At 39.8% G+C, this 115,868-nt stretch overlaps 2 protein-coding genes across 5 annotated transcripts; both read right to left on the reverse strand.

Annotated features, from left to right (window-relative positions):
- Positions 1-15,992: 15,992 nt before the first annotated feature.
- FIGNL1 (fidgetin like 1) lies at positions 15,993-22,052 on the reverse strand. Of its 2 annotated transcripts, none has more exons than XM_061994951.1 (2): positions 22,029-22,052; positions 15,993-19,276 (listed from the first exon to the last, which is right to left on the reverse strand). In XM_061994951.1, exon 2 carries the CDS (start codon positions 19,266-19,268, stop codon positions 17,193-17,195), a length of 2,076 nt encoding a protein of 691 aa, XP_061850935.1. In that variant the 5' UTR covers positions 19,269-19,276; positions 22,029-22,052; the 3' UTR covers positions 15,993-17,192. The 2 variants fall into 2 exon arrangements, with proteins under 2 accessions (XP_061850935.1, XP_061850936.1); XM_061994952.1 differs by lacking the exon at positions 22,029-22,052 and adding an exon at positions 21,530-21,584.
- A 1,942-nt stretch (positions 22,053-23,994) lies between these two features.
- DDC (dopa decarboxylase) lies at positions 23,995-94,683 on the reverse strand. 3 transcript variants are annotated; one of them, XM_061994953.1, is made up of 14 exons: positions 94,631-94,683; positions 88,408-88,644; positions 76,606-76,719; positions 75,786-75,905; positions 67,201-67,335; positions 63,739-63,882; positions 52,523-52,589; positions 50,390-50,484; positions 48,494-48,561; positions 44,928-45,004; positions 41,311-41,330; positions 40,476-40,574; positions 31,924-32,025; positions 23,995-27,860 (listed from the first exon to the last, which is right to left on the reverse strand). In XM_061994953.1, the coding sequence occupies exons 2-14, from the start codon at positions 88,606-88,608 to the stop codon at positions 27,651-27,653; spliced, it is 1,452 nt and encodes a 483-aa protein (XP_061850937.1). In that variant the 5' UTR covers positions 88,609-88,644; positions 94,631-94,683; the 3' UTR covers positions 23,995-27,650. The 3 variants fall into 3 exon arrangements, with proteins under 3 accessions (XP_061850937.1, XP_061850938.1, XP_061850939.1); XM_061994954.1 differs by lacking the exon at positions 75,786-75,905; XM_061994955.1 differs by lacking the exons at positions 88,408-88,644; positions 94,631-94,683 and adding an exon at positions 76,935-77,015.
- Positions 94,684-115,868: the final 21,185 nt, after the last annotated feature.

Here is a 115,868-nt window from a genome sequence, read left to right on the forward strand (position 1 = left end):
GCAACCCATCTTCTGTGGCCAAAAAAGCCACTCTGCACCCTCACCAGTTACATGAAGCAGCCTTGCTATGGCAGCTCCAGCTGAAGATCAAGTCTTTAACTGGCTACCTCCTATCCAGTGTCCCTGGCCACAAAACTCACATAGCCCCTGCGAGCAGCTGACTTTGACAAGGTCATTTCCTTTGCAACCCTCTCCTCTATCCCTTCCCTCCCACCAGCCGGCTGAAGTCATTACAGAACACAATTACTTCTGCATGTAGAGTCATGGTAATTCGAAATAAAATACTGAGAAATTATTTCTACTATTTGCCATAACAAAGGTGATTTCTCTGCAGGTGTCCCCGTTTCTTTCAGATTCCAGCACAGTAAATTTCACATTGCATATTTAATACAAACAAGAATCATTGTTTTGCTTAGAAAAAGCACCATTTATAAAGTTTTAGAACCATTTCCATTTGTAAAACTATTATTATGAATAAAATGAGATTAAAGAAAAAACATTCAAACTCTAATGGTATTGCAATAAATTCATTTCCAGGTTCCCAAAATCTAAATTTTCTTTAAGTTACTGTATATGGTTTCAACATAATATATTGCTACTTTTCTGTAAAAAGGAACCTTAAAATGTACTAAAAATTCTTGCATTCACCATCACAGGTAAATGAAATTATGAGCTACAAATTTCTGTTTCAGCTGGTAACTTCTGCAAAGTAAATATGATCTGTTTAATAATAATCATCATCATCACAAAAGTAGAACAAATGTAATATTCTCAATCAATGTTATTAAATCTTTTAACTAAAGCAGAGGCATCCAGAGATTTAAATGCAAGTCTGGGTATCTATCTATTAAATGTCAAAGATATTCTTAAAATAATCACATTTATATTTTTCCTACTCCAATAGCTTGATTAAACTACATCAGAAACCATCAAAGGTGCCAAGATACTAATTGTTATACAGACACAAAAGTGTGACTGCTAGGGGTGAGTATTTTCAGCCTCAAGTCCTCAAAGAGGCTTCCTGATCAATATATAAGCATCTAAACACCAAAACAGTAGTAAGATGTGCTCAGCAACTAGCATTTTCTAGTCAGTCTTTGAAATCAAGAAATACACTCAATACACAAGATCCTTGTAGTAGATACCAAAATGAGAACTCGGTGGCAGGCCTGAAACACACAGATCTGAGAATTCAACAATTTCCTTTGGGGGTGGGGGGAGGGAATCACTCAACATCTTATTTGGGGAAAAGGGGTTAGAAATGCTCCTGACTTTTCCAATGCACTGGTTCTGTTGGCTTGTGAGATGGTCAAGAATAAAGGAGAAGCTTTCACTGAAAGCTTTGGGTTTCAGCAGCAGCAGCAACAATTTGAAAGCTGAAAATGTTGCAACTGGAAAAGCAAAATGTTTGATTTCTGAAAAAACTGTTCCTGCCTGTCCTGGGGTTCAGAGCTCCAGGGCATCCAGGGCAGGAAGCTATGGGTCAGACAGGTTGTGTCCACCATCATGAAACACAGCCAACTTCTTGTGTGGAAGGAAAATTATGTATGAGAGCAAATTCTAGTATGAATGCATAATGAAAAATGAAAATCCCTCAGACCTGGCCTGTGAAAGGCAACAGAAGTCTTAACAGGAGGCCCATTATCCCAGTTTCTCAATTTTAATTTTGGATGCACCTCTTTTTTGGCCATGGGGCCTTTGAATTATCAGGGCTGCTGAACATGCAATTCTCATTAAAGTCAAAGGTAGCTGCAGACGATGAGTATTCAGAAGACAGGTGGGCCAAAAATTTGCATAGTTGCACTGAAAATGGGATGGATAGGAGTGAGAAATCCAAAGTCAGGCTTCAGAGAACAGGAATTTGTCACTTCTAAACAAAAAATGGATGCAACGAGAGTGGCTAAAAATCCACTGTGGCTACATGAACAGATCCCTGCTAACTTCACTGAGACTTGCTGCATTTAGCATTACACCTTTTTTTTACATTTGTTTTTTTTTGGTTTTGTTTTTTTTTTTTTCCCCATATAAGGTGAGGTCTCACTGCTTTAAAGCCCATCCCAGGACACAGAAGAATTCCTGGTTTTATCTGTCCCGGCCACGCATTTGAAACATGTGAGTGACAGAGGGCAGCTGCTGCTGTTGCTGCCGCTGGTGGCGGCTGCAAATCACACAAACCAACGCCTTCCTGTCCCTTGGGAGAGAAGTGAGGGTTCTGGTTTATGAGCAGTTAGAGAAGAAGAAGAAAAAAAAAAAAAAAGAAAAAAAATCTACACCTTGCAGCAGACAGTGAGCCTGGGGCTGGCAGGGTGAGGAAGTTAATCAGCACCAAGCAGGCTGTTCGGGATGAGGCCAAACAGATGGCTCGTCTCTGAAACGGCAAAACGGGAAGCAGATGTGGCCACCGCTTCTCCCCATGCATAACTGGGAACCAGCCAGTTGGTGAGGAAATTTGCATAACAAGGATAATTTGGTATCAAAACTGTCCCTAGAAGTGATCTGAATGGATATGGGCACAGTTGACAGTTTTCACTTCTTGTTTCCCACTCAGTGTTCAACTAGATTAAACTTTAATTTTGCAGCTACTCAGCCTGAGGTTGCTCTCAGATATCTTCTAGGGAAACCCATGATGCAGGCGGGGGGACTTGTCAGGTCTCTACTGATGCTTTTGGGGCCAAAACCCCTGCTCTCTGTTCAGTCAGTTGAAATTTTAGTGACTCATTTTAGCAGGCTCTGATTTTCAATTTGAAGTCTGTAAGCTTCATGTCATGCTATGAACTACCAGCAAAACCGTCCCTGAGCGGACTTCCTGTGTTTGCACACACCAAAATTTATACAGCCTGGATATGGGTACACTACAGGCCTGGGCTAATATCCTTTGTAAGCTCCTTGCTACCAAGAGCAGAGCCAGGAGCCCCAGCACCTGGCCTAGGGAGGCCTCTAACTGCAAAGCCTCATTAGCCTGCCAGACCCTTTGCACCTGCCAGTGCTGTGCACAAAACTCTACCCAAAATCCTGGGAAAATAACATGAATGTCAAGGGAGCAGTTTAACACTTAGATATGATAGACTACACGTAAAGGTGGGGGTTCTTTTTCCTATTCCTCTCAATTTTCTTTCAAAGGGCACAGTAATGTCTATTTGACTGTGGCTTTTACCTTAAAGGCTTCCTGTTAATTGACAAGGACTAAATATACTGTAGTCTTAATATATCATATAAATTAAAACTGAGATCCAAAGGGCTCTTAACATTGAGAGAGGTTTAAGTCTGGATTTGAACATTGGTTTTCTTTCACTGATAGTTGTAGCATATACAAAAGTATCTTCACCGTCTTAGGGAGATTCCTGCATGTAGCCATAAGACAGAATTTAAGCTCATTCCCCATTGTGTTGGAGAGTAAGAAGAGGGAGTAAATACTTCCCGAAAATGTGTATTTGAATCACTGCTACATGAATTTTCCTTTTTTAAAATTATTTTTAGCACATTACATATGCCATTTACTTACCCATCTCAGAAATCCTACTCCTAAACATTCACAAACTCTTTTATTTTTGCATTGCATACAGTCACTTAGTCCTAGACTGATAATATAGGTAGCATTTCATTTGCATAGTCTAGCAAATGCACATGGGAATGCACTTAGCACACACATATGTAGGGGTTTTTTTGGACTCATTAAATATTGGTACAAATCAGAATTATTACTTCTGCTTCTAAAACATTTGTTTTACTATCCTTCGTAAAGGTAAGTTGCTGGGACACAAACCAGTTTTCTAAGGTCTAATGCTGATATTATGATAGTACATGACAGAATTTCTACTGCAGTAGAAATTACTTACCAGAGTAAACTTGAGTAAGTGAAAATAGTCAAGGTGCTGAAGAACACACAGTATACCGAACCCTGCAAATCATGCACACACATTATGATCTTTCATTCAAAGTCACACCTGTGTTGTGTTTAACTGGCCTTTTAACAAAGATTTGATCCTGATCAGCAGATAGAGTAGAAATACACAAGAAGAAAAGGTAGAGTAGTTTTAGGAAGACAATGAAATGCAGGTATTAAGAGACTCAGAATTTTTAAATTAAGCCTTTAAAATGCAGATATTACTAGACTAAGAAGTCAAAAGTTAAGAATTTTCAACAACATTCCAAAGCCCAAACCAGGAGAAGGAGACTGTAGGCATCTGCTTGAGTTTTGTTAAATTATTCTACATAGCTGAATCATAATTTGGTCATTGAAGGTAGAGGCAAATGTACCAGAAGTGATAGGAAGACCAGAAGGGAAATGAAGGGTGGTAGAAGATTGGGTGGAAAAATTAACACATCAAGTTCAGCAGTGAAGAAATTACTCCCTACCATAAGGGTTATTACTATAGAATTAAGAAAAGACAAAATGAAGTGCATTTGGGGGGGGGGGGGGAGGGGAAAGTAGAAAAATCTTCTTTTCTTCATAGTCACACACCATTTATACTTTGGAAGAGTTGGACTCTTCATTATCCTTAAATATAAAATCAATTTGTGAACTAAAACTATTTTTTGTTTGGATTTTAGTAACTTCCTTCCCCTGTCAAATCCAGACAGCAGTGCAGGTGTTCTCATTATACATTCATACTTCCTTTTTTCTTCAATACCTGACAAAGTAGATAGTCATATAGTGTAAATCCTTTTTAACAATTCATTTCATGCCATCATTAATGTTTTAAAAATGTATCTTTTCTTAATGTCCCAGTTTCTGGAGTTACACAGCTCTGAAGAATGTCCTTTTTTTTTTTTTTCAAATACTGGTGTGTAACTCTGTTGATTTGAAGGAAGCAGGAGGGAGTGGGAAAATAACAACAAGTGCGAGTTACTCTGAACCAAAAAATAATATCAGGTTTCATCCCATTATCTTTAATTTTTTTTCTAAAATTCCCCAAATCCAAGATACAATTTCTGAAAAGCTAGCGATCAGCAGGAGTACTATGAAACTATTACATCCTTCCTCATTCTCTGAAAGGGAAATTGTAGCACACACACAAGAAAGCCTAAATTCCTTATGCAAGATCATGCAATGAGTTTTTGACAAAATCAGAACTAGTAGTCAGGTCTTCTAACCCTTGCTTATTCTCCAGGCACAGACTAGGCCTCCTCTTCAGTGGGTCATAAGCTCAGGAATCTGTATTTGCAGATCCTCGCACTAACTTCTAAGAGCTGTAAAAAGGCCACATATCTACAAATTCAGGCTTTACATTACATCAAAGTGTGTGTGTGTGTACTTTATGTGTATACAATATACATGTGTCTAATTCAAAGTATTCAATAGTTTATATATTTTTAACCAACAGTTGCCAGTTTTCGTTCCACTTCTTTGTTCCCCAAAACGTCATATGTTAGATAAATTTACAGAATACTTTGATCAAACATACAAAGATACAGAATCCTTTCCATGAGAAGTCGTTGAAGTTAGTTATCTTTTGCTTTACAAATGTCTTTAAATGATGTACAGATAAAAAGCAAAATAACATTGGCAGTCAGGCCGTCTCTCAATTTTCCTGTGGCCACATGATGAACTACTGAAGTAACAGTTTTATTGTAACCAATTGAGTTAACAAATTGGGATGCTTTCCTAAACCTTAAAAATACAATGCAAAAATCAGTCTATCTTCTCAGCTATCTCAGGGAAAAAAAACCAAACAACCAAACAAAAACCAACAGGGCAATAGCCATGTGAAAATATTATGCTTCAAAGAAAAGAGACTTACAATGGCTTCAGTTAGCAGGCTAATTTACAACAGAAGGCTCACTGGAACCTTAGCACAAATATCAATGTGCAAAATAGAAACTTCAGATAAGCTGTGGAAAGAGGGTGGGATTTCCAGAAAATAGGGAAGGACTTGTTACACCCTCCTTGTCAAATTTTGCAGGATCACCACAGCTTCTCTGGAGAAATATTATGTGCAGAGGGGTAAAACTAAGAGCTTTCCTTTTGGTTCTGCTTCTCCTATATAAACTGCTTGCCTAATTTCCTTTGCAATTAGAGAAATATTTGACCCATCTTTTCCACATCTTACTATGCTGCATACATTTGCTACTAAGCCTCTGGTCACTTCCAATATTTTGTATTGTGAACATCATAACTGTATCAACACATTACTTTTTCTCAAAACCTAGGTTGCACTAAGATTGAGCAAGGTAAAGTCACCAGGGCAGTGAGAAGCAAGATGGTGCCATTCAGCAGCTCTCAGCTCTCCAAAAGCCATGCAGGGATAGAGGGCCAAGTCCCTTTGCTGCTTCATGCCATGCTAAGATGGGAAGTCACACTGCCCATCTTTCTCAGTGTTTTCTGAGGTCATCCTTGGACCTCTTTCTCCAGAAAAGGAGAAGTGCTCTGTCATAGGCAAGTTAGCAGGGTCTTGCTTTCTAAGCTCTCCCACCACAACTGCCTCCCGAGAGCCCTTCCCCAGTGCATGCATGCCCGGCATCAGCAGCCAGGGATGTGCTCAGCTTAAGCCTGGCAGCTCCCAGGGCTTGGGCATGGCCCTGGGTGGGAGGTGGGCAGCCAGAGCCCCAGCCCTCACCTTTAGCCCTCAGACAGCTACCTTAGGGGCATTCATCTGCCAACAGTATTTACTAGGCACCTCAAGGCATCTCATTTCCTCACGAGGGACATATCCAGCCTCATGGCATGCCTTGCTAGTGTCTTGCTAGTCAGCTTTTGAAAGTTTTACTGCAGTGGCAAGAAATAAAAAAGAGTAGTACACATGCCACATAGAATCAGCATACAAAAACATGGGCCTGGAAACACCTCCTGCAAAGGTGTGTATTTCAGACAAGGGATTTCTTTTTAGTTTTTTAAGGCTGCCTTATATTAGTTTCAATTTTAGCTACATATCTGGAAAAATAAAATAGAGATTTTGGATTGATTTGTGGAAGTCTTGAAAAACTAGGACTCCTGGACCCCACAGAGTGTTTTAGCCTGCTTGAGACACAAAACTCAGGTGCAGGATCCAAGACTGCACCTCTCTCCATTCAACAGGTGGGACAGCTATATTATGTGGCATCATTGCAGAGGCCAACAGGAGACTCCTCCAGCTGTCACTTCCAGCAAGATTTTGGTAGCAAAATGTTTAGACCCACAGGACAGAACAAGAGAGAGATGTTATCGCCATTTCCTCTCTACTCTCTCAGACGATTGGTCTTTAAAGTGAATTCTCCCTTCAAAAAAGGGAATTGCAGCAGCATATGGCTTTCCCCCAACCTTCCCTGCTACCGCCCTGTGCCATTGCCTTTCCAGGGATTTGCCAAGCAGCACTACCACGCTGAAGACCGAATCTGTGGTCCAGTAAGTTGCTGTTTTGACAAAAGGCATGGCTGAAACAAGCCGCCTGACTCAAAGAGCGTACGCTTCCTGTTGTTGGCAGAAAGTGAGACTTTGTGCTGTTCCCCCTTGCTTCCTTTAAAAACAGTGCCAGGAATTGATGTAAATTGGCTGCAAAGCATCTGACCCACAAAGCAGGGAAGTGAGAAACTGTAGGACTTGGGAAGACAGTTCAGTATTAGCCATCTATATCTAAATATATGTGTGTTTTTAAATATACTTGATCAATCATCATGGATGGCATCAGCGATTTTCACTTGAAATGTGCTCAAGCGGCTGAAGTCTTCAGCAGCTCTAGAGAATTCTTGCTCCAGAGAAATCAGTCCAGTGGTTTCTTCAGTCACGAAAAACTCTCTACAACAGCGACCACAGGTGGACGTGCCTTACGCTGCAGGCAACTCAGTCTCACATTATCAGAGGGATCACCCAGAAAGTTAACAACACCTAGCACGTAAGAATCCTGACTTCTGGACTTCTGTCAGGCGGGCCAGGAGAAGGTCCCTGAGTGGTGCCATATGTTTGATCCTGTTATGATAGCACCTAAGATTTTTACTCGTGAGACAATATGAAGTGAGTAACTAATGCCATTTGCTATCAACCAAAATACAAATGAATTGAGACTGTTGAATAGATTGGACTCAGCTCCTGCTACCTACCTGTTATAAATACACATTTCAATGCGTTTTTAGGATCTTTAGCCCAGGAAACTGTTCATAACTGCTCATTTGCTCTGCTATTAAAATTCCTAAGATCGAGGATCAATTTCAGCACAAATGCACAGTATCAGGATATTTACCTCTTTTCCTAACCCCTGTGTAATACTTCAGCCAAAGATACAAGGCAAAATTCATCTTTAAAAATCCTATCTTTGTTAACTAAGGAATTCTAGAGATGTTGGGCTGGTTTTCACAACTCCCTCAAAAAAAATCTTTAAAAACCAAACGAACGATCTTTAAAAACCAACGAATCAACAATAATCCTTGATAAAATACCAGTAACAAGTCATTAATACAGGATGATTTTAAGTGAGAAAACAAGGAAACACAACTTTGCCTACCCGCGGGCTTTCCTGAAGAAATTGGGAGGACTTTTTTGGGAAAAGCTCTCCCTCTGGTGGCAGGCTATAAAAAAAGATCAAGTCGACACTACAGAAGAGTCACTTTCCCTCGAACAGACTGCTGTTACTAGAAACAGAGTGGATTTGTCACAGATAAATTTCTCTCCATAAATTTCTAAGCCCTATATAGAGGATAGACTGAGAAAGGCATCTTTTCATCTTGCTAAGTTTGTCCTAAATGCATGTCTAGCAGAAGCATTTGAGCTCATCTGGCTCACGTATCCCATCGCACACTTTTTCCTGTTGACAGCACTGTATGAAAGACATACTGAACCTGTGGATGATGAGGAACAGCAGTAACATTGCCACCTGCATCTGCAGGCAGATGTGTCCAGGATATTAGGCCTCACCTACAACTGGGGGCTATATCACTCTAAAGCAATATAAATTAAGCAGTATTCCTTTCCCACTGTCGTAAGGGCAATAAAACTCTTAAAAAATACATTTTTAAATGGGGATTACCTGAGACAGATAAAAGGCAAACTTCCTCTGGTATAAATTACCCCTACTTTGTGGGTTGTACTATTGTAACTCTTTCGGGAGTTGTACTACTGTAACTACTCTTAAAAACACATGAGAAATTGTTTTCATGAATGAAACCAATATAGAGCAGTCCCCAGCTTGCTTGACTTTGTCCTTTCCCAGACATTCACAGACAGAGCGTTAGTATAGCAGATGAGAGTTCTAAAAATTTGATCTGCATTTCTTTGGTGCAAAATTTCTGGGTTTGGAACAACCTCTGATATCACAATGTTTTAATTACCACATTTAATTTTTTTCCAGCTGACGATAAGACTCACTGCCATATGACAGTAAGGCATCACATTAAGCAGGGTGGAACCTTTTAAGTTTATCATTAAAATAATTAAAAAAAAAAAATCAAAGCAATGTTCAGAAAATAACAGACTAAGCACGGAACGTGGGAACAAATGACCTATTACCTCCTCCTTGGTCACTTATAAGTATTTTTTCTACCTCCTTCTGCTTTCCAGCTGTAGCTATACCAGCCCAGAGTTTCTGTGACTTTCTTGAAAGTGGAGAATTTTTTTAATTTTATGGCATTACTGCTAAATGTATGCTTTTATATAACATCAAGCCATCAACAGATATTGAAAAAATTATCATCACATTGCCAAAAAAAATTCAAAATACTGATGTTTATTTGCATCTTCACATTTGCATCTTCGATTTCCCCACAACTTTCCAGTTTTCTCTGTCAATTCTTTTTGACTTTTCTCCCTTTTTTATAGGTGTAGCTGACACCAGAACAACACGCCAAAATCGGTTTCCAGAGTTCGTGCTCTCTCTGGAAAAATATTGTCCATCTTTTAAGAAAAATCAGGAGTCTCTATAATTCTACATACATGGCTATATTCTTCATGGTAACAGATCTACATCCACTCTGTAGTGCAAATAGCTGGTATGCAAGAAATACAATATATAAAGAGCATTCAACCTCCTTCTGTCAATATCACACACCTCTTCTTATTTCTTTTCACATTTGGGGAAAAAAAATCCATAAGTGAAAGAATAATGAAGGGCAAAGTTGTCCTTTTCAAGAATGATGAAATAAGTGTATGAGCAAAAGCTATTTCATGACAATTCCTGTAAGAAATCACTTCTCCAGGGATAAGCAGCCCCTAGTTGTAACTTGCAGTAAATTATTTATTTGGAAAAGGAGAAAACAAGACTTGTAGGTCTTCACCACCACTGAGTTATATTCCTAATTGGTGACTCCTTATTAATCAAAATTATTCTGTGTAGCAGGTTTAGGTGCAAGGACCATCCCAACTGACAGAGACATCCTTTACTCTGGCTGTAGGTAAAAAGCAGAAGCCTTGGCAATTTCATCTCTCATGACATTTTAATCCACAGAACTCAAAACCCATAAGAAATGGATAGGAACTTTTACAAGCCACTGCCTGGAATTTTGTGATCTAGACACCAGACAGGGTAGTTTTTTCTTGACTGTGAATACAAAACATTATAGATGGCCTTTCAAAGCAATACATTAGCTGATCCGTCATGTAGTTTCATATGCTCAGCACTTTACAAAGCTCAGTGAGAATTTTAGGTTGCAGTATTCCAGTTTCAAAAGCAGGCAAACTGAAACTAATCTGAGACTGGAATTTTCTAACAGCACAATTTCAGGAAAGCCTCAGCTCCTGGGAGTTTTTCTCAGTGGCTTTGGTGAAAAGCCTCAGAACAGCCCAGCTGTATTTCTAGCTTGGATGTCTAATGATGCTGCACGTACCAGTAGCCAAGGGAAAGTGTGATATGTTCAGAAGTAGAACAAGAATACAAAATGCCACTCTACCAATGAAGCCTGGAAGCTAACTGAGCTCAAATATCAGAGCACTCTTAGGATTACATGTTGTTAGGGAATCTGAGAGACCATCTAAGCCACACACATCCAGGGCAGAATGAACTACATGGTTGTCATGCTACAACCAAATCCACGCGTGCACAGCTGACCCTTATCTGGTCCCCTCTTCCCTGCCCAGCTAATGACTCCAGTCATGCCCAGGTAGAGAAATGGCAATTGTTTCCCTTTTCCCCAACAACATACAGTGAAGAAGCACTGCATCATCTCTCTGCCAGCCAAAAAGCAGATTCATTATCTTTTTAGCATTCCTGCAGCTGTCATTCGCTTTCCTTGACCCTCATCTTCTAAAAGAGAACAATACTGTATTTTGTTGCTACTGTATCTTTCTCCCCTCACAAAAAAAGAATCTACTGTTCAATATATTCATTAATGACCTTGATGAGGGAAGAGAGGGCACTGTCAGCAAGTTTGCTGATGATACCAAACTGGGGAGGAGTGGCTGACACACCAGAAGGCTGTGCTGCCATCCAACTAGACCTGGACAGGCTGGAGGGTTGGGCAGAGAGAAATATAATGAAATTCAACAAGGGCAAGTGTAGAGTGTTACATGTGGGAAAGAATAACCCCACATACCAATACAGGTTGGAGCATGAACTCTGATAGTAGTATAGGGGAAAGGGACCTGGGGGTGCTGGTGTGCAGCAGGATACGCATGACTCAGCATGAGCCCTTGGGGCCAAGCAGGCCAATGGCATCCTGGGGTGTATTAGAAGGGGTGTGGGCAGTAGGTCTAGAGTTTCTGCTCCCCCTCTACTCTGCCTTAGTGAGACCACAGCTGGAATATTGTGTCCAGTTCTGGGCCCCTCAGTTCAAGGACAGGGAGCTGCTGGAGAGAGTTCAGCATGGGGCCACAAAGATTATGGAGTAGAATATCTCCCTTAAAATGAAAGGCTGAGGGAGCTGGGGCTCTTTATCTTGGAGGAGACTGAGGGGTGACCTCATTAATGTTTACAAATACATAAGTGATCTGGCTCTGGCAGGGGGGGTGGGTTAGATGATCTTTCAAGGTCCCTTCCAACCCTTAAGATTCCTTGATTCCATGTGATACTATTCCTCTGGTTCATATTGGATCACAATATGAATACAAGACATATCTTACCTTCTGTGAGTCTTTTACAACTCCTGCATGATTTTTTTCTGAAGACAGAAATTATTAAATTATTGTAACATCTGTGCATAGTTAACAGCAAAACCATATTCAAAGTTCAGTTATAGGCTGTATCAAAGATTTCACATGGGTCTCCCCTGCAGCATTGTCAATATTTCCATTGGTGACTTTTGAAGTGAAAGAGGGAGATTCCAACATATCATTTTCTCATTGAAACCAAGATGGGAAAGATGAGAAAACACAGCAACTTCAGAACAACTTCCCTGAAAATGATCTACAAACTGAAAATAAAAAACAAGTGCCATCGCTCAGTGAAAAGCTCACCTATCTTCCACCCTGATACGCACAAGCAATCCTTCTACCATGCTCCAATTTCATCCTTTATCACTGATGAGCACTCTCTGTTGAGGGAAGCCACACAGGAGAGATGTGAACCCACAGAAATCATCTAACTAATATACTAAATGTCAACAGGACATCAAAGAGTGGAACAGTGGCGTTTATTTAGCCCAGGTGGTATTGTAACACCACATGACAACAGATCTCAACTTTTTTAAGAATCTGCAACCAAGAGGATGATTAAACATTTCCCCATGTCTCTGAGTAAATAGGACATGGTAAAGCACAAAACATTTGCATTATAGCAACAGAGATGAGGCTTTGGGGAAGAATTACGCTGCTCTTCAATGTTGCTAAAGAATAATCCAGGCAAAAAAGCCATTTACTGGTATACAGGAAGTCCTGAGTGTGACCAGATCATCACTAGTATGGGTATGAACATTCAATAGCAAAAATAGTTTAAGTCCAAAAATACCAAGGTTTTTATAAGTAGCAAATGTTTTAAAGAACAAACTAGGCAAAACACAACTGAGGCATCACAAAAATTAATTCACCCCACATGAAGTGTGGATTTGATAATTTCCTTAGAGTCTTTTGTGATAATGCAATTTTGGCTGCACATGTATGACCCAATATTATATGAAGTTTCTCACTCAATGGGACAAATTCAAATACTAGAGATCTCTTTGTTCTGCAAGTGCTTACAAGCACAGCACTGTATGTGACTGCTTTTCTGCAAGCAGGATAAATAGTAATAAAATATTAGAAAACAAGGCTAAGAAATCCAGTCTTTGGTAATTTTATGTCAGTATCTTCACTAAGCACTGCAGTTATGTGAACTCCTCTGAAAAAGGCATCTATGTTGTGTGTAGAGGCATCCTCTCTGAGAAGAGGCCAGGGCTGCCCCATGTCAGACACAGCTGGTTGCAGCAGACCCACAGTGGAACAAATACCCACACTGAAGCCTATGAGACAGCCTATGCCAGAGCAGATGGATATTCCTGATGAAACTGTGGTCTACAAAATGCCCACACCCAGACAGAGGAAAAACACGGTGGGGAAAGAGCAGCAGTGAGAAACTGCTATGTACTGATTGCAGCTGCCCAAATCCCAAGCCCCACGGTTAGCTGGGTAGGAGACCTAGGAAAGAAGCGGAGTCTGGGAGAGCAGGGACGATAGGTGGTGTTTCAATGATTGTCTCTTTTTTGTTTCTCACTTACTCAAATCTATTTAATTGGCAATAGTTAATTTTCCACAAGCCAAGCCAGTTTTGCCCCCAAGGGTGGTCTCTCTGTCTTTATCATGGCCCACAAGCTGTCTCATCCTATTTTCACCCCGTCCCAGTGAGGAGGGGTGCAAGTGAGGGGCTGGGTGGGCACCTGCCTGTTAGCCACCTCGGAGTCTCTCTTCAGGTAAGAAAATGACCCATGAACCTTCTTTCAAAACTCCCCCAAGCCTGATCTCATTTACATTTACAAGGAATGTGCACTCCTGAGTTTGAAGAGAATGGTTTGTGTATCTACGCTTCAAAGCATCCTCTTAGCAAAAGCAAGTGCTCACCAATCCTGCACTGCTGTCAAAATTATGATTTTAATAGGAAAATCAGGGGTTTGTTTCTTTGGTGAGGTTTTTTTCCAATGACATGTTGGCTCGGTAGTAGTTCCGTAATTTCTATTAGAAAAACAGAAACTGCCTTGTTTCAACAGAACAATCTTAATGATGCTTTTAGAGTCCAGTCTGGTGTTCATCCACTTGCCATTTGCAGATGATGAACACTGCTGCTTCAGCGGCTTTTTACTTACCTGTGTTGGCAGTTTTCCACAAATCTGGAGACTTTATACTGCTCTGAAACAATTTAGCTAATTCAAATACAAGATGCACTGCGAAAATGAAGAGTTGGAATTGCCTTGATTATTAAGACCTCACTTTTCCAGGACTACAATTATTTGTCTTTATTTAAGAGATGAAAGACTGTGCACCAAATGTTACTGAATCATAAAACCAGAGGTGGGTCCCACATTTCTTCTTGCAAAGTTCAGCCAGGCAAAAATAAGAAATAATGAAGTACCTAGGTTTCTGCATAGACTATACAGATCCATTAAAGTGGATTTATCTGCACCATTTCCCTTACACTACAATCCTGCCCTACTTCTGCGCCACAGTCTGTATTTTGTGAAATTACATTACTGGCAATATAACCTCTCATCTGGTGGCACTGTCATAAGCAGGTTATCAAACACAGATTGAGCTAACACTGGCAGCCCTGCTGACTTGTGGGGGCCTGCAGCAAAGCCTGACTGTTGCTAGATGGCTGAAGACACAGTTGTATTACCTGTGTTGGTACTTAAAAAAAAAGAATAAACTTTGCCTGATGTTCCCTTTCACTATTTCTACGTGTTTTCTAATCCAAAAGCATGTTTGTGTAATTCCAGAGAGAATAAAGTTAGAAGCAGGAGGAAAACCACTCCTGATACTGTGGTTCTCCCTTTTCTCTCTGTCCCAAGTACCACCGTGCTGGAGACAAATACAGCAGCACAGCATTTCTCTCCTAGTCCTTGTCCTCTCAGGAGGTGTTTTATTCTCTGTCACCATGTGCATTGCCACTGGGCCTTTCAGCAGAGCCATTTTCCAATAAAATATGAATATTCAGATACAAAGATAAGCACCATATGTTCACGTAGTATATCAGAGTGATTCCCAGCATAAATAAGACAATTACTTAATCAGACATGAGGGTTTTATTACCCTTGAGCAGCCCTTAGGTTGCAAGTCAGTTTCTCTGGGGCTCTCCTTTACTTGCCTGAGAAAAGATTTTAAGGTTGAAGATGTTTGGAGAGAGCAGAAATTTTACCTTGTACATATTTACAGCTCTCCAATACTAAACTTGTAAGAGCAGATTAAATCTCCTAGTCTTTACCCAAGTGGCAGAGAAGTCAATCAGTTTGGACCATATCACACTTTTTTTGTACCAAAACAACCTAATTATTCTACTTTCTCTATTTCCAAAATCAAGATAAATTTGCATACCTGAATACTGACATCCCTGCAAAACCATTTCTAATATATGTCTTTACTAAAAACATAAGAATAAAACTGACTTTTTTGTGTTAAAATCAGCATGAACTCTAAGAAATGCCAAGTCTTCCAAATTATTCAAGGTTCGCTATAGTCTCAAAGCTCCTGTAGTTTCCAAATAGCTTTAAAAAAATCCTAGCTAAACAGCACTTACCCATTTTTAGAAAAAAGTTAGGTAAGATGAGCTTTTAAGCTCTGCATTTTCCTCAATAGGAGAAAAAGTGCTTTAGAGAAACTGAAAATAAAGCACGGGCACCATAGCAGCCAGTTCTACCATACCAGCACAAGAATCCCAAGGAAAGCTTTTCAGTTATTTCCCATCATGGGCGGCTCTGTCCAGCCAGTAAGCAAGGACAGGTTATGTGAACAAAGGGCTGTGAATTTCTTTCATATCTTCAGTAAGAACACCAAATACAAGCTAGGTAGGAGTTTTACCATTGTGGCATGAAGACTTTTAAAGGAGCAGTGGAACCCAGTTGATGCTGGGACATGGGATTTCTCCTTCCACAGCTCCCAGAGCCCCGTCACGTGCACTCTCACACTCAGGCTTCTCCCATTGCGGTGTGATGGATGCAGCTACTGCTGGTTTAGCTTGTGAGTCCAGCCAGGAGTGAGGCTGAGCCCCTAATGCAAAACAGCAAGTGCACACACATGCAGAGACAAGATCACAGAGCAAGCAGTGCCTTTACCAGCACACACACAGCAAATGCACTCACATAGATCCAACAACACAGCCCTATCTTATCCCTCCTCTACAGCCCAACAGGACTGAAGCTCACTAGCAAGACAGGCAGGCCCCTGCACTTTCCAGCTTCACAGGGACACCATGCTTAAGGAGCCTTCAGAAATATTGCCATGGGATGTAAGTTCATCTATACCTCTGCCCAGACGCAGAGCCCCTTTATCCTGCCAATGGCTCCAGTCTGGGCTCTTTCCAGATGCTGGATCCCTCCTGGTTGCCAGCTAGGCCACCCTGAAGTTTTCTACTGAGTTTTATTAGTACAGGTTGCACGCATGCCCACATCCCTACAGTGTCTGGCTGCAAACACGTTGGCTAGCTCATGGCTGGCCCTCAGATCCTTAGGCTCCTTTGACCCATGGCCTATTCCCCAGTAAAAGGTGCCCAGAGCTCCTGATAACACACATCCATGAATGTAGATGTGGCACAGAAAACAAGGTCTAGCACAAAATCGTAAGAAAAAGTATTTAATAAGAAGCTGAGATATACTGCAGTGATGTGGCACAGGGCTCTGTCAGACAAGAGCACTGCTTGCATGAGATTGTCCCCTTTTATCTCCCTTTCTATTTTTCCACATATGCACCCATTTGCACCTTGACCCTTTCCTTCCTCTGCTCCCATCTCCTCCCAAACATGCCCCTATTTTTTATCTACGAATCCCATTTTTTTCTACATTTTTTTCCCTACCTAAAATTGGTATTTCTGACACCATTACCTGCGTCCCCTCAGCCTTGCCTGGTATTGCTGAGACAGCACAGTAGGCCTTGCAGGGTTCCCCCCCCAATACTCCCTGGAATTGTCAGTGAAGTTTGACCATCTTCCCCTTAAATATCAGTGAAATCTGTCCCTGTTTCACAGCAGCTATCTGATTTTTCATGTCAGGAATGGCAGTTTCTCATAGTCTTTTCAATTGGTGAAGTCTCAGGCCAGGGTCTAGACATCTGCCTGCATGACGTCAGAAGATTCATTTCAAAGACAGAAGCAAAAGGTAGGGCCAGACACTCTAAATTATCACGGGTTTAGTACGTGACAGTGCTAAAGAGCTGCTTCTGGAAAACAGTCAGGATGCAATTATCTCCCACACCCAAATGTCTGGTTCCAGGTTTCATAAAGCTCCAGGTCCCTTGAGGAGATGCTGGGCCGCACGGTTCGGAAGGCACTCTCGAAGTCCAGGAAGGCAATCGGACGCACCTGGTCTGGCATGATGGTGGCAATGTCCGTGGACTGAAGGCTGCGGATAGGGCCCAGGGAAGCTTCTCGACAGAGCTGTGTCATATCTGCCCCAGAAAACCCATTAGATTTCTTAACTATGAGTTCAATTTCCTCCTCCTTTAGAGAGCAGTGCTCCTGAGACATTAGGCGGGTAACAATCTGCTTCCGAGCTGAGGCTTCTGGAAGAGGAATGTACAGTCTCTTCACTAGCCTCCTGCGGGCAGCTTCATCAATTTCTTGGGGTCGATTTGTTGCTCCAACCACTAGAATACGATCTTCAGAGGAGGTCGTTGCCCCATCTAACTGGACCAGAAATTCAGTTTTTATTCTTCTCGATGATTCATGCTCCCCATCTCCACGCTGAGACAACAGAGAATCAATTTCATCAATGAAAATCACTGCTGGTTGTTGACATCGCGCCACAGCAAACAGGGCACGGACCATCTTTTCCCCTTCGCCCACCCATTTTGAAGTCAAAGAAGAGGCACTGATGCTAAAAAATGTTGCTCCAGACTGGCATGCAATGCACTTGCCTATAAGAGTCTTGCCAGTCCCAGGGGGGCCAAAGAGAAGAATTCCTTTAGGAGGACCACGTAAACCGGTGAAGATGTCCGGCCTCAGCATGGGCCAGACTACAATTTCTTTTATAGTAGCTTTAGCGAATTCAACTCCGGCGATGTCATCCCAGTTGACAGGAGGCCCATGGTCCATTATCTCATGCATGATGAGTTCAACCATTTTTGGTTCTATGTTTTTCAGTCGTTCATCTACAGGCAGCAATGGATCCGTTGGTCCTCTCGCATGAGGTTTACACTGTGCTCCTCCATTTTCATTTCCGTCTTGTTTTGGAACAGGAGGGACAAACTTGCCAAACGGACCCCGAGATCTGCCTGCACCCAGTGATTTTTTTACACCTCCATATGACGAGATAGGTGCATGTTGGGGTAAGTTTTGAGATTTCTTTTGCTGATCCACCCACAGCTGCTCTTTTGCAGTTTTAAAACCAGGAACATTGTTTTCTTCATTTCTGTTTCTGTACCCTGAAAAGCTACAGGCCTCTGTACTGGTGGAAGCCCGGCGTGGGGCAAGGCTAGGAATCGCCAAGCCACCTTCATCGGCCAGACCATAAAATGCTTTTCTTTTTCCGGAACTTGCGGCCCACACAGGACCAGCTGACTGATTGGAAAGGAGCAAATTTTGTCTGTCTCGACAGTTATCTGACATTTTCAGAGAATTCCTACTTGTCACTTCTTTTCTTCCAAATAGTGGAGTTGCCTGGAAACTCATACAAACCTGTTCCTTTAAGGAGGCTGACAAGGCAGGAAGCATATCCAAAGATTTGGTGACAGGAGGCACATCGCTTTGAAGAGACGTTGAAGATGAGGAATGCTCAAGGAGATCTGGTCCCTGACTTGCAAGTTTTGCTGAGCCAGCACAGAGCTCGGTCTCTCTGGAACTGCTGAAGACACCAAGTTTAGGAAGACCTGGAGCGGCAGACGCATTGACCCCTTTATCAGGTAGCACACAGGCATCTGCTGGTGCCACCTGAGAGCTCTGGAAATTTTTGCCAGCCTGCATCCTCTCTTGCACACACTTTAATTCAAATACATTATCTGTTGTCAAGGCAGATTGCCACTTGTCATTGTCATTTTGCTGACACTTTGCCAAAGTCAAAATGTTTTCAGCATAGTTATTCAAGCCAGTCTCTGTGTTGTCAGAGTCAATAATTGCAGAGTATTTTTCTGCGTACTTTTTAAACAGGTTGGCAGCACAGACCTGAGAGATCTCAGAGTTTGCCCATGCATACTGAATATGCAGGATTTTGGCACGATATTCATCTGCCTTCTGTCCAGGCGTGCAAGTGCCAGAGGTAATGGCAAAGTAACTTTTCTGCCAGTCGCTCAGGTGCACGCTGCTGAGGGTGGGGGTTTCCATCACTGACACTGAAACATACAGAAAATATCTGTTGTTACAGAATGCATTTCACAGCTATTTGCTTTGGCTGCCTTCCCTCTTTCCTAAATACATGTACATGAAAACGTGCATTATTTTAATTGAGAGAAATCACACAGTAGATTTTGTAAGCTACTTAGCCAGTCTGCACACTTCACCATTTTCAATGAGCAACCAGCTTTGTCGTGTGAAGCCATTTAAACTGAGGTTCATTCTCTTTTTTTCCTTGTTCAAAGGAAGAAAAAAAAGGGGGGGAAAAAAAGTTTGTTTCTAACCAGAGGTCTCCTGGGGAAGTAAGCAGACTGCAAAGTATAGTAACAGATGGCCAAACAAAACCTGGCCTTGTTAAATGAAACCACCAGTGCTTTCACTCTTGACAGAATACTGCACAGTACAGAGGAGGACAGATTACACATCCCTGTCAGAATGATGAAATTTATTACAGTGATGGTAACACAAATGAAACAACAAAGCTAATAAAAAAACTGCATACAAAGTTTCTGAGGGGAGGTAAAAGTGGAATGAATAAGCCTGAATATAGTAAACTTCCAGATTAAGAAAACAGAGATTCATAGCAAATGTTCAAAACTTTTAATTGCATTTAGAACATACTAAAATGTCTTCACTTGACATTCCAGAGAAAGAATGTTCTTCTGTGTTTAAAGCAATGCTTGTTTCTCAGTTTTAGAAAGTGTAATTCAAATTCAGCATTTTTTTTTAATCACAGGATGACATTTGGATAGGAATGAGCATTTTGCCAGACTTGGAAAGATATGCTCATGTTTACTATGTACTTTCAAAGATGTCTTTCCTCTGCAATGTATCATGTGCAGAGATAATAATTCATCATGTCAATAATTCCTTATTTCAGAGGAAAAAAAGTTGACACTACTACTGCCTCAACAAGGTTTGCAGAATGCCGTTCAAATGCCCTCATTCCAAGCTTCTCACCTGTCCACAGAGGACATTCATCTAATATATATATGATCAAAATATATAAAATTCTAATGTTGGGGTTTTTTTTAACTTCAATATGTACTGGGGTGTTCCAGCCAGAAGATACTTAAACCAAAAAATGTTAAAGTGGAGGTCAATATACTCTGCACCCTTTCTAGTAGGGTACAAGTCAACTTTAAATCTTCTTCTGAATCAGCTATATACTATGTATGAGCACAGATTAAGCTACAAGTATAAAATACGTACAAGACTGGGCAGAGAGCACTGAAGGAACCCAAGAAGGGGGAGGTCCTCTCTATTTACATACAAAAACTTTTGCATCAGTGTTAAGACAACAAAGAGCACAGTATGACTATGGCAGGAGAGGTTATCCACATAATAAAACACAAAGGAGATAGTTTGGTTTTGATTTCCTTGCACCTCAGAACAACTTTGCAGAGCTGTTTAAAAAAGTAAAAATATCTTCTGCCTGCAAATTCAGTGCATTTACATGTGAAGCTAATTTTAAAAACAAAACAAAACAGAAATATAAAGAGTTCCTCTGAAAAATTACTGTCAACTCCCACCCCATGGGAAACCAAACTTGCGTCTGCCGAGTGAGGTGCAAACCCCACCATAACCCATCTGCAGCTGAGCAACAGATGAAATGGAGGTGGAAGGCCGCAGCTTTTTATTTCATTTCTCTAAGCAACTACTAAACAATGTGCTAAGCAACTATCACTGGGCACATAACTTTTGTTACTGTTAAATCAAAACCACCTCACTAAACATAAAAGCTAAGTTTGGAAAAAGTTTAACAGAAAGCACTTGCTTCCATGAAATACTTTCATCATTCAGAATACAAAATCTCAAGTTCAGCACCACTTCCTAAAGATACAGTAATCATCTTCACAGCACTGAGGGAAGGTCATAATAAGTGAACACTGGTAGCTTGCTTAAAATCTCAGGTTTCAATTTTTCTTCTTGATTTCTTCTTCTAAACTCATATTTTCTCCCTAGTCTTTTCCTCATGAGACAGCCAAATGCATATGCAGACAGTCAGTCACAGTCAGTTCCTAGATGCCGTGGACGTCATACTTTCACAGAAATGCCTGAAGGTCGGGGTTTACCAAAGCATTGACAACAGTAAATTTCTGGCAAGGAAGTTTCGACCTCAGCCGAGGGGTAAGTAACTACCTGACAAAGCCACGTACCATGATCACACTCATACAGGAACATCTACACCCATCCAAAGCATGGGGAAAACCTGCTTGCCTGAGGACAAGAAAACGAGATGGGAATCGTACCGGCTGCCCAGGGCAGGCTCCGCCTCCTCTGCCGCGGCGGGCCACACACAGGCCGACACTGTCCAGCCGGCAAGGAGCTAGGGCCCCTCTGTGCCGAGGCTATCGCCGGCACGGCTTCAAGCCGTCCAACCCCCTTCACCACATCGGGTTCGGGGAAACCGGAACTACAGCCCCCAGGGCTCCTCGGCGGCAGCCGTCCCTCCACACCGGGGCGGAAGGACACTCCACACACGGGTTTCGAACGAGGCCGGGCTAGGGGTGAGTCGCCGGGGCAGGCTCCGCCGCGGGAGCGCAGTGAGTGCCCTCGCTTGGGGGGAGTGGAAAAGGTGCGACGGTAGCGAACCGTCGGCCGTGGTCTGGAGGGGGATGGAGCGGGGGAAGGAGAGTGAGGCACCTGCGCGGGACTTGGGTAGGGGAGGGTTCCGCAGCGTAGCAGAGGCAACTGTGCCAACCCGCGCCCACTCCACCCCGCGCCGCACCCCGCGTAGCGCGCACCCACCAGCCGCCGCCGTCAGACGCCTCTCTGGATCCCGCGCCCACTCAACCCCCAATCCCCGCCCCACGCCCGACCACCAATCGGATAACAGAGTTCTGGGACGCGTAGCCAATCAGAGATGGCGAGGGAGGGCCGGGTGAAGGAGGGGAAGATTCACTGCGCTAACGTCATGCCCTCGGCCTTACAGGGGCCTTGGAGAGAGTTAGGGCGTGCGGGTGAGGTCTGCACGCGGCCCTTCCCGCCTCCTGATTGGCTGCGCCTGAGGCGAGCCAATAGGCGCGGGATCCGTGCCTCGGGAGCTGGGGCGGGGCGGCGCGGCGCGGCGCGGCGCGGGCGCAGGGTCCGTACAGGCTGTGCTCGGCCTCCGGCTGCCGGCGCTCGCCCAGGCCTATCCGTCTCGGGAGAGCTTCTGTGACAAAGGCCTCGTTCTGCTGAAAGCTGCAGCAAGGGGAGGACGAGGCAAGGGAATTTGAAAGGTGTTATTGCGTTTATCGCCGGCCCTGCCCGGTCTCAGTGACAGCCAAAAATGGAAAGACGGAGGCTGAGACGTTGCTGTGCGGCCGAGGAGGCGCGTGGCCCCGCGTTCATCACGCGTTCCGTGCCTGCGGGAGCGGCTCCTGTGTCAAACGCAACGGCCACCATACGGCAGGCCCTCTGTATGCCCTTTATGGAGGAGGCCGGGTCAGCAGAGCTCTTGGCGCTCTCTTCAACAACAACCCCCTGTGCAGGGGGAGCTCCCCAGGGGACACATTCCACAGGAGATGCGTCCAAGTGAAAGCCCTGGCTCTGGACATCTGCATGTCCACTGCCTATTTCATAGAATCATAGAATGGCACGGGTTGGAAGGGACCTTTGGAGATCATCTAGTCCAATCCACCATTTATATCCTTGTAAATATTAATGAGATCCCCCCTCAGTCTTTTCTAGACTAAATAGCCCCAGTTCATGGCCTCTTGTCTTCTCACTGTGACACAGACTATAAGGCTACCACGGCCACCGCAGCAGCACTGGAAGCTGATGCTGTCTAATGTCCTCAGGAATAGCAGCTTCTAAGCAGGTCTTTTTGGGAGAACAGCTCTGCTAAAGGTCTCAGCAGCAGTAGCTGTAGTCTGTGTCAAAGGGAAGAGAGGAACACCACGATGCCTTACATGGCAGAAGATGGTGGCCCAGGTGGGTGTGCTTATGAACGGAATCTGGTGGTGGAGTCCTTACCTGGGTCACGCCAACCCACATTCAAATTAGCACACCAGCCTAGATGCAAATTAGCACACTATGCTGCAGTTACACCTCATATTTGTCACTTCTGTGTGGGTGAACATTTAATTTCCTGTGAGAAACATTTCTTACTGTCAGGCTTTTGTTATACATCAAGCTTCTTATACCATTAGCACAGACAGCATATTAAACTGTCTGCACTGCTATGCAAGCTGCCATCTAAGAAAAAACTGGGGTAACATTTATAGTTTAACACTGCTGCCATCAAATTTCCCCCAAGATGTGCTTGCTTGATTTCCCTTGGGTTGTACAGTGGCAGGGAGTGGAGAAGCCAGCAGTTGCAAGCTCCCCTCGGGAGCCGAGGCTGCAGCCAGGCAGGACTGATGAAGGTGGCCAACTGCCCTGCCCTGCCCTACCTGGTGGTCCCTGAGCTGCCAACAAAAGCTGAAGCTGGGCAAGCCAGCCCCAGCTGCAGAATCGTGCAGAACTTTATAAAAAGGACAGAATTGTTGGGCTAGATGATCTCTAAAGGTCCCTTCCTTGGTTACGGCCAGGCATTTTTCATACTTGTCTTACTGAGGAGGAAACTTCGCACAGGAAGTCTCATGTTTTAAAACTAGGGCACTGACAAGACCTGAGTAGGGAAGTTGGACCCTTTACAGTGCATCTGGCGTGAATAAAATGGGAAAAGCTTGATTAAGAGCAAAGACAGACAAGAGTCACAATTTTGTTTCCATTTATTAAAGCTGCCAATTAAAACCTACATGTCTGTTTAGTAGGCTTTGGATACAGATTTTAAAAGAACTTGATAGCTCACACATTATAACAAAAAAGCACTAAATGTCTGATTATTTTTCCATTTAGGTCATACAGACAAAGATATTATCCGTTGACAGTTATTTAATCTGTCCTTAACACCCTGGCCTTCAGAGTTCTCAGAGGTTTTATTTCTCATTTGCTCCTATCTTCAAGCAATTCCAGTTTACACATCTCAAGGTTTAGACTGCTGTTGTAAGGCAACTGCAACATGAGTAGTACTCATCAATTATGGTATCCTTACAGAAGACAAAAAAAACCCCACCACTGTGAGCAGAATCTTGTATGTAAAGGCATGAGAAAATTAGAAATTTAATAATTATAATGCAGTTCAGAGTACATTAATGATACTTTCATAATTACATTTTTCAAAATGTAACCATCTGTAATAAAATATATTTGTAACCTCTCATTATTACTAAGAATGTAAAGTATCGTACTAGCACTGTGCTAGTGTTTTGGGTTTTTTAAATAAGTATAGTTAATGAAAAGTTACTTTTTTACCTCTTTCTCCAGTAGCTGTACTATCTCCCTTGAGATGTGGATATTCTACTTAAGTACAATGCTAACATTTTGAAATTATTTTTAACATCAAACAGCATTAGTCGGCACAGATTGTATTAGCTTTTTTCACACAAGGCACGATAAATTCAGGTTCGCATATTAACTATTCATAAATACAATATTCCTCACAGATATGTTGCAAAGCTACAGAATAGAAACAGCAGTCACATTGTTCTCTTAAAATGTTCTTTTCAACACTTTTGTTCTTGAGTTGATTACACAGCCCAGATTTAATTTTCAGATGATCTAACATTAGACTAACATTAATAGTCTATAGAGGAATTATCATGTGGGGAAAAGAGGATATGAGAGACAGGCCTTCACCAGTTACATAGTCAAATCATCCCATAATTTCAGGAAGTCATAACTGTGAGCTTCACATTTCTGCATTGGGCTGGCCACGGGGAAACGTAATTCCAAAGAATGTTGAACTGAGTGTCAGTTTTGGCTAGAGGGACACATGTCTAACTCCAGGCTGTTGGGAGTATTTCACCTCTCTTGGGTTTGGATGTGCATCCTGCCTGCGTCCCTGTTCTACAGCAGTTTGAGGCTCACACAGGCATGCATCATCTACTCTGCTCTGGTTTCCATGGAGAGATTTTCCACCAAAATTCTCTTACATTCAGTCTAGTGGTTTCTCACTTTATGCATTTCTTTTTCCAAACTTAATTACTTAATACTTAATTACTTAATACTTAATTAATTAGATGTTAATTTCAATTATGTGACGTAAGCTGAAAGCAACTCCATTTCATTTCAGTGGAATTATCCTGGATTTACTTCATGATAGCTTTGATCAGAATTTCATCCTTTTTATTTCTTTTTTCTCCTGGACAGACCTGGTTATATATCTCACATCCAAAAATACTGGCCTGTCTCATAGAGAAGGTGTAATTCTTCTCTAGCTCCTAGATTCTAGTGTTTTCATAATGTAAAGGCTGTAAAATTGTATCTCTGTGAACCATATGTGCTATGGATGATCATTGTTTGCCAAGTCATAGGAACTGAATAATGTTGTTTAAAAAAAACCCTAATAACAGAGAAAGGAAAAAACTGCCAGCACTTTCTGCTCTCTTCAGTCTACCAACCTGTTGCATTGTGCTAGTAAAGATGCATTTCATATTGGTTCTACTGTAGAGAATGATGCTATCAAAATTTCTAATATTGTAGGTGAAAGTAATGTCTTGTGGAATGGCTCAGATAATGCTCAAATAATACTTGGTTTTGCCAGCTTAATTTGTCATTAAAGAAACTGAAATCAGCTTTTCCATGTGGGTGAGTAACACAGCCTCTGGCTAGCCTTACAGAAGGGCAGTATGCCACCACTTCCCCTACTGTCATGGCTTCACCTGCTGGAATTTCAGATCTTGGTTATTTTTTCCTAAGTGCATTATGTACCACTTGCACACACATTAATACTAATCCTTCCCCCGTTTGCTCCACAGAAGTGATGAGGAATCAGCAGAAGAATCCACCTGGTCCACAGTCTACTTCTTTAATCCCTTCCAGAAAGACAGTGGGTAGGAGCAGACTGTGTTAACTGTTCTGGTGTATATTGCATGATCCACTTGCAACTTCCCAAATGTAGAAAGTATACTTGCAAGGGATGGAGGAAGAAAACTGAGTAAATGTGCAACTGAGTAAATGAGCAAATGTTCAAGATGCTTTAGAAATTAATATGAACAGTAAAAGAGTAAAAGTAATGTGAATATAGAAATGGGTCATTCAGATTGTTTTTCTTGGAGCAGCTATTTGTTTTGTTCTTATTTACATAGAAATACCTGTCTAGAATTTATGTTTTCAAAACAGCAAAAGTACTTATTAAAGTGAGATATTGAGTTCCATTTCACCTTTTTACCTGCCTTGGACAGGATGGTTTGTCAAATTTTTGTCAAGTACATGTTATTTGACTTCCTCTGAAGGTTAATTGTTTTCCAGTATTTGCATATTTCATGGGTCCCTGTCAATGGAAGACAACCACAGATGGGGGCAACAAAGCATGTTTTAGGGGTTGTCTTCATTTCTATATTACATTTTATTATCTTGTTTGTTAGCTAATTGGAGAAACAGAGTAGTATTTTTGCTCTCACATTTCTCAGCACATTTTGTCAAGGATTTGTTAGCTAATGAAGTAAGCTTTGGAGGCCGTAAAAAGAAATCACAACTCTATTTCACAAAACAGAGCTTATAGATTATTTTCAAGTAATCACTGCTTATAATAACTTGGTTAAAAACATAGAATACCAGGTAGCAATGGCTTTTGTCAAAACTCTTAAGAAGGAGCTCTTTAAGAGGCCTCAGTATGAATGATCAGCATAATCAGCTGAGATTTGACAAAATGGCTGTTTTAAAAACAAATCCTTTAGGACAAAATAGAGAACCTGCCATAAGGACAGTTAGTATTTAGTTAGTGCTCACTCCCCCCAATCTGGTTATGTAATGAAAGAAGTCTTGAAGTCCTAACTATATTTACAAAATTACTGCAGCAAGTGTTTCATGATGTAACAGTGCCCCAAATCATGACAGCATTTGCGTGTGTGTCTGTTTAGATGGGACCTGAACAATGTTAAAATCAAGTTGCTGAACTTCCTCCCACTTGGATTCTTTCTGTAGTCATAGTAATGATAAATCTGCATAATATTAAATCACAGTTTCATCTGTGAAGAAAGGAGTGGGTGTACTAGAGGTTAAAAGGACAACAGAGGGAGCACTAACCCTTCCGTTTCCAGTGCTTGCTTTGATAAATGCTTTTGATTACAAAACGGTAAGAAATGACAGCTTGAGCCTCCATAGTTATGTGCATCCTGGAAACAGGCAAGATGAAACTACATTACAGAAAAGGAATGGCTAAGGTTACAACACAATTTGCTGGCAAGGATTTTGCTACTGCAGCTGGGCTATATAACAACAGATTTTTTTATTTTTTTCCTTCATAATTTGACTGCCCCTCTGCCCCTAAAATAAAACTTGGCAACACAGAGAAAGCCACTTAATTACCTTCTCTCCACTTCTACTTTACTACTGTTACTGCTAGTGGTGGTTTTGCTCCCATGTTCTCAGAAGATCAGTTGCCAGCTGTGAGATATGCTGCCAGGCAAACTTGATGTGGGTGGATTCCACTGTGCGGGAACAAATAGCAAAACGCAGCACAAACTTCTCTCGCAGGTGGCATGGGACCAGATGAATCTTCTTGGCGTCATTTATGCTTTTAAGAAGTGCCTTATTTAGTTCATTTGAGCCCTGAAATCATTGTAATGCAACAGAGGGTGTGATGAATTCCAGAAGCAAGTTTGGAAAATATAAATCCCACCAAGCAGCCAAGCCCAAGTACCACCAGTAACACATGGCCACTTTCTCATCTCTCGGTGCTTTGCCATCAAAGGATTACAAAAACGTGAGGGCACACGAGATAATTTTTCAGCCACAAAGAGATTTATTGATTAACTGGGGTTTAAGAGCAGTATTCACACTGGGGCATTTGTGATAGCTGACTGCTTCTTTGTGACCTAAGGTCATCAGCTATGTAGCTTCATGTAAATGCATTCATCGTTGCGTCCATTTCATTACAGTTTTCTCAGATTACTCAGACAAACATGGGAGGAAGTTTTGCAATGAACTCTACTAGCATTTGTAAAACAAACCTGTTCTCCACTTAAGCATGGCTGCTGTGAGAGAGTCTTTCCCTTAATAAAAAAATAGTTAAGGTAATCTACTCCTGGCATAAGTAATTTTCATACAGTCAGTAGAAACCCTAAAAAAATATTTGGCTCAAGTTCTATAGGAAGTCTTTGATACAGAAGGGTACAGATTGAGTTTGGGGATGGGCGAGATTTTAGAAATGCCTTTCCACTGAAAGTAAACAGTGTTCTGCATTCCAGGAAATAAAGATATACATGTTAAATATTTTGCAGAAGGGCAGAGGGACTCCACATGCATGCAGTATTGAATTTTATCTCCTTCTCATAGACTTAGCTCTCCTTGTACTCAAATAGTGAAGGTGAGGATTTCCCTAGCAGGAATATAGCAGGAATGCTATAATGGAATGCTATATGCTCTTAATATCAAATCTCAAAAGAAATAGAACTGCACGGAGGAGTACTGGTTCTTTTACAGGTTCAGCTAATGTTGAATCAATCTTTTTTCTAGTTCACGCCTGTCAGCATTTGAGAATAAAATAAACGATATCAGATTTTCAAAACCAAATGAAAACAATGAAAGAAAGAACCCCAAAAATCTTAGGATTTTTGTCTGATTTAGGACCACAGGATGAAGTATTAGCTGCATGTCTTTGACAGTCTTTGTTACTCAAATTAAAGGAACCCATCTAGCTAACTCTTATATCAGCAGACCGAAAGATGGCCTCAGTTTTCCTGGTCAGTTTGCCATAATAGCTTAGGATATACCATGTTGATATTGAGTGCTGTAATTTTATTCTTTGGCGAAGCATCTTAGTTGTTGTACAGTCTTCACTCTTTCTGTTACACTGCTGGTAACACAGAATTGCAAGAGATGCTAGGAGCCCTTTTACCGTGGTGAGGTTTAACTGACCACTGAGATAGAGAGTTGCAAATGGACAAATCTATCTGTTCAGGACTAGTTTTGTTACTGTAGCAGCATAGGTCTTCTTGAAAACATCCATATCAGAAAACATGTTCTCTCAAATCTATGCAGCTGTGACTTGCCTACTTAACCTTTTCTATATAAAAACAAAGCATAAGCTAGACACATTTTCCTATTGGCACAGAGGATAAATGTACTATTCTCATGTTTTTGGATCATATTAGAGTTAGAGCTGAACCAGAGTCAAAACTTAGCACAAGTTGTTAGGGAATTTGGATGACAGTCTGAAATTCATGGCTTAGCCTTAGTCGTCTTGGAGATATTTATGCAGTTTGAATGCTCTTAAGAAAGGAACCAACTCTGATGTTTTGCAAGTGCCCATCCATTATGGGTCAGTCACTGGTGACAATGATATACTGCTTTTTTAGCAAAGGTAATCCGTCATTACAATGATGGTCCTTGCCTTTATTATGAAATGCATAGCACTAACTTTTTAGGCAATAGAAGCAGCTATATGATGTTAATTCCCTTGGCAGGGGTGAAGGGAGGAAGGAGAAGGATTTGTATATTGTTCTTCAGTTTTACTTTCACAGCTGTACCTAGAGGTTTCTGTGACACTCAAGTGTCACGCCAAATTGAAGTTAGCAGTGACTAATCCTCTCCCAGAGCTTTGAGAAGCCAGCTCTGATTGAGTCTGTCAGCTTTAGCAAGACAATGTTCTCATACCCTTAGACAAATGACTAGTTTGACTTGCACCCATCTGTAGACGAGACAAAGGGGCCAAAAATTAACCCTTTGTCATGATGCATTTGATGAAATCGTTATCAAAATAATAGATCATTAGTCTTTCTGCTCAACAGTGTGAAAGACAAAAAAATAAAAGTTAAAGCTAAGAAAAAAATAGAAAAGGATTTCTTCAGAACAAAGGGAGGGAAAATAGTTTATACTTTTACAGTTGTGCAGCATTGCAGCTCAAGTCCTCTGTCTCTTAGTCCTACTGTAACCACACAAAAGCTACAAGCATCCTACTTCTAAGATGCATTTTTATACAAGTTACATAAGTCACAGGAAGATTTTTGCATATGATTTAAAAAGCAAGTAAAGCTGCAAAAATAACTATAAATCATTCTTCACTTAAAACCTTGTTAGTTTTGTTTTCATTTTTTGAACCAGGAAGGCAAATGAAGAAAACACTGATGTTTCAACATTGGCTTTCAACAGAATCACATCTTTATTCTAAAGCTTATAAAAAAATTTCTTAGCTAGGTGTCTAATATTTACCTTCTACCGTAAATTTGTCTTTCTCTGTAGATCTGACTTCTTCCTCTGGTTCATCATGCAGATGAACACCTGGTCTGATTAAAAGTGATGATTCCTGTGTTGCTATGCTCTATTTCACTAGGACTGTTTCTTTAAAGTAAATGTAGAGCCCTGACTAACAGCTGTTTCTGTATCTGCAGAACTAGTGTTTGCTTTTTCCATGGGAGAGAGCAGACTACAACCAACATCTAGTTATTGTGCAATAAAAGCTGTAGGAACTATTCCTCAAAATGTTTTAAAAGTTCTGTTAAGAAAGAAATTATATTCATATTTCCATTTTTTCTAAAATACCACATTCTGTAAACTGCTGAATCCTCTAGCACCATATTTTATTTTTTCTTTAAGTTAAACAACATAAATTAAAACAACATTATTTTCCTATTCCAGATGAACTCACCATTACCTTTTTGTTAAAGATTTGTTAGCTCTCTCAGCCAACTGCATCAAACCCGGGTAACTGGTGTAACTGAATGACTGAGAAAAGAATTTGTGAAAAGTAGTAATACCACACTACTCAGAAGGAGCCAAGATGTGTTTGTGAGCCTTCAGAAAAGCTAAAAACTCATTCAAGTATCGTGTTTTGCATGATTGTGCAAAACACCAGTGTTGTTATTATTGCTTGGTGTTCAGATCCAGTGTCACAATCCAGCCCTTTACAGAGGCTGTAGTTGCAAGCTCCTCTATTAAATGAGTTCTTTACCTAAAATAAGACCCTGATCCCCTTTTTAATGTCTGATTAAACAAGTGAACCCTCCCAACTACCGAAGCTCTTATGCTCTTAGTGCAGAATGAGTTTTCTAGTTCCCGTCAGGCAAAGGCTCTGTGTCAATGAACTTGACATTTACAGAGGTTTTTGGGGAATGCAAGGCCAATAGGGGCAAAAAGGATTTTTCAGTTCAGCCAAAAAAAAAAAAGCAGACCACAGCCAAGGGTCTTTGAACAACAATAAAGTGGCTACTACTCTAATCTTCATCCATGACAGTGTGTGTCTATATATATATATACATACATGATATTAAACAGACACACATATAAAACTAACTTGATATGTAATACATATACATATACTCACACATCATACAAAAATATCGAGGGAAATATATTAAAACAGTCATCTTCATCAAAGTTCGTCAAGCATAGAAGACAGCAGTCATTTTGTATGACTGGGTAGACCATTTTTTTTTTGCCCTGACTATATATTTCCGTGCCCTAATATCCTTAAATTTCTCTTAAACATTTTACTAATTTTTCAACAAAATTGTCCTAAGCTTCTTTTTCTTTAGTCTGCTTTGACTTAAATGATCTCCCTTTATTTTCCTTTAAAAATTAGTGAGTGTATTAACTACAAAGAGTATACTCAATTGCAGGTTATTGTGTTGCTGTAAAACATGACAGAAGAAATGGGAGGTCTTAGCTGCCTTACCTTCAGCCGAAAACAGATTAGTCCCAAGACGACCTCAGCACAGATCTCAAATCTTTCATCCTGAAGGACTAAATGTTCAAACTGATGTGACAGACTGATGTGCTGAGAAGAGAAAGACAGTATCTACATTGTATATATTTGATTCATCAATAGAAAAGATGTGCTAAATTGTTTCTGTTCCTAATCTCTTTTCTGTGTTCCCTCTTCTGATATGTGATAATATTCACATATCACCATCTGTTTATGTTAACTTACATCTCATTTATGACTTCCAGAGACCATATTGAGCAGTTACTATATTAGTAGTTCAGTCTATCTTAGGCACTACTAGTCTGTCTCTTAATGAAACATTTTGGCACAGTTTTAATAGTATATTAATAGTAAAGAATTATAATAATTCTTCTTTGGGTTTTCTACCACTGTCAGTTTTGGCTGGGAATGGCTAAAGAGCCCAAACATTATTATGGGGAAAGCAGAGATGCACAGATACATGGAGAGAAAAGGATCATGATTCCAGTACAAAATAAGTTGAAAAGATATGATTTTTAGAATAGTTCCCTTAACAAAAGAGTAACTATGATAAAGGGGAGAACGTGCTCAGTCTTCTGACCTGGGTGCTCAGGTTCATTTGAAAAGAAGGGTGATAGCAGCATACTCAAGAAAACACATAGCAGATCTGAGCCAACCTGTTTACAAGTTACTGGGGCAAAACCAGTGACATTGGTCAACAAAGCACAGCAATTATTTATACACAAAAAACCAGTGCTCTTCTAAAATGAAACAAATCGGAAAAAATACCAACATCCATACTAATAACCATCTGAGATGTCTTAACATCAGTCAGTGATGCTTGCATTCTCATATCACATTGCACCTTCTTCCAAACAGAAAATTAATTCAAAAGCACTTGGAAAAGAAAACCCCATATCCTCATCAGGTACCTGCAGTACCTTATGCAGTCTCCCTCTCACTGGCTTACTGCCCTATAAACCCCAAGCTTAATATAACAACAGTAAGCAGCTGTTAGTTTGTCTTCATATAACAGCCAGTCTACAAGAAAAATTATCAGCAACATCTATCATGTTTAAAGTTTCATATCTTTATATATTTATGATTGCAAATAATTTTACAAAAAAGAACCAACTAAGCCTATGTCTTTTCCTGCTTTTGCACTTTGCCTTTTTGCAAGTTCAAGGACAGTCATCAAACAAAACCAAAACATTTCACTTTGGGCCGGGGTTAGATATGGAATGTTTAATCGCACAGGAACTTTTTCCAAAAGAGCACGAACAAGGCAAAGCAGAAATTGCAGAAAAGAAAAAAAAAAAAAAACAACAAAACAACCCAATGCATTTTGCAATCTTAATTATAGCTTTCTGTTTGTTTATTTCTTAACATAGAAAATCATTGTTTATATTGAATCAAAACATTGCTTTGAAACCTTCATGTTGGGTGTACTATGCAACCAGCCAATATCACTGTCATCACCACTTCCTCTCTGTTGTTTGTGACATCCATCTATCATCTCTCTCTAAAATTAGACTGAAAGCTCCCTGAAACAGGAATGAGAACAATAAAATGCCCAATCTTTTCCAAGGCATTTGAATTTTCTGCTAATATAAATAGCCTGAGTTTACAGCTATGAAAATTGACCAAAAGTTTATCTATACATACAGATACTTGCATACATAAATACATGGAAAATGTATGGGAAATATGCATACATGTAGTAATGATCTTTTATTGTTTCCTCCTATACTCATGTTCTGTAGCCTTAACCAAACTGATATCTTTTATACAGCTCTGCAAAATTTCACACTGTGTATGCTATGTCTTGGAAACCATGTTCACAACTGTTCAGCTGCATGTAATCACCAACTGAATTTTATCAACATTTACCTGGGTAAGAACTGAATAAAGTAAAAATTTGGCTTACTGCAAATAGTTTGTACAAGGAAACTCTGGACCCATGCTGTACATTTTATAGCTGGTATTTACGGCCACTTTTTGCATGAAAGGATGTTTCATGAATTTGAAAGAAATAAAACCAAGGAAAAATAGAGAATATTCAGTGAAACACAAATTGGTGTTCTGGAATTCTTCTGTATTTATGTCTGGATGCAAGTACTTTTATCCATAGGAAGAGTCTTAACTTCCTATGCTATTGTTAAGACTCCCTATTGAGTCTTAACAAGTAGCAATAATTTCTAAAGCCACTGGGAGGCACCAAATGTTTTAGATTATCCAGAAGCAGAGAGAAAGGGGAGATTTTACTGAAGTTTCACCTGATGTAGCTTTGCATAACACATTTGCCCAAGGCCATGCACCTTTGAACTGCATGCTCTTATCCAGAATTGCACAAAGATTTTTGAAACCAAACGTAATTAAAGCCAATAAAATTAAACATTTTAATGCCTGGAAGTTCTGTGAAACCAAAGGGCTTTTAGGAACCACACCTCTGTCTGTAAGTCTGAGAGCTGTACCCACACTGCACAGCAGTAACTCATGGGAGGATAGGTGTGGCTTTAGTGCTTCAACTTTTGAAGACACGCAGGTAAACTTTGAAAATAAAGGCCTGTTCAGAGAACTGTCGGCACTGAAACCAAGGGCAGGGAAGAAGAAAAGGTAAAAACTGACAGGCTGTTCTCATTTTTTTGCTGAATGTGTACCTACCAAGCCTGACCTATGGATATTTTTACCCTTCAAATGCTTTTGATTTTGATATCTTTGTCATTCTATGTCCTTAGCAGGATTAAATTGAAGTTGACAGTGAAATATTATTTAACCTTTTAAAATTATTTTATTTAACACTGTTATGTAATTTAACAAAAAACCTGGCCGTACACAAACCGACTCATATACTGTTTCTAGGAATATCCTTTGGACAATCTCTTTACCATGTGAGTTCCCAAAGTGGAATCCAACAGACCATTGTTCTTTTGCAGAGAGAAGGGAATTGAGAAACCAAGAAAAGGCTAATTCATTTGGTTATTCAGGAGTAAGGGAACTGTCTTACATAATCATTAATGAGAGAAGTAAACTTGTGAGGCATTAAGATGTGGTCTCTTTAAAAATCTGTGGGTTTATAAGCATATGTGTGAATATAAATATAAATGCTTCTGCATTGAGGTATTTAAACTGAATTTCAATTTTTGGGCAAAGCCTTCAAAAACTAAACCAGTTTTTGATTGAACAGAGCTTCTCTGAAGCATTAGAGTACATTACTGTGCATATGCAAATAAGCATACCTGCCGAGCCTTGATCACTTCATAGTTTTCTTCCTATAGGTTTCACGTGTCTGCCTGCCTTAGCCTGCATCTCAATTCACTGACAGAAAATACTGTCAAGAGTCAACAGACATTTAGACTGTTGAAATGTTCTCTCTGGCATTGCTCTTGTACAGTCCCAGTTTCTGGGTCTCTGCCATTAATTTTTAATAGAGTTCATTATGCTTGGCAAAGTCCTACAGAGGACTCATCTGAATTGGAATGTTCTTGGGGATCACATACAAAACATGAACTGCTAATTTCTCCAATGAGTTCTGAACTCTTTGAGTGGACTTAAGCCAGCAAACGGGTAAACAGATTGTAACTGAGTCATTTACAAATGGACCATTTGTGTCACATTTATACTGAGGAGCCCAGAACTGGACACAGGACTCCAGATGAGGCCTCACCAGGGTAGAGAGGGAGAAGAACCTCCCTTGACATGCTGGCCACACTCTACTTGATGGATCCCAGAATGCCATTGGCCTTCTTGGCCACGAGGGCATACTGCTGGCTCATATTTAGCTTATCAATCAGGACTCCCAGGTCTTACTCTGCAGAGCTGCTCTTCATCAGTTCAACCCCCAGCCTGTACTGGTGCATGGGGTTGTTCCTTCCCAGATGCAGGACTCTGCACTTGTCCTTGTTGAACCTCATGAGGTTTCTCTCTGCCCAACTCTCAAGCCAGTTGAGATCACGCTGAATGGCAGCACAGCCTTCTGGGGAATCAGCCAGTCCTCCCAGTTTGGTATCATCAGCAAACTTGCTGAGGGTACCCTCAGTCCCCTCATCCAGGTTGTTGATGAAAACGTTGAACAAGACTGTCCCCAGAACCCATCCCTGTGGAACTTCACTGGCCACAGGCCTCCAAATCAACTCTGCACCATTGATCACCACCCTCTGGGCTCTGTCATTCAGCCAGCTCTCGATCCACTCATCCAAGCCACAGTGCTTGAGCTTTCTGATGAGGATGTATGGGAGACAGTGTCAAAAGTCTTGCTGAAGTCAAGGTAAATGAGATCTGCTGCTCTCCCGTCATCTAGCCAGATGGTTATGCCCTCATAGAAGGCTATCAGTTTGGTCAAACAGGATTTCCCCTTGGTGAAGCCATGTCGACTCCCCCTGATAACTATCTTATCCTTCATATGTTCAGTGATAACATTCAGGATGAGTTGTTCCATCACTTTTCCAGGGATGGAGGTGAGGCTGACCGGCCTGTAGTTTCCTGGGTCATTCTTCTTGCCCTGTTTGAAGACTGGCGTGACATTGGCCTTTCTCCAGTCCTCAGGCACCTTGCCTGTCCTCCATGATTGTTCAAAAATGATGGAGAGAGGCTTAGCAATCACATCAGCCAGCTCCCTCAGCACTCTAGGATGTATCCCACCAGGACCCATTGACTTATGAGCCTTAAGCTTGGCCAACAAGTCTTTAACCTTTTCCTCTACCACTCAGGGCAAGTCCTCTGCTGTCCTGGCCATCATGTTATCCTTGCTGGACTGGGCTTCCCGAGGGTCAGCCTTCGCCGTAAAGACTGAAGCAAAGAAGGCATTCAGTACTTCAGCCTTCTCTGCATCCTCAGACACCAGGGCACCCTCAGCGTTTAGCAGTGGGCCCATATCCCTCCTCACCATCCTTCTGCTGCTGATGTACTTGAAAAATGCCTTATTACTGTCCTTAACATCCCTGGCTAAATTTAATTCTAGAAGGGCTCTAGCCTTCCTAGTTGCACCCCTGCATGCCCTGGCAATGTTCCTATAGTCTTCCCAAGAAGCCAGCCCCTGTTTCCACCTCTCATAGATGGCTGCTTTCTGCCTGAGTTGTCCCAGCAGAACCTTGCTCATCCATGGAGGCCTCCTACCTCCTTTTCCTCCTTTCTTGTGCATTGGGACACACTGATCCTGGGCTTGGAGGAAGTGGTGCTTGAAGACTGACCACCTCTCATTGGCACTTGTGTCTTCTAGAATCATATCCCATGACATCCGTACAAGTAGATCTTTGAAGAGGCCAAAGTCGGCTCACCTGAAATCCAGGGTCACGGTCCTGCTTTGTGTTCTGCCTCTTCCACACAGGATCTTGTATTCTACCATCTCATGGTCACTGCAGCCAAGGTTGCCTCCAACCCAGGCCCTCCTTATTTGTCAGTACCAGGTCCAGCAGCACACCCCTCCTTGTTGGTTCCTTGACCATCTGCGACAGGAAGTTGTCGTCAGCAATCTTTAGGAACCTCCTGGACTGCATGTGCTTGGCTGTGTGGCTATCCCAGCAAATATCAGGGTAGTTGAAGTCCCCCATGAGGACCAGGGACTGTGATCGTGAGGCAGCTCTCAGCTGTTCGTAGAAGGCCTTGTCCACATCCCCCTCCTGATCAGGTGGCCTGTAGCAGACTCCTACAACAATATCACCTGCCTTGCCCTGCCCATTAATTTTTACCTATAAGCACTCTACCTGCTCCTCATCCCCACCCAGACACAGTTCGGTACACATTAATTGCTCTCTCACATAGAGAGCAACTCCACCTCCACGCCTTGTCAGTCTGTCTTTCCTGAACAACACATAACCCTCCATGTCTGTGCTCCAGTCATGGCAGCTGGCCCACCATGTCTCTGTGACCGCAATGAGGTCGTAGCCTCGCATCGCACCCAAATCTCCAATTCCTCCTGCTTATTCCCCAGGCTGTGTGCATTGGTGTAGAGGCAGCGCAGGGGCTTACTCAAATACACAGGTTTCCCTGGACGGGTGCAGGAGGTTCCTCCCCAGTTTGGCTCTTCCTCAGAGTGGTCAGCCTTCCATATCTCAGCCCAGTGTGCAGATGAAGGGCACTTATCATTGCATTCCCTGTCCTACCCTGTTTCCCAGCTAGAGGGAACAGCTTGTCCTGTGTTGCTCTCTCCCCACCCCTCAGGTCCCTTAGTTTAAAGACCTCTTTATTAAATTTGCTAGTCTACTCCCAAATAATCCAGTGCCTTTACAGGGGAGATGAATCCCATCCCGTCCTGTCAAGCTGTAGTCCCCAAGGAATTGTTGTTGGTTTTGCTATCTTTGTACATGTCCTCTGCAGCTTTGGGACTTAACCTCCAAAATTTGTAATTTTTTTCTCCCCACATCCTTCAGATATTACTTTCCTCCCCTTTACCACTGCTTTAAAACCTATACTTTGCAATAGGTTAATATTACATGGTGTGTGGGAAAAGAATGCGTTAACTGGAAGGTTTGAAAAACTACAAAGTTATTGTATCTGAATCCAAGTCACACATTCTCATCTCCCAGGAATATTTATATTCCTAAATGCCTTCCTTAGTACAAGCCAGGTTGCAGTGATTATCTAGTAATTTTGATGCAGACTTAAGACTGGAAATGTAACAAACATGTTTTTCTTAAAACACATCAATTAAAGAGGAAAAAAAAAACCCAATATTTTTTTGGATGGAAGTTTACATCCAGAAAAAAAGAACTATTTAGTCCTTATGAAAAATTAAACATACACACTCAATTCAACAAACCCTTGTAAATCGAACTCTCTGAATTACCTTTACCAATAAAGGAACATATTAGTGCCTTATTTTGGAGCCAGTATCTTTAAGAAAATAATTATTTGCTTAGACTTCCTAAACTGTATTGTCACTGAAAATAAAACCTAAACTGTAATTATAGCACTATAAGACAAGCACTTTTTGTCTGGACAGTCAGGGAAATGTCTGAGACAAAGGGAAACTTGTCAAATGTAAATACTTGGCCTGTGGAAACCAGCCTGATAAAAGGCTGTGTAATCAATATGAGGTTTCCAGCCCTCTATTTTCCCAGTGAGACATCTAGCCCTACTTAAAACCTTGTTGATGATGTCATCATATTGAAATAATTGCAGTCTTCAGAAATCTAACCTGAGAAAGAATCCCCCTAAAAACTGTAATGGTAGCCTTGTAAAGCAATAACAAACCTTACATCAGTTTTTCAGTGGAAGAATATGTACCAGATTGCCACAAGGATGACAGAACATCAGAATTGCCACTGTGGTCAAAATTTATTTCTGAAAGCCTCATTAAGGAGAAAAATCTAATTGTGATATTTGTAGAGTCAGTATAAAATTACAGTGTGACAAAAGTGAGAAGTAAAGGGTACCATCCATCCCAGAACCTTTCCAAATCAAGACTTCTTCATCCAGTGATTTTACAGCAATGACAAAAGCCTTTCTTAGGAATTAATCTGTTAGGAATTGGATGGCAGGAGTTTGGGACATCCCTTTTTTCTATTGTACCTAGTAACAGGACAAGGGGTAATGGGATGAAGCTGGAACATTAAAATTTCCATTTAAACGTAAGAAAAAACTAGTACACTGTGAGGGTGAGGGAGCCCTGGCACTGGCTGCCCAGGAAGGGTGTGGAGTCTCCTTCCTTGGAGGTCTTCAAGACCCATCTGGGCATGTTCCTATGCAACCTGATCTAGGTGGACCTGCAGGGGGGTTGGACTAGATGATCTCTGAAAGTCCCTTCCAACCCTTACCATTTTATGATTCTATGATTCTACGAATTAATTTACTATCACAACAGAAAGGCAGGTATGTCTGCAGGGATTATGGTGTACTAGATCAGACTCTTAGCTAATGGCTATTTTCGTAAATATTTAGAGTCAAGTCATGGACCTCCTCTCAGCAGAAGTTTCCCTAAACTTCATAAAGATGAAAGGTAAGCTTGAATTTAACTTTACTACTACAGAGGAAGTATATATACAATTTAGACTGGTGCCAAATGTGGTTTTTGGTGACTAAAAAAATTCCTTATTTTTAAATTAAGAATAAACTTAGCATTTACTCATAACACTGTTAACAAACTATAAATTGTACACATTTTTTTTAAAGATATGTTTTAAACAGGAAACGAAGCAGCAGATGTAGAGATGACCAATGAGTTACTGTATCCCTTACTGATTATCTAAACATGCTATCAATGCATGCACATTAATAAAAAAAAGAAGGAATAAATAAACTTTTTTTTTTTTCAATAAAACCATGAATGTGCTCTGGCACAAGTTGAGGGGGAATTATGGTCTCACATTGTAGAAATTCCAAATTCCTTGACTTGTCTTCCCTAAAGATTAACACAAAATGGATGACAGCTTTGATCCTGCCTCAGTATGAAACTGTGACACTACATGAGGCAAACGAGCAGCACCTGTATTGAACCTTGCCTGCGCTTTCTCAAGTATGTAGAAGTCATGGGAAGTAGATAGGTATCCAGCTCATGTTCCTTTGCCATCCCACCCAGGTTACCCAAGAAAGCAAATCCCAGTCACCTTGCGGATGTGTTCCTGCAGTCCTGTGACCCCATACATCCTCAGCACGAACCAGAGCTTCAGGGAGCGGAACCTCCTGCCCAGGGGAATTTGCCAGTGCTGCAAGCCAGGGAGAAGGGATGGCACCCACGTTAGAAGTCACCATTGCAGTGATACTTCAGAAACTGTACATTCTAAAATTAGTTTTAAATGTACCACATTGCCACATCCTACAGGCAGTTGCTACAGGTAGGTCAAATAACAGTAGAAATGGCTGTTCCTGGTTAAGGCCCTGATGTGACTGTTTAATACTTAAAATTCTCAAAATAAAGTTTTAGAAGGATGTTGATGTCAGAATGGAAGTCTCAAAAGGCAAATAAATTTTTCTTTGTGAATCCTGAATTCTTCTCCAAGGCTTTAGAAAAATAAGTATGAGAGAAGCTTAGGTACATTGTCTTTTTTACAGTTGTGGGACTAGCATCTACAATGACGGCCATTTTGCATTTCAAAACAACAGTGTTTCTATAGGTTAAATATTAAAACACATATGTAATTTTTATTATTTTAAATGTATTATTCACTATGTTAAGTAAAAAAAAATCTCTAAGATGTTTCTTTCTACTGCCTAAACCTTGAAATATTGCACATGCAGACAATTTCTGCCTTTAAATGATTTTTTTTTTTTTTTAAAATAGAGTTTAAAGTTTCAGCTTGAGGAATATTAAAAGTTCAGCAAGCTGCATCCTCCCTGGAAAGAAACAGAAAGCCTTGAGGTTTATGATAATAATGGAAAAGTCCTAAAAATATCAGTATGCACCAGTAATAACATTAGTTATTACATTGAGGCTATACTTACCCGATAATCTGTTACAAGGCCTGGAATTTAAAGAAAAAAAAATGTTCACATTGCTTCATCACAGCAGTCAAAGCCTGAAATCATCCTAATGTTATTCAGTGAGCTTTATTTTAGCTATCTTGGATGTTTGCTACAAACTTCAATATCATCAATGTTAACAGGATCACTAATTATCTAGTAAATTACTTGGTAAATGAAGGTGCTTGTAATAAGATTTGTTCCTTAGCTAGTCAGAATATATAACAAGTAGTTTACAAGAGAAGAAACACAATTTTCCTTTCTGGTATATTGCAAATGTTGTGGAGACAATGGACTAAATACTATGTTTATTTTCTTCTTATAAGGAAAAGAAGATAAACCAGCTATTAATAATTTTGTTTTAAACAGTTTGCAGAATCCCCAGATCCACTTCATCACTTATTCTCTGCTGTGAAATGTCATTACTTTTACCTTATTGAACTGGCAAAACTTTTAAAAATAATGCACTTCAAATGCTTTTTATACTCATTTTTATTTTATACTCATATTTGTTGCTAATTCTTCAACATATCTAATAAGTTACTGGAAATTTTGACTCTGAATTGACCTCTTCCTTCTTGGAGAATAGGATTCTGCATTTTTAATGGCTTTTCATTCAATGTAGTAAAAGCCTCTTACAAACACAGATTGACCAAGCCACAAAGCAGTCCAGGCAAGGAGAGGGCATTATATAAGCATGTAGAGTCAGGATGCATCTTCGGATTGGGTAGTTCAACTAATTTAACAGTAAAGAGTAACATAAAACTGCAGTAAGGCAGTGACAGAAATTAAACTGACATTAAATTTAAAGCACTTCTTTAAGAAAATGTGGAAGCATCTGTTTAGCTTTCTTACTCTGCAATGGAGGATAAGCTTCATAGTAAAGTATGAGCTTCAATTTCATGGGAAAGTGGTGTCTAAGTGCTCTTGGATTTGTCAACTGCAAAGTACTTTATAGAAATGTATCTTCTGCATTTGATGTGTCTACTTCATTTACATAATTCTCAGCCTTAATATTTTCTGAAAACAACTGTGTTTCCTGTGTTACAAGCTCTCTTGCCAATCTACATAGGAGAAGACATAGTACTTCCTCCCTGTAAGATATAGCCATTTGTTTCTTTAGCTTGTTACTAGGTTATTTTCCAGATGAAAAAAAAATCCCTACAACCACCAACAATCATTAACCTATTTCCAGACTTCAGGAAATGAATGTGGTTGTCTCGGTTCAGCAACAAGGTAATTTAATAACATTCATACTCTTCTGCATTTTAGCAGCCATTTTTATTTGATAGCTGCGAGACTGGTAGCAAAGAGAGTAAAGCAACTGGTGACAGATAAACTCACGCTTCTGTAAGGGGCTATGTCTAATGACCCACAACAATGCCTTTCACAAGCTGTGAAGCAGAATGCAATCAATAGTTAGTCCTTGATTACAAGCCTTAGTCTTACATCTGTATTTAACCAGGAGAAACTGCATTGTGGGAGCATATGTGGTGTTCATAATAGAGCATAAAGCTGCATTCTTTTAACACTGCCATTAGGATTTGACCTATATCCTGGTTTGCCAGGCAAGCTAGCATAATCTTCCTGGTGTCATGATGCAAATCACATAAATTTATAATTAACGACAAAATAAAGACTTTCCCCTTGGGGACACACATAATTGCCATATGGTTATTAAGAGTAATTGTTCACAGATAGAGATATTTTTCTGCTCATTTAAATTCTTGCATGAAGAGATGAGTAAATTAAAAAATGATACTTCATTTGCCTTGTAAAACATGATGGGAATTCTCAGACCTGAGACATACTCAGAAAATAAGACCCTCCATTAGACAAGTTACATTTCCAGAAGTGCTGACATCCCATACATCACATAGGGGTCAATGGAGACTGTAAACAGTCTAGTATCTTTGAAAATTTGACTATGTTTATTGAAGACATAAGTATGGATTGGATTAACAGTTTAACTAGAGGCATTTGCATTTGAAAACTATTGTCCAGCTCTTTAGAAAATTGGTATCAAATGGGAACAGAGGATAGAAAAATTTAGTGTTACTAGACTCCTCGTAATCAGTTGATTTCTTTGAAATAATCACATCCAGATTGCATAACATGCTATCACACCTTCTGCAGGAAAGATGAAAGCTGAACAACTTATTATCCAACCAGGGAGAGAAAATTTTCAGGTCAACTAGGTAGCCTCACTAAAGTAGCTAGTTTTAAGACAAGTTTGATTTTCTTTTGCTGTTATTTAACCTCGGGAAGACCTAAGTTTTTTGTATCATGCCAACAGTGCTTGCCAGTTTCACAAGAACATATTTTCACTTTAGTTAATGTTGAATTTTTCCCCTGAAATATTTTTCACGTATGTTAACTAAAAACTAGTGACTGAAGTATATTTGTATTTTTCATTTTAAAGGTAGAAATTTTTTTTTTTTTTCCTTAACAATTCTAGCCTTTGAGGGTGAATCTCAGCTCCAGAAAGCTGTTCTATGTTTGCATTATTTGAAAATCTAGAAAAGGAATAAAATGCATAATTTTGGCCAGTTTGGGATCAAGGTACAGGAATCCATTTTTCCTAGGGCTTTTTAGTGAATGGTGGAATTCTGGATGGTATTAATTTAAATGCCATAACAAAGAGAAGATAAAAGTAGTCAGGATACAGTTCCAAATACAGATCAGTACCAGCAATTCCAGGAAAGATGAGAGAGAGTAGAGGGTAAGAACATCCACATATGATTCACCCTCTTGAGAAAGCTATGAGGGAACTTGCACCACATGTTGATGCTGCACTGCTGTGACCTTACAATTAATCAGCAAATAACAAAATGTGTAAAACCAGGCTTCAGGATAGCAAATGCAGTTGCTATGTGCAAGGAGCAGCACTAATACATTAAGGAGGTTTGTCCAAGGTGTAAGATATGTAAGACCTTTGTGAGCATTTTGTGAAGAGCTTTCATGAGCATTTTGTATGAGATGAACAGCAAGCACTTACTGCCTTCTCTACAACCAATGTAAGAACATGAGAGCAACAGGATAATATCCTGGGTAATTATCACTCAAAATAGAGGACAGATATCAAACATAGCTCACTCCTCCTTTGCAGTTTCAGGGAATATTTGCTCCTGACATGGGTTTTTGAAAATTTGATTTAGAGCTTGCACAAATAGCTAAGAAAATAGTAGAAACTCTAAAACCAAATCATATTTGAAGTAATTCTAGAGAGAGATATGTTGTGGAAGGCAGGTTAAGGGACTCAATACACAGTACCAAACAGTACATTTATCTGACTGATAAAAGAGCATCAAGAATTTTCCCACTGTCCTACAAAGAGTCAGTGGTAATGCCCATCTAGTATTAATATAATGCTTTATAAAATAGCTTTCCCTCATTTGCTTTTTGAACTAAAATATCACTAAACATGTGTGGGCACATCAGTAACCTTACCTCCCAAAAGGCACTCTGAAAGTGGAAACAGGCTCCTAAACAACTTATCTAGTTTTAAGAATTTCAGGTTGCATCTGAAGTCCTTTCTTTCCCATTAAATATCAGTGTGAAAACAAAATAATAATAATCTCATTTAATTATAAATTTACCAGACTCCTGATGGTGATGCTGCAGGTAAAGAGGTTCTAATTTAAAAGCACCTGTTAAATCTGATCGTTTTTTCACCCTGGATAAAAAAAAGAAAAAAATCAAATTGAGAACTTTAAGAATTAAAATTTAAAGGATTTAATTTCCACAAGAAGTGAAGGCAAATTCAACGTGTTTAAGCTGGCATATTTCCTGAGCACAGCCTGTGCTATTTTCAGTGCTTTTTCACAGCCATATCAGTACTGTAGTTGCAAGTATTTAAGTGTAAGGCTCAGCAGGAACGGGCAGCATGACTGCAAGACTGCATTTTTAAACACAGACAAGAAACAGACACAGAGGATTTTTTTATGGTGATAGACACCAGATAGATACCAGAATGTGAGACTAGCTGAAACTATGTTAATGTTTGTAGTCAACAGAAGTTGCCTTAAAATTACTGCAGTACAAAGCTGTGTGGGAAGAGCTATGGCTTCCAAGAGACGGTGCAGAGCTGTGGTGCTGTGGGGCCTTGTGAATGCCGGCTGCCCTCTCCATGCTGTGGCAGTGGCAGCTGCAGCCACTGGTAGGGATGAGCTACCCAGCCCAGACTCAGGCTTCCCTCTTGTACCATCCTGTCCTTAGCTGAATCCAACATACAATTACTGAAAAACATACAGCAGCACAATGTATAACTGAGAAGAGTACCTTACTACTGCCAGCTAGTAGGTGGTGTGACTGGACTGAGGTTCAAAAACCAGTATGTTCTTTTCAGAGAAAAATAAGATATGTTTTGCTGATGGGTAATAAAAAGATTTATCTGGTTTATGCTTCACTCTATTTGTAAGACTGACTCATCTCCAAAATTTTGTGTTTAAAGAAGCAGAAGAAGAAGAAATCAGAAATCAAAAAGGGAAAAAGGGAAAGACTGCTACATCATTCTGTTAGGCCAATAAATATATGGCAGAGTAAGTAATAATTATGTCAACACAGGAACACTCTATAAATGACAAAAGTCCAAATCTTTTATGATTTCCTGTGTATACACTTTTTTCCTAGTTTTTAAAATTTTAATGAAAACTGTAAATTTCCAAGTAAAAATCTAATTTCCAATGTTATTAGTGTTTATGCACAGACCAGCACCTAACTCTCACCCTCATCCACATCTAGACTGTGCTCATAAAACACCTTACTGAAACAAAAATATACTACTCTCACCAATGGTCAGGAAAGTAACAAAGTTAACAGTTAAGTACTTGCCTTCAGGTATGGAAAGTACATTGCTGAAGTAAGTAATGTTATGTTAATGAAAAATAGTAAAAAATACTCAGAATGCTCTCAATAAAACCAATTAATAACCTATTTGTGTGTTGAAAGTGTCCTGTGGATAGAAGGAAGAAGCTATTAATTGAAAGCAGGTTTAATTAAAGTAAATATTATTAACAAGCCCTAAGCTTTCTACTGCAGTTCATTTGATATGTTTGATTACTTTGACATATTCATATTTCAGAACCTCATTCTGTATGCAATTAACCGAAATTACAAGCAGTATCACTAGTTGTGTTGTGAGAGCTCAGTTTCTTCTCTTATATGCTGTGATAAACAATGGAACATGTAACTATTCTACAGGAATATCTAGAAGATAAGAAAATGCTTTCATCTTGTACTTCATTGGTGATTTTATTGCTTTCTTAAAAGATGGTGTCTGGGTACTTCACAAGTCTTTGTCTGGCAAACACAGAAAACTATCTAAATGGGTTACTGAAATAAATCCAAAGCGTGTACATCAATGTGTGTGAACCAGTTGAGCTGCACCCGTATACACCATGTAGATTTCATCCTATGTATTTAAATGTTTTTGCACTAATTGCCTGTAAGATCTAGCGATGGACAGAAATGATCTTATCTTTCTTTGCAGATACTTCTGGTTGACTGAAAGATCATGAATATATATTTCAAAAAAGTCACTAATAGACTAGATTTTTTTTTTTTTTTACAGCTTGATGTTATGTTAATAGACCTCCTAAGGTCTAGCTTGAGTGGCACAGATTCACTTACTAAGTACACGTAATACAAACTGTACAATGAAAGTTCCAATGAATAAAGTAGTGGAAATCTGTGAAAAGTTACTATTTGGATTGCACATCTGCACTTTTTAACAGCCTCACTCTATTCTGTCCATTTTAAATGACAGATACAATAACCAAAAAGTTGAGTTCATATCATAAACAAACAGGAAAATTTCACTTCCATCTACAGATACTATAGTATCCAAATACTATAACAATCTTCTCAACCAAACATTAACACTTAAACTCTGAAAAGAGTAATAGAAAAACAAAAATATTAAGACTTTACAAGATTATTATTTTCACTGTCTCTGAAAAAAGACACTTCTTCCCATTTTATAATATTCTTGAGTATCAATTTAAAGAAGTCAGGGAAAACTGACTAGTAGTTTCAAGGAAAATTTTCTAAAGGACCCTAACATTCTAATATGGAAAATGTACCCCTCTTAGAGTGGTGGTGTTAAATCCCTTTTTGGGGGAAATCAACTGCTCTTTTCTGTACACTGAGAAGTCTGAGAATGTTTTTTAAAAGATTTTATACAGAAATTGTCTCCAATTCCCAAAAGACATCAGTGTTATGTATAACACTGAGTAGCTAAATAATTACATTACAGACTTAATAGCTAGATAATCAACTTGCAAGGAAAAGAAAGGAGAGTGTTTACTGGGGAAAGTGCTGAAAAGACTGGGTGATTTAGAAGCCTGTCTATCAATGGAACTCAGCTTAATTAGATTCTGAAAGAGCGTTCACTGTTTATTGAAGTCTTTCCATATTATGACAATATCATGAGTAATGCTTCCCATGTATCCTTTACAGTTACTTTTTCTCACCATGTTCCTTCATCTTTTATTACTACCTTTCACCTTTTCAGGCAGTGTTACAGTTGATAAGAAAGGTGAATTTTGGACATGGACATTAGAAGCAGTTGAACAATGGATTTGACTTCAAGTCAAAGAGTTTGAATGTATACTTCATTGTTCATTAAGTGAATAACATCTGTACGTAAATGTCATGCTGAAATTAAGCCTATGTGGATAAAGTTGTGAAGTTGCGAAAGTCAGTACAAAATTGCATAAAGAGTCCTTTTTGAAATCAGGTGCTTTTCAATAGCAAATTTTAAGCACGTTTAGAAAGAGTTTGAATTAATCAAGGCTCAAACAAAAATAAATTTTATAGAAAATAAGAAAAAGCTCTGTTTAGCATGCTGTTCATTGCATTTAAAGTCTTTTAAATAAAGTTTATTCATTCATGCTTTAAACAGTACCAAAACAGAGCACGTATGAATCTGCAGACTTTTCAGGATTTCTCTCTCTCTGGAACATATCAGGCTTATTTCAAAGGTTTACTTTTTTGATACTTGGATTAAATGAAAGAGTCAATTTTGTAAATCATTTACAAGAGTTAAACCTCTCTGAACTTCTCATTTCAACAGAGAATGTAAATAAATCTGTACTGTAGAAAGGTAGACTAATTCAACATGATTTTTCTTTCTTGTAATATTTCCTTTTATTGTTATACTTACCACATAGCAGAACAGTCAAAGTTCACTAGAAGCCATTTGTGAGGATTAAAGTTAAAGGAATCAGCAAACTGAGAATGGATAAATAAAAGCCAGAATTATGAAAGGGAAAAGGATCCATGTACTAATAAATAATGTACTAATGATATAGCTTTGTCAAACTGAGTATACCTTAACTATGAATCAATTCCTCATTGATTCTTTAGAACAATGTTTATGCTGATGTCATCTTACTTGCTAACTGTTGTAGATAAATATTTATTTTGGGGACAGAATTCATGTTAAATGTGGGGCCAGGCTATCGGTATTATAAGCCTTTTAAGCATTTGCTCACAATTATACTTTTTAGATATATATATGTTATGGAAAAGTGTATATCTCAGTGTAAACTAAAAAAACATCTGCACACTTGGGAACATCCACTGTGGTTCATATCTCAATTTCCAATAACAATTCACTAACCTTTTATTTCCAAGAATATTAAATACACACACACTAAATTAATCTATAGAGAAAGAGTATATATTTAGTTCAGAATCTGCATATCACATTCATTTCTAAAATTAGAACTGACAAGGAAATGACTTTTTTTTTTTTACTACAAGGGTATTTTGTTTTTGTAGGAATCATTTTTTTCATCGAGGCCAAAAAAAAACCAACATAGAATAAGAATTCAAAATACATGTTTATACAGATCATATAACAGGCTCATTTTCTTTAAGATATATTTAGGCATGGCATCAGAAGAAACCCAAGTAGGTGCACAAGACCACAAGATGGACATTGTGTGGGAAAGCTTTTGTCCATGTTTTGTGTTCTAACAGACTTAATAGAAAAGGTGGGGGGGTGGGGAGGAGAGGGAGTAGCAAGCCAGTGCTGGAAGCACAAAGGCCTCACTACTCCATATACCATCTTTCTGTTTTCATTTGGTTCTCGTAACCTTCCTTGTCACTTGTAAACAATTAATTACTGGTCTCATAAGAGAAAATATCTATTTGTCTATCTATACATCTGTCTAGCTATCTCTCTGTACTATATAAGACAGGAATCCTATTCATGGTTGTAAAATATTTACTCTGATGACAAATGCTGGCCCTGACAAGCGGTGCTGTTTCATTTCCTTCAGGAACCAGTAACAATAATTCAAAAAATATTTCCCCGCAGGAAATTACAACAAGCTTTGTTTTCTGATAAAAAAGACAGAATGAAATGCTTTATTTGTGAGGGGGGTTTCCCTCCTCTTCTTCATTAGTTACTACCTATCAGTGCTGTGTTTAAACTTCTAGCTTTACCAAACAGTAATATTTTCTCCATTGACGTTGAAGACAAGGACTTATCTGACTGTCTGAGGGGAGCAGCAGGAAATTGAAGTATTCTTATCTAAGCAACTGAATGCCAAGTAGCTCCATGCAAGAGGGGAGGGAAAGAACAGGAGTGCTGTTGGGAGAATGTTTCATTTAGTTCTCTCAATTATTAAACCCTGTCTGTTTGAGATACAGCTACTAGCTGTATCCTATATGACTTTCAAGGTGTAAGCAAAAAGTCAGACAAACTCATTCGTCAAACTTCTTTTCTTTTGTGATATAGAATTAGGGTGTTATAAATGTGCCTTTTAGTAGATATGGGAAAAAGTTCCACTTTTCTATTTTGTAAGAAACTTTGGGATTCACTAGTGCTTGCCATTGTGAATCACAAACTTTCACCTACTGTGGTAACCTGCATTCTCCCAGAAGAAACCAGTAAAAAAATAAATGAACATAAGTAATGTAATAAAATAAACAGGGATTTGTAGTGCACACTGAAGTGCAGCATACTCAGTTTCTAGAAGAGTCATTAATGTTGGATTCTATAGACGAGAAATGTTTTAGCAAGCTGCTAGAGAAGAAACACTCCATTCACCTCTACTCCATTTAAAAGATGCCTGAACTCAGGGCAGATGAATGCACTCCCAGCATAGGCTGCATCAATATGCATCCAGACATTTTCCTTATTACCTAAAAAAAAAAAAAAAAAGTAATTGAAGGGGAAATAAATTAAGCAGCAGATTAAAAAGCCCTATTAATTTGCATGAAACCAAGTGCCTGAGAGATTTTTCTTTGATGTTATTATTTTCCCAATTTAAAATTAAACTAAGAGATTAAATGTTTTTACCATCTGGATTTCCATTAATACATAAAGATGTATAAATATATATTCTTCCTCCCTACTGCTACTGGAACAAAGTCCTTAGAGGTCTAGGTTTACCTTATTAATGTTAAACAACATAAAATCTTAAATTATTTTAATTTAGCAACCATTCTAAAATACACTTTTAAAACATATATATCTAGATATGCAGTTATATCTACTTTAGAACAAAGAGCTGGAGTTTTAGCTGTGCTCCCCACTTCTAAACCATGAATCATAAACAGACATTTTCAAACAGTATTTCTGTTAAACTGATAAACTGATATATGTGTATGCACATGCTTTTGAACCATGTGCAACAAACTGTTTCAAGGACTGAGACATTTATGCAAGACAAAGCACTGAAAGGTTAAGAAGGTGCTAGTTTTTATTAGTCAGAATGGGTTCTGCAGAAATATTTTAGCATATGAGCTTCTCATACATTCTCTGTAATTTCATATTCCCATGCTGCAATAGATCACCTGTATTAATGCACATGCTAACAGTTCTGGTCTGTGAAGCCCTCATAAGGTTTTTACATTTTTACATTTACATTTTTACATTGGTATATCCATTTATATCTGCAGTTGGGCACCAAGTTCATGCTGGAATTTGCATTCTTGTGAAATACATTTGCTTTTGGGTGAATGTCTGGGAAAAGCTAATAAATATTATCCATAACAACCACAACTCCTGGTTATTTGAAAACATGTTGAAAGGTCAAATTCTTCTATTTTTAAATATATTTGGTTTGAGACACTGCCTTTATGTCACAGAACTACTGCTCATACATATTAAGCAGAAAATTCACCTGCATGCAGACAAGCTAGCATGAGACTTATGATTTGGGTAAGGCACAATCCTTCTGCTGGTCTCTTCTACACAAGCAGGAAATCATTGAGAGCAACTGATGAAATACACATGATTAGTTGCTCTATCTAAAACTATCGATGGTGTTATTTATTAGGTCAGGTATATAACCTGAACAGCAAAATAATCTCTAGCTGCTAGGAAGACTACTAGAAAACTTTTTAGAAAGCAGGATCGTGAGAGACTGAGTCCCTAGGGCTTGTGTTGAAGGGTACGGAACTTCAGGGAGCAAATTACCACCAGACAAACCCCAAATGTTTTAAGCCCTGCCTGAATAAATTAACAGAACATGAAATCTAGCTGTGCTTCTATAAGGCTGCTTGCAATTGCTTATAGCTGTAAATTTCCTGTTCTAAAGGTACACTTGAAGAGATACAGTGAGTTTCTGATGCATTTTAATCGGCCAGCAAGTGTGTGCTTTTGAAAAAGCCCTGCTGCAGATCAAAGTTTCACACAACAGACCATAACACAGAAACGTTTATGAAGAGTTCATGACTCAATCACTGTATTAAACACACTGGAACTTGTTTTCTTGCAAGAGGAAGGAAATTGGGGAAGAGACACAAAGATTTAGGGGGAATAGGTGTGGATTTTTTTATGCATATTTCCCTGCTTTGTTAGTTGTTAGAACCAGACAGAAACAACATTGTGCAGAGGAGAATTAAGAGTTCAGCTTTTCCCTGATCTTCACCATGTGGTTGCAGGTAGAAGGGCTTGAAGAAATATGTTACAAACTGAAAAACTGAATTTCAGCTGACAATGTCTCAAAATTTGTTCACCAAAAAACCCACAAATCCTTGAGACATTGTCCTCTGTACTCTTTAATGGCTTGAGGCCTGCAGCTTGACCTAATATTAGAAAGAAAACTTTAACTGAAGGTCTCATCTATAAGTAGCCTTCCTGAATTTGGACACTGGTTCTGCACGATGCCCTGGAAATGACTCAGCATGGTTTAACTGGTATCTGCAATTTTAGAAAGTAGCAGTGAAGACTTACAAATAGGACCCAATTCTAACAGTTTGTCAAAAGAGCAGCAAGGTGTGGTTCCAAGTGTTGCACAGAACTGCAGAGGCAAAAGAAAAAGACAAAGGCAGAAAAAATTGTTACAACAAATAAAATTATCAAATTTAAAAAACTGTCTGCAAAGGCATCAACAAAGAGGATAGATGACATAAGACAAAATAAATGTATTTTAGCCAATGCCTATCCTTCAGTGGAACTTTTGAGAATCTATTTGGTTTTTTTGAAAGCTTCCATAAGCATTCATTCAGACAGACGCATAAAATGTTAATATAAAATTGACTGATAAGTAATATAATATAGTCACAGTATTACATATTTTTTGTGTGTTCCACAGGCTTATCATGTGATCCAATACAAACATCACATATGCAATTATCATCACAATTATTTGCACTTTTTAGCAGATAAGCAAGCTCTGAACTTGAGGGACTTAAAGATACTGCAATTCCTGTTGATAGAATGGATCATAAAATGTTACTGTCTGCATTAAAGAGCCACAGTTCTATAACAGAGACTTATGAGTGATTTGTGCTCAATGGATGTGCAATCTGGGGACTGTTCACTAGCAGCATACATTCACTATTAGGTTTGCAAGATTATTTGCCAGAGGAACTTTTTCTTCCAAATTCATTCTAAAATACTGGAACCATTCTTCCTTTGTTCTGATGTCTTTGTTCTAATTTAATGTATCCTGCTGCATGACCAGCAGGCCAAAAGCAGAAAGACTGCTGAAGTTTCACAGCAGAAAGAGAATATAACTAGATGAAAACAATTTACTGGGAATATGTGGGCAGAATTATAGCACAAAAGAACGACTTCTACATAAACTGACATTATTTCATTTTTTTGTCACTACACTTGTTTCGTTTTTGCAAGCACTGATAAAGGCTGTGTCTTTTTTTTGCTTTGTACTGTATTTTTATATAATAAAAGACACTTTAAATAGGCAAATAAAGTAGGTTGTTTTTTAGAGTACTGAAATACAAAGGAATTAGATCATTTATCCACAGTTGCACACAAAATATAGTACAGCAAGGAGATTACTATAAATATGTAAAATCCACAATTGTGGGGTTTGATTCTTGTACTTTTGTTTACTTTTTCTGCCAATACACTATCAATGCTCTATCATTTTCTTTCACTGTTTTACTGTTTATATCTGCAACTAGACACAATTTTCTGACTGTGTATGTGTGCGCACACATCCCTCAGTGAATTCATGACGAGGCCTATAAGAAGACAAAGGAACACCTAAGTAATACTTGTCTGTTCAGTAGACCATTCAAGAAACAAATATACTGACTGTCATAGCAAAACATAGATATAATTATACATTAAAACTCCATACAATGTATCTTTGTCCCACAGCTCCATAATGAGTGGGTACACAGAGCCTTTGGGTTCACTGCCTCTCCCTTGTAGCAGGAGTGATATAATCAGGAAATGTTTCCAGTAGTTCCATCTCTGCATTGGACTCCTCTGGCTCATTCAACATGCCAAGTAGTATCTTCTCTTTCTTAAGCCTCTACTTTAGTTTGTCCAGTAGGGTAGGTCTTTGTGCTGTATAGAGAATGCCCTCATTGAAGAGTAGCATGCGTTGTTATTGCTGCCCTAGTGGTGCCCTTGGCCACAGAATAGGGACATGTGGCTGGTGCCCAGCTGAGAGTTGTAGACAGTGGTTGGACGGTGTGGGGCAGAGTGGATTTTGCTTGTTCTGTTATAGTCATTGTGGTTTGAGTAAGTACTTCTGTAGCAAAGGATTTTGCTCATATTTATTACTTGTTGTGGTCTTATCTGCTTTCAGCTTTTAGTCTCTCTTTCTAGCACAACAGGCTTTCTGCTTCTGAGAAAAATCATTTCATTGTCTTCTGCCAGTAGCAAATTGTTTGCCAAAATTCTATCAACTATTTCAGCCCAACATCACATTCCATTTGCTAAGTGTGTGCTCTATTCTTGTAGCTTTGATATTCACATGCTATCTTTCCTGCATTTCACTGACGTCTCATTAATTCTAGGGGTCCCCATTACTATAATTTAAATGATGCCAACTTATTTGGGAGGGTCATTTTCCTTCCTTTTAGAAGGTGATACACATTTGCACACAGTGTTTCTGCTCCATTTAAACCGACTGTGTGATATCCATCAATATTTTACCCTTTTATTTGTTCTCCTGAACACTCATCCTCATTCATAAGTTGTCACTTCCTTTCAATCTAGAGATTTTATTGTCTTTTTTATTTCTAATAGCCGTTGGATATTGGAGACTTATGAATCATCTACAGTCACAATTTGAAGCAATTTGGTTCTGTACATATCTCAGGAAGAAGTTGGGTTTCCTTCTGAAGATTCCCTAACTAGTCCCAACAACTTCTCAGCAAGTTTTGATATGTTTATTTATTTTTGCTTTTCAAGTTTCCCATCAAGATGATTTTTGTCTTTATTTCATTCTATGAAATAAAGTAGCGACAGTGTACTATAAAGGCCTGACATCTTGGAAAAAATAACCTGATTAGGAGACAGAGAGTTGGACAAATGTGATGGGATTTTCATTTGCAAGTTCCAGGTTGACAGATAATTCACACAAAGTGAGAGATGGTTGTTTTGCTACTTAGTAAATAATATTGAACTAATTAAAATAATATTAATATTGAACTAATGCAAGGCAAACCCTCTGAGTACACTTTTGAACATTTCTGCACCTATAATATACTATATAACTCAAAGATATTTAAAATTGTTGTAGTGAGTTGAATTTTTCTGTTTAATGGAAAGTACTCAAGTAGTGCTCAATTTATATAAATTTATGTACACCCTTAGAGGAAATCATATTCTGCCTTTGTATAGGGCAGACCTGATTAAACATAGGCATATAAAACTCTGAAAACATTTTATCCCTGACAGCATACATGTTCCCCCAACTTTACAATTACAGCAACATTAACAACTATAATCATATTTCATTGCACCAATAAAAAACATTGGCTATGGGAAAAGTTATTATTAAAATAAGAAAGGGACTACTCAAGTATTTTTTCCATATCAAGCTACTATGAACACAAGTTTGAAACAAATACAGTTGAGAAAATGAGAAATACATCAAATATATAATTAATAAAGTTTTGCTGCTAACACGTATTTTCCTCAAAATAAACTGTTCTTCATCTATGCCAAGCCTTCCCATATTCCTGAGACGCGAGATGAACAGAATACTAACAGTGCCTTGAGGTACATTATGACTTCTTTGGGAGTTTAATTGTCCTTTGAAGGAGGTTGCTTTTAAAAAGCTTGCAGAACATTTTTTTAAAAAGAGTAAGTTTCTTCCCTTTGTTGACTAAGATGGCACGCATGTGTGGAATGAAAATATGTTTATCATGTTAGGCCTCTCTGAGATGTTCCCACAATCTGGAGAAACCTGCATTGTTTTTTCTTTGGCTGAACTACAGATCTACAAATTGGGACACACGAAATGGAGAATATAATGATGAAAATTCTCATTTTTCTGTATACATAAAGAACAGGAGTTAACCTACAGGATTGCAACAGACTCAAATAAAGAATGCACTATAGACTTTGTTCTACTTTTATATCTATATTTTATGACAGTATGAAGTGGACTTTCTGACATGAATAGAGCAAAATTATCATGGCTAGTCCAGCAATTAAAATAATCATGGGGACTTCACAACAAAAAATTATACATTATCATTATTAGCATCATACTGCAGTTAAAGTACTTCTAATCAGGATAAGGAGTAAGTTACTTCAATGTGAGATTGTATAAGTTCAAACATATGCTTAGGTTGTTTCAATAATGGCTTATTCTGTGAAGTATACCTCAGTTTCTAAAATAATTTTATTGTCCTCCCTGCAGACGTCTAAGCCTCCAAGCCACTTGTTTTAATTTTCAGAAAGCACTGAAATTGACAGCATCTGCTCTTGTCAGGAGTCTCGTTACCCTGCCTCAGTACTACACAATGAATGTAACTCAATTTGTAACCTGTAAAACACCAGGAAAATCACATTTGTGAAAAGGGCAGGGGACAGTCTGCGTCACAGAAATGGGACTGATGGCTCAGTATAGCCTGCAGCCTTATCCTTTTCAGGTTGTGCACTTGAAATTTGACTCAGCCCTGGTTGCTTATATGAAGCAGCTAAAATGTTTGCATCGGTCATCTTGTGTATTACTTTCCCGAAATCAACAGCTATGTTAAGAAATATGCCTGAATCTTTAGGATGCCTGAAAGCAATTACTCTCAATCTCTTCAACTAGAAGATGTCCTACAGCTTCTGAAAAAGATGTGGATGCATTTTGCACAGTTTCATCACAAAGTTTTTCATTTGCAATTAACTAAAATGAGGCAGATCTTTCAATGTTCTTTTACTGTTTTTATTTTCTCCTACTCATTTTTTTGCCAACTTACACTCATGAGAATGTCTGTGGCTTGAAGAAAACTGCAACAGATTACTAAACAAGCATTAATATTTTACAAAACAGCAATAATTCAATAACTATGGGTTAAGAAATATTGCCATAGACATCTCTACATGTCTCAAAAATGCCTCTTCCAAATGGAAATCTGTGTCCAGGATCAAAGTGATATTTTCTACTGAAAAGATGGCTCCTCTATCAGTCTAATTCTGATTTATTGTTTCCCAAGTGATTCCATGTGCCTGCTCTTCCTGATTCTTAATATCCTGCAGATCATCATTCAGAAAAGCCATTTCAGCTAGGATCAGAGATATTCCATGTTGAGCCCTTGTTCAGTACCAAGGCAGTCATATCAGAGCAGCTTCATACTTGATAGCGCTGTTGAAGTATATTGTATTATATATGTGCCAGCTGCCCTATTTCAGTGTTAATTTAGGAAAGACAGCATAAAGCTCATTGGCCACTTACATTCAGGAGAACCAGGTTGTGTGCCGTGGACCCTACGTCTGAATTTAGCAGTGCTTAACTTAGTGGTTTCTGTATCTGAGCATCCTGGTATCATTCACCCAACATAGAGGCCTGTTTTAAGCTGGGGGCATAAAGCCCAACTGAGAAAGGCACTTACACATGTGTTTAACCACTGGCATATGTTTATAACTGATGAAATGGACACGAATTCTGTACATGCTATAAAGGTCTCCCTTAGCTGGCTGCCAGATGAAGGCCTGAACTTTAGTACCTCAACCCTGGCACAGTTAAGTGCATCGTTTGCATAGTCTGCTTGCTTTACTATACCTCTATTTCAATTTCTGCAAACTATTTTGGAAGAGACAAATTAACACAAATCTGAACTTAGAAATAAAAGAGGAAACAAAAGTAGAGATCTGGGTACATTAATTGGCAATAGCTTTCACTGTAGAAATGATTTACACATTACTAGTGCTAAAAGATATTGATGGTGGATAGGAATTCAAAGACTCATTTTAAAGCCAAAAAAGGCTGAGTGCCAAATCCTGTGCATGTGAAAAACAAACCTGTAATTGCCAGATTGCTGTAATGACAGAATCTGTTTCACATCAAGCAAACGCAGCCCTGATTCTCCAATCAACTCTGCAAGCCAAGCACTTCTATCAAGTTCAATACGTTTCCTCGTCTAATAATTAAACATGAGGAGAATCATGTCTATAAGACATTGCCATTTGCTTCTATTTTCTCATTAATCCCCTACAAAACTTTTTGTTTTTTCTCATAAGGGAGACTGTAACAGCTTGGGTGTAACCAAAATGTCTTCATCAGGAATTATCTCTCTGCTGACGCAAGTCTCTTCAGGCAGAATCTCTTCTGTTAAACTTTTTGCTTTGATGTTGAATCACTCCCTTTAGTGAAGGGTCAATAAATAGAGAAAGACAAGGAATAAAATGGCATAAGGTGTTTCCTTGGCAATGTGCATATCTCTCTCACCAGAACAAAGTAAAACAGCACCAAATTACTCAAGAACAAAAGAATGGAAAGGCTTTTGAAACCTGCAAGCCAGAAAAGGGAGCACTAATACAGTGCATGGACAGCTGCTCAGCATGACAGAAAATTAACACACCTTTTGAGTTAAGAGGCCAACCATAACAATAATGAGATCTAGTTTAATCTAAGCTGACATGCTTTATGTATACAAATAAATGGAAAACCTGGTACAGGACATATTAACTCCTACTGAGCTTCTACTGTCTTTGAAAGCCTGTTTTGCACAGCTAAGCAAACAGAGGAAGAAAAACAACAGCTAAATCATCCTTTTTAAAGGAGTCACTGAATACATAAACCAGATTTTTTTTACTTCCTCTTGCTATAAATAGAAAAAAATAATAAGGAATGAATATTTATTTTTTGTTAATGTATAAAAGATTAGGATAAACACATTAACTTTGTCGTTAGTGCACACAGATGTGATATAGTGCTGTACTTGTGACTGCTTAAAATTATCAGTAAGATAAACGAGTAGGATCCTATATAAGATATTATGAGCTGGTACCATATAACTGTGAAGTAAGACATGCCTTATGGCACGTCTCCACCTCAGTGGGTGCAGTCCATAGAAGAAGAAGCTCTAGAGGTGTTTTGTTTTTCAGTCATAGTCTTATTAAATTGGAAAGCAATTGTTCAGATGTGCTTGGTCATCCCAAGGACTCACTAGTTCTAGGCAGGCTAGAAATCAGCAGCATTCTTCACGTATGAAAGAATCTTTTCACCCTAATTATTCTCATACTACACAAATACAGACAGAATCATCATAGAATCATAGAATGGTAGGGTTGGAAGGGACTTTTAGAGATCATCTAGTCCAACTCCCCTGCAGAAGCAGGTCCACCTAGATCAAGTCGCACAGGAATGTGTCCAGATGGGTCTTGAAGACCTCCAAGTAAGGAGACTCCACAACCCCTCTGGGCAGTCTCTGCCAGTGCTCTGTCACCCTCACAGTGAAATAGTTTTTTCTTATGTTTAAATGAAACCTTTTTTTGTTCCAGCTTCATCCCATTACCCCTTGTCCTGTTGCTAGATACCATAGAAAAAAGGGATGCCCCAACCTTCTGACACCCACCATTTAGGTATTTGTAAATGTTAATAAGATCTCCCCTCAGTCTCCTCTTCTCTAGACTGAACAGCCCCAGTTCCCACAATATTTCCTTGTTTGAAAGATGTTCCAGTCCCCTGATCATCTTGGTGGCCCTGCGCTGGGCCCTCTCCAGAAGTTCTCTGTCCCTCTGGAGCTGAGGAGCCCAGAACTGGACACAGGACTCCAGATGAGGCCTCACCAGGGCAGAGGGGAAGAAAAACCTCCCTCGAGCTGCTGGCCACACTCTTCTTGATGCATCGCAGGATGCCCTTGGCTGCCTTGGCCAGGAGGGCACATTGCTGGCTCATAGTTTATTATCAATCAGGACTCCCATGTCTCTCTCTGCAGAGCTGCTCTTCAGCAATTCAACCGCCAGCCTGTACTGGTGCATGAGGTTGTTCCTTCCCAGATGCAGGACTCTGCACTTGTCCTTGTTGAACCTCATGAGGTTCCTCTCTGCCCAACTCTCAAGCTGGTCGAGATCCTGCTGAATGGCAGCACAGCCTTCTGGGGAATCAGCCAGTCCTCCCAGTTTGGTGTCATCAGCAAACATGCTGAGGGTACCCTCAATCCCCTCATCCAGGTCGTTGATGAAAATGTTGAACAAGACTGTCCCCAGAACCCATCCCTGTGGAACTTCACTGGCCACAGGCCTCCAACTTGATTCTGTGCTGTTGATCACCACCCTCTGGGCTCTGTCATTCAGTCAGCTCTTGATCCACGTCACTGTCCACTCATCCAAGCCACACTGCCGGAGCTTTCTGATGAGGATGTATGGGAGACAGTGTCAAAAGCCTTGCTGAAGTCAAGGTAAATGACATGTGCTGCTCTCCCCTCATCAAGCCAGATGGTTATGCACTCATAGAAGGCTATCAAGATGGTCAGGATTTCCCCTTGGTGAAGCCATGTTGACTCCCCCTGATAACCATCTTATCCTTCATATGTTCAGTCATAAAATCCAGGATAAGTTGTTCCATCACTTTTCCAGGGATGGAGGTGAGGCTGACTGGCCTGTAGTTTCCTGGGTCATTCTTCTTGCCCTTTTTGAAAACTGGCGTGACACTGGCCTTTCTCCAGTCCTCAGGCACTTCGCCTGTCCTCCAGGCAAGGAGAGATGCCTTCTTGGCATCCACAGACACTAGGGCACCTTCAACATTTAGCAGCGGGCCCACATTCCCCCTCGTCATCCTTCTGCTGTTGATGTACTTGAAAAATGCCTTATTACTGTCCTTAACATCCCTGGCTAAATTTAATTCTAGAAGGGCTCTAGCCCAAGAAGCCAGCTCCTGTTTCCACCTCTCATAGATGGCTGCTTTCTGCCTGAGTTGTCCCAGCAGATCCTTGCTCATCCATGGAGGCCTCCTACCTCCTTTTCCTCCTTTCTTGTACATTGGGACACACTGATCCTGGGCTTGGAGGAAGTGGTGCTTGAAGACTGACCACCTCTCATTGGCACTTGTGTCTTCTAGAATCATATCCCATGACATCCATCCAAGTAGATCTTTGAAGAGGCCAAAGTCGGCTCACCTGAAATCCAGGGTCATGGTCTTGCTTTGTGTTCTGCCTCTCCCACACAGGATCTTGTATTCTACCATCTCATGGTCACTGAAGCCGAGGTTGCCTCCAACCTTCACATCCCCAACCAGGCCCTCTCTATTTGTCAGTACCAGGTGCAGCAGCACACCCCTCCTTGTTGGTTCCTCGATCATCTGTGACAGGAAGTTGTCGTCAACAATCTGTAGGAACCTCCTGGACTGTGTGCTTGGCTGTGTGGCTATCCCAGCAAATATCAGGGTAGTTGAAGTCCCCCATGAGGACCAGGGACTGTGATCGTGAGGCAGCTCTCAGCTGTTCGTAGAAGGCCTTGTCCACATCCTCCTCCTGATCAGGTGGCCTGTAGCACACTCCTACAGCAATATCACCTGCCTTGCCCAGCCCATTAATTTTTACCCATAAGCACTCTACCCGCTCCTCATCCCCACTCAGGCACAGCTCAGTATACATTAATTGCTCTCTCACATAGAGAGCATCTCCACCTCCACACCTTGTCAGTCTGTCTTTCCTGAACAGCCCTCCATGTCTGTGCTCCAGTCATGGCAGCTGTCCCATCACGTGTCTGTGACTGTGTCGTGGTTTTGCCCAGCCGGGAACAAAGAGCCACGAGGGTGCTCGCTCACTCCTCCCCTCCCGGTGGAATGGGAAGGGGAACCAGAGAAAAAGGGGAAAAACCCGCGTAGGTTGAAATAAGAGCGGTTTAATAGAACAACAATAAGAATGAACAGGTTCAGGGGGAAAAAGGAACAGTTTTAACAGTACACGAGGGGAATATACAAAAGGAATGGCGCGTGCCGCGGCTGCTCACCACCCGGGACCCGACGCGACTCCCCCTCCGACCGGCAGCCCCGCCTGTGCTCCCCAAGCCCCGCCCCCGACTGGCTCCCTGCTTCTAGGTACTGGGCATGATGTCAGTGTGGTATCGAATACCTGTTGGCCAGCCCAGGTCAGCTGCCCATGCTGTGCCCCTTCCTACTTCCTCATCAAAGTTAACTCTATCCTAGCCCAAACCAGGACAGACTGCAATGAGGCCGTAGCCCTGCATTCGCACCCACATCTCCAGTTCCTCCTGCTTATTCTTTTGGCTGTGTGCATTGGTGTAGAGGTAGCACAGAGGATTACTCACACAGGTTTCCCTGGATGAGTGCAGGAGGTTCCTCCCCAGTTTGGCTCTTCCTCAGGGTGGTCAGCCTTCCATATCTCAGCCCAGTGTGCTGAGATGAAGGGCAAGATTAGCCTTCAAAGCAACATTGGCCAGATACTGAAGGTTAGTAAGAAGAAGAGTAGAAGGATTATGTTTTCAAAACAGCTTGGAGAAATTTAAGCTTTTTTGTCCCACTTGGCACTTATCTGTGACTAGAAGCAAGCTTAATTTGTTAATTCTTCTGAAAACAGTTTATAGAAATTTAAGTCATGGTAGCCCTTTTGAAAATGTTACCACTTGAAAGAAAAGAAACAACCGTCAAGTCAGATATGACTTTTATGAAAAAATTGTGACACATTTTTACTTTCATTAAAGCCCCATTTCTAAAGTTCTACATTTCTAAAACAGTTGGGGTGGGGTTTTTTTAAATTTTTCTTTTGTGGAGTCCAACAAAAATATATTATCGGTAGCATATTATATCCCTGAATAGATCTATACAGCCCATGGCCTATATCAAGCTTTGTAGAAACATAATACTTAGAAATGAACAAAATATTTTGTTGATGATGTATAAAAACATGACAGAGGTTACTTACTGCATAAAAACCCCTTCAAATAGTAAAATTGTGATTTAACCTGAAATACTAATATGATGTTCCAAACTAACAGGATGAGTAGATATGATGAATAATCATATACTCTTTTTGATCAGGTGCTTATCATAGTAGAATCAAACTTGAGAATTTTACCACATGTAACTGTTCTGTGTCAAAAATTCGGGGATTGTGAGCTTTAGCTACTGAGATATAAACACATTTGCTTTTGCTAGACTGCTGTGGAAGCCAAAATCTCTGAAGAAGTGGATAGATAACAGAAATGATGACCTCTAAAGCTTCTACAACCAGATCCCTATAGCTCACCTGTTAAAGTTGCCACACACTCACAAATACTTGCCCGACAACATCTGATCTTGATGATATTTGTGATATATTATGGAAGTTCCTTTCTTTGTCAAAGTAGTAAGGAGAGAAAGCTACTGTTTCTTGACAATACTTGAGATATTATCATTTAATTTATTGCTTTTAAACTTGTTTTATGTGTAAGTAAATTTGAACTTGAAAAATAAAGGTATATTTTTGTAAGAGGCAGTTCAAAATTCAAGTATTAGGATATTATAACACTGTAGGATTACATGATGCTACAAAATTCACCTCCATTTATTCAGATGTCTAATTTAAGTCCTTTTAATACATCATTTTTGCCGAGGCATTCAACCAGCTGCTCCAATTTGTTGTTCCTCCTGCACAGAAAGGTGTGTGAAGAACACTCATGGACCTTGTCCCAGTATTCTAGCTAGGCTGCCTATCAATCCTTCTGTTAGGGATGAGATCATCTCATTTCAAAAGCAGCTTATCAGAAGCAATAAATCCACTGGTTAATTAAAAGCCAATACTCACAAAGAATGGGATAAGACCAGAAGATTTGTCTTCATCCAAAACTTTCTTTAGGGATGAACCACAAACACTAAATGTATCATCTGAAGGAACACTTTTAATCTTCACACCACCAATTAATGCAGCCCTTTCCACTGATGAGTGAGCCTATGAAGAAATGAACAAGTTGTAAGGCATGTACTTTTTATTGCAATATAAGAAATTTGGTTGAATTTGAAAAGAAAAAAACACATTATTTCAAGTAAAGCAATACTGAGATCCTGGGACTGTTGCTGGTATGTAATAGATACTTATCTCTCCCTCTTTCATATAAATAGATAGTCAAATGGACATGTATACATATATAAAATACAAACACATGTACACATACACATACAGACATACTACACTAATAGAAACCCTGAAGTATTCTTGAGAACATTGCCATGGAGTCATTCAGACAAGAGTTCAATTAATCTTAGTGAGAGTTTTAATTAAATGTTCACAGTTATGTAGGATTGATTAAGAGCTTCAGGATTTGGCTCTAAATCAACCAAAACACATGCAGATAGTCCGTATGCCTGATAATGATTCAGTTCTTCACCAGCATATCTTTATGGCTTACAGCTTTGCTGAACTCTAAAAAAATATACGTCATGGTGTGGTACAGACTGAGATATTTTCTTACATGATAATTTTTTTTTTAGATTACCAATTGACCAAACTGTGGTTCAATCATTTACTCATTTTGTTAGTCAATTAAGGATCATTTCCAATATGTTTCTTTATTTATAACCCACTTTATTTGATTACCCCTTAAATAATACCTTATAGAACATAAAGCACATCTCAGTAAATATAGATTACACTAAGAAATTCTTACAAATGTGTGAAGTATAATACGTTAATAATTGTATTAAACAGCAAAAGGTATGTTTAGCCACAAAATACTCTCCTTTAGAGCATGACTAAAACAAACAAAAACCCGCTATTTTACCTTCCACCTTCTACAGTTTCATAAATTTACATTAATCTGAAAGAGAAAAATTTCTCAGCTTTTCATATCATGACTATTCTCATTCAAGTTTCATCCTACCCTTGTTGCTTCTTGCTACTGCCTACAAGAGCATTTACTACTTTAACTTAGCATATTATCACAGAACAGATTCAGTCAAAACATAGGTTGAATAGGACCCAATGAGGATAAAGTTCTTGCTTTTACACTTCATGTATCCCTGGAGTATGTTTTAAAGGCAGATTTACGATTCATTTGTACCTCAGCAGTGTTAATGTACTTTGGTAAACTAATTAGACACCAACTTGAGAAAAATTGGAGGTTAGACTGGACCAGACTGACTTTTGAATGTGGTACACACAGTGCATGTACCATAACCATACCATATTTAATTCAATTGGACAATGGAAAAAGGGTATTTTATAACTGATTTATAGAAGAATTGCAAATAAACAAACTCTGGTAATACACTGAGGTTGTTAGTCAGAACCTCTGAATTGCTTCCTCAAATCTCAAAAATTGTAGTAAGGCTCTCTGATGACCACAGCCATGCACAATTTTAAGGCTAAAACTGTCAAGATAATTTTTCCTTATGAAAAATCTTTAGTAATCTGCTGCTCTCAGTTCCCACTAAAGTACTCAGGAGTTTCCCACCGCTTTCAAGGAGAGTGAGGAACCAAACAGAAATTAGTGAAATGAGTGGCAGCTGCTTAAGGTAGCCAAATAAACATGGACAAAAAAATGGTGGATGAAGGAAATGTCCCGAGAAAATTTAATGTTAAAAAACTACCCTGACTTCTGTCCTGGTCCCAAACAGTCAGCTACTGTCAGGGGCAGCCGGATGCTCCTCTCAGCTTTGAGATGTCTCATTCAGTGTCCCTTGCAAGAGGAGCCTCAACCAGGACAGCGCAGGCAAATAGAACAGGCAGAAATTCCCTTCTGTTGTCTCCAACTCCACAAATAATTATTGAGGAAAGATTTGTTGTCAGTCCTGTTTTCTACTCATCACCACAATGCAAAATTATTTCACTGGGATATTTTCCCACAATACCTAGAAACCAAAATGTCCCAAGACATAAGAAAGCTTTCTGCTCTGGGTCTCCTTACTAGCCAACTTTTTACCTCCCTCCTAATGCACTCTTGCAGTGTAGTGCTCTATCACTGCATGTTCCTGGCTTAGGTTTAATTTCTTTTGTAGATTATTGCCTATGAGTCACACAGGTCTGTTGTTAATGGAGAAGGACCGGTGAGCTCTGCAGCAATCTGCTTTGAAAGGTCAGCAATATCTTAAGGCAAATCCTTATATAAACTTAAGATCCTCTGACCTTCAGTGGGCAGAAAGGCTTGTCAGTCTTCATTTCAGGTCAACCATTTACATGGGACAAAAAATGAGACCAAATAAAAGGCTTTCTGCATCACTGGGTAGGAGTTTGAGCTCTGGGGCTGGTGGTCTGTGTAATATAGACCTTAGGGTCCCAGACAAAAATAAAAATGCAAAACAATAGACAAATATTGTTTGTGCCTTTTCACCCTAGAAGTGTAGTCCTGCTTCCCACCAGCAAAGAGCAAATGTATTTCCAACTTTTTCTCCAGTGCTTTTTAACATACACTTAGTAGTAGTCATATTCTGGATATTCAGATATTACTTTCAACTAAACATCAAGTACTAAGGAAATTTCTTCTACCTCATTGACATTTAGGTAAGGAAATGTCACAGCTATTGAGATCAACAACATGAGTTAGCCCTTCAGTAGGATTAGTGTGTCAGAAAGGTAGGAGCAGCAGAACTCACAAGACTAAATTTGCTTTTATTGACAGTAAAAGCCTCTCATAGTCCCGGCCTGCTGAAAACTTAGTCTATCTCAGTCTATTAAATACCACTCACAGTCAGAAGTCAAGGATTATGTTTTCTGTTTTCTTATTTGATTTCTTAGCTGTATAGATACATGGACATTTTTGGAAGGTTCTTCCTTAAAAACAAAATTTAAAAAAAATTGGGCTTCTTCAAGGACTGTGGCTAATTTTCTTTATACTCATGCACTAGATTTTGTCTTTGTGCATGCATCTGCACCCATGCATGTATACAGAGGGAGGGTGTATGTGTTTATTCATGTGTATGTAGGAGGAAAATAAGGTATACACACATGGACACACAAGCCTAGATGTAACAAAAGATAGTCTGGATTTACTCAACACAACTGAAATTAACACTTTACTCAAGTATCTTTATTTTCTTAAAATGAACTCTTTTTGGAAAAAAGCAATACTTAGCAACACTGACCTCTGGACATTTATTCCTTTTATTATGGTAACACACATGAGAATGCACTTAAAACATACAGTAGGAGTTAAATAAGTAAAATCAAATAGTCACCAATGCAAATAATTTATACTTAATTCACCTGTCCATTGAGATGGCCAAAGTTGTTAAGTATAGATCCCATGTTTTCATGTTTCTGAGGAGTACTCACCTGATCAGAAGCATAGGCCACCAGTCTGCCCATGATGTCTGCTTCCGTTAGCTCAGGCTTTTCTGACTGCACTCGTCTAATGGTTTTCATTCTTGCAGCAAGCAGTGACATCAGGGTGGCCTCGCTTGCACTTCCCTGTGGGATAGATTGAAGGAAAGTTCAAAAGGAAGAAATTCCAGAATAAGAAAAGCAACATTTTCTTCTGTATAAATCTGCAGCTGTTGACAGAAACCACATATGAGAAACTGCACAATCTCGTGCTTTTTAAGAATACATGTGACGGCGAGGGAGAAATGTCCATTTGATGTTGCACTCCTCTTTCCTCATGCCCCTGTCTGCTCTTTTTGATCTCTATGCTTGTTCAGTTTAGGCACAAATCTTGCAATCAGTTCTGGAAAGCTGGACTCAGACTTCAATGCATGTGAAAAGGATCTCAAACCAGGCACCAATCATTTGATAATGACTAACAGTGTCAGAGGAGCTGTTGATTTCTGTTACTCTGGATTTCTGCACGTTTAACTTGCATCAGAATCTGACTGTCAACTCTAATTTCTACCAAGCAACATGTATAACTATAATGCTTATTTAATATTTATATTATTTATATAACATTTAGTGTTTCTCTGGGCAAATAAATTATTGAGGCTTATAGAGAAAAAACACTGAAAAAGTAAACCAGCTATGATTCAATATAGCTAACTGCATTTAAAAGTATTAGTTATGTACATTTTCTTCATCAAAACTACACAGATGAAAGGAACAGGAAGAGTTAAAATTGTGTCTTGGATACTCTGTGAAGAACAAAGAGGGGGTTGTTGAGTCTCCTTCTCTGGGGACATTCAAAACCCACCTGGAAGACTTCCTGTGTGACCTACTCTAGGTGATCCTGCTCTGGCAGTGGGGTTGGACTAGATGATCTTTCGAGGTCCCTTCCAACATTTAAGATTCTGTGAGTCTGTGTGATTTTTTTGTTATCAATTGATCTGTGAATTTCACCAGAGAATACAAGGTCCCACAAATGGTCTTCCTCTACAATAAGCAGATTAAAGATGCTCTAAACTGTTCTTTTAAACTGTAAGTAACAGTTTGTAAACACACGTTCATAAATGTCAGTGGTTTTGGGTGTCCATAAGCTAGATCAAGGTTTTAGGTAATTTCAAAGATGAACAACTGACAAGCGAATCTTCCTCTGTCAAGTATATGACAGTGCAATGAACACAGTTGCTTATATATAAATATGTCTTAGAATTATCCCCAGCAGCAACAAACTAATTTTGGAGTGATGCGTCTTTATCAAAATTCTATTCTCCCTTTGTTGAAGACCTGGATATAAATACAAATTACAAGAAGCATTTAAGTATTTAGGAAGCCTTATTTCTTCCCTGGAGGTGAGCCTGTCCCTACAGATTTCATACATGAGAATGACCCCGTTGAACTCAGACTTTCTCCTAATACTGAAGTTAGCTGAGCTATTTATATGAGACAAAGCTGCCCTCTACACATGTCAACATCTCATCAGTGAGTGAACTCAATGCAACTGAAATCCAACAGTCTCCTGATAGAGTAAGCAGGAAAAAAAGTCAGTCCCTAAACATTTACTAAATGTATTGCCATGACAAATATATTTAATTTGCCTTTCTGGTGGTGTGGGATTTGAGGAGTGTAGACTCCAGGAGCACAAAGACAAGCTGGAGTTAGTTTTGTGCATTTCTTATAGCTGCTACTGCTGTTTACATTATGGCAACTGGGAAAAGTATTACAGATATAGAATGGTATAGGAAAACCAATACCCCACTTGGGTCAAGAAAGGCAGAACTTCCACATGGAGGCAAAGGGTAAAGGAAATCCTGTCCATTAATTACATAAAATATAAATCATTAATCTCCCCATTTAAGCTTACTCTGCCATGGTCATGGTCAGCAGCCAGATACGTTGAATACTCATCAGAATATCTGAACACTGAGAAATTATGCCTGTAAACAGTTGTCAAAATTCATTTTGCAAGAACATATATTCACAGTTGTCTTCATCTTACACATAAGAACCTCCAAGAACTTCTGATTCATCTTACTTTATCTTTTTAAAAAGTTAAATATCTGAGATAAAATTAATCTTTAGAATCCTTTAGCATTCAGTGAAATAAGTACATCCAGATAGCAGTAATTCTATCTAATTTAGGTAAGTATTCCACTGAGATAAATGGTTCCTCTAAAGGTACCTTCTTGTATGTTGAACTTTACCTGACAAAATGTGAGATGAGTCTCTCGCACTGTAACTGTTCCAGTGAGACACTTCTGTCATCATGTCTTTGTTAGCAAAATCATTTCTGCTGTTCTCAGCACAATATTATTTAAGTAACAGTGAAAAAAACACCTGTGCTTTCTGATAGACCTGTGAGCTAGAATATAATAACTTTAGTCCTGGGTGTCCAGTAGATGTAAGGAATATTTTACAGTCAAAACCTTTACCTATTTTCTGAGAAACTGTGGGTTTTGTTAGTTCTCTTTTTTTTATGAGCAGTGTCTCATCTTCTAAACAACCCTGCATAATGGGCATACGCTATCAGATAATGTTGCCTGAAACACCCTTTCCAGCAATTCACCAGATCAGTGTGCAAACCACTGCAACTTATTATGATGTTCATACTATTTTTCAGGTAAATTCTATGTTGTCATAATAAAGTTAGGCAACATAAAGCCTTTCTGCAAGACCTAATTCCATCTTGCATTGGGCAAAACACTGAAAATAACCTTTCTAAACCTTGGTTCTTCACAGTAAAGTTACCTCTAGCACTCTTACATTTAATGTATATGAAATCATAGCAAATATTACCTTTAATAAAAAAATGCATTTAAAGAGATACATGAAAGAGATGAAGAGATACAAGCAGGATCTCAAATGGCTTGAGAGGTGGGCAAAGAGGAATCTCATGAGGTTCAACAAGGACAAGTGCAGAGTCCTGCATCTGGGAAGGAACAACCCCATGCACCAGTACAGGCTGGGGGTCGAACTGCTGGAGAGAGCTCTGCAGAGAGAGACCAGGGAGACAATAAGCTAACCATGAGCCAGCAATATGCCTTTGAGGTCAAGGCACACAATGACATTCTGGGATGCATCAAGAAGAGTGTGTCCAGCAACTCAAGGGAGGTTCTTCTTCCCCTCTACTCTGCCCTGGTGAGGCCTCATCTGGAGTCCTGTGTCCAGTTCTGGGCTCCCCTGCTCAAGAGGGACGGAGAACTTCTGGAGAGAGTCCAGCGCAGGGCCACCAAGACAATCGGCGGACTAGAACATCTTCCATCCAAGGAAATGCTGTGGGAACTGGGGCTTTTTGGTCTAGAAAAGAGGAGACTGTGGGGGGATCTTATTAATATTTACAAATATCTAAATGGTGGATGTAAGGAGATTGGGACATTACTTTTCTCTATGGAATCTAGCAACAGGACAAGGGGTAATGGGATGAAGCTGGAACACAAAAAGTCCCATTTAAACCTAAGAAAATACTGTGAGGGTGATGGAGCAGTGGAACAGGCTGTCCAGGGAGGTTGTGGAGTCTCCTTCCTTGGAGGTCATCAAGACCTGCCTGGATACATTGCTGTGCAACCTGATCTAGGTGGCCCTGCTTTGTCAGGGGAGTTGGACTAGATGATCTCTAAAGGTCCCTTCCAACCCCTACCATTCTATGATTCTATGATAATGTTGCACATTTATGTGGGGAAAATGCTGCTTTTTTTCTTCTTTTTCTTTGTAAAGGTAAGGCCTTGTAAAATTGTTAGTGTCTTTCAAGGACATATAATGAATATACATGTCAAAATACATGCACAAACATATAAAAGAAAATGGATGTGGAAAATTCCAAAAGTTCAGGCATTAATGTGAGATCTAGAAATTTAAGCCCTCTCCATTCTGGACACTGCTTGGTTGAGTGGGCTCAAGAATACTCTTCACCTTCTGAGGACCACCACAAGATGTCCTGCCATCCTGGCTTTTCATGCAGACTACTGCATAGTGTATACAATAGTTCTTGTATGAATTTCCTTACACAGAAACAAGAGTGAAAAAGAACAGGCCTCTAGCCCAAACAAATCTTGCCTCCTGATACACAGCTGAGACATAGCCTAAAGGCACCTGAATCCAGCAACTTGGAAATGCTTTTGAGGGTCTCACAATAGACATAGGCTTTTTCACCTTGCCTCAGTTTCCATAAGTCATCTTTTTTATCCTGAAGCTTACAGTGTTTGCAGAACCTGTTTTGTAAGGCTCTTCTGTTCACTTGGCACCAAAGTCTTGTGCCAAATATTTTTAGCAAAAAAAACCCCTTGGCTCTTGAACTACTTGGCTAACTGATAAGATAAATCAGTAGTATTCCTTAACAGGCCAAAGATAGGTTGAATCTCATTTTGTTTCACCCTTACAGTATTCTTCTTTGCAGAGCAAGAAAACTCTTTAAAATCAAAGTAGATACACTTCTCAGCAGTTTATCTAGAATGAACTGCAAGACACAAGCTTCAGGAAGAAAGTTGCTTTCTCACTTATTTTTAAAAGCTGTCTTGAATGCTGTATTCCACATTACGTGAAGGACGATGATACCTTTCCTTTCACTGCAGGCAAACAAAGGTTGCCATGGCAAGCAAGCTCAAGAGGCGGAAGAAATATCAGCAAGAGCTGATGTTCATGTCCACCAGAGCTCTGAACTGAAATTTTCTTTCATCTTTTGCCTCTTTCAAGTGTCATCCTACACACAACAACAAAGTGCTTCATATTGACTTAGACTTTCAAATGTAATTAAGAGCCAATTTTCATGGGCTAGGTTTTACCCAATGTCACAGTAATTACTTAGTATTTACCAAGAGAATGACTGGCACTTTCACATGCTCATGATGTCTTTGCCTCATGCTCTTTTACTTGTATCATTATTGTTTCAAGAGCAAGACAAGAAGAGCTGCAGCACAAATTACTTCATCTTAAGCAGGAACACAGAGCCTACTTTCGATCATTGAAACTGTCTGGATTCTGGTGAAAATTACAGGCAATCCAGCATTGTTAGCCTGGAAGGGGAGTATTTCCTTCTGATAACCATCAGGCATAATTGTTTGCTTTCACTGATAAAAAATAAATTCTGCTGAGACACATGACAAAACCTCAATTTCTTGAACGTGGCCCCCTCCCTAGTAACTGTAATGATAAAGACCCTAACAGAGCAAGCAAATGAGTAAAGAGTTAAACCAGAAATATACTGATGTAAGTACAGCTCCACCTTGGAGAATCATAGCAGTGAGATTAAATTCATATTCGCCTGAGAAGATGTTGGGAAGAATTCACTGGAAAATGCTGTAGGCATTTGCAGCTGAGATCAAACAAAAAAGCCTCTGCTTCCAGCATGTAAGTCAGATGTATTTAGAAGCCCATCTTAGTGTGAAATTAATTATGCCTTGGCCTCCAATGACCAAACTCCAAAGATTATCAGAGGAGCACAGAACTTTTTCATAGCAGAGACCTCTTTGATTAATAGCTGTGACCAGTCTGCATTTGCAAAAAGATCGTATGTTAATAGAGCCAAAGCTGGCAAACAATATAGCCTTATTACGCATGCACGTTTGTCCATTTTTCATAGATTAATTATCATACAGATACTCTGTTCAGGTATTATAGACTTTCACTAAGCAGTCAATGTGAAGATTTGGGGAGTTTGTTCTGTTTTGGATATTGCAGTGCAGTCTAAAAAGAGTATTATTTACTGACAGAGCTGTTTAGGATTGAATGTAAAGCAGTTCTTGATTTCATTATAATATTCCAATCTTTCTTTTTTTAATATAAGGAAATCTTCTTAAAATATCTAAAACTTGTTTGACAAAGGCTGATATACTTTCTACTATGTTCTGTTATTTCTACTTATACAAGATTCTCTCCTATGTTATTATCCATTGCTTGGTCTTTGACATTTTGTTTTTCTGACAAAAGGCAAGAGGTTTTGGAAACTAACTGCAGTGAACAATTGCACATGTATAAGGTCGACTTCATATAAGCCTTTGTAACCACTTTTCATGATGTTCTACTCAAAATTCTCACATGTATTTCTATTTTACACTTTCTTTTTCTATTCTACATTAATTTTTAATTGGGAAGGGGATAAAACCAGGTCCGCTAGAGTTGAGTCTGGTGGTAGAGTCCGCTGGTGGGAAGCCAGTGCTGGGGGTTAATACTACATGATCAGCTTCCATCTTGAAATGCCTGCACATCGATGCATGCAGCATCGGGAATAAACAAGAGGAGCTGGAAGTCTGTGTACAGGCAAGGGATTATGATCTGGTGGCAATTGTAGAGACGTGGTGGGACAGTTCACGTGACTGGAATGTGGTCATGGATGGCTATGTCCTTTTTAGGAAAGACAGGCAAGCCAGGTGAGGTGGTGGAGTTGCTCTTTATGTGAAAGAGCAACTGAATTCTGTCAAGGTGAGGATGAGGGGCAAGTTGAGAGTTTCTGGGTTAGAATTAAGGGTCAGGCTAGCATGTGTGACACTGTTGTGGGTATCTATTACAGGCTGGGAAGGTTGATGAGGCCTTCTACAGGCATCTGGGAGCAACCTCAAAGTCACAGGCCCTGGTTCTCATGTGTGATTTCAACTATCCAGACATCTGCTGGAAGGTCTACATGGCCTTTTGTTTTGTTTGGTTGATGAGGACTGGGTTAAGGATCAGTTGCACAATCTGGATGTATATAAATCCATGGACCTCAATGGGATGCACCCACAGGTGCTTTGGAAGCTGGCGGAAATCATTGCTAAACCAGTCTCCATCATCTTCAGTAAGTCATGGAGAACAGGAGAAGTTCGTGAGAACTGGAGGAAAGCAAATGTCACTCCAGTCTTCAAAAACGGCAAGAAATAGGACCCAGGTAACTACAGACTGGTCAGCCTCATCTCCATCCCAGGAAAGGTGATGGAATGACTTATCCTGGGTGCTGACTCCAGGCACTGAAAGGACAAGAGGGTCATTAGGAGCAGTCAACATGGTTTTACCAAGGAGAAGACATGTTTGACCAATCTGATAGCTTTTTATGAAGATGTATCCAAGTGGACAGATGGTGGTAGTCCAGTGGATGTGGTTTATCTTGACTTCAGGAAAGCATTTGACATCGTCTCCCACAGAATCTTTGCAGCAAAACTGAGAAAGTGTGGGCTGGATGATCAGGTAGTGAGATGGATTGTTAACTGGTTGAAGGGAAGAAGGCAGAGAGTTGTAACCAATGGAGCAGGGTCTAGTTGGGGGCCTGTATCTAGTCCCTCAGGGGTTGGTGCTGGGACTGGTAATGTTCAATATATTCATTAATGACCTTGATGAGGGAACAGAGGACACTGTCAGCAAGTTTGCTGATGATACCAAACTGGGGGGAGTGGCTGACACACCAGAAGGCTGTGCTGCCATTCAACGAGACCTGGATAGGCTGGAGGGTTGGGCAGAGAGACATCTCATGAAATTCAACAGGGGTAAGTGCAGAGTCTTGCATCTGGGAAAGAATAACCCCATGTTCCAATACAGGTTGGGGAATGAACTCTTAGAGAGTAGTATAGGTGAAAGGGACCTGGGGGTCTTGGTGGGCAGCAGGATAACCATGAGCCAGCAATATGCCCTCACGGCCAAGAAGGTCAATGGCATCCTGGGTTGTTTTAGAAGAGGTGTGGTCAGTTGGTCGAGAGAGTTTCTGCTTCCCTTCTACTCTGCCCTCCTGAGACCGCATCTGGAATATTGTGTGCAGTTCTGGGGACCTCAGTTCAAGAAGGACAGGGAGGTGCTGGAGAGAGTTCAGTGCAGGGCCACCAAGATGATGAAGGGAATGGAGCATCTCCTTTACGATGAAAGGCTGAGGGAGCTGGGACTCTTTAGCTTGGAGGAATCTGAGGGGTGACCTCATTAATGTTTACAAATACGTAAAGGGCAGGTGTCAGGGGAATGGAGCCAGACTGTTCTCAATGATGTCCAGTGATAGGACAAGGGGAAATAGGTACAAGCTGGAACGCAAGAGGTTCCAAAGAAATACAAGGAAGAATTTATTTACTGTGAGGGTGACAGAGCACTGGAAGGGGCTGCCCAGATGGGTTGTGGAGTCTCCTTCTCTGGAGACATTCAAAACCCACCTGGACGAGTTCCTCTGTGACCTACTCTGGCAGGGGAGTTGGACTAGATGATCTTTCGAGGTTCCTTCCAACCTTTAAGATTCTGTGATTCTGTGATTTTCAATCATAAAGCACTGCTGCATATTGTTGGAAAGTATGAACTCACTTCACTTGACTAACAAATTAAAGTTATCACCCTACATGATTTTTCAACATTATGATTTAAATTTTAAGCTCAAATTATGCTGTGAGTGCATTTCAGGATCCAGTTGCTCTGAAAACAAAACCATTACTTTCATGAATGATCCTACCCACCTATGGACACTCTCACAGAACATCACTTTCTCAAAATCTGAAAGGAATCCATGTGGCAGAAAAAAAGATATATTTCCATTAGTAGTGTTTTGGTATGAAGGTTTTTCAAAATCGTAACGCCCACAAACTCATCTTGTATCCTTTCATGTCCCCTCTTACCTGGATGACTCCTCCACCTTGGCCATCCTTCCCAGCTAAAAACTCTTTAGGCAAATTAATCATCTTTCCTAGCCAATCCAGCATGACAGTCTCCAGCTCTGTGCAAGCTGGACTTGAAGCCTGTATTGAGAAACAGAACAGATGGAATAACCTCACTAGACCATGAAGAGAAATAGGTTCTACCTCAGCAAGAAATCTCTTTCTATCTTTCAGTCTTTTAACTATAGAGACAGGGACTAGCTGACTAACTTCACCAGCGAAATTAGGAACCTGAAGACTTTTTTGTTCATGGTGTTTCTAATACTAAAAAAACCCAACAAACTGAGCCTTACATACAACCATGACTATCAAATGTCAAAACTAGGACTTGCACCTTGCTTTTTTTTTCAGCTTCAAGTACCAACTTTTTTTGAGAGGAGCCCATCTCATATGAATGTGGTGGTTTTTAACACAATTTTCTATTAATCCAGATGATAAGAGAAGTAACAACACTATGTGATAGGCAAAAGTCATACTACTTTATGAAAGAAAGTTTGGATTGCTACTAGTAATTCTAAATGCTGGTGATTTTTCAGGGGCAAAACTTCCAAGAGGACATAGCCTTTTATTTGTGGAGTCATTCAGAGGGTCTACATGAAAACAGTTAATTAGTCAAGGAAATAGTAAAACAGTAAAAAATAGTAAAACACAGTAAAATAGTAAAAATCCAGTCCTGTGACTTCACTGCTATTAATCAATCTCACTAAAAAATGTTACCAAAATTCTTAAAATCTGTTAAGCCACTGTTACCAAGCGGCTGTACATATCTGAGTAAACTTACCCAAGAGAAGCCTACACATCCTATTCCACCACACAACATATCTGCAAGAAGAGATGGGAAGGAAGATGCTGCAGGGAAGTAGGCAAAAAAGTACGGACTGTGCCAGTGAGTCACCTGTATCAAGGGAAAAACAGTCATTTTAAACTAATTGGGGAAGAAGAAACAAATTGCATAAAATCAGAAACAATTAGTGGTTGGGACCAGACAACAGTTCTCGACTACTTGGTTGTCATACAGGATGCCATTTTTTAGAAAAGCTTACCTTGCTATTTTTTTTCTCAATTATTATCTTTTACTCAAATTAGAATCAAATTAGTTCTTGCCCCTACCTCCCAGCAGTTCCATAATCTGAGTTCCTCATTTGTCTGCCTAGAAGACAAGAATTGCATGGGCAGTGGCAGCATGAGGTTCTGTGCAGGGCACTGTTCTTGAGCCTCTGCTTTCAGGGACTCTTGGACATTTTGTTCTTTCATTTCTGTCATGTGATTGACTTAGAGTGTCTTTAGTGCAGCAGGAGAACTCGCTTGACCAAACTCTGGAGTTATTTGCTAAAACCCTTAAGATTCTGTGATTCTGTGAATCTGGCTAAATGCCTCCTCACCACAAAACAAAGCAATCTATTTATTCCAGTATCCAAACCTTCTGTAGAAAATTAAACTTCCATCTTCCTATAACAAGTTGTGTTTTACGTACAATTCTACTGCATATGTCCTAATATGAGAGAACAACAAAATAACTGCACAAATTGCAATCAATTGTCTCACAGAAGCAATATTTAGAATTATCTTATGTAACATCTAAGCAGTTTTAAGGATCAGAGAGATACTTTATAGCACTCCACAGCTCCAATCTAATAAAATTTGAAAACAGGGAATGTACTGCCGAACTGCAATGTTCAGTGGAAATAACGCTATATGATATGTTTGGCAAGAACAGCTTTCACATTCCAGATAAAAGGCAAATTTTGGCAAATAAGTGCTTCTAGATGATTACCTGAACTATAAGAAAGAATTAAGCCCCGTGTGTATAAAAGCTTTCCTTGGCTGGAAATACAGAGGCTGCTGAGATATTGGAGCCCAGCCTTTTCCTATACTACTTTGTTTTCTTTTTTTTTTTTTTTTTCCTTTGATACTGGAGTTCTTCTGTTACAGCTGGAGGGTGGTAAGAGCACACACATTCATTCTTGCCTGAGCTCAGCATTTCCTCACTGATTCATCTCTGATTAATTTTACCTGTCACACTCTTCTCTCCTAGTCTCTGATAATATTTCTGGTTCCAGGGCTAACTCAGGGATCACTGTACTACACTGTTCTGCAGGCTGCAAATATCTCTTCTAACCTTCTTCATGCCCAATACTCTGCTCACTGCAGGTATCTAAAGATGAGCCACTGTGAACATTTTTAGCTGTATCTCATATCTGGTCAGGATCTTTTTCTTTGCTATAACAAAGCTCTAGAGCACTTGTGGCAAACACCTTCCTTCACAAATCAGGAATAAAAATGGGATGGCATATGGTTCTTCCCGTGAAAACAGATTGAAAAAATGCCCAATGAACAGCAGTCCCTGAGAAGACTCACATACACAGACTTTCATTGATGTCCACGCTGAGCCATGGCTGCTACTGTTCATCTCCACAGCTCTAATCCTCTGTGATCTCTAAAACTTCGACATTCATCTTAGGTTAATTAAGGTAAACTGCCTGCTTGCTGGGAGCCATTTGTTTGATGAAACACAGCAGATTCCAGTTGCACCACTCATAGAAATCGAAAAAGCCAAAAGCCCTAGGGCAAGTGCAGCTGCAGTTCTTCCTCCTGCCTCCCCTTCCCCCTTCTCTTGAAGCAGCTGTAAAATTCATTTATTTTGCCATGTTGGAACAGACATAAACAAATATTGCAGAATGAGATATAATGGACGCTTGTTTTTCAGGTCCCCTGCTGATAAACAGACATACACAGGTATCTTGGGTTCAGTAATTACCACTGTAATATTTCTAAGAGATATTTTAATTCCCAGATGTCTTCTAAGGATGTCTGTCTTTCTGTGGCTTGCTTAGTCTAAGCATGACTCTTCTTTTACTACATATTAAGGATGGGCGCTTCCTCTGAAAGTTCATAGATTAATGGATGCATTGTGAGCAAAATTAGTGTCTTCAGTAGTGCTATTTGCATTTATAAATAAACTTGATCATTTTTGTCTCTAAAAGAGAAGGAGGTATACTTCAAGAGAACAAACTAGCAAATATTTGAAGACAATTAGCACAGTAAAGGAAGGAAACAAGAATCACTTACAAGTCACTGACAGCTTATGGGCAAAACAAGATTTTATGACCTCTGTCATGTTACTTATTCTCTCTCAAGAAGCCTAGTTAATTTATAAAATGGAGATAAGACATCCCCTGGTGAAACACTGGAAAAGCACTGTAGCTGAAAAACATTAGATGTACTTACAAATTTTAGTCTTGTCAGGAAAAAGATGGGAAGAAGATTAAGGGAAAATATTATAAGGGGAGACTGTCCTCAACACTTTCAAAAGTCTCTAAAACCAACATTAAATAATTCTGGAAGTCTCTAAAACAAATATGAACAAGTACTCCTGTGCTAAATTCTTCCCATACTCCCTGCCTCCATGTGTTGGTACAGCACCATCTTTTTCACACTTCAGTTTCTGTGAGCACCGTTAACAGAGAAAGCCAACAAATGCAGCAGTTTGTGCAGCACTACACACAGAAGATGTTCAGAAACCCAGCTCAGGTTATGATACATGGGCTCTGCACTGGTCGTGACATTCCACAGAGCACAGACCACAGCAACAACTGGAACAACTACCCTATCACAGGTCTCAACTCAGACAAGACTCCTGAGGGAGTATGGTGCTCTGCAGGTCTGGGATTGCAGGGGTGATGGGGCCTCTTGCCAAGGCTGAGGTAGTTGGAGATGGTCTTCTAGCCTGCAGAAGGTATGCACTGGTGAAGGGTCTGTGTTTTCCTCAGCATGAGGAGGTCAGGAGACTATGCAGTATCAGAGATCCCAAAAAGGAAATAGGGTCTTTTCTGAGACATAACACAAGGTATCTGAGCCTCATACAAGAGCCTGAACCCTGAAACATGCCCAAGGAAGGGCAGCTAGAGTCTCTATTGGCTTGGGAAGGAGTCTCATGATGGTGAAGGGTAGAAGCTCCCAACTACTGACACTAGGAGGAAGACTTCTGCTCCACCTGCAGATACACAGCTACAGAACAGGTTCAGTACCCTAGCTACAGATGAGCTGGGTGCTCTTGCTTTGTCTAGTGAAGCAACCAAGCAACCTGAGTGTTAACACTGATCTTGCTAACGGGCATTTGGGTTTTAAGACTGGTGAGAACCTTTTTTGAGGATAAACTCCTAGGAAGGACTCATCTGACCAACTGTAGTAAAAACATCTTTGCAGACAGGCTGGTTAAGCTGGTAAGCAGAGCTTCAAATTACTAATGACAGGGAAAGGAGAAGAAATCCACAATCAAGGGATGAGGGTGGAGACTAATGTGAACAAGAGAGATCCTGAAAACGAGACAGAACTAAAGTAGTCCCACCCCAAGTGTATGCACATAAAAAAAGGAAGTGCTGAGAGGACAGCATAATGGAGGGAAGCTTTCTGTTGTGATGACACAAGTGATGCTCATGCTCATGCAAAGAAACAAGGAATGCACATACAAAGATACACAGTGCAACCAGCAAGGTTGACTCAAAGCCATCCTTTGTTTGCTAGCTGCTTCTTTATATATGCTGCTTCAGCCCATGTGATTATACAGGGCTCAATTGATTAACACACAGCACTTGTTCCTAATAATTGGAAGTAGCTTGCCAGCTGCATCAACTTGTCCCTGCCATCTTTGTTTAAACTAAGGAAGTATCCGGCTGGTCCAAGTCATATTTGTACCCACAATTCCCCCCTTTTTCTTTTTGGACCAGTCAGCCTTCAGCAACACGTTTCAAAATCAAAGGTACATAAAGAAAACACAAGTATTTTCACCCATGGCCATGAGTTTACAACAAAAGATCAATAATAGCTACATTGCTGAACAACATAACACAAAAGTCCATTTTTATAGATTCAAAATAAACATAATCTGCTATGTGGTGCTGGAAGGGACTCATACTGATGAGTTGTCTGTGCTTCAACTGATGTTTCTGTTTCCCAAATGTAGTTTCGGACTTTTCTTCAACTTCTTTAGCATGCTTATCTGTGAGCATTGGAAATATCTCTTCATCTCTAAAAACACACCATTTTTGCTTCCATGTTTCCATTGGCAGTCCTTCAGTTCTCCTTATTAAGACATGGATTGCTGGAGGAATTTTCAACAACATGCATGGTGCCACAGTTGACAGGTTTTACCTTTGATGGGGTGACAGATTGAGAGTGGATCAATTGTTTTGCTCCTCAGGGTTGTTTTTTCCATTGTTCTTACAGTCATGCAGTCCTTTTGGTTGATATGGCTTGATCCACTTTGCCAGAATCCACCTATGGACCTTGATTTGCATTACACAAGTGTAACATCTTCCCCATGTTAACAGATCCTCAGGTCCTTGTCATTCTCCAGTAGTGGGGTTCTTATACCATAGTTTAGGTTTATTAGTGTGTCCTTGTTTAGGCCCATCAGGGGACAAAAGACCACAATTAGCCTCAAGTACCAAAGACCTGAGGATTGCCAAAGGGCAAGGAGAGCTTAATTGCCGCTTAAGGTCCAGGATAAAACAGACCAGGCTACTCGGTTTGGGGAAGAAAACAGAAAATAATTTAATGCAACAACAACTAAAGCATAACCATAAAACCCCAAAACATAACAACATTATGAAAGAAAGGGAAAAAAACTGACATTACTCCCCCCCCCCCCCCACGCTATCAGGGTGACCTGGGTTGGGGCTTGTTTGGGTTTTGGCTCGTTTGGGCATGTCTGGACATGTTGGGGTTTGTTTTGGTATGGTTGGGGTTTGTATCGAATGGAACTGCGCAGGTGTGTTGGGATTTTCCACTCTCCTTCCCCACACTATTGTTGTGCAGATATGCTGGAATTTTCCGCTCTCCTCCCCTCTCTATATAAACCCTCCCCCGCCGGGCCTCGTGGTCGCCTCCTCTATCTCGTGCGTGAGGTATGAGACGGCCCGGAGCTCCGAAATAAAGCCACCTCCTGCGTTTGCAGCAAGCTGGTCTCTCGTCTTCCTTGAGGTGATCGCCGTCCTTTATTCAGAGCGAAAGTTCTGAATAAGGAAGCTTTCAATAACACAACACGCATGTGTCAAAAAAGGTGCTGCAACTATCTTTTCAACAATTTTGTTGCCTTTTGATAACCCATCTTTTAAACCTGAATGCCTTTGGATATGTCCAATATAATAGGCATTTTGTCATTCATTTATCTGATGCCAGAGATGTACAAACAAGTTATAAAGATTCTGATTAGAAATTTCTTTCAGTAATACTTGGTCTAATCGAGTGACGGCATCAACCACATATAGTGAGTCAGAGATGATGTTTAATGGGACACCTGGCCATTTCTCGAAAGTTTTAACCACAGCTCTAACAGTTGAACTAAGCTGTCTGGGGAGTGAAGAGTTAGATTTTGCCATTGTCCATTCTCGCACCAAACCACTCCTGCTTTAGCTTGTATCTTACTTGCGTCAGTGAATACAGTTAAGCTTTCAACGGGTACTGTTGATCTCATTGGCCAGTCTTTCATTTGAAATTTAATGGAAAACAAGTTATGGGCCAGATAATGATTATTTATAGTCCCCAGGTATGACAACAAGGCCCACTGTAATTCATCAGACTGTTGCAGCACCCAGTTCAAAAATACATCTGTTAGAGGCACAAAAATGACGTCTGCCTCAGTTCCTGCTATTTCCAGCAGACGTTTTCTAGCCTTAACTATTACTTTTGCAATTGCTTCTATTCTCGTTGTGATTGTTTTTTGCAAAATATATAGTAAAAATATCCATTCCAGGATCCTCAATGGGTCTTTTGCTACTGAATCCCATTGCATCAAGACTGCCATTACATGCTGATTTTGACTTATCACAGCAATGTTAATAGACAAGTCAGGATCATATCAATAACTGTAGTTATTGACTCCTTTGTCTCCTATTTTTTCTATTGCTTGTTTCTGCTCCCTGGACAGTTTTTGCACACAGTCAGCCTCTACTGGCCCTTTTAACAAAGGCATTAGTGGCGCAGGAGCCTCATTCGTGATACCACATATGGTTTGTATCCATTGGCTATCATCTATTAGCTTTTGGATGTCTGTTAAATTAGCAATTTCTCTTTTAATTGTCACTTTCTGGTGATAATACTGCCTAAATATTTCCAAGAGGCATGCATTTGTACCTTTTCTGGCACGATCACTAACCCAGAGATGCTCAACTGTCACTTCTTCTAGTATCTGATGCTGATTCAAATCTTTCCCTGCAATTAGGATATCGTCCATATAATGATAAAATAAGACAGAAGGATATTTTTTGTGTAGTAGTGCCAGCAGCAAGGCAACATGTTTGACAAATATTTGGGGAATTCTTCATTCCCTGAGGTAAAACTACCCATTGATAATGTTTAGCAGGTTTCTGCTTAATAGATGTTACTGTAAACGCAAATTTGTCTCTGTCTTTCTCATGTAAAGGGATCCTAAAGAAACAAACTTTCAGATCGATTATTAATAAAGGCCAATCTTTTGGAATCATAGCAGGAGAGAGTAATTCTGGTAGCAAAGCATCTATATCCTGCATCACTGCATTAATGGCTCACTTAATAATCGCCATTTCCCTGATTTCTTAGGGACAGTAAAAATTGGTGCATTCCATGGACTAGTAGACAGCTTGATATGTCCTTTTTCTAACTGTTCAGTTACTAATTCATGTACTTGGGCGAGCTTTTCTTTATTTAGTGGCCATTGATCATTCCATACTGGTTTATCTGTAAGCCAGGTTAACTTCAGGATTGGTTGCCCATCAATGGCCACCACTAAAAATTTTCATTTGACAAACAATAGCCCATTTGGCTTAAGGTGTCTCTACCTAAAAGCCAGACTGAAGTATTCGTTATATAGGGTTGAATTTCTATTTTCTTCACCTTGTATCCACACTGAAATTAGGTCTCTGCTGATTTTTGTCGTCATTTGTGTTTTTCATAAAATAGCTTCATATAGTTGAGCCTGCATTACGGTGTTAGGAAATTGTCCTTTTCCCAACATCATGTTGGCTGTGACAACCCATCGTGGATCCCCCTGTTGTAAATCCATATTTTCTACTACTGCTACATCCACTCTTTTCTCCCACTCAGATTCCCATAGTAACACTTGAGTAGGCTTCAGAAAGGTTTCTGCTAGTTTTCAACAGTCAAATGGGGTCATTAATCCTCTAGAGAAGATATGAGCTAATAATGTTTGCACATATGGGTTGTTAGTCAGTCCACATTGCATTACTGATTTTTGCCCTTCCCTGACTAACTTCCAATCCAGAGGCACTCATTGTTTTTGTGCAGGATTATTAGCTGCTGTTATCACTAGGAAGGCTTGCGGGATGCATTCCCCTTCTATTACCACATTGCATACAAGGCCTCTCCATTTCTTAGCCAGATCATAGTCAGCCAGCTGGGAGTCTCTGAACACTGGTGAAGCCGAAACTTTAACCTCTGGTTTGATTAATTCATTGAGCCAAGTCAACGATTAGCTGTTGCTTTTGGTTTTTCTATCAGTTCCTCCAGATGGGCCAAAGTCGTTTCATTTCTGCCCCGTGTCTTATCAATTCCTCCTGTAAACTCTGTCTATGTCCTTCCCCAGACATTGGGGGTGATGATGGAAGAGGAGGATAATAAGGAATTGATGATCCCAGGGGCAAAGGCACATCAGTAATCTCATTAGTAAAGCATACCTTACACTCACTGCAGGGTGCTCCCTCAGACATGAAGGCAGAATAGGACGGGGAGGGACAAGGTGGGGTGGGTGGCAAGGGAGGAGAAACAATACACACATTCAGCTCCCAGATCAGTGGCCCAGATACCACTTGTACCTAATAGAAGTAGCTTGCCAGCTGCATCAACTTGTCCCTGCCATCTTTATTCAAACTAAGGAAGTATCTGGCTGGTCCAAGTCATTTTCATACCCACAGCTCTCACATATTTTCTGGTAAATCAGCACAAGTGAGTGTCTCTCCAAAGCACCTGTATGCTATGGCATGATGCATAGGAAACAAACAGGAGGAATCAGGAGGCTGAGTGCAGTTACAGAGCTGTGATCTCATTGGAATCACAGAGACATGGTGGGATAGCTTGCTGCAGTAGATGAGGATAGGTTATTTAGGAAAGACAGACCAGGAAGGCCAGGTAAGGTAGTGGTCCTTTATGCAAAAGAGCAGCAGGAACGCCTGGGGCTCTGCCTAGGGATGGATAATGAACCAGTCAAGAATTTCTGGGTTAGAACTGATGGGGGTTTCAAAATGGACCACCTGATCAGAAAGTACATGAGTACAACATTTAGACAGCTGGAAGAAACCTCACGTTCATAAGTCCTAGTCCTCACTGAAGATTCCAACCAAGCTGATATCTGATGGACAGACAACACAGCATGGCAGAGGTTTCTGAAGGCCATTGATAATTTCCTAACACAAGAAACTGTGGAGGAACTTATAATGAAAGACACACTGTGGGACTACATACTTTACAAACAAGAAAGAATAGTCAGGGGTGTAAATGTCAGAGGCAGCTTTGACTGCAGTGACCATGAGGTGGTGAACTTCAGAATCATGAGAGCAGAAAGAAAGGCACAAAGCAGATCATAACTCTGAGCTCCAGCAGAGCAGGCTTTGGCCTGTTACAGGAACTGCTTGGAAGAATGCTGCAAGAAACAGACATTGAGAGAAGTGTCATCCGGGAGAGATGGTTGATTTTTAAGGATCACGTCCTCCAAGTTCAACATTGTCCGCCCCACATGCAGGATGTCAACCAAGAGTGGCAGGATGAACAATTAGCTTTTGACAATTCTCAAATGTAAAAAAGAAACACGTAAGAAAAACAAGGAGCATCAGGTGACCCAGGAGATAAGGGCTGCAAATGCACTGAATACATAGGCACAGGGTTAGGAAAGCCAAAGCTATCTAGAGTTGAATCTGGTGAGGGATGTGAAGGGGAACAAGAAAGGTTCCTGCAGATTCATCAGCATTAAGAGGAAAGTAAGGAAAACGTATGTCTGCTGCTGAATGGAGTTGGGGACTTGGTGACAAAGGACAGCGAAAAGGCTGAGGTGCTTAATGCCATTTTCACCTCAATGTTAACCAGTAAATTTGCCTTCAGGAATCCCAGGCTCCTGAGATACATGGGAAAAGTCTTAAGCAAGGAAGATCTCATCTGGAAGAGGATCAGGTTAGGAAACATTTAAATATAAATATATATATATATAAAAATAAATACATATAAATAAAACAAATATCGCTCATATTCAAGAAGGGGTAGAAGGAGGATCTGGGAAACCACAGGCCCCACTTCAATCCCAGACATTTTAAGGACATGAGAAGGTGTCTGGGGCTAGCAGCAAAGATCTGAGGGAGAAATCATGCCTAAACAACCTGACAGCCTTCTATAAAATGACTGGCTTGGTGAACAAGGGGAGCACGCAAGATCATAGAATCACAAAATGGTAGATGTTGGAAGGAACCTCTAAAGATCATCTAGTCCAGGAACATGTCCAGGTGAGTTTTGAAAACCTCAAGAGAAGGAGACTCCACACCCTCTCTGGGCAGCCTATGTCAGGGCTCCATCACCCTTACAGAAAAGTAGTTTTTCTACTTAAGACTTGCAATACTGTCTTCTATAACATCTTTACCGACACAGGCCTAGCATTCTGGACAACATTAGGAAAACTGTTGCCAGCAGGTCACTTCTGAGGCCATCTCTGGAATGCTGTGTCCAGTTCTGAGTTTTTCAGTACAAGATACAGACTCACAGAAGTGAAGGGCCAGGGCGATGATTAATTGCAGCATCTGTAATGTGGTGAGAAGCTGAGAGAGCTGGCACTGTTCAGCCTGCAGAAAGCTCAGAGTATCTTGTAATGTGTATAAACACCTAGTGGGAGGCTGTAAAGATGAAGGCAATTTTCTCAGTGGTATCCAGTGACAAGAAGAAATATGTATATACTGAAATAAAGAAAAACAAAAAACCTACTTCAACATAATAAAAAGCTTTTTTACTGTGAAGGTGGTCAAACTTTGGAACAACACAACAAGAGAGGTGGTAAAGACTTCATACTTGGAGATATTCAGCACCAAACAGGATATGGCCCTGAGCAACCTGCTCTAACTGACTCTAGTGGTGCCATCCTGCCTCTACTATACTATGGCTTTGTGCTTTTGTGCTCATGTGACCCTTTATAAACAACAGAGGAAAAATCAGAGTTATTATACTGACATTTATGTGCTTCTGCTCTTTGTGTCACAAAAACTAACATTTCATGCCAGAGTAAAGTTTTGGAAAGAATGTTTCTTCTGCAGAATGTACTACTTTGTAAAAGTAGATTTATTTGTAGGGCATGTAAATATCAAGGAAAAAAACAATTTAGTTAGAGCAAACATGACATTGATGACATAATTGAAATTCAATGTTTTGTTTTCTGTTCTCAAACGATTCACTTTTTGCTTTTTAAGTTGATATTTTATTGAATGTTCTCAAGTGTTCAAAGCAGTGATTTCTGTTCTACTTCACAGACAAAAAAATAGTTAATGTCTTCCTCTAATGAAAGACAAAAGACAATCATATCTATAAGCAGCAATGAAAGTGTAACCTTTGAGAAGAGCAGAGAGATTTCTATTTACTTCAGTGGAGCTTTTGCCTGTGAAAGGACAGCAGAGATGGCTCCAAGGAAAAACAAGATAAAATCATATTGAATAACAAATATTTGCATTGGTGAATGAAAAAGAATTTGTATTTTAGTACACTAACTAAACACATTAACAGAGCAGTGGTTCCATGTCCAGTTATATAGCAATTATATCACCTAGCTACATCCAGAAAAGCAATCCAAAGTGGGTATTAGCAGTGGGTATATCCATAGGAGAGATTCTTTATTAACATTTACTAATAATCCAGTTCTCTTCAAAATACCTCAGGAGATAAACATATATTTAAAATAAAGAACATGTACCATGAGTGGAAAACAAAGATTCAAAACTGCACAAATGCCAGACACTCGGTTCTTCATTCTGTCCAACACCGATCAAATGACTAATATTTAGTAGTGGCCATCTGCCTTTAAAGGTACTAGAAGAAGTTGACATTTATAAGAGTAAGTCAACAGAGCAAGTATTGGGGAGAATCCTTTCTACTCAATCTGTAATAAAAAGAAATCTCCTAAGAGAATTTTAACATTTAAACATCAGCTTGAAGGAACTCTCTAGACATAGCAGATTAATAAAAATCCCATTTTATAAAATATTTTTTGCACTTTATATGTGGCAAAAATATCCACATGAAATTGAAAGTTATGAAACTTTGCCTCAGTCAATTCGAGGGAGGAAAGGGGATTATTTCCAAAAGTAAGTCTTGCATGAAGCAAAAGAATTATATGATTATTTCTAGCAAGAGCAGAAAACATTAGTTGTGTAAAGTCTTAGACCATAATGAACCATAGGTATCAAGCAGACACCTTGTCATCTAAAAGCTAATTGGTGTGGGTGCTTATGTTCATAAAGTCTAGCTGCACACCCTTCAATCCACACTTTCCTTAAAGTTTTTGAAAATGCCCTTGAAACTAAACACAGTATTGAACATTACAATACAGATTCATTTTTCTTACCCCTGGCATAATGATTTTCTCAATGTCTTTAAAGACATCCTCAAAGCTCTCAGGATCCTGGGGTGCGCAGTCTGGAATGAGAGGCCTCAGATATCCTGGTTCCACGTCTGGAAAGACCTGTCTTTTATCTATCTTCTCCATGTAGTCTGCAATATAATCCACCATCTCCTTCCCTCTCTTGCGGAATTCTGTAGCATCCATCAGTATCAGAGTTTAGGACTTATTATGATAAAAAACCTAAAGAAAGAAAAAGAAAAAGAAACATCACTTTTGAAAGAAAATTTTACCAGTTTTAAACTTATGATGCAGATGATTTATAGGATAACTTATATGGCTTTTTTAAAAAGACCATATGTTCTTTTATTTCTGTGTATTAGGCCAAAGCCTATACCATGTTGCATTCTGCTCCACTTCAGTATTAGCTGGACATTGTACAGAAGTAAATCACACTGTTAAACCTTTGAGGCCTGAGTCATGATGTAGATTAGCTTAATACAGAATGGCTGTATCTTTAGCACAGACAAGGCGATGAGAATTCAGAAATCACAGGTTTAGTCCCTGCTGCTGCTGGTTGATACAAGAATGTGGCACTGTTTTGTGGCATTTTATAGACTCCCTCCTGCCTTATAAAGAAGAGGTGTAAGAAAATAGCATGCTACGTGTCTCCATTATCATCTATTATAACAAGCTATAATAATCACAGTGATCCACTATGCTGCCCTGTCATTTTATCTACTTTTCTGTTTCCTTGCAAATGTAAATGCTGTGCCATTTGCAAAACCTTATTTCTTACTGAAGTTTTGATTAGAATTCACTTATAGTTGATCTGTGCTTTGTTTTGCAGTAGGAACCTCTCTGCAGGTGTAGACATTTACTATGCCTAGTTCACATACCTTCAGATCTTCACTTAAGGAAATAATTATATCAAGTACAATGTAAGTATTACATAACTAGGGGACAATTTCTTAAACATCATTATTTCTGCTAAGAATTTATAACTGAGGACATCATTCTGAGAAAAGAGAAACTCTTCTGGGCTTTTTTGTATTTGGTTTAGTACTGACAGATTAAAAAAGACGGACATCATCAATAAACACCATCCTAGATGCATCCCCACAAATAGAGGATTAGAGATCTATGTGGAGAAGCTGCTGCTTCTGTTTAAGAATTATGGGGAGCTGCTTTAGGTCATGAACTAGTTGGGAAAGCAAGGATCTGCACAGTTGGAACTTCCAGCCCCCCTAGTTCTTGTTGCTATTTTGTTAAAGTTATTTTACTCTCTTTAATCATCATGTAATTGTTCATTGGCTCACACTCCACTTTCTGAAAGGGGAATTGAGATCTTTTTCAGATCTTTCATATGAGGAAAGGCTGCAGGAACTGGGGCTGTTTAGTCTAGAAAAGAGAAGACAGAGGGGGGATCTTATTAATATTTACAAATATCTAAATGGTGGGTGTCAGGAGGTTGGGGCATCCCTTTTTTCTGTTGTATCTAGCAACAGGACAAGGAGTAATGGGATCAAGCTGGAACACAAAAAGTTCCACTAAAATATAAGAAAAAACTATTTTACTGTCAGGGTGAGGGAGCCCTGACACAGGCTGCCCAGGGAGGCTGTGGAATCAACTTCCTTGGAGGTCTTCAAGACCTGCCTGGAAATGTGATTGTGGATCACTTGTTCTTTTCCCAAAACAGAAATAAAATGGTATCAATTTAATAGCATAAATAAATGACATAAATTGTATGTAAGCTCAAAACACATGGACAAAAATTACTTTATCATACTACCACAACTGAGGTACTATGTTATGTAGCTTTGACCGTTTTTCTACCACCTCAATTTTTCCATATCTGAAGTTTCTTTCCCTTCCAAGTAATATTTGCATTATTTTGCTCATATACAGTGTACTGATGTAATCGATTGTCGTTTTTATTACTAGAAATTTGAACACAGATCTTTTCAGATATCAGAGTAAGTAAATGAAATTTAGATCAGATTTGACACTGTCTCCCACAGAATCTTTGTAGCAAAACTGAGAAAGTGTGGGCTGGATGATCAGGTAGTGAGGTGGATTGTTAACTGGTTGAAGGGAAGAAGGCAGAGAGTTGTAACCAATGGAGCAGGGTCTAGTTGGGAGCCTGTATCTAGTGGAGTCCCTCAGGGGTCAGTGCTGGGACCGGTACTGTTCAGTATATTCATTAATGACCTTGATGAGGGAACAGAGGACACTGTCAGCAAGTTTGCTGATGATACCAAACTGGGGGGAGTGGCTGACACACCAGAAGGCTGTGCTGCCATTCAACGAGACCTGGATAGGCTGGAGGGTTGGGCAGAGAGACATCTCATGAAATTCAACAGGGGTAAGTGCAGAGTCTTGCATCTGGGAAAGAATAACCCCATGTTCCAATACAGGTTGGGGAATGAACTCTTAGAGAGTATTGTAGAGGAAAGGGACCTGGGGGTCTTGGTGGGTAGCAGGATGAGTATGAGCCAGCAATGTGCCCTCACGGCCAAGAAGGTCAATGGCATCCTGGGTTGTATTAGGAGAGGTGTGGTCAGTTGGTCGAGAGAGTTTCTGCTTCCCTTCTACTCTGCCCTCCTGAGACCACATCTGGAATATTGCGTGCAGTTCTGGGGACCTCAGTTCAAGAAGGACAGGGAGGTGCTGGAGAGAGTTCAGTGCAGGGCCACCAAGATGATGAAGTGAGTTGAGCATCTCCCTTGTGATGAAAGGCAAAGGGAACTGGAACTCTTCAGCTTGGAGAAGAGGAGACTGAGAGATGATCTAATTAATGTTTGCAAATATGTAAAGGGCAGGTGTCAGGAGGATGGAGTCAGGCTATTCTCAATGATAGCCAGTGATAGGAGAAGGGGCAATGGGTACATACTGGAACATAAAAGGTTCTGAAGAAACATAAGAAAAACCTCTTCACTGTGAGGGTGACAGAGCACTGGAAGGGACTGCCCAGATGGGTTGTGGAGTCTCCTTCTCTGGAGACATTCAAAACCCACCTGGATGAGTTCCTCTGTGACCTACTGTAGGTGGTCCTGCTCTGGCAGGAGAGTTGGACTAGATATTTTGAGGTTCCTTCCAACCCCTAGGATTCTGTGATTCTGTGATCAGATACACATTCTATGGTTTCAGATGATGACCATGGAACTGAAATTTGTCAAAACAACATTTTAGATAACTACTGAGATCTTATTTGTTACTTGCTAACTATAGTTCTTCTGAAGAACTGGAGGTGCACCAGCTCATTCTAACATATTTTTTTTGGGTTGCACTGCTTCTGTAAAAAATCACTGTTTAAATGGAATTATTAAAATTAAGGATAAATAATTAAATTACAGGGGAAACCCAACATTTTGCATGGGAAAAGCAATAGAACCCAGAAGCATAAGCATAAATGGGAGGATGAACCATCCATACCAAATTTGCCATTAATTGCTGCAGTGTTATCAATTCATATTAGTATCGAGTTAACCTTTTATGAACTTTCAATCCAGTTTAATGCAGTGAAAGAAATAATCTGTTTCAAACTGAAGCTATTTCATTATTCTTAGAAATTAAAATCTATCTGTCTATCTATCTATCTATCTATCTATCTTTATGTACCTATTCATCTTCTTTCTATAAATCCCTGCCTGAAAATTTCTTGCCTACTGTAATACACATATCTCACTGGGAACAGTGAAGACATAGTCCTTGCAGGAACATAGTAGTCTTTCAAGTTTTCTTTTTCACTTCCTATTTTATATCTCTTCTCTTCTACTGTGGGTGACAAGATCCACTTACACCTTATCCTTATTTTTATTCTCTTCTTCAACTTTCTCACTTAATCTGCTTGCAAGTATTACTTGCTACGGAAGCCATACCCAGCAGACATCATATGAAAATTGTAATCCTTACCAGTTAGTTAGTACTACAAAAATGCAAATTACTTCCCCTCTACCAGTACAGAATATTTATCTGTCCTACCTCTCACATGGATATGCAACATACGTACAATTCATCAATGCAATACATAGAGAGAAATTTTCCCTCTATGCCAGTATATTTTGAAATACAGAATATGATTTCCTATGAAGCAAAGTACCTTAGACAACTCAGATCTTAGGATCTAAAATGAAAACACTGAGAGCATACATATTGTCTGAAGGGCTGAATGTTATGATCTTTGTGTACTTGAAATATGCACTTAAGTCAAAAGGACTTAAACTGCAAAATGATGGAGGCTGAGTTTCTGAAACAAAATGGAAATTAGAGAGAAACTGAGTCTCTCTCTAAAGTATTTAATAGTCTGTTTTCTTGAAGGCCCACAAAGAGCGGTAAAGACTCCATGGTCTCAGGAACCCCACATCTCCCAGGATGAATTTTAGCATATTCAACATTTACCAGCTTAACCTCAAGGGATGAGAGCATAGTTTCTCAGGAGGCACTCCACCTAATTGTAAACTTTTACCACTTTGTAAGCACAATCTGTATTCAAATTCATCAACAGCCTCCCTTTGACAAAAATACAACTTTACCAAACATTTATCATGTCTGAGTACTTTTATTCCCAGCAAGAATTAACTGATATTGTCACCATGGCATACTTCTTCAGATGAAGTCCTACTCCCCTGGAGAACATTGAGTTTTGCTCTTAACTTCAGGTAAAACCAAGAACAATCATGTTAAAACTTAAATTATATCAATGTACATTTTTTTTTAGCTTCATGTATAAACCTTTTGCTCTTTGCTGAAATTTGTCATAGGACAAGTGCACTACACAATCTAAAGTTAACATATCCTTTGCTGTTTTGTTCAAAAGACTAGTGCCTCAGTGCACTGAAGTTACAATATGGCAATATTTTATCTTAATGAAGTTATCAAAAACTGTTGTTAGTCTTCAGATTGTATATTCAGTATAAAATTAATTCATCATCCATTTTCTACTGTATTTGAAAGTGAACCATACAAATGAGCAGTTTATGCACAGTTAAATATTACATGCATTTATACATAACATTCTGCTTATTCACTATTTCTTCTTAAAAGTATTGTTTGTCATTTTAGAATCTGTTTTTTGTATTAAAATAAATGTAAAAAAATCTAAATACTAACAGGAAATTTGTTATGAGGAAGAAAAAGAAAAAAGGGGGGGAAAGAGAACAAATGAGGAGGGGGGAAAGAGAACAAATGAGGAGAGAGGTATATTTGAAGTATTAAAATTTTATGAGTGCCTGTTCTCCAGTTCATCAAAGTAAAAGAAAAAAACAGCTAACGTGATAGAATTTTTTAGTAACTCCTATTACTAAATACTGAAAGGAAGAATGCATAGAAATATTAACAGCACCTTAAACTGATAACTGCATTGGCTCAGAAAAAAGAACTGTTTCCAATAAATGAGACAAGTGCACTTTCTATCCTGACAACTGATTGTTGCAGAATATAATGTAATTTAAAAGCTTGTAATGCTAGAGTGACACAAAGCCATGAGGTCTTTCTGCCATTGAATCCAACTGAAGGTTTTTGCAGCTGTTGCTGCTGTTAAACTAAACTTCTACTATTGGCAATAGGAGTGTTGCCTGAATAAGGACAGCACGATTAATTTTATTTCACCATCAGTAAAAGGGAACTGGACCTACTCTGCATTTATACCTTTGCACAAACCAAGATTTAGGTATGTGTTACAAGCTCTACATTTCATTAAAAAATTCATTATCCAGTTAGAAGTTGTTGCTTTTATTCATTGCCAGCATTGGCACACAGAGTCTACAACTTAGTAACTTTCTCTTCTGAGGTCTTCTTACAATGACACAAAAGGATTATTTCTGAGAAAAACCTCACCCTAAAAGTCATGCCTTGAATTTATCTTGAAAAATTTATTCTTCAAAATATGTGGCAGAGAATTTCTCAAGGTCTGCTTGGTTGTTCAGAACTCTTGTACTTGGAAAGACAAGACATGAACTTTTGGATACATGGGATTCTGCATAAGTGCATATAAACAGTTATAGCTGACATACATCAAATGTAAAAACAGGCAGACACAAAATGAGGTACATGCTACATTGTGGAAACTTAGGTTAAAAAGAAATGCTTTTTAAGACCCCAGATTATCCCTGAAATAACACAGGCTGGCTTTTTATTATATGACCGACCTCCTGCTCTAAATAACCAATTGTTGTATGTACTTGAATTCAATAACTAAAAACCTTTAAGAACAAAGACTGTTACTTACAGAGTTGGCAAGGATTTTTCTTTCTCCTCTTTCTGTCTTTCTTTGCTCCTCTGTCACAACTATAAAGCACAGAGGATGCAGTCGCCGGCATATATAGGCAGTGTATCCACGTCCTCTCAGCCTATCACAGCCAAGCACTTTGCATTGAACATGCAGCAGCAGCATCTCCCGCTCCTCCCACACCTCCTCCAAAATATGCTTAGCAAAAAAGCTACCTGAAAGGCAGATGGATCTGACTGACAAACGGCTATTGCCTACGTTAACTGTGAACCAGTGAGCGTTTCCTCCCTTGAAGTCCATTAACAAGCCTGACAGCGAGTGTCTGATCACATGGTCTTGCCCTGTGTTGCACACCCAGGGACATTTCTGCTGCGGCTGTTGCTGTAGAAGGAAGTGTTTTCAACCACTTCTGTGAAACATTTTCAGGATAGAAACAGAGATATGGCTGAAATATGACTGAAGTGACTGCAAGCTCTGAACAGGTATATGTGTGGGATTAACATCCTTGGATAATCTGTATCTAACTTTTTCCATATTCTCACTTTAATCATACAAATATTTAAAAGCAACCATAAATGTTCAAGATTTGCTTCTCTGTTTTAAAAGAAACATTTTATAGGAAGTTCTCTTTCCTAGGTGAATCCAACAGCCTGCTATTTTTATGTAGTTCAAGTTTGTTTTAAAAAAATACTATGAGTGTTTCATGAACAGCTTATAGCCAGCGAGTGTTGCAGATCTGGGACATCCACTGCAGACCCAGCTCTAGTGCCTTGCAGTATTACAGCTGCCTTTTTTGTGTAGGAGGAAAAAGTTCTGGCTGTCATATATTTTAAAACTGCCATGGCTCTAATTGCTGTTATAATCAGATAAGGCCAATTATAACTCTGCTACAATTCTGGAAGAGCCTATTGAAAATAAAAACAGCACCTAAAATCCACAGATCAGCTTGAGGGTTTCATTGAGCTACTTTGTATTAGATGTTACCCTCTGCCCTACCTGCATTTTCAGTTCTTGAGTAGTGTCTGCTGTAATGATCAGTCTACAATCTTGAAAGCATCAAGAAATCCCAGGACAGATTCATCTGGCTCTGTAAATCTTGCACTGTAAATGAACTCATGAGTGAGTAGGGTCACAACCTGGACAAATCAAGACTCTAGAAGAAAAAAAGGAATTTTTGAGATTTTTCCTGTTTTTTCTTTCTTCTGAATTTGTCTGAAAGGTCTGAAAATTCAAAATATGAGATGTATAAATTGAAGATGTCTCTAGTAAACATAAAAGTAACAAAGATCTAACTTCACTGTTTCATCCAAATGGCTTGCAAAAGGTAAACAAGTTTCAAAAGAAATTTAAAATGGAAACTACAAGTAAGACTGGAGTATTAAAATTCTGGTTTAAACAATCAGACTGTTGAAATGCCACCTCAAAATCATCTGATGTGTTCAAACTTCTCTGCTGTATCTGTAAGTTATCTTAAAAGTTGCTGTGACCAGACAATAATTGCATTTTCTATTAAAGTAATATTCATTTTTATTTCTCAGTGAGAAAAAGGAAATAAAGTGTGAAAGGTACTATAGATAAGGTGGAAAAAGGGAATTAAACCCCTTCTAAAAAGCATATCCTATGTCTCTATAATTCCAATACTTCTTCTGGCTCATGCTACTTTTCATAATTCTCCTCAGCAATTGTTGGCAACACCAAATCTTTGCATACCAGAATCTTCTCTGGTGGACAAAAGCAACATCATTAAGTTTTCTGTAACAGCCCTAAGTCAGCCCTTCTGTGGCCCTGCAAATTTATTCCAGACTATTCAGCATGTTCCCTTTTTTCACAAATAACTTTTTTACCACTGAAACACAATGAATAGAGATCTCCTCTTTACCCACAAACTGTTTCAAAATTCAAGGTATCAGTGTGTAAGAAATAACAGATGATCCTAAAAAGTTTAAAGGACAGGGCCTATTGGTAAGCAACTAACAGATCATATTATTCACATGAGCCAGGCTTCAACACGATTTTGCATATGGAGGTACATTATCCTGATGATGATATATAATGATGCTGTACCCATGCAGTAGTGGTACCAATTTATTACCACTGCTGAACTATTTGGTTTGCAAACAAGCAGGGACAGATAACATGTTTGAACAGGAGGCTCCAGCACACACCAGAGAATGATGTAGACAATGTGTTGTTGGTCACTTTGCCATTCCATGTGAACAGACATGGATCAAAACAGAGAGAGTTAAACAGTTTGTACCTGCTTTCCAATAGTTTTCACCCTTTCCATCATTATACAGTGCAGATTAGAAATTAAAAGGCAGTTTTCCCAGGCCTTCAGTTCAGTTATGATTAGATGGCTTTATTCCCAAGTTTATTTCCCTCTCACCTGAATGGCATGTCATTCATCTCTTGCTATCTTCCTGGTGTGGCTCTAGTTACCAAATTTGGTCAAGATATATTTGTACTGTTGATCACTGAGCCTGACATTATTTGAACAAAAATGTTCTGAGCTATAATTTCAACAGCTTTAAATTGACACAGATATCAACAATATCTTAGATATTGAGAAAATAACTTGAAGCAATTAATTAGGAATTGTGCAAGCACAAAGGTGGTGCCTATTTTCAACATTTGGTGTCAAAAGAACAGTCACTGTTGCTTAAGCAGAAGAAAAAACACTAGTTTGTTGCTCAGCATTTGCTTTACTCATACCTGTAGATTGAGGATGTTATTTTAAGGCTGTGGGCCTTTTTTTCCTGCTTCCCTTGCTATGGCTCCTTCAATAAAAATCCAACATAGTAGAATCCTGTCTTTGTCTATTTTCTTTTCCCCCATACATTATTCCATGAACAACAGTAACAGTAACAACAGTAATGGAAAAGAAAATTATCTACAAATTCAAGGAAAGAAAAAACCCTCTAAGAATCACTCAGATGTATTGGAATGAAAAGTCCTTATACGTTCCATAATCAAGGTCCATATCTGCATAAGCCATAAAAATAAGACAAGATAGAAATGAATACTTTGGCAGAAATCTGCAAATAACAATTTTCTGGATAAAATAGACAGATCATTTCCTTTAGAAGACAGTAACAATTAAACAAAGCCTTCAGACACAAATAGATGGATTACTCGCATCGCACAAGGATAAAAGCTAAGTCTCCTGCAGAACATAAGTAGACTTTGCAACAGATTAGCCAGGAGATGAATCTCAGACAGAGTGGATGAACTGGGAAAGTATTTCATTTTCATGAATATTTTATGTATGACTTGTTTTCCCTTTTTGGTTCTGTATTGCTGTCTGTGTGAATAGGTGAAGGTAAACCAAAGAAGGATAAAAAGAAGCTGCTAATGAAGTGAACATGGACACAGACTCAAATGTACAGCTTCAGAGGAGTTAACATACCACTTGTTGGTTCCAGGCAGTCTAAGCACTTTACTCTTATGGAAGCAAGCCTACAGAAAAGAGAGGTTGTGCTGAACTGAGAAAGTGTCAACATTAAAACTGACAGGCTGTGAAGAGTCACAGAAACAGTGAAAGCAGGCTGCAATCACAGTAGGCAGGCTCTTCCAATACAGAGATAGGAATAGCTTCTGCTATGAGCTGAGATGTGCTTACCTAGGAGTGTAGGCATTGCTGGGGCACTCATCCAGCTTTATATGGCTCACAGAAAGAGTTTTCTCAAGCATTGATCAAAATAAGCCTAACAGAAGCTGTGGCTGATGTGCTATTAAGACCTTATATCAGAAAAGGAAATTATAGCAGTTAGTTTACTATCGGGATAGTCCACTGTATAGGTGAAAGGATGGATTCTGGTGAGATATGAGGAACAAAATGGCTTGAGATACAGAGGGAACTACCAGACACTGCTTGCTATAAGCTTGGAAGAGCATTTGCCACCATTATAAGCCTTGAGTCACTCTTTATGAGAACAACATTGGAGTTTCCTCGTCAAGAGCATACTGGTATTCAATTGCCTGAGATTACAGCAAATACTATGTCAAGAGATCACAGTTGTGTTACCTGCTCTTCCACTCTGACAGCTTTATTGCAAAGGCATCTTTGACTCCTTTTCAGTACTGTGCTAATTCACTTTCTGGAGAGTTTATGTTTAATATAACATAAAAGTTACTGGGTACATGGACTTTATTCAAGAAAGTTCATGTACTTTATGCATATGACAGACCTATGGGTCTGGAGAACTGAATGGGAAATGAATAATCCACATCCACAAGTCTCCCTGGTCATGGACACATATTCACAGCTGAAGCAATGCATAAGATAATGCTTAGTACCTTCTGCTGTTGGTTACTGTCTTCATCTCACAGATGGCAGTGATATATGTACATGCCTCAACTGCTTGACTGTCGTGTGTGATTTTTGCTTAGGAAGACACATTTACACTAAGATGACATTTTCTACTGGAGTCTTGTGACTGCTATGCCCTGTTCCTGACTTCTGGCAATATGGCTGGCATAACCAATACAATTTCCTAAGACAAACAGCAATAAACTGTAAGTATGTTGATCATGTATCATCTCCTCCTCACTTCACCTTTTCAACACCATGGTTGTCACCAAGACGTGTGTCATGGTTTGACATGACAGCTGTTTCTGGTAAGGAGGAAGGGGCTGTAAAGATGGCTCCTGTAAGAAGTTGCTCAAAACTCTCCCCAGCTCTGAGCCAGACCCACTTCTGGGGCTGAGCCAATTAGACGCTTCCACGATCACTTTTTAAGAAGAAGCCAGAAGAAAAGTGTTCTTCCTGTTTTGGTTTTTTTTTTTCTTCTGTTCCTTCCTTCTTTTCCAGCTGGTGGTGGTGCAAGGAGTGGGAAGAGAGAGAGAAGCAACCATGTGGACTCCAAGGTCAATGAGGGAAGAAAGGAGGAGGTGCACTGGAGCAGAGACTCCCCTGTATCCTGCTGAGAGTACTGGTGAAGCAGTGATTTGTTTGCATTTTGTTAGAGACCTCGCATCAGGGGCAGTGACTCACTTCATTAAAGACCTCGTGCTGGGGACAGTGACTATGGCCAGAGGAGGTTGTGTCCTGTGTGTGGGATGCCATATTCACAGAAGCTGTAGCTGTGGGGAAGAACCCAGTCCAAATAAGTTCATTAACATTATGCCCAGAAGAGGCTAAGGGATCCTGTATCTGAAGAAGCTGCAACTGTTGGAAAGAACCCATGCTAGAGAAGTGTGTTAAGGACTGTGTCTCGTGGGAGGGACCCTGTATTGGTCAAAGCCGCAGCTGCTGGGAAGAACCCACATCAGAGAAGTTCGTTAAGGACTGTGTCCTGTGGGAGGGACCCCGTATTGGAGCAGGGAAGAATGCAAGGAGTTGTCCTCATCTGAGAAGAGAGAAGTGGCAGAGACCATCTGTGAGAGACTGACCACATCCCCCATTCCCTATCTCCCCTGAGCCATTGAGGCAGGAGGAGGTAGAGATATCGGGAGCAGTGAGCTGGGCCCAGGAAGAAAGGAGGGATGGAGGAGGGAGATCTTAAAGTGGTGGTTGTAATTTTCTCATCATCCTACTGTCTTTTTTGCTTTTTGTTCTGTTCTGTTCCTTGTAGGTAATAGAATAAATTTTCCTTACTTTCCCCTCTAAGATGAGTACTGGAGTCTGTTTTGCCCAGAACCATAATTGGCAGTGAGCCCTCTCTGCCCTTGTCTTGATCCACAGCATCCTTGGTTATCTTTTTTCCTCCTGTCTTGCTGGGGCCTCCACCATCCTAAGGAGGGTGGAGATGGATGGGGGGCACCGAGTAAGAGACTGGCTGGGCAAAACCACGACAAGGTGATGACCCTCATTTTAGAACAGTCAGATCTCCTGTTAGAATTGTGACAAGACATTTGGCCAGTGAGCATTGCCATCAGGGTATGGTGACATCCATTATGGAACAGGGAAGTGTAACAACATGTGAGACACTGCCTGTAAAATCAAGCAGCGGCAAGTCCTGCCACTGGACAGCAATACCTGTGATCCCCTGGTGGTCTGGGATTCATCTACCATTGTCTTCTTCCTCCAAAGACTGCATGACTCACGTTCTTTTGGGAAAATTCTGAATCTAGAGTATCATTATTGCATTATAATTGTATCATTATTGTACTGATAATTAAGAACTCAATCTGCAGAGAGGCAAATGGCTAAAAACCTAGGTAACTAAAGGTTCTAGAGAGTTAAGAAAGCTATAACAATTACTAGAAATTTTGCTTCACTTTATCAGTGATAACTGATAAAAAACTTTGTACAACAAAAAGCTACACCAAATGCTAGAAATTGTAGATTACAACAAGCTATGCTGACAGTTAAATATTTTGTGTAATAATAAAGCTCTAATTGTAACTATAACCCTGTGGCCAGTCCTCATTCTACCAAAGATCCTTAAAAGAACCTGCCTTCTCTATAGCATTGGGTGACAGAACCACCGGGTGTTCACACAATCCGTCTTGCCAACTCCATAAGAAGGGCAATCATCTCCAGCTAGGAGGCAAAACAGGCAGCCAGGAAAGATAACAGCTTAAGCTCCTGCAGGTAACTTCACTACAGTGCAGACAGCCGTATTCCCACTCAGAAGTGCCTGCCATCTGTTCTCCTGATGATATTGTTCACTTCCACACCTCAGATAATCACAGCTTCCACATTATCATTAGGAGAGACAGGCTCTCATTTAGGCAGGATTTACACGTGACTGGAGGAGACAGGCAGTTAAATGAGAAGGATGGTCCAATGCACTCATTACCTTTATGCTCAGAGACCCTAGTTCAAGTTCTTGTTTCCAAGTGGAGATGCAAATCTTTGCCATATGCTGTGCAATTCTGGGTAAGTCCTCAGGGCCAGCTTCCATAAAATATTTTGCTAGGCAGAGTTGTTCTCTTCCAGCTTATTTTCTGTGTTGTTATGACATTTGGCTCCAACTCTATTTGGAATCTAAATGGCCTAAATCTAGGCCAGGTTTAAAGTGGTAGTACCTCCTCACCCACATTCTGCCAGTTTTTCTCTGGTCAGAGGCACAGATATTAAACCTCTGTGCTGAGGTTAGATGCTGCCAGTCTAGAAATAACTTGCCTTTACAGTACTCTGAAATTCTGCACAGTTCTCTGAATGACAGTCTAGGAAACTTTAGGGAGTTTTGAGATTTCTGATTTTTCTTCCTGCTAACTTTTAAAAAACTCCTTTATTTAGGAGTGATCTTGATTTGTGTAGTCTTAAGATACAACTCTTCCATTTCTGCAACCAGACTAACTTCTGTCATCTGGAAGTGGTTAAGAAATGTAATTTTTTAATCTTCAGTGCTCATAGAATACAGAATGGAGGGAAAATATGCTGAGGGAAAGTGAATCACTACCACATTTTATATTACATATGTTGTAACATATAATGGAACAAAATACATTACCTGCCTATAACTTTTTCTGAATTCTAGGGAATACTATTTTCAGTCTCTCTCTTTCAACAATACACCAGTCTAAACCTATTCCTATTGCCCACTGAAGTGAAAATTAACAAAACTGCCCTGCATCTACCTTCTCTGACTCGTGAATAATTTACAAGCAGTTAAGATTTTACGGTGGTTGCTAATTTTCTTTCTTAATATTTGTGTTTGGCATGTAAAATAAGACTAACCTTTAATCAAAATTCTGATTAATATACTGTATCTGACACAATAAACTCCCAGAACCCAGGTCAGTGGTCTACACATTATGTAACTGCAGTCTTCAAGAAAACTAATTGGTGTAATTAATCCACTATATAAAAAGTAAAGCTTAAGTCAAGATTCTTCAACTGCAAGTACCATGAATGTCAAGCCTAGAACATTGATAAAATAAAGGAAATAATACAATGTTAAACAAAGGAGGAATTACATGGCCTCCTTACAAAGGAAGACACTTCCTATTGATGAAAAAATGTGATAAATAGTGCTATATATTCAACAGATATTTACAAAAAACAGTTGGTTTCTACCAATCCTAGGATAGCAAGCTGTCACAAAAAGCCTGATGGTATTTCTGGATTCTCAAGACAATGCACTTCTCTTCAGCTTTGCAGCTTACATCTCGACTGGCTGCTATCCAAGAAGACAAGCTGTAAAACTGTGATGGTAAGGTGACCAGAAGCATCCTCAAGTAGAACGTGGATGAAGACAGGGGAATAAAGGATCCAAAACATGTGCTAAGACTCAAAACATTTGTTATGGCTCTGTCTGTTTAATTTGGAACAGAGATCAGTGCAGCTGTGGGTTCTACATTCTCATCAGACACTTAAAAGTAATTTTTTTTTTTACAGGAAAAAGGGACTGAATATTTGGATTGGGATTGAACTGGGAGTGTAGAGGCACTGTGAAGTGAAGCAGAGAGTAATGTACAAGTTAGAGCAGAGGACACAACTTGCTGTACTCGCAGCTCAGCTACACTCTATCATGTAGGACTACTCATGTCATATTTCTCTCTACGTATTTTCCCTCAAATACCTGTTGAGTGAGCTATTTATATTCATATCATTTCCTATTTGGTCAAAAAGATAACCTTCCCGCTGCTTTTGAAATAAATCAATGGTGCTTTTAGGTTTATAGATGGTTTATGCTGCTTTGGATGCAAGAAATATTAATGCACCATCTTAGTAATTTCAAGACTTCTTCACTACTTATCAGAGGCTTCTGTCATTAAAGAAATTAACAGTAGTCTGTAGGAACAATAATTTTTTCAAAAGACCGATCTTCTTCTTAAAACAAGTACTGGATTCACTTCAAACATGAACTTGTGCTGAGTTGTAGAAATTGCCAAAAGATGACAAATAAATACTCGGTGGCAAGGTCAATTATACTAGATGTAGTGCTCTTTGTAATGTAATAATGTCGTACTAACACAATGTAATAACGTTGTACTAACACAATGCAATAACATTTGAAGCTTCAGAATAACTATTACCTTTCTTCACACAAATTTTTGCATTTTATATACCAAATGTATGTATGGGAAAAAATAAACACTTAAAAGCAACATGCAGCACATTGCCTCTATCACAAGCTCTATTTCAGAATGAGGCTGTGGAGGCTACGCTTTATGCTAGGAACAAGCATTACAAGTCAAAGGTGTGTGAATACATCCTTCCTAGTAAAACAGCACAAACAAGCCAAGAGGTCCACCAGAGAGACTGCAGAACAACAAGTTCACTTTAAGTTTCAAACACAGTGAAACATCAGAGTTAAGGATTATTTGCTAAATAAAAAGGTAATCAAAATGTGGTTTTTAACTGCTGTTTTCAACAGTAGGATAAATAAGAACACATGAGAAAGAAGGTGCTAACAGACAGTACTTACTTATCTGTAACAAAGTTTTTGGGTTTGTAAGATTAATAACACTGACTTTCCTATACCAGCAACTTTAGTAACTAACTCTTCCCGCCAGCTATGAAATTTCACCCAAATTTATGTGTTCTTCAAGCTACTACTCTTGAAGATGTATTACATCAAAAATTTTTGCCCCAAAAGGGCACAATGTAATTATAAGAAATACATATTAAAAAGGACAAGAAATCTGACCTTGAAAAATTAGAAAAACGTTGCCCAAAGGAATTTACAAAATCAAGAAAAACTTGTAGCAACAGAGAATGAGGAGATGCATGAGGAAGCCACAGTAGTAGCAAATGTGTTCACCACTCAATCTTTAAGTCATTTAAGGACTACTTCACAATTAAGTAACTAGTGGGCTGAACAGAACAACATTCAACATGGTAACAAATTACTGTAATGATGAAAAAGCTTTTTTTAGAAAAGAAGATTAAATGGGCAAAAAATAAGTTTGCATGTCAGATTCTTAGATAGTGCGAGAAAGGAAATCACCCAAAGTCAGCCGCATACTCATTAGGATGCACAATAGAAATATGCATCAATAACCTTGAAAAGGAGGAGATAGAGGTAGGCATAAAGAACAACCCAGGGCATGGATTTTCACAAAAATTGTATGCTGTGGGCAGATATTTTTGAGATCAGCCTTCTAACTCGCTAAACTTCTGATGTGACTACAGAGAATCCTTACACTTGCGTTTAATCATAGAATCACAGAATCATAGAATGGTAGAGGTTGGAAGGAACCTTCAGAAATTTTTCAGGGCTGGCTTCTTGGGAACAGTATAGGAACATTGCCAGGGCATGCAGGGGTGCAACTAGGAAGGCTAGAGCTCTCCTAGAATTAAATTTATCCAGGGATGTTAAGGACAGTAATAAGGCATTTTTCAAGTACATCAGCAGCAGAAGGATGGTGAGGGGGGATGTGGGCCCACTGCTAAACGCTGAGGGTGCCCTGGTGTCTGAGGATGCAGAGAAGGTCGAAGTACTGAATGTCTTCTTTGCTTCAGTCTTTACGGCCAAAGTCAACCCTCGGGAAGCCCAGTCAGAGTAGACAGGGAAAAGAACCTCTCTCGACCTGCTGGCCACACTCTACTTGATGGATCCCAGAATGCCATTGGCATTCTTGGCCATGAGGGCACATTGCTGGCTCATGTTCAGTTTATTATCAACCAGGACTCCCAGGTCTCTCTCTGCAGAGCTGCTCTCCAGCAGGTCAACCCCTAGCCTGTACTGGTGCATGGGATTGTTCCTTCCCAGATGCAGGACTCTGCACTTGTCCTTGTTGAACCTCATGAGGTTCCTCTTTGCCCAACTCTCAAGCCAGTCAAGATCCTGCTGAATGGCAGCACAGACTTCTGGGGAATCAGCCAGTCTTCCCATTTTGGTGTCATCAGCGAACTTGCTGAGGGTACACTCTGTCCCCTCATTCAGATTGCTGATGAAGTTGATGAACAAGACTGGCCCCAGAACCGACCCCTGTGGAACTCCACTGGCCACAGGCCTCCAACCTGATTCTGTGCCATTGATCATCACTCTCTGGGTTCTGTCATTTAGTCAGTTCTAGATCCATAATGTATTCTATTTTGTGTGTGTGTTATCTTTCATTCACACAAACCACATTTTTAAGATTCTGGGGTTTACTTTTTGAATATAAACTTTGTATCATAATAAATGTTATTTTCAGTAGCCTAGCAGAATAAGGCATCTATGCCACCAGGTTTGGCAGGCCTCAGAACTGTGCTCCTGCAATACTGAGGAATCAACACCTTTGTACCTGGTTTCCAGGTATCTAAAGATAACAGCACAATACAGGCCCACGTGAAAGCCGACAAAGCAGGCAAATGAGAGGACAAGACATTGTCCCAGTCAGTGGTGCCAAGAAAAAAATTCTGGCATGTGAAAGGCAACAAAAAACAGGAGAGAGAACGTAAGGCACTTGTTATTTTAGCAACTGGCAACAGAAGGACTTTTGAGAGCCTGAAAATCTCTTGTAACATGAGCTTAACATATATAAGCATGTGTTTACATACACACCTTAGTACAGGCTGTACAGAGGCATGTAATTATCCTCAACAAACATGACATGGAAGGTATCACTAAATAATTAAATAAATTCTAGGATGTGACAAAAACAAGGATTCTAGGGACAGATGTCAACATTAAATATAAATTTCCTTGGAGGAAAAAGAATGCTGAAGAAAGAGAAGATTATGCCAGATGAAAATGATCAAAATGCTAAAAAACAGAATGATAGGAAAAATATGAGAGTATGCATAACATGTGCTTCCAGTTACAGACGGCTATTTTTTCTGCTGGCTCAGGCCGCATCACCAGTGGTGAAACCACTCAGGACTGAGGCAGGGCCCTGCTGCTATCTGGTGACTGCCTAGGGAGGCCTGTAATTTGTCCTCTAGTTGGTGTGTAAAATGTTTTTGGTTTGAGTGTGCACGTTTCTTAAAACTATGCTTATGCTGTTATTGTTTAAAAAGCTTTCCAAATGTTTTCTATTAATTCAAACTAACCAATTTAAGTAATCAGTTGAATTGGATAATTAAGGTGAACGAATGAATGAATGAACACCAAAAAATTTATTTGCACTCAGGACTTACAGTTCTAGGCAATAAAAATTCTGCATTTTTAAGTTTGACTGTATATTTCAGTTTATTGTTGGTCCTTAACACTAATAGCATTATAGTCATACAGAGATTTCAAAGCTGTTTCTCTACAATCAGGCCTTTTCCCTGCATCTACATGGTAACATTAAATTTCAGTTACACATTATTTTGGAAACTTACTGATATGAAGGGTTTTCTGCCACAGATTCAGATCATCTTCAGTAAGATGGTTTTAATTATTAACCTTTTAATATTTAATAAAAAGATATGATTCATACATTCCTAGTTTCTACTTTTCATAATCGATGTTTCAAAAATATATTCTCTAGCCATCATTTCTTTCTTTCCAAAGTTTTGTTCTTTTGTTTCCTGAGTGCCTCCACTTCCTATGAAAATTCTGTAAAATCAGCTGGTCTTCTATGTGTGGGCAGAAAATATTACTGTCTTTTGGAATATCTTGAGCAGATGTCAATAGCCATGGGCAAAAGATTCACAAAATAGTCCTCTTTCTCTTCCACAAGTTCTGTCAGATGTTGGTTTATATTTTATTACAGAGCAGGCTTACTCATTATCTTGTGTCTCAGACCTACTACTAGCCATCATTACAGTCAGTGTTCCTCCTGTTCCCTTCTTTCTATGTCCCACCTGAATCACAATTCCTGCTGAGGAGGTCTGGTAGACTCCTCTACCTCAGCTGCCTAAAACACAGGAAAGCCACATTGCCTGGGGGGATTCTGTATTTATTAGTAAGCATATTAAAGATGCAGCCACAGGAACAACCTTGTTGGGGTGGGGGGACAGGCGGGGAAAGAGATAGGAATGTTGGTTTTTGCATGGTCAGTACAGACTCTCAGGAAGCTCAGTATTAGTAACTTTGATGTAACATAGCATACAGAGGGAGGGTGGTATTAAGCCTTCAAAAATCTTAAAGGTCAAACTACTGGACTTTGTCTAAGCAACTTTGCTGGCCCTGTTAAATGAAAACCTCTGTTTAATAAGTATAAGCTGATGAATTATATGAAAAATATTCTAGTGACTTCTGATCAATTGATAGAACAGTTCTGGAATATTCAATATTCCGTCAGATTTTCATGTTCAAAAAGACTTCACTACCCTCCTGGAGTTTAAGAGAAGATTTCTCTTCAAAGGCACTTACTGATCCTCTAGGGAAGATTAGCTTTGAAAACAGAACAACATTAGGGAAGCCAAGGAAAGGATAAGAGAAAGTAAGAGTAAAGGGAGAAGATGAAGAACTTCTTTCTGTTTTTCAAATTTCAAAAGCCCAAAAGGGACTATTCAGTGAAATTAAAAGATAGTAGGTTAAAAACAGAAAGAAGGAAGCACATTTCACATGATATGTGGTTAAAACTGCAGAAAATTTAATTACAGCAGGAAACACTGTAGTCACACTCAGCAAGATTCTGATGGGTTTGCAGATGTATAAGGATATCAAACATATCAAGAGCAATTTAAAACTGCTGGAAGGCACATGTATTTCTTCAGGGAAAAAATGTCCAAGCATTTTAAAACTGAACAAAGAAATCTGCTAATCAGAGTGAGATACAAAGGAAAAGGTCTCTACAAGATAATGCACCCACAGGATGCCATTAAAGAAATGTCACCTCCTTCTAAATCCTTTGCATTCATTCTCTCTCTTCCTCCCTTTAAAGGAACAGCACAGAAAGGACAATAGGGACCTCACTGAAAGACTTGTTTCCTTTACAGTGCTGTCTGAGATGAAAAAGTGTCTGCCAGTCATCTCTCCAGTGTGCAGGCAATTTCATTTGCCTTCAGCCTGTTCAATGTATCCAGAAATTTATATTCATCTTAAAATTCCTATACCTGGTTCTATAAGTAGCTGGATTGATTCTAATTTTCTGAGATCAGATTGTTTTTAAAAGCAGAAAGCACTATATGTGGTATTTTTTTACACACTAAGTAGTCATAGTAATAATAAGTTCTTTCTGTTATTTTGCATTAACTGTACCTGCACTGTCACATGTCAGAGAAAAGATAACTTAAAAACTGTGAGGTTTCTTGATTTAAATGAAACGGTTTGTCAACAGCACAACTGAGTGCAAATGAGGGTAAAACATAGGGAGGTGTTACAAGTAGCTTAACAGTAGCATTACTCTGACACTGAATTTATAGCCTTCCTAAACAATACACTCCAGTGCTTTTTTTTTTTTTTTTTTTTTTTTGCCTAGAATCTCTTTTCCATCAATTTTAGCCTGTTACTTTACATCCTGTCCATCAAGCAGGAAAAGGTTATCCCCTTCCCATATTTTAGTAGCATCCTATGCATTTTAAGATGTTACTATATCTCAATTACATGACAGTATTGCTAACACCAGTGCTTGATGTTACCTTAGCAATCAGGCGGTAGATGGAACTTGTATATAAGAAAAAGAATTTTCTGAAGCATACGGAATGTCACAAATCCAAGTTTGGCAAGACTGGCTTGAAACTCTGAAATGCTAATAACTGTCACTTAGGGTTATATATGTTTCAGCATCTACTGGATTGCAGAGTTACTGCTACCATGGCTTCAATTTCCTCCAGTCAAGAGTCTCATGTCCTCTATCCTTATACCCCGTTCAGTCACTGAAATCGTTTCACCTTATCTTTGCTCAAATCACTTAAAAACCTTCCTAACCTCTCTGCTTCATATACAGTCTTGTAAAGACAGGCTGTATGTAACAGACTGGGAGATACATCCTCTATAAGAGACTGTTTGATAGGCTACATGGTACTGGAGTTGCATCTTTGCCTTGAGGGCACCCCACACTCACCAATTGAGAAACAATGGAAAAAAAAATACTATGTGTTACCATTAACCCTCACATCAGTCAGCATCTTCTGGGAAAAAGCATCTCTAATTATCTGCCTGTGAAACTGCAAAGAATAAAATCAAGAATAAAGTTGTATGCCTGATGTAACACAAGAATAACGATATTAAACTACATCTGACTCCCTATAAACCATCCAGTTCCTCTGAAAACACATATCTATGAAGGGTAAAACTAAAATCTATTACACCTTCACAAAGCTCAGCAAACTTTGCCTGGATTTAAAAACAATCATTCTTTTCAAAACTCACGAGCTAAAAATAGCATAGTACCAGTAGTAAACTGTAAGAGCACTGTTTTAAGTGTGGAATGTTCTTGCCAGCTCTCTTACAAAGAAACTAATATTACAATTTCAATTTACCTTTCAAGTAATGACTATTTATCATAAGATCTCTTCTACTGTCACTATTTGTATGTGACTACATGGAGATATAATCTGCACAGGATCACAAAAGAAAGTGAATAATGTACAAGAGAGTTACTGCACTCAAAGTGTTTTCTACAGGAAAGATACCTTTGCCAAGAGATAAAGCACATGACCAGCATGAGCAATGGTTACAAGAGGAAGCACTCGTTGGAGGAACACTGGAGGCCTGCGCACGTGCAGAGCCAATGAGCTTAGTAGAGCCAAATAATAGATTTGTGATTAGGATACACTGCAAGTCAGTTGAGTTTGTTGTATAAATTGGACTAATTTTTTTTTCACTTACAAATGATGGTATTACAGAGCATTTCTGGACATATATTTTTGCTGATTACAATGACTGAAAAAATTCCATCCTTTTTGGTGCCTCAGAAGAACAAAGTGACCACTTTTTGATGTATAATGGAAGGAATAGAGTAAGAGACAAATGCTAAAGGGATAATATTGGGAATTTTTCCAGGGATGTGGATCAAATGATCATCCAAAGAAACTCTCTGACAACTTTAAATAATCTTCAGCAATTTCTTTTTCCATTACAGTGTAGCAACCTGCCATCTCAGATGCCATTACCCCTTACCTACTTGTCTTGGCTCCTCTGCACACTTCCATGAAACAGAAGTTCAACAGAAGCCAGATGACTGGCAAGAGGGAAGGCAAAATACATATCAATTTTTTTTCACTTTTGCAAGATCAATGCCAGCTTGCAGTCCGCTTTGAAAACTTGTCTCCTTACTCTCAGATATGAGATTTCAGCAACCTCTTTGTTAGCAGAGCTTTTATATTATCTTATAAACCGATTAAACTTCCACCTACCCAGGTCCTGCTATTTCCCTCCACTAACTTCACAGAATGAGACAGACAGGAGAGATGACCATCTGTTTTACCAGTGAATCAACAGTTCTACCCCATTATGTGTACATCAAGTGATACCGAAGATACAAAGAAAGGAAGGACAGGCCCCCTGTGACAGATAGGATAAGCAAGTCTTCTTGAAGAACAAATCCCCTTTGTGTAGTTAGTATACAAAGAGTGGAAGAAAAGACCTTCTTGGTGTAAACTTTGCACAAACAAGATAAGCAAGTCTGAGTGCTAAAGGGCAATTTGCATGCCAATAATACGGTTCTGCTGACTGAGTTACAAAAGTTGAAGTTGCCCGAGGTGTGTGTTGTGACTGTATATGGGCAAACTAACTTCAAATCTACCTCAAAATTTCCATCAGATACCTTTCTCCAACTGTAGTACCCTTGTGTGGAGGCAGTCTCATGATGTACTAGCATATGCATTAGATTTATATGAATATTCATTTTCTTCATGTATATAATGGGGTGGACTAGATGATCTCTAAAGGTCCCTTCCAACCCTATCATTCTATGATTCTGTGAAATGTGTTCCCCTGATTCGTGTCAATGTGGAGCAATGAATATGGATGGTAATTTTTGGTAATTTTATTTGTTCTCATGTAACTTGTTCTTGCTTTTCATAACGGCAGCTTGACAGGTGTCTTGGTAGACTAGCTTGAACCAGATTTTGATAAGGAGGATGTTTCTGCTTCTTGTAATGGCAGCTTGGCAGGTGTTTTGGTGAGATTAGCTTGAACCAGTTTTGCAGAGATATACACACACAGAGGTTGCCTGGGGGACACCGTGAGGAAGACTATTGACTTTCTCCAAAGACCACCTAAAGAGGGTGAGAAAGACCCCCAAGATGGAAAAAAGCATGGGCAAGAAGGAGACAACCCCTTCCCAGTAATTATTAACATATCCCAGCCCCTTCGAGGAAAAGTAATGAATATGTATAAGGCCTATCCTATTTAATGTGACAGGTGTGAGTCTTGGTTGAGCAGACACTCCTGGTGCACCCAGTGCTGTTTGCTTGCCTTTATTCATTTAATAAATTGTAAACTTTAATTGGAATCCTGTTTAGGGATACATCATTTATCACGATTCTATGGTAATGAGTGTGCTTTTGTTCCCTTGTGTGCATGTTAAAAGGAGAGATCCCCCATGCATCCAGTGCTGCAATAAACCAACAACAGCTTTCTAAACTATCATTTGGTTTGGAGTGCTTCTTGGTTATTTTTGGTAACACAAGAGCATAGTTGTATAATTAAAAATCCACAGTCCACCCCTCTGGTCTCAGTAAATCCCTTATTACTGCAACATGCATTCCAGTTTCCTCATTTTGCATTTGGTCTGCGTACAGGTGAGGGTGCATCCTTCAAATGTCAGACTTCTAGGGTCCTCTTCCCTCCATTGTCACTCTCCTGAAGAGGCTTCTCAGCCCACATCAGTTATGTTGGAAATTTAGGTTTCATCACACTTTCATTAGGGTATCTATTCTTTTTTTTCTTCTCCTTTTGACATCAACATAAATAGTAAACTTATGTAACATAAATTGTAAATAGTAAAAATTTACAGTTTTATTCCGCTTTCAGTTTCCAACTACACCTCTATAAACAGCACTTCAAATTTCCCCATCTTCTTGCTCTCTGAACCCCACCAGTGTTCAAATAGTTTTTGCTGTTCTTCATACAGCCACACATAAAATTGTAATGTCAATGAATGGGGATTGCTCCAGTCTGTGTGCCATAAACAGGACCTCTGCAAGAGGACATGCCCAGTGTGGCACATTTGAAATAAAGCCTAGCAACAGGAATAGAAGAACTGAATATTAAACCAAGTAAGAACTTTTTTTTTTTTTCTTGACCAAATTTGAAAGGGTTAAGAAAATTCCCTTGTCAGATGGGTTTCAGTTCTAACATTGCCCAGTATGCCATCACTCATGGGTACTGCCATCCCTCTAGACTCCTTTGCTTCACCAGCAGTGTCCTCAAGTCAATTTTTAAAAGCAGTTAAGAAGAGATTCTCTTAAAAATGTAGTAAATTGAAAAGTTCTTATTTTGAAATACTTTACTAACTCTTGTTTATTTCAATAAAATTGGTTTAAGCATATGTAAATTAAAATAGAATTACATTTAGCATATTATGCTGCATTTCTAAATGCCCACTAGCTTAATACTTAACAAATTATGAGGACTTGTCAGATAAGATTATTTGGTAACTTCACTTTCAGACACTAGTGAGTTTATCCTTACCTGTTTGGAGACTTCACTCCTTTCCAGGTACTTGGAGAAAGAGGTATTTTCTGTAGTGCTCTTATATTCTCCCGTCCTGTGAGGAAGAGGTCACCAGAAGGAGTCAGAGAATTTTAACCTCAAGAAAGTTGTTGGGCTTTTCCAGTAACTATCTGGTCTTCATTACTATTGTGCTTGGCCTGCACTTTTTCCTTAATCATTAACCACCTGCAGCAAGCAGTATGTTCTTAAGCTTTATCTGTCATTCCTTCTCAGCAAGGGAAAAAAAGGAAAACCTGTCGATTCATTCAGTGGCATTTTAGGGGCATTAGGACAGGAGGGACGTAAAGGCAAGACAATGCAAGACAACAGCCTCAGCAGATCCTAGTGATTTTATCCCCAGGTTATTTGAAGCCAGGGAATCACACTGATGAGAATGTCTACACAACTGAGATGTTTGCTGGTTTAGACTAGAAAATGAGTGGGGCAATTGAGGGCACAGCAAAACCAGACCCCTCTGCACCCCACGGCCTTGTTGGTAGCGGCTCCCATGCCCAGGTGTCTGCCTGCCTGCCAGGGTGAGGCTGTCCGGCCCTGGCCCCTTCAGGAGCGGGAACCTTCACAAACCACACCACTGTCTTTGGGGTCAGCCAGCCAGCATCCAGCAAGCATCCTGCTAGAGACTGGCGGATGCCCGACCATCACTTAGAGCTGTTTTACTGTTGTTACACACGAGACAAGGCCTAGTGTGTTGCTCTACTCAGCTGCCACCGTAAACTAAAGCAAACCAGAGACAGGAAGAGAAAAAACACCCTTCCTGCCTTCCCCACCGACCGCGGTTTTACCCGCGCTCCACCGTGTGGCCCGGCCCCGGCTGTCGGCGCGGGGCCAGACGGGCAGGAGGAGGAGGGGGGAGAAGGGGAGGGGAAAGTGGAGGAGGATTGCGGGAACAGAACACCGGCTCTCGCAGCCCGCGGCTCTGCAGAGTGCAAAACCCGGCGTTCTTCAACTCTGGGACGAGGCAAAATTCAAGCTGCATTTCAACCGGCATGTGCTGACGTAACAGAGATATTTATCTATCAGTTGATGTCCTTATTTTTCCTGTTGGAGGCCTGATTTTTAATTTTTGTTTGTTTGTTTTGCCCTGCTCCAGGATTTAAACCAGTCATAAATGGAGACTGGGAATTAACAAAATGGGATTTCATCATTACAAGCTCATGTTTGTTGGGGGCTGCCCTTCTGCTGGAACGGCTCCCAGCCCCTAGCAGGACAGTGGCTGCTGGCAGGGGTGGGAGGCAGCTGCCCTTCCATGGCTGCTGGTACAGGAGTAGGCTCTGCAGGGATGCTGCCCAGGCTGAACACCACTGCTTGAGCTTCCCATTCTCTCCCTGCCTGAGAAGCAGTGAGTGGCTGGGGAGGGCCTGGAAGGCTGCCCTGATTCCCCTCAGGTCTGGCCTGCCAGCCCCAGCAGAGCCCTCTCCTTGGTCTTGCACTGCAACTTTCAGTGTGTAAACATGCCAGCCTTCAGGACTCACACACCCTGTTCTGTTCCTCAGCTCCCACACCAGAGGAAAAGAAATTGTGTTTTACCTGGGAGAAGCCTTAACAGCACAGCACTACGCACTGCTTAACAAAAAAACAACTGGAGGCACCCATTTATTTGAAACTTTTAGGATTCCTGCTCCCAGCTTTTTGACTTCCCGACTTTGTTCTGCACTTGGGCCACAATAACCCCATAACCCTACAGGCCTGGGGATGTATGGATGAAAAGCTGTCCAGCAGAAAAGGCCCTGGAGATGTTCGTCCACAGCCAGCTGAACATGTGGCAGTAGTGTGCCCAGGTAGCCAAGAAGGCCAATGGCATCCAGCTTGTATCAGTGTGACTAGCAGGACCATGAAAGTGAATGTACTTGGTGCTGGTGAGGCCACACCTCAAATACTGTGTCCAGTTCTGGGCCCCTCACTACAAGAAGAACATGGAGGTGCTGGGGTGTCCAGAGATGGGCAACAAAGCTGGTGAAGGGGATGGCGAACAAGTCTGATGAGGGGTGGCTGAGGGAATTGGAGTTATTGATCACTCTCTATAACTACCTGAAAGGAGGTTGTAGCCAGGTGAAGGTCGACCTTTTCTCTCCAGTAATGAATAACAGGATAAGAGGAAATGGCCTCAAGTTGTGCCAGGAGAGGTTGAAATTAGATATTAGAACTTTTTCACTGAGAGGGCTGTTAAATATTGGAACAGGCTGCTAAGGGAGGCAATAGAGTCACCGTCTCTGGAGATATTTAAGACACATCGAAGAGGTACTGAGATGGCCTCAAGTTGCAACAGGAAAGGCAGAGATTGGTTACTAGGAAGAACTTTTTCACCAAGAGGGCTGTTAAAACGTTGGAATGGGCTACTCAGGGAGGCAACAGAGCCACCATCCCTGGAGATATTTAAAAGACACATCGATGAGGTACTGAGAGACATGGTTTAGTGATGGACTTGATGGCCTTTTCCAACCAAAATGATTCTATAACTTTCAAGTCAGCAGTATCTATTCCCAGTCTAGTGATCATTTTAGAGCATGAGGCATAAGCTTGGCTCTCTTGCTGTCATTTATCACCCTGTTTTGAGGGTAAATGAAACTGGACACTACCCTTGTGCAGCTTCAGAGCCCTGACAAGCTCTGCTCTGCTGCAAGAGCTGATCCTGGCAAGCCCCTGCATGCCCAGCAAACCCTTCCAGTGGCAGGCTAGGGGGAGACAGCAGTCACAGTCCCTGGAACCATTGCTGTGTAGGGTCATAGGGAGCAAATTAAATGGTGATATGGTCTTTCCTCAGCTATAAGTGCTACTGCAAGTTTTTTCTATATGAGCTGGCCCTCATGTGGACACATCTTGGATCAAATAACTAATTTCTCTAGCATTTGTCTAATAATAGGGGA

This window comes from Colius striatus, chromosome 4 (genome assembly GCF_028858725.1).
Source record: "Colius striatus isolate bColStr4 chromosome 4, bColStr4.1.hap1, whole genome shotgun sequence".
Taxonomy (NCBI): Eukaryota; Metazoa; Chordata; class Aves; order Coliiformes; family Coliidae; genus Colius; species Colius striatus.

Coding starts and splice junctions, on each gene's coding strand:
- FIGNL1 (XM_061994951.1), bottom strand. CDS start 19,268: ATGGAAACCCCCACCCTCAGCAGCGTGCACCTGAGCGACTGGCAGAAA.
- DDC (XM_061994953.1), bottom strand. CDS start 88,608: ATGGATGCTACAGAATTCCGCAAGAGAGGGAAGGAGATGGTGGATTAT. Junction 76,720..88,407: donor AGAAAATCATTATGCCAGGG/GTAAGAAAAATG, acceptor CCCTTGATACAG/GTGACTCACTGGCACAGTCC. Junction 40,575..41,310: donor GCCTTGTAACAGATTATCGG/GTAAGTATAGCC, acceptor CCTGGCTTGCAG/CACTGGCAAATTCCCCTGGG.